This window comes from Protopterus annectens, chromosome 2.part0 (genome assembly GCF_019279795.1).
Source record: "Protopterus annectens isolate FY-2018-M chromosome 2.part0, PAN1.0, whole genome shotgun sequence".
In the NCBI taxonomy this organism is placed as follows: Eukaryota; Metazoa; Chordata; order Ceratodontiformes; family Protopteridae; genus Protopterus; species Protopterus annectens.
This window is the reverse complement of record NC_056728.1, coordinates 1,595,002,605-1,595,146,783: the sequence shown is the minus strand read 5'-3', so window position 1 is coordinate 1,595,146,783 and position 144,179 is coordinate 1,595,002,605.

The window sequence follows — 144,179 nt, the reverse complement described above, 5'->3', positions numbered from 1 at the left end:
CTTAGAATCCTGTCATAATCAGACTGTTAGTAATGAAGAGAACTTGTTGATATGCACTCCATTAGATTTAGTACTTTCTAATAACATCTTTGTATATGAACAACAGCTTTATTTACAGCAATGAGGTGTAGCGATGGGCACCCCATGTGCAAATTCATATGTGAATTTAGTTGTATATCATCGGGAAAAACATTTTCTAATGGTCACAAGTACTAATACAATTATATATAGACGTTTTGTAGACGATATTCTTATGTTTTGGGAGGGACAAGAAAAGTCCCTAAAAGTGTATATAACATATTTAGAATCAACAAGAGTCCAACTGTACAGTGTTCTTCTGGACAACGTTCACAGTTGTGACGGATATCTGTAATCACTTACACATATACTTGCGTTATGGCAGCTATATTGATACGTTATCAAAATTGACTTCCCTGTTTTGTCACCCAGTTAGGTGGAGCATAGGTTCATAGGTAAGTACTAGGACATCTGCTCTATAAGCCTAGCCAGAATGTGTTTGCTTTCACCGCCCCCTTAGATTAGTTTCCGGTGCCTCGGTCCAGCAGAGCCACTGCAGTGATCCCCGGGGTAAATTTTCTGTTTCTCATCCACTTGTCAAGGTTTCTCTTGAAGAGTGTTAGTGAGGGGATCTGCCTAATGTAGATTGGAATCCTGTTCCAAAGCATGGGGAGTCTCTGGGGCAGGAATCTATCCCTCCAGCATGTCCTATTTATCATTGTGGTGAGGTTTAGATCCCTAGAGCATGTGGCTCTTGGGGATTTGTTTTTTTAGGTGGAGCATGTCCATCAATTCTGGGTTGGACATGGCCTTGCATGTCAGACAGAGATCACCTCTGAGTAAGCGGTATGCAACCGAGTACAGCTGGAATTTCTTCAGTCTGGCTGTATAGGGCATATGTTTGAGGCCAGTAAATCCTCTTGGTGAGGTACTTCTGTGGTCTTTCCAGCTGTTGTAGGTATCTTGTAAGGTACATCCCAAATGGGGCATTGTACTCTATGATGGGTCTCCTGAGTGATGAGTACCCACAATAACCTCTTTTCTTCTAGATGCAAACCCTTTTGTGATTAGGTGGGCCACATAGAAGGATTTTCTAACCACCTTGGCAATATGATTATCAAAGGAGAGATTACTATCTACTTGGGTCCCCAGATCCCTTATTACATTTTCTGTATTTAGGGGATTACAACGAATGTGGTAGTTCATGCGTACTTTGTTTTTTCCAAAGGGGATGACTATGCACTGTTTAGCATTTAGCTTGAGGTCATGATAGGGGATGACTATGCACTGTTTAGCATTTAGCTTGAGGTTATGATTTTGACACCAGGTATCCGTCTCAGTGACCCTTCTGGAGGATGTCTGTATCAGCTGGAGAGTCAATTGTGGCCCCCAGTTTGCAGTCGCCTGCGAACTTGGTCAGCCTTAGTCCTCCTGTGCTTGTCTGTACCTCTGAAAAGTATATATCGAACAGGAGGGGTCCCAGGACTGAGCCCCGGGGGACGCCACTTGTAACCAGTTTAGAGTCAGACCTAGCTCCTGCAACTCTCACCATGTGGGTTCTATCAGTGAGCCAATTGGCAACCCATCTCATGATGTAGGGGTTTATGTTCAGGCTGGTGAGCTTGTCTATAATACCAGAATGGGGAATGGTGTCAAAAGCCTTTGACAGGTCTAGGTAGGCTGTGTGGACCTCCTTTCCCTCGTCTAAAGCCTTGGTAACTGTCTCAAAGAAGTTCATCAGGTTTAGGAGGCATGATCTGCCCTTATCAAAGCCAAACTGGGTAGGGTCCAATGTTTGAAGGTTCCCAATGTCTCTGTTAATGAATTCCGTGATGATGTGCTCCATAGCCTAGTCAGGCTTATAGTTCCTGGGGTCTGTTATGGCTCCAACTTTGTGGAGCGGGATAACTGTTGCTGCGTGCCACTCTATGGGTATGTAGCCTGTAGAGAGGCTGAGTTTGAACAGTGAGTATAGGTGAGGGGTTAGTTCACTTTGGAGCTCATGTAAGACACAGCCTTGGACAACGTCTAGTCCCATTGAAGCTGCATTTTTGGCTTTGGATAGGGTTGTTTTAACCTGTGCATCAGTGATTTCTGGGGCACTACATTCTTCTGGTATGGTTATGGGACCTTTAGGGGGTGAAGTTTGCACTAAACCTGTCTACAGGAATGTTGGCAATATCAGTCGGTTCAGTGTATTTTGTGCCATTCTGCACTAACTCAGAGCAGATCTGAGAGTTTCCACTTAGGTTCTTGACATAGCTAAAGAATACTTTGTGGTTATCTTTGGAGTCCTTGGCAATTTTTCTTTCGAAGCTAGCCTTGGATGATTTTATGAGGGAACGTAGTTTCTTGCTGATACTGATCAGGGATGTCTTTCATTCTTGGGATTTTACTCTTTTCTGCACTACTTTCCTCCTATTGTATAGTCTGTTTATGGCAGGGGTCCACCAGACTGGTTTCCTTTTCTTGGAGGAGTGAGTCTTGGTTTTGCTTGGGATAGCACGATCCATGCATTCTTGCATGTGCTCATAGAGTGCCTTTGTAAGGGATTCAACAGCTTGGACAGCATTGTTCTTTAGCGTGGGGGTTGTGAACCTTTCCACCTCGGTCTTAAGTAATGTGAAGTTTGCTTTTGAAAAGTTTTTCACAGTGGTTTCCTTGATTGGGGGTGTGGCGGAATGTGGATATCCAGAGTGATTAGTCTATGGTCTGATTTAACCAGCGAGGGTTTGACCTCCGGTGTAGAACACCTGTCGCCCATGTTGGTGATGACCAGGTCCAATATGTTGTCACCATTGGTGGGGGTGTTGACCAGTTGATCCAAGGTGTTTGAGTTTATAAATTCTAGGAAGCGTTAGGCAAGGGAGTTAGTACCTGAGTAGTTCTCCCAGTTAATGTTTGGGTAATCGAAATCACCCAATATTAGGACATTTGGTAGGACCTTCATATTTTGCAGTGTCTCCAGAAATGCGGAATGGGGGTCCGGGGTCATGGTGGGTGATCTGTACCATGCTACAATTTGAATTGCAGTTTTGTCTATTGTTAGTTGCACACGGATGATCTCTGAGGCATTGTACTGTACCACTAACCTGGAGGTGTGGGTATCCTTGATAAATATGGATACACCCCCACATTTTGTGTTTCGGTCTGGGTTCTGTGGCCGAAAAGTATGGTATGAGTTATAGCCTGGTACTGCTAGGGTGCTCTCTGGAGCCTTAAACCAGGTTTCTGTTACTGCACAGATATCGATGCTCGCCATACTGAGGAGTGCCTCGAGTGCATGCATTTTGAGGTTTAGACTTATGGTGTTGAGTAGTATTACCCTTAGTTTTTGGTTACTTGTGCTATTTACCGTGGTGGGTTTGTCTTTTGATCCTTGCCTAAAAATGGCACTATGGGGGCAGCAATAGCCTTGGCCAGTATTCGTAAGCCTAAGGGTGACAGGTGCAAGTCATCTCTTGTGAAGCAACGTGGCTTATCGAGCATGTCATCCCAGGTGGACAGATACTGGATCCCCTTTGAATGACACCAGAAACTTAGCCAATTGTTGAAATTGATCATTTTTTCTTTATACTGTGGCATCATTCTTGGTGAGGGCAGGATGCTACTCAGGGTCAGGGTCATACCAGCCTGGGCTACGTGATCAGAGAGCTCTTCCATGTCTCTTTTCATGTAGTCCAGGGAGGTACGTCTCGGGTCATTCACACCAACATGGACAATGACAGAGTCATATTTGTACTTGTTCTGGAGTGACCTGAGTGCTTGTGTTATGTGGCGGATCCTGGCACCTGACAGCTAACTGTAACCTTCTCCTTGTCCAGCCTAGTTAGTGGGACGTCAGTGTGCCTGACTATAGAGTTGCCTATTACTAGTGTGTTGGATATGTTATTTTGCCTTAAGGGCTGTGACTGCGTGGCACACTGATTATATGAAGTATGTGCTTCATGGTTTGTGATAGGTTGTGGAGGTTGCTTGGGTGCCTGCTTTGGAGGTCTCTGTTGCTTTTTCAGATTTTTATTTAGAGCCTCCGAGTATGTTTTTGTGTATTTATGTGTGTTTATTTGCTGGTGTTGGTTTAGTAGGTCTATTTGAGACTGGTGGTGTGTTGCAAATATTTTCCTTCTCAACTGTCCGTTCCAGTCTTGGGTTGAGAGAGCTTTGCCTCCAGTTTGGCTGTATAATTGCATCTCTTACATATATTAGTGTTTGGTGGTAGGAGGAGAGGGGTATTTGTGTACATGAGGCAGTTGTAACATTGCCTCAAAATCCCCAGATTCACCAGTTGGACTGGAGAGTACACCTGAAACTGCCCTTTGGACATGCCTGAATAGGTAAAGTGAGCTGTTTTACTGATTAGCTGGTAGGGATGAATAGAGAGCCTTGTCCTTCTGGACAGTATAGGGGGTCTAGTGCTAGGGTTAATTAGCGCTTGCTATGAGTTTTGAGCAAGTGCTGGGCTGTGAAATTAATGGTTTGAGTGCTTAAGTTGAAAGTGTGTCTAGTTCCAAGGGAAAAATTGAAGAGCAGTCTTCGTGGAGCCGGGAATAGTTTAACCCTAGCTAACCAGCTCTGCCCGGTGCTCAAAATCATGCAAATGCATTTTTTATAGCAGGGAAATGAAAGAGATATAAATTAGCAATGACCAGACTTCCTGCAATTAGCAATGACCAGAATTCCTGGTATAGCAGGTTTGAGATGTATGATTAAGCTGCAAGACTGTAAATACAGTGTGCCGCAAGACTGTAAATACAGTGTGCCATAATGAAATAGAACACAAATGTGTACCAGGTATCCCCTGAGCATGTGTATGTATGAGTATGTTCAGCTGAACAGCACAAAAGTAATAACATGAGTCAGAAGCAGTCTGGAAATTAGGATGTGCATGTTGCACATGTGTAATATCACTGTCACTGCATGCAACAAAATACAATGCGTACCGCTATCGATTGATGCATTGCCATGACACTGATATGGGTACTACAGTAGGCATCATATAGTAATCGGATAAGTGTACAACTGTGTTATGACCCACTGTCCATGCTATCACTAACAGCTATATCAACATCCATATACACTGGATATCAAAGTGTACACACCCCTGTTGGAATGCCAGGTCTGTGTGCTGTATGCCAATGAGACCACAGGAAGTCATGTCAAAACATTTCTCACCTCAAATGTGACCCATAACCTTTACAATTCTATTAAAAAAGAAACAAAGCTGTTTCATTGAAGGTGAGCAACCATTGCCATGTGAAGATGTGAGATGACGTTAAGAGTACAAAGACAAATGGATGCTGTAATCATCTCAGCAGGTGTTTACACAACATACCAGTGAAAGGATGTGCACACACATTCAGCTGGCTTACTGTACTGAATATTACTTCCCATATGCTGGAGGGACAGGTTCATAACCCAGAGACTGTCCATGCTATGGTATAGACTTCCCATACATGTCAAGCACAGCACCTCACTGGTTTTCCTCAAGAGAAATCTTGATGAGTGGATGGGAAATAGAAAATTCACCACAGGGATCACTCCAGTGGCTTTACTCAACAGAGGCACTGGAAACTAAGGTCGGGTGGCACAATGCCAGGGTAATCCCTTGAGCTAGGCTTGTAAAGGCTCCAGGGCCATTAGCCTAGTACACACCTATGAACCTATATGTCTCCACAGGACAGGTTGTTATGTTCCCTATTGAACTGAGCAGGCTATAGGACACATCACAGGTGGGGAATGTGTTGACATGTGCTTTTGTGGGGTCATATTCCAATTGCACAAGTACCATGCATTGTAACAGGGGTGTGTACACTTCATATCCACTGTAGCTATATGGAATCAGCAGTACCTTCCCTGTACAACCATCCTCCACCAATGATAGAGTAATCCCCCTTGGTGGACACCACCAAGACACAAAGCACATAATAGGTTGCTGTAGTGGGTGTACAGGGACACACAGGTGCAGACCACAACTTGGAAGCAAGTGCACCTCTATCTGAGCAAGCATGCAGGTTTACATGTGACCTCCTGTAAGGCTGACTATGCCTAGACATCAGACATGTGCAAACCATCAGACATGTGCAAACCACCAAGGCCAATTGCAACCATGTCTACACACATGTATGAAGTCTCAGAGCCAGTAACACAAGTCAACCTGTACTGGGGGTAAAGCACACCTCATACACACATCAGACATGTGCAAACCATCAGACATGTGCAAACCACCAAGGCCAATTGCAACCATGTCTACACACATGTATGAAGTCTCAGAGCCAGTAACACAAGTCAACCTGTACTGGGGGTAAAGCACACCTCATACACACATGCCATTGATACAGGCAACCTGCATCAGACAGGATAGGTGGGAACAGTGGCACCCTGTCCACAACAGTACGACAGTAGTACAGGGGGATCTTCACATCACCCACACTCCTGCCCGCATCAGTGGTGAGCATGGACATAATGCCGACTGATGGCAACAACAGCAAGTCACCATGGGGAATGAGAACATCACAGTTTGCCTCCTACATGAACACAGGCATGGGCTCATAGTCCCATCACACACTAACAAACACACTCATGCCACCATCCACACACCATGCCCATGGAAGATGGCCACTGTCATCCCTCTACACAGAAATGAATGGTGTGTAGTGGATTATACCATTAAGTGTCCAACACTGGGGGAACTGGACAGGTCAGGGCCATGAGTGTAATACAAGAAGTACAAGCCATGACAGCTTACAGTGTTATGGTATAGTCTGGATTATTTGCAAGTAAACCCACTGTTGATGTCCATGTGGACAACTGTATGAGGTCCTCTGACCTGTTTGTCTTCCGGGGTACAATGTGCCGGGAACACCTGCCCACCACTGGAAAATTATGCTATAATCCAGTTCCTCACAGTCCATCATGCCATCCTCTTCAGGCACAGGGCCCAGGATCTGTAGGACAGGACCACCCTGTGGAACAAGCTTGTCCACAGGGTAAATGTCAGCCTGCACAACCACAATTATGAGCCGGTACGGCATCACTGCACAGATCTGATCTGCCATGCCCTTCAGCATGCTGCTGCAGTTAGGAGGCACCAGCTAGCCAGAGGTGGGGGTCATGCCATCCAGCCCCCACTGACACATGCTGAGGAGCTCCTCCCCAGCCTTGGGGCACCCGCCCGCCAGCCAAGCCAACAAGCTGAGGAAAGCATTGTGGAGCTGGGTGCCACCCACACAATGGATGAGGAGCATGCAGGTAAGGCCCCAGGGCACATTAGTAGACCACTGTTGCTTATCCATTTTCATCTGTAAAATATCTCCATGCATATGCCAGCTATGATAGTCTGTTGCTGCAGTGTAGTAATGAACAGATGTGCATAATCTCTAGTATTGTGGTTTTGTACTGTTGATGTGCTGAAATGCTGTTCCCACCCTGTACCAATGACACAGGTGTGTTTACCGACATTACATCTCTCACACAACTATTTAGATCCCTCTGGTATACAACTGGGGCAGCAGCCTGTAGCTGGTGAGTATGGAGTTGTTTTGTTCAGGTTTGCCAATACACTGCCCATGTTATGGCCATGCTATTTGCCATGCACACATTTAACACACCTACCCATAATGCATGCTGTACATGTTCACTTATTGTTGCTCTTAACTGCACTGCATCACAGTGGTCACCGTGGTCACCATGGTGGCATATCTGAAGGCTATGCAAGAGTCCTGCAGTATACCTAACAACCTGTCAGTGCAAGACATGTGGACAGAGATGAACATAATGGTGGGACAAATGGCCTACAGTAGGGACATGTCTGAAACATTATCCTTATACAGTGGCTACAACAGTGTATACACCACTATTACAATGGTAACTGCTCCTGATCTAAACAATGGCAAATAACAATACCACATTCCACACCTTTTACAACCTGTAATGTGATCCTAACATGAGCAATTAATGTGTAATATGGAATCCTATTTTAGGCCAACAAATATGGGGAATACATACCTTAACAAACACTGTAAGCATATGTGTGTACATACTCCAAATAACATATTGTGGAAGCAGCTAGTGAGGTACTGACAGCATTCACTCTTCTTGAGTACACACCTTCCATCAAGTACAGGGTCTCAATGTCACACCAAGTAATGGTCTGCTGTCCAAGAAGTATGTCCATGACATTTGCCCACTCATCTGCAACAGAGGCAGCTGTGGCTTGCACACATCTTATAAACCATTAAATGGATCCCATATCCGAAAGGTAGAACTCAGGAGTGGGAAAAGTAGCCTTACCTCACCACTGCATATACCATGGCAAACAGTGCAGACAGTCATGTATGTGTGTATGAAGTATGGGACAACATTAATGTAGAAAATAAACGGATGCCTATCCAAAACAGATGAAAACACATGTTGCAAACTGGTCACAAAGGCTGCATAGAAACATGCAGCAACACTGAGGGACTTGCATGATGTCTAGCAAGTACTGCCTGTGCAGTACCTGTGTCAACAATTACCTGGAATCTGCATAGGTGTGGCCTATGGGTTAGGGTAATCAGACGGAAGAGTTGTTCCACAGGAAACATCATCCAGGGCTGTCTACATGTAGCATATGCATAACATCAGGTCTCCCAAAGGCATGTGTTGCAATGTGTAATAGTGTCATAAAACCAAGGCTGAAACCTAAAGACAGCATTCATAAAGATACATGTGGTGCACAAGCAACACCTCACTCTACCTCAAGGCCACCATTCCCATTTTTACCTTGCTTGTGCCAGTGTACACCTTTAGGTTTGCTGTTCATTAGCAGGAACTAGACCTGTAGACATGGTATTTGGAATTTGGAACACTGCAAAATAACACTCATTTGTGGCCCATAGTTGTCAAGCATCTGCAATAAAGCTGAGGATGGGAAGGGGTGTCATCCTGAAACACAACAGTGAACTGAATCATACATCCAAAGCTCACTAAGAATGGCTGTATCTGAACACAGTCAAGGTCATGAATTGTGCCAGACATAACCCTGACTCCACAGCAATAGTGAAGGCACTGTGTGACCTCCAAGGGCTGTGCACATGAACTGACCTTGCAATCCGGCAGAGTTGGGGGACATTTGCAGGGCGGAGTGACCAAATAATGGCATGTGAAGATGGGCCATGCTAGTTTACCCCTTCCAGGAATAGTGGCTGCTGTAGTTTACTTAACAGTTGCTGCAACAAACCATTGTGTTAAGGGTGTGCACACTTATGCAACCCACATATTGCATGCATCTCATTCAGCATCTGCATGATTAACACATTTGTTTGATACTGCATTGGACTGCACAGGTCATATGTCACATATCAGGTGTTTGTAATGTTTGCATATGCAGTATTGTGGCCTCATTGCATATCATAGAAGAGGCTGGCATGTCAACAAGGGTGTGTACACTCCACATATTCACCTTAAGCTTTGAAGGTTGTCAGTGTAATCAGATAGTATTGCTCATATATGCACTGCTGATGATGAGATCTGCAAATCAGAGGTCAGGCGTTAACGATTGACATCAGTACTCATATCATCCCAGGTATGTGTCAGACAAATACATAGGGGCTGTGAGCATCAGAGCAAACATAACTGCCACACATATACACATTCTGCAATGGTGTGTACACACGTGAGATATGGTGCACAATACATGCCAGTGTGCTGTATAGGTGCACAGCAATACTGTGTACATGGGTGCAGTGTATTCCAGGGGAAGAGGCATCCTCTACTAACACAACTCATGCATCACAGAGATGTATAATGTTGGTAATAAGGATTGAGTATGGTTGCATTGCATGCTGTTGAGTGCCATATGCTATGCATGTTGACTGCTGGGTAATGAGAGGTCTGTGTAATATCTTTGTGCCACCTCACCTGTAAATAGGTCCGTGTGTGTCTGTGTGTAGAGGTAAACCATAATGTACAGGTCTTAAATTACATTTTTTGTTTGCCCTTCACAGATGGCGAGGTAGGTCAGGGTCCCTCATGCAGGCAAACTGATGTTGGTGTCCATACAGACTCTGACAATGATGATAGGCATGGCGAGGCACAGACAAGGTTGTCAGGGGCTGAAGCTGTGTCATCAGTTGACATCCCACTTTTATCCAACCCATCCCCCACACACAGTCTCAGTGCCCATACATACCCCATCACCAGTGGCCATAGATGAGGGACAGTTGGCAGGTGATGGGATGGGACAGGATAGTGTGGGGACTATGGCAAGTGTGTCGGTACTCAGCAGCCATAGCCAGATGACCGGTGAGGTACCACACAGGCAGATGTACAGGGGTGCACATAGGAGGGCTGATGGCCATCATGCCCCTGGCAGACAGCAGGTGTCACCAGATGCATGATTTGGGCCATCATGGCGGCACAGGCATGTATGGAACATTACACCAGACAGAGTCTGAGGCTATAGAGGGCTACTCATTCTGCTGTACTTGACAACATCCATGATCTTGCAGGTGCCCACTGTTATTTTGCAGAGGTCCTGGATATGCGGTTGGGTGAGATAGTGGGAATCCTTGACCATGTAGTGTCTGTGGTAGAGCATGTGGTGGGAGTAGGGCAATGGCCACATGGATGTAGATCAGCAACACCAACAGGTGGAGGTCTACATGGACGTGCAACAACTCACGGCAACTCCCATAGTGGCAGTACCAACACCAGCACTCCAGTGGGGTGCTGTCCACACCACTATGCAGCAGGTCACGTGCACATGGTCCTGGGCAGTCCCAACAGGGACGCGGATACATTGGATAATTCTCATCATCAGGGGAGAGTACCATATCTGGGCTTCTGGTAGTGTCTGTGAAACCCCTGGCAGGCATAGTTCCCATGTCCATGGCCAGAGACAGTGAACTGCACACCCTGCCATGTATGGTCTGCAGCTGTCCAACAAACCAGCCACATGGCAGACGTGTGCATACATACACACACACTTCCCCAACACAGCTAGGGCACCTCCATACCTACACACACCACATCTGCACAGCCCATTTAATAAAGAACCCCCTAACCCACACACATGATGTCAAACAAATGGCTCAGCCTAGGCCTCTGGCAAACCCGCAACATACCCTGTGCATACGATGATACCTGTGCCACATCCCTGTCATCCATACCATTGATGTAAGGACATGCTGATATGGTACTGATGTACAGGGTGAACATCCTAAGGTTTGGCAATGTAATGTCTTTTAACATGTTTTCAGCTGGAATCATTAATGCTTACATGTCAGGGTTTGTAGCTGTCCAGCCATGATGCATTATAACTGTTATTAACACTGACTGATTGTGGTCTCCATAATGTATTCTGTTTGTCTTCTAGGTGTCTGTGTCAGCAGGATGCTGGTCTGCTGTCCTGTCCTACAAGGGGTGTAGCACTGTGGTGACTGTCATATCCCGGGTACAGTTGAACACCAGTAACAGATCTGTATAACAATTACTGCATGTGCCACATGGCTGATAGGTCTGAGGGGTGTAAACAAGTGAGTGCATGGTGGCTGATGTCAGCACCTCCTCTACAGTGGACAATTGTAAGTGTACTGGGTGGCACACACTGAATGTTCTTAAATAACACACACACACACACAAGCTTTGGTGTTGATGCAATATACAGAGAATACTGTTCACATGGATGTACTTCATTTTTCAATGAACTCACTTTGGCCTATGCAATTCCCCCCAGACCAAATTGCCAAAATATCACATCAGGAAATAATCAGTTCACCAGTTTAATGTCCTTGACAATGGTACTGCTTTGAAATGTCACCTTTAGCCAGTTAGTTCTCGGGCAAATGATCTCCTGGGACATATATTTTCTGCAAACTGAAGTAGGTCCCTTCACATACACATACACTTACTTGGCAACACTGACAGTAGAACCCCTACCTAGGTACTTATTGCTACGAATGTGTTTGGCTTTAATTGCACATACCACAGAGCTTTTAGGGTGAGGTGTTTCCCGAGTTTCCTGTTAAGTGAAGAACATCACCAGGCCTTGTACACTATGGTAATGGGGGATGTACTGAGTGTTAATGAACAATACATAGTATGACATACTGTCATATACACATTGACAAATACATACAGTCAAAGACACATTTGACAGACCTGGGTTTAGCAGTGCTAACTACCTTGTCAGTGAGTTCATTCTGTTACACATGTTTTGCACACAGCACATGCATCATTTGGCTGGATAGTGTAATCAGTTACCTGTATGGTTGATGGTGACAGCGGTTATCATAATGTAGACCTTGGGACATGTACTGGAGGTACCATGGTGTAAAGACAGTATACCCAGCACCCACACCTTATATTGGATATTGTACTCACTGAAACCCATGATAATGCTCTGGTTCATAGGTTCATACTAGGCTATCTCCCCTAGGGCATTTATAAGCCTAGCCAGAGTGTGTTTGGCTTTAGCCACCCATTTTAAATTAATTTTGCTATGCCCTTTTTCGAGGTTAGTATACTGTGCCTCTGTCTAACAGTGACTCAGAAGTGATACCCGGGGTAAACCTACGATCTCCCATCCACTCATCAAGATTCCTCTTGAAGAGAGTCAATGAGGGACTCTGCCTATCCTGGACTGGGATTTTATTCCAGAGTGAAGGGCGCCTCTGGGTTATGAATCTGTCCCTCCAGCATGTCCTATTTATTTCAGTGCTGAGGTTCAAGTCTCTCTAGTGCGTAGCTCAATTGGATTTGGATTTTTTTCTGAGGTGCAGCATGTCCATTAATTCCAGGTTGGACATGGCTTTATATGTCAGGCACAGATCGCCTCTGACCAGGCGGTATGCCACTGAGTAGAGCTGGAGTTCTTTTAACCGGGCAGCATATGGCATCTGTTTGAGCCCTTTTATCCTCTTGGTGAGGTACTTTTGGGATCTTTCCAGTTGCTGCAGGTGTCTGGTAAGGTACATCCCAAAAGGGGCATTGTACTCAATTATGGGCCTGATGAGGGATGAGTAAAGTGGCACGATGACCTCCCCTGATCTAGATGTGAATCCCTTCATGATAAGGTGGGCTATATAAAATGTTTTTCTAACCACTTTGGCCACGTGATTGTCAAATGAGAGATTGCTATCAACTTGGGTCTCCAGGTCCCTAATTACTTCTTCTGTACTTAATGGATTACCACCTATGTGGTAATTTGTGGGCATTTTGTTTTTCCCAAAGGGGATGACTATACACTTATTGGCATTTAGCTTGGGGCCATGGCTCTGGCCCCAGTTGTCTGTTTCTATGAGGCCCTTTTGTAGGATGCTTGTTTCTCAGCTGGAGAGACGATTATGGTGCCCAGTTTGCAGTCATCTGCGAACTTGGTCAGCCACAGTCCTTCCGTGTTGGCCTGTACCTCCGAGAAATATATACCGAACAAGAGAGGTCCCAGGACTGAGCCTTGTGGGATGCCACCTGTAACTGGTTTGGAGTCTGACATGGCTCCAGCAATTCTAACTATGTGGGTTCTGTCCTTGAGCCAGTTTGCAACCCATCTAGTGACATAGGGGTTTATATTTAAGCTAGTGAGCTTATCTATAATGCCCGAGTGGGGTATTGTATCGAAGGCTTTTGCGAGGTCCAGGTAGGCTGTGTGGACCACCTTCCCCTCGTCAATGGCCTTGGTGATAGTTTCAAAGAAATTGACCAGGTTTAAGAGACAGGATCTGCTCTTAACAAAGCCGAACTGGGTAGGATCCAGTGACTGTAGGTCCCAAATATCTTTTTTTATGAGGTCCATGATGATCCTTTCCATAGCTTTGCAGACCAAGCTAGTCAGGCTTATGGGGCGATAAGTTTCCAGGATCCGTTGAGGCACCACCTTTGTGGAGAGGGACCACTGTTGCTGTACACCACTCTTTGGGTACATATCCTGTAGTAAGGCTGAGACTGAACAGTAGGTTTATGTTTGGGTTTAGCTCTTCTTAGAGTTCATGTAGGACGCAGCCCGGGACACCGTCTGGTCCCATTGATGCTGTGTACATACCCACAATCACACATTGACCAGGACTGCAATACAACCCCTTGTCTATCTAATCAGTGGCACTACAGGGATATGAATTTATTGCACATGCCTCAGGGATAGTATGGTGAGGGTTTGTCATGGCTCTCCTAATGTCAACAACATCACTATCCCTTATAATGTATGGCAAGGTTTATTGTATTTGGAGAATGTGGCCTCAGAATGCTGTCTCCTAGAAATATGCACACTCACATACATAAACACACTTGCCAGGACTCAGAGGGTAACCCATGCCTAGCTACCCATTTGTAGAAAAGTGTTAAGCTGGTACAGTAAGCTCCAGATAGCCCATAGGGTGAAGAGTGTAAAAAGTACTTTTAATGTCAATTACAGCAGCAGCCGTTTCTAAGTATGGAAATGGGGGGTATAGTGGGTGAGAAGGCCCTCAGAGTATTGTCAACTACAAGTTTACAAACACACATACCCTGTTATTCTCAGTAATGCACACTGACAGATTTGTCAGTACTGCGGTCCATAGGTGCAGGTGTTCCTAGGTGTGTAGCAGGCTAATGTCCATGGAGAGATGAGACACATACAAAGAGAACGATTGTGGTACTGGCCATGTATACTCAGGTGTCCCATACAATATAGTCATACCCCTTGCTACTGTAATGACAGCACATAGAAGCATGTTATATACATGGAATTAAATACACTTATTAAAAATGTCATTATCCTTCTATTTTATCAGACTGGAATGTGATCACTGGTTACCAGGGCTGAGCTATGCTTAGCAGCTGAAAGCATTGCTTAAATGTAAATGCTAAGCAGATTTGTGCACTGGTGAGCGAAGCCTACATGGTGTAAGGGCCTTTTTGTTTAACCATATGTTAGCACTGCTTAAAGTAGTGCAAACCCATGCAAACCTGCTCAGAACTGCCTTAACCACTCGTAGCCAACAGTCCTTGTTCTGCCTAGCAACAAAATAAACAGCCCTTGCAGTCTTGAACCCTGGACCCTCTAGGCTATAGTCACAGCACTTAATCAGTGAGCCATCTGAGCTGTACAAATGTCTGTTGCTTGTTCAAATATATCATTCAGTACATGTACTGGATATTAGTGAACAACTGCTTTGATTACTACAATTGTTGGCTCCCTATCAGACAAAGTGCCATTTCCACGAATATGAAATGATCGACACGTATTGCGTGAGTTACGTAAATGCCGAACATCCAAAACAGCGAAATCCGAAATGTCGAAGTGTTTTGGTTGGCCCGTCTGTGGTATAGCTCTGTAAGGTAAGTGTGCGATAGGTATGGACCTTAGGGTAGGGTGCGGGTTAAGCTAAGTGTATAGATAGGTAATGTATGTAAGATTTAGTGTAGTGTTAGAAGTAGGGTTTTGTTAAATGTATTTATGTGTATTATTTATTTTGTTAGGATATATTTCCATAAGGGAAGTGTGCGGTAGTTACGGACCTTAGGGTTAAGGAGGCGTTAAGGATATTGCATAGATAGTTGTGTATGTGGGGTTTAGTGTAGTGTTATAAGTGAGGTTTTGGTGCTTTACTTTAGGGTTAGGAGTAGGGTTTGGTTAGTATGTGGTTTATTTATTTTGTTTGGGTAGGTAGTATGTAGCGGGTGGTGGGGTTGGCCGACTATGAACGTTCAGTGTTTTAAATTTTGCGGTTTAGTGTGTTTGGTGTATTCATGGTTCGAATAATATGTGTCATTCTTTTGGTATTCGCTGTAATCGATTTTCGCGGAACTGATATAGACCCCAATTGTTTACTACATGTTAATAAAAATAGTGTTGAATCAGTCATGTTTTTATATCTAAATATACATATATCAGATAAATATGGTGGGATACATCTGAGAAGGTATATACAACACTCATGTTTACACATAAGGATATGGAGATATATATATATATATATATATATATATATATATATATATATATATATATACATACACACGTATAAATATATAAAAATATATGCCCATAACATGTAGTGGAGTCATACCTCAGCACCATAAGTCACAACCTCTTAGTGCAAGGGAATGTACTGTAAGTATTGCAGTGATAAATCTAGAATGTTGCTACAGTAACAGGGGTTGTGTCAACAGACATGTGTAGGAAGTCACTTCTGATACTGACATGTACGCCATCAGTTACTGACAGACATCATAAAATCATCATAGTGAAATACCACACAAATCACAATAATGATCCTGTGGAATACAGCAGAAATATGACCAATAAACGTGGACAGTCTGAAACAATCTGGTCAGTCCAGAGGTATACACAGATCTCCTTAGTGCAAGATGTATGGACCAAGCCTGACAATGGGGATGTTTACAGCCTCGAAAATGGGGATATCAAGCCTGACAATGGGGATGTTTACAGCCATGAAAATGGGGATATCACACAAATACCGGAATAGATAAGCTCACACATTTGATGCATTCACACCCTCCTGTCTGTTTTAACACATATTAACCGGAGGAGCAGAGGTCCCAAGCCCACATACCTCCCACTGGTTCATGACATGCATCTTCACAGCATCCCACTGCTTTTTCAGAAATATACAACACATATGGTGGCCAGGTAACAGTACATCTGACAAATATCTGGACATAACATCACACTATGTAAATACACTGAGCTTCTAGGCATGTCAGAAAGCACTGTGTAAACTACAGGCAGACTGCCACAACACTGACCCATGATTCCTTTTGGAGAATACACATGTACTTGCAAATATAGCAGGCACTACAGGCATGTATCAGCACAGAGTAACAGACACCAATTTGAAAGTGCATACCCACAACCAATATCAACACAGTCACATTATGTTAAGCCTAATTAATAGTACAATATATGGACTGTGTTAACAAAACCATCCTTATATTTGCCACTCACACACTCACCCTACATATATTGGCCCAATTCACAATGTAGTCTCTTGTCTGTTTGTGGTATGGGACATGTCTCAGTCTGGTCCTACAAACATATACGTTGATAGGGTACCAGAAACTGGTGCAGCATGCAATGTCAGATACAACAGGACCAAGAACACTGATATCTACCACAGTCTGTACACAGGCCATGTAACATATTCACAATACTCTGCTACACAATACTGCCACTCTGTCAGCAATCGCCATAAGTACACAGACCTCACTACTGTACAGACTACAACAGAATGTCCAGGTTTTATCCTCAAATATAAGGCCTACTATACGTAACATGTCTAGCAGTCTGATATATCACTGGCTTGTTATTAGGAACGATGTCAGTAAATAATGATATACTGTACATATGCACCTTTTACTGCATGACATATGGAAAAAGGGTGACAGACTTGGGGGACAGAAGCACAAACACACGGCCAATATTGACATATTGCTGTGATAAACTGAGAAAATTCCTGGTGTAACAGGGCTTGTTGTGACATATCTCTTCTGAGGGATATGAAGTCAGTATCACACATGGATGTCACCATGTACTGAATGCAATCATCAGAGTATGCTACTGCATTTCTAATGATAGGAAATGTGTGAGTAACACACCACATCAAAGTCTCCAAACTCTGGCCAGTCTGCAGATAGCCCTACAGGTGAGAGTTTCCTCAACCACATAACACTGTCATGCCAGACATTAAATCATGTAGAACAGCCATATCCACACAAACCCTTGTTAAACCAACATTACTTCAAATGTAGAACAGCAATACTTACATTCTATCCCAATGTCTGGAACATCCCCCTCCTGTTTGTTGGCCTGTCCCCACAGTGTATGTCGTAAGAGGTATTTCCAACTACCTTCTGTGATGCTGTTTGTTAGACACCCATATGAAGTCCTGCTCACAGTGAAGGAAAAAGGCGAACACCCACATGAAGTGCTTAGTTTTTTTGGAGTGTGTATCCATGCAATTTATCTAAAGGAATGATACCACAGCTGTTCCACATGCAGTTAGCAAGTGGGGTACTCCAATTCATGCACAGGGCATCAGCTGATCATGAGCATTGCCTACAAAAGTCAAGCTGCTGCCTATGCATAACAGATGTACTTTTCCACATCCACCACAGAGGGGGAGAGAGAGAGAGAGAGAGATAGAAAGTAAGAAAGGAAGTGGTTAAGAGCCAAGCGTGTTTGTGTATGATCCGTGGGTGGACAGTGGTATCTGGGTATTGTTTACTAATCCATACTGTCACATAGTAATTGCAGATGGCAGTACACATTTATGGCTGTGGATTGTCCACAACAACCTCTACAGTGTTTGAAAACTGTTGGCCTTGTAATGTGGAAATTGAGACATGTAGGTCCTCAATATAATGCAAAACCCATCACCCCAACAGGATATTGACGACAAACACAGCAACACACACTTACCAGTACTGAGTTTCAAACTCCTACCTAACTATTTATGGCTATTACAGTGTTACGCAGTTATTGCAGGAGCCTCGGAGCTTACATGTTGAAGAGCTGTCCAAAGTTATCTTTGAAGTTGAGTGACATCAACAGCAGTCCTAAAGGAGGGGTAAGGGAAGTGTAGTAAGTGTGAATGTCCAGAAAATCAGGTGTCAACAAAGACACACACACATTCTCTCACAGAAAAATACACATTATCACAGTTGGCAGGATCGGGATTAGAATTCCTACCTAACTATGCAGTTATTGTAAGTGCCACAGAGCTTATAGGGCTAAAACATGGCCAAAGGGTTATTTCAAGGTGACTGACATCAGCAGGCATGCTAAAATAGGGCAATGGGAGGTGTGAGTGTGAATGGCCTCAAAATCATTCATCTCCACACACACACACACACACATACACACACACACTTGCCAGTACTGAAATCCAAAGGTTCATTGCTTCACAGGTGTGTCATAGGTGAATGCGCCTGAAGGCTCTACAAGGCTAGGCCAAGGGAATACCTTGGCATCAGGCCACGTGACTATAGTCCTCAGTGTGGCTCAGGGGTGTAGTCCCTGGAGTGGCCCTCAGGGGTGGGTATTGTATTCACCATTCACTCATCTGGGTTACTATTGTGAGTGGCCAGTGATGTGCACTGCCTCCCATGCATGTGATCTATATTCCATAACATGGACAGTGTCTGGGTTGTGCACATGTCCCACACGCATGTTCTTTGATGTGAGGAAGTGTACTTGAGGTCTCTGAGGCATGTTGTGTGGACAGATTGTTATCTCCTGATATAGCATTCCTGACCTCATTTGGTGAGACCTGACTATGTAACTGAGGTTGTGCTTGCACCTACATTGACAGCATGATACGGGTATTCAGTGGAGTTAGTGGCATCTATCCATACTGGGAATGTGTATAAGGCATGGTATTCCCTTTGTGGGTTAAGTTTGCAGACTCTACAGTTGTTGCAGGCGTCCAGTGGGGAACATAGCAAAAGGGCCACTGTACACATTTATTTGCCTGCTGAGGGGATGGAACAGGGTGCCATGTCCTTTAACTTGTTGGATAACACACAGTCATGAGATTTAACACATCAAAGTACTTTCTGAAGTCAGTGGCACTGTTGTGGTCAACAGGCATGTAGTCCACTGCAATCACACTGTGGTTACTATCTGTGAGGCAATATCCAGGGAACTACCAATTTAGTGGTTGTTGTCTAGCTAAGTGTGTTTGTGTATGAGACGTGGGTGGACAGTGTTCTCTGAGTAATAGAAGGGTTGCCTATATTGTTCACCAACCCATAATGTCACATGTAGGGCTATTGATTGTCTATGCCATCTCCAGTGTTTGACATCTGTTGTCCTTGTAAGGTGGACATTGTGACATATACTAGGTCCTCAACATAATCTAGTAAAACCCACCCCACAATGGATCCTGTTATTTCACACACAGCAACCTCCACACAGGATACTGATGACACACACACACACACACACTTGCCAGTACTGACATTCAAACCCTACCTAGCTATGTATTGCTACTATAGTGCTCCACATTTATCACACACGCCATGGAGCTTATAGGATGGATGTTGTCCCAAGGTACTTCTAAGGTGAGGAACATCACCAGCCCTTGTAAATACTGGCAGTGGGTGATGTAGTGGGTGAGAGATCCCACAAATAATTTCACCCTACACACACATGTACATTTGCCAGTGGTGAGGTTTAAAACTCAATTTAGCAATCTTTACGGACCATTATGGTTACGCACTTACTACATGCACCACTGACCTCACATGGTTTAGGGATGGCAACAGGTACTTATAAGGTGGATGGTATCTGTAGGACTGCTAAAGTCAGGCTCTGAGATGTGTACTGGGTGTAATCTTTGAAGTACAGACATACATATGTAGACACGCAAACACTTGCCACAGATGAGATTCAAACCCATACCAATGCAGTTATTGCTACTACATTGTTCCACATTTATGGTGCGTGCCATGGAGCTTACATGTTGGAGAGCTGTGCCAAGGTATTGTTGAAGGGGACTAACATCAGCAGCAGTGCTAAAGGAGGGGTAAGGGGATAGTAGTAAGTAACCAAAAAGCACACAACTTCCAAACAGAAAAAATGCAGTTATAGGCGTTGTTCTCCAGTAACAATAAAGGCTTTCCTCTTTATAGAACGTGGAAACTCAGGTTCAATTGAATCAAAGTCCGAGTCCAACAGACCACCAGGTAAACGTTTCAAAACACCAATTTATTACAAAAAATAACCAGATTAAGCGCTTTCATCTCCCATATGGAGACTTCATCAGAATCTGTTGCACATACAAATCTTCAGTTTAAATACATCTAAATGAACCGCACACTTAATTAATCTTAACTTCTAATAGGCTGGCCATTAATTGACACTAATTACTGTTGAGGTAATACAAAACCAAACCAAACCATTGGTAATTCTGTAGACCATTTTTTACACTTGAATATAATGCAAAGTTTATAAAAGTTCATAAGGATTCGTGATCTTAAAATTTCAAAATTTTGTTTACAACTTATATAAATGTTATAAAAATTAAATGTAAATAAAATCATCAAAAATTGTGAGAGAAAATACTCATTTCTATTAATACATAGATTTGGTGTGTAAATACCAATAAATATATAAAAAGTGTAAAAATATATATATATATAAATATGTATAAAAAATATATTGGTATAAAAATATTGTGTGTTAAAACCACATTTAGTCTTGTACCTTTAATAATATTGAACAACTGTATTTTAAGGTACACCCTTAATAAAATATATGTACATGTTCCATGAGGACAGAATCTAAATATTTTGTTTATTTACATAGGGTTCAACAATTGACCATCTATCGGTGTCTCTTTGGGTCATCAGCGAGAATCTTGAGGGCTGGGTTAATGGATATGTGGTCATTCAATCCATAATTTCCACATGTATCCAACCTTAACTGCTAAACCATCTCTCTAAATTCCAATTTGGTTTCCCAGTCCCCCCCCCTCTTGCTTCACCACCTCTTCCAATATCTAAAATTTAAAATCTGCATCTCTACATATCCGGGTATGTCTAAATAGGGCATTGTTGTCATTCATTTTGATAATATCCCTGTTTTGTTCATATATACGTGCCCTTAAGTTGCGTTCAGTTTTCCCTATGTAGTATTTCAAACATTTCTTACAGTAGCACAGATATACCACCCCTTTTGTGTAACAACTGTAGTATTTACTACCTGTCAATTTCAAATTTATATTTAGTAGTTCCAATTCTTTGGTATCTGCCATAAAAACACATTGTGCACACCTACCACATCTAAAAGTACCATATTTACTACTTGCTCCACTTGAAATGTTTTTCTTTTTTTTCAAATATATTTTTCAAATTTCTATTTTTCCTAAAAGCATATCTAAGTGGTTGTTGAAAAACCTCTGTCTTGGTAGGCATTTTACTAAACATTCCCCATGCATCATTAATGCATTTTTTTATCCATCTGACACCGTTGAAGTGTCAAAACCAAAAAAGGAAGTTTCTCTTCATCTTTTCTGGTACTAAACGTATTTTCTACCTCAATGGTACCTGCATTTGTTAGTAGGGGTTTGTATAGTGTGTCCAATCTTTCTATTACAACTTTTTTGTTAGATTCAATCATGTGGTCAGGATATCCTCTTTCCTTGAACATATTATGTAATATTTCCATTATGGTCAGGATATCCTCTTTCCTTGAACATATTATGTAATATTTCCATTTCTTCCTTCAATTCTGTTTTATCAGAAGTCATCCTGGCTACTCTAATCATTTGTCCTTTTATTATATTCATTTTTGAGTGGTAGGGATGGTCACTCTTAAAATGTAAAAAAGAATTCGAATAACATTCCTTCCGAAAAATTCTGGATTTGAATTTTTTGTTTATTCTATCTTTTGCCAATTTAACATCCAAATAATGTATTTCTTCTGAGTCTGAATCGTAGGTAAACTCAAGAAATTCCTTACTCTGATTAATGTGTAATAAATTTATTAATTTCATCTTTGGGTCCGTCCCATAAAATAAATATATCGTCCAAGAATCTATAGTAGCCTACAATGTATTTGTAAAAAATGGAACTAAAGACAAAATGTTTTTCCCAGAATAACATTATAATGTTTGCATAAATAGGGGCACAGGCAGATCCCATGGCAACCCCATCTGTTTGGTGGTATAAATCTCCTTGAAAATAAATGTAGTTGTACTTCAAAACAAGGTCCATATTTTCCATAACTAACTTAAAATCATCAGGTGTAAGAATTTTCATCTCCACTATCATATTTTCAAACCATTCCAACCCAATTTGGTGTGGGATGACCGAAAATAAATCTCACATCAATTGTCAAAAAAGGGGTGGTATATCTGTGCTACTGTAAGAAATGTTTGAAATACTACATAGGGAAAACTGAACGCAACTTAAGGGTATGTATATATGAACACAACAGAGATGATATCAAAATGAACGACAACAATGCCCTATTTAGACATACCCGGATATGTAGAGATGCAGATTTTAAATTTTGGATATTGGAAGAGGTGGTGAAGCAAGAGAGAGGGGGGGACTGGGAAACCAAATTGGAATTTAGAGAGATGGTTTGGCAGTTGAGGTTGGATGCATGTGGAAATTATGGATTGAATGACCACATATCCATTAACCCAGCCCTCAAGATTGTCGCTGACGACCCAAAGAGACACCGATAGATGGTCAATTGTTGAACCCTGTGTAAATAAACAAAATATTTAGATTCTGTCCTTATGGAACATGTACATATATTTTATTAAGGGTGTACCTTAAAATACAGTTCAATATTATTAAAGGTACAAGAATAAATGTGGTTTTAACACACAATATTTTTATACCTATATATTTTTTATACATATATATATATATATATATATATATATATATATATATTATATATATTTTTACGCTTTTTATATATTTATTGGTATTTACACACCAAATCTATGTATTAATAGAAATGAGTATTTTCTCTCACAATTTTTGATGATTTTATTTACATTTAATTTTTATAACATTTATATAAGTTGTAAACAAAATTTTGAAACTTTAAGATCACGAATCCTTATGAACTTTTATAAACTTTGCATTATATTCAAGTGTAAAAAATGGTCTACAGAATTACCAATGGTTTGGTTTGGTTTTGTATTACCTAAACAGTAATTAGTGTCAATTAATGGCCAGCCTATTAGAAGTTAAGATTAATTAAGTGTGTGTTTCATTTAGATGTATTTAAACTGAAGATTTGTATGTGCAACAGATTCTGATGAAGTCTCCATATGGGAGATGAAAGCACTTAAACTGGTTATTTTTTGTAATAAATTGGTGTTTTGAAACGTTTACCTGGTGGTCTGTTGGACTCGGACTTTGATTCAATTGAACCTGAGTTTCCACGTTCTATAAAGAGGAAAGCCTTTATTGTTACTGGAGAACAGTGCCTATAACTGCATTTTTTTCTGTTTGGATAGTAGTAAGTGTCAAGGTCCATAAAATCAGGTATCATCAAAGTCACACACACTTTCTCACACAGTTGCCATATCTGGGATTAGAACTCCTACCTAACTAGTATGCTACAGTATAGTATTACACAGTTATTGCCAGTGCCACAGAGTTTATTTGCTGGGGAACTCTCCAAACGTTTCTTTGAAGGTGACTAACATCAGCAGCAATGCTAAAGAAGGGGTAAGGGGAGAGTAGTAAGTGTCAATGTCCATAAAATCAGGTATCAAATACACACACTCTCTCTCTCTCACACACACACAGTTGCTATATCTAGGATTAGAACTCCTACCTAACTAGTATGCTACACTATAGTATTACACAGTTATCACAAGCGCCATAGAGCTGATATATTGGAGAGTTCTCCACAGGTATCTTTGAAGGTGACTAATATCAGCAGCAGTGCTAATGGAGGGGTAAGGGGAGAGTAGTAAGGGTCAATGTCCATAAAATCAGGTATCATCAAAGACACACACACTCTCTCACACAAACAAACACAGTTGCACAGTTACCATGTCTGGGATTAGAACTCCTACCTAAAAAGTATGCTACACTATAGCATTACACAGTTATCACAAGCACAATGGAGCTTATGGGGCTGGCATTTGCCCAAAGGGTTATTTCAAGGTGACTGACATCAGCAGGCATGATGAGCAATGAGAGGTATAGTGAGTGTGAATAGCATCAAAATCATTAATCTCCAACCCCCCCACACACACACACACACAGTTTCATAGTTGCCATGTCTGGGATTAAAACTCCTACCTAACCAGTTTTCTACACTACAATAGTACACACGTATCGCAAGTGCCACACAGCTTATTGGGCTGAGATTTGGCTAAAGGGTTATTTCAAGGTGACTGACATCAGCAGGAGTGCTAACATGGGCAATGGGAAGTGCAGTGTGTGTGAATGGGCCATAAACCATTCCTCTGGACACACACACACACACACACACACACACACACACAAAACTTTACATTTAACAGGACTGGGTTTACAAATGCTAGATGAATACTGATTTACACTATCATGTTACACAGTTATCACAAGCACCACAGACACTATAGGGCTGAGGGCTACCAAAAGCAATGTCTACAGTAATTGACATCAGCACATCATGTGATATTGGTCAGTTAGATGTGTGCTGGGTGGGGCAGGCCTCATGATGGAAATCTCTCTGTCACTGTCTGTCTCTCTCTTCTCCACATCTCTGTGCGTGTATGTTTGACATATTATAGTGTGTTGGCCTTGGATATGTTTGAGTATTCCTATCCAGTGTGTATACAAAGCATGAATGGTGTACAATGTGGTGTGTTTGCACAGACATCTGCAACTGACAGATATGTATAGTCCATTGTGTTGTTAGACATGGGCTTCATTTCTCTAAGTGTAAGACCATGCCCAGTATTTCCTTCTGTACTGAGTGTGTGAATCCATTCCAGGTAGGTTGTACTCCAGTCCAGGGTTTGGTGTTCTACACCTACAGCTAGCAACCTGGTTATGCAGGAGATCTGTAGAAAGGTTGACAATATGGAGTCACAATGGGTGACGGTGAGATACTATTGTGTCTGTGCTGCTTGTGTTACATGATTGATTTTAGAAGAGATATTCAGACACATGTACTATTTTACACTGTGATGTATTATGTCATCAACTACTGACAGATATACTTATTTGTTCACAGTTATTTCCTGGGAAATACAAGATGAATGAATCTGTGTCCAGTATTGTGGTCTGCAGCCTACATATTCTTGTACACTCATGCCATTCTGGAGGGGTAGCTGCAGACACTTGCTGATGGGTCTGTGTAAATGGTTCAGCACTTTAGTACTATGGTGGCTGAGGATCCCCTTCTTGTACATATATCAATGTAACAGAATGGCCATACCTCTCAGCTGTACAGATTCACCCAGGTTACCCAGAGGCAGGGCTCATATATCTGGTCAATTCCCCTTCACATTGTGGTTTGTTAGCAGGTTTGTAGATGCCCATTACTGTGTTTGCAGGCAGAGGTAGTATGGGCACATATCAGAGTTTCAGACTTCACACACACTATGACGTCCATGCTTCTACACCCCCCACTCTGTTATTCTATCCTCTTCCTAACATTATGTGAGCGATATCTGAGAAGTATCCCTATAGCTGTCCCTTCATCCTAGCTGTATTTAGAGGGTGGTCCACAGTTCATGCAGTAAGACATGGTGGGCATGCTACTGGGATTTGTCAATATGGCCTTGCATTTGTGTTCTGTTGGCTATGTTATGTTTTTAGTTGGAACCCTATGAGATAACATACAGTGGGACTACGGGTGAGGCACAGGCCTTTGACAGAGGACTGTAGGCCATTTAGAAGTGATGCCAGCCATCTGTAGCAGGCCATTGCATTCTGTCACTCCTACATTCCCAGGCTGAGAGCCACTGGACTCCCCTGGGGTGACAGGGTAAGTGTGTGAGGTGTAATGGCAATAGTTCCTATCCATATTAATCCATTGGTCTGGATGCTGGCAGGATGCTGCTTACAGCTAGGGACACACCTGCATGGGGCAACTCTTCAGCATGTTGCATTCTGTGAGTATTCCCATACAAAAGTACTCCTTCCCAACAGCAAGGATATGACCTGTGATAAACCTGTGGCTGATGGTGGGATGAGCTGAGTGCATGTGTAATATGGAAGCAACTTGCAGCTGACTCACAGATATACATGGGACATTCCCCTTATGATGCCTTGTGCAGGGACATAGGCAGTCTCTCATTACTTCATAACTGTGCCTTTTGTGGTCTGCTAGTGACTGGCCAGACTATATCAGTATTCCATACTACACAAACAACTAATGTGCTGCTAACCTGTATGTGCAATTCCAAAGTTGTGTGCAGTTGACAGTTGCATTTTATGTACTCTGTCTAGGGTACTTCCACCTGTGTACTGTGTGTATGTCTGTGCCCACATTCATGGTCCATCTTTCAGACGGTGACAGATATTGACATCTGGACAGTGAGTATGGATGACTGCTGCCATGGGTATTGCTGAGAAGCATTGTGGTTGACACTGCAGTTGTTGGAACATGGCCCTGTCATCAACAGTACTGGCCATAGGCCACTGAGACACAGCCCTCCATGTCTACATGATGACCACTTCATGACAATAATTGAACACAACAACCTAACACACAGACACCTGCATATTGTACACATGCAACAATCTATCCTGTAGATTGGGCCAGCTCAGGTAATCTGTGCTCCGCTGTTATTAAACCCACACATACATGTTGCTGCATTTCTACATAGGATTGTGGGGGAGTGGGGGCACACCTGGCAACTTTAAACATTTGCTATGACTATACTGGTATTTGATTTCCATTTAATTTTGTATTCTGACCTATCATGCAGACTGGAGGCATATCAGTAGAGTACAGATCTTAGGTCTTATTGACCTACATTTCAGTTTCAGACTTCTTAACCTTCAGAACTAACATACAACTGCCAGACCTGTTGTAGTTTGTCTGTGTAGGTCTGCAGGGGGGCTGTTCACTATTACCACCAATCGGATGCCTTAGCCCAGCCTTTCTTTATGGTCATCTACACCTGTCCTGCAGGCTGAGGCTGGTGTTGGCTATGTGAGCCTCACTGACATGCATGTGTGTGTCCTATGAGCAACATTTGGGCCACCACATGTACTGCAGTGGGATTTGTCACCTTGTCTAGTACTGCCTATTATGCTGACACTGGTATTTGTATGGATGTCATACTGCCCATATAGGTGTCCACTAACTGCTGCCATCCCATTCAGCCACCCGATTCCCTTGCATGCTCACGTCCATACCATAGACACAACTATCAGAACATACTACTCCATTCAGCAATTGATAGGAAGAGTGACTTATCTTATGGCTGTGCCAGTATTGAGGATGGTGCTGGAGGGCTGACTATGCCGGATGCACATAGTATACTCCCTATACATGATAAAGCACAGGTAGTGTCCTGCTTGACATCCCTTTTACTGTATGTCAGTGTATGTGCTATGCATTGCCTCTTTGTCAAAGCCTGGGCATACTGGGCACATCTCCTTCTGCTTACATGTGCAGGCTCAGGTTGTTCCTCCTCTGAGTCCCTCTGTGCCTGTGATGGTCTTGGCAATGGTGGGGGACTGTGTGGCCTTACCCCATGCTGTTCCTGCTGCAGCTGTTTCTGCAGGATCATATCGTGTAGCATGGCACGTACTATGAACATTTGTGTACATGTAGCTGGAGAATGCTGCAAGGCTCCATCGGATATGTCCAGGCAGCGGAACCGTGACTTGAGCATCCCAAACACATGATCTGTTATGATTCTGGTTTGTGCGTGTGCCTCATTATGACGTTCTTGTTCAGAAGTGTGTGCATTTCTGATGGGTGTCATCAGCCACGGCTCCAGTGCGTAACCAGCATCCCCCACTAGGTGGCCATATGGGATGTCCCCACTGACAACTGGGACAGCTGTGTCATATGCCAGATGTGGGAGTCGTGATAGCTTCCAGGGCAGCCAGCACACACATTCAAGATAATGCCCTGGGCATCACACATGACCTAGCAGTTGATGGAGGGGAAGCCCTTGCGGTTTATGAAGACCCTACCCCACTCACCGGGTGGTTCTTTAATGTGTATGTGTGTGTGCAGTCTATAGCACCCACTATCTCAGGGTATTCTGCTATTTGGTAGAAGAGACGCATATTGCTGGTCAATGCCTCATGGGTGTTGAGGAAATGTGTTCACCGGCATGTGCTGACATGGCATCCAGGAGCTGGTGGAGTACCCTGGATGCTGATGCCTGTGAGATCCCCATGATATCCCCAGTTGCTCTTTGGAAGGTACTTGTGGCTAGTATTCTTAAGCATACACATAACTTGGTATCCACTGGGATGGATTCCCCTTAATTGGTTCTGTGTGTGAGGCATGGCTGGCAAAGCTCAAGATTTTGCTGTAGAATGTCTCTGTCGAGCCTATAGCGCTCCACTATCTCCAGCTCATGTAGCCCCTGGTAGGTTACCCTGGGTCTGTACACTCTCTTCTCCTCCTCCTCACTGTGGGTTGGTCATCAGCATTCACATCCTCACCACCCTCAGCCTCTTGCACATATTGATGTATGAGAGCAACAGCAGCCCCTAACATTTTGTTAGTTTTGCCATGTAAAATTTCCCCAACTGTGTACACTGGTGGTGTAGAGTTTGTGGGAAAAACCAGACTGGAAGATGTTTGCATAGTTTATAGTGGTGTGCTAGGCTATTCCATGTGTAATTGGCTGATTCTGATACATTTCACTTGCCAGCTATGCTAGTTCTCCTTGATTGTCTTCCTATTGCTGTATTCCCTTCCCATTGCCTTCCTGTTTAAGCCCCGAGGTGAGGTGCACAGATGTGAACAGAGCTGCCTTTTCCTGTTTTTTTTTTTTTTGTTTAAAACCCGGCGCATGGTGCGCACACCAGTTTAGGCAATGTAAACACTTTGAGGCAGCCTCAGACACACACCCTTCCTTAGCTGTGCTTAGCTAAGGGCAAACGTGAGCCACAGAGCTCCAATAAGCTTACAGCATGCATGACACTCCCCCTTATGAAGTCACCTACTTCTTATACTTATACAATGGTGTTGCTGCACCTACACAGTTGGGTGCAAGCTAACACTGAGAGGAAATCTGTGATTCAGTATCAATCCCCTCATTTCCATAAAACAGAATGCTAATTCAGTTACCACACTCGCACTGAGCCTTCACAATGTTCCCTGGTATTGTTGTCTTATGCATGTCATTGACTATTATGGCAAAATGCTGATTTGTGTTTAAAAGCTTATTTCCAGGCCAATCCCGTTTGCGCACTACTGCCCTAAGCTTAAAAGGCCGACATCGGCCAAAAAAAATAAAAGTTATTTTTTATAATTTTGCAACTATTTCTCATGCCAATTGCCATATATTTGGCCATTGGTATGCCTACTACATTGAATACATACTTTCTTTGGAGCTGTAATGTCTCCGTTTTGTAATTTGCAGAAATGTGTCCAGTTAGTAACCAAATACATTTCTGCAGGTTACACTATTCCTGCACAGATGCCTGCCTAGTTCCCGGATTGCTAATTCACCTCATTTGCATGGTTTTCACCAGCAAATGGGGTAATTAGCATATAGCAGTAGTGTCCGTGCAGGAATAGTATAGGAGCACTCGTGCACATCCTGGGAGCTCGTTCCTGGATCGCTCGTCGGCCATATTGCGTGCAGCAGCTCTTGCCCTATTCCTGCACTCCATGCAGAGCTTGCTGAATGTCTTTCCAAAATGCATAGAAGTAGCAGGTTCTACCATGGTGATTACTGTACTAGGCCATCTGGTTGTTATTGGTTGTTATTGTTCCATATATAACTTTTCACTATATCAGCGCTCTAGAAATCCACATTCTGCTGACTGTAACATCACTCATGTTACTAAAATTATCAGCATTAAAATATATATTTTCTGTAACTGACATGCAGAGATGTGAGTGGTTGAAGAGGTCCAGAAAAACTGCTATCAACAGATGTGAAAATTGTACAATAAAGTCCCACACTGATGAACTAGTGTGTCAGGGCAGCTGTTTTTTTTAACATGTTGAAATATTTATTGAAACATAGTGTAAATACAAGTCACATGTTTTGACAGATGCTCCCTATTTGTGGTTTATAGGTTCAAACATTGTTGTTAATTTTCTGATTAGCCAGTATTAATGCCAGCAGAAAAAAATGAACAAGAACACAACTCTTCTCACACAGGAAGAGTGCATAAACTGCTCTTCTGTGTGCATGCACACAGACTCACACATTTTGTTAAAACCACATTATTCATTCCACCACCATAGCGCATATTTCCTAGCACATAATTTTCTCATCCTGTTGACAAACATCATTCTGCTCTTGGATAACAGCCAGAATGACATAACACCTTTGATTTCAGAGGGATTTAGAGAGTGAGGCAGATTTCTTTTTAAATATAAATACAATATAAGGCTGCATACAGGGATGTCATGCCTGTTAACATTTCAGGCCAAGGACTACTGAGAGGAGGTCAGTGAACACCATGTTTAACTTAGAATGTAAGCAAGTCAGTTTTCAATAGCTGCAAAAAGACATGTGGTTTAGGTTACACTGGAGTTTCTGTGATTATTTCTCTGTGAAACTGACACAGAGTGAATTGAAAAATATAAATATTAGAATGCAATATGAACTGTCTTGCAAGAAAACACTAATTGTGGAATTTCTACAACTAATTACATGCATCTAGTTTTCTCTGTTAGAGTCAGAAATATAAGATAGCAGGAAGAAGAGATATGTAAAAGTCATGTTTTATTAATTGTACAAAGTCTGCTTTATTTTTTTTCTTGGGTATTTTATAATTTGTAGCAGTAGAAAATGATTTATGAGGTTGTGGTGCCCTGGGGAACGGACGCATTTTTAAATTTCTGGCATAGATATATATGTGTTGTGCAAGGAATACTCAGATTAAGAAAGGTCCCCATCTCCTGCTGACATTTGCTCTACATAGCTAAGAAACATACACAATAATCTCTACCTACTTTTCTGTCTTATGAGGTATATTTTTTTTAAATGAAGACACTACATACTGCACATCAGACATGAATGCAGTCATCTCTTTTAACACGCAGGTACCGTTTGTTCAACCTACATTTGACCATGTCATCTTGGGGGGGTCTGTATGTGATTTTTTTTTTTTCAGATGCTGTCTACATTTATTAAAATAACTCAGTATAGTTAATCCTGTATTTATGAAGGAATAAACTCAAGACAATTGAAATGAATTCTATAAAAATGCATAATGGTTTGGTGCAGACAGTGTATGACTAAATAATCCTGTCAATACAATGTGCATATTTTGTGAAGTATATACAAACAGAACTGAGAAAAATTAAGTGCCTCATTTGCAACTTGAACTTGGAGCTATCTGAATGCATGGTGGTCTCAGTACCACCCCAAAAACTGCAAGCAGTAGCTTTTTTTATTGCTCAACCAAGTTGATGGTTCAACCATCTGAATTGTTTAGCTTGATCTCCATAAGATCTGCTCAGCCTTAGTATGACTACTGTTCAGTTTTCACTGCTGCCCCCACTAACAAAGTAGTTGAAACCTAAGAGCAAAAAAGCACACTAAACTTTCTTAACCCACAGTTTGAAAGCTATTCAAATGATTACTCATGTCAAACATCCAAAAGTGTGATTATTATTTATGAAACACATGAGAATAATATTTAATTTCATAAGGTCTCTTAAAACCAGAAAAGTATGCATATGACTTAGTGATTGACTCTGTGGGAGTGAAGGACATGCAGAGAGACATTAAATTATCAAATTATCTATGGCATGATCCCTGTTATTATAACTCGGATTAATATATAATTATTGACCATGGGATGGTTAAGGCCAATGTAACATGAATCTGGATAGGCTAATTCAAGCACCAAAATGGAAATTTGCTAGGCTTAAAATGGTCTTCAAGGACAACTAACCTTGGATATATCTATATAACCTGTCTATTACTATGCATGTGTTTGAGACAGGAAAGACATTGTTTTTTGAGAAGCATCTCCCTTCACAGAGAATGATGCTCAGATATCAAGACAGGATAATTGGCTTTAATATCTACCTAAGTAGATGGTGTCATGTTAAGGGGTGCCAGTATGTGCTGGCCTGGGATGAGATTGATTATAAGATTTTTTGTTTATCTAGGTATGTCTTACACCTCATGCCAGGCCTTAGACATATTGGCTAAAGCCTTAGCTGTTCCCATGGTGCATTTTTAGGTAGAGTGTCATGATTAGACATTCCAACATAACAACCCAAGCTCAAATGTGGACAATATCATGGAAGTGCCCATTCATCACTACAATTCTGAATAGAAAGATGCCAAAAAGTATGGTTGTTCTGCAAATCAGACACATTCATATTTGTGTGGTTACTCAGACATGGTTTCAGTGCAATGACAGCATTTCCTCTCATTCATATTTGTGTGGTTACTCAGACATGGTTTCAGTGCAATGACAGCATTTCCTCTATACCTAAGTTTAGCTCCTATCATGCCTTTAGAGCAGGGTAACTGCCAGGGAGTAACTGTATTTGACAGACACACTATCATCTCATGTGAGATAACCCACAACATCAACTTGGAGCTCCTAGAGGTTCAAATGAGCCTTAATAAATCCAAATATTACTTCACTGCTAACTGCAGATCCCAATCAATGTCACCCAAAGGTCCTGAAAATTATTTAATACCTTCTTGCTAGCGGCTTCAATTACCAAAACATTGAATGGCATGCTTACACCACTAAAAATCAATATACTCAGTTTTTCCTAGAATTTGTTAAAAACAAAGCACTGTATCAAATAGTAAAACTATGTGGTAGAGGTTCTATTAATCTGGTTCTTACCAAGTTAATTCCAACATGTACCCCACACATCTCCTCATCCTTGGCTAAAACTTCTCTGTCAGGCCTATTGGTACCATTCCGCTACTAAATTAAACCATCTATGGGGACTAATTTAGGATAAACCTCTTAGAATGTATGCATTTAAACACTTAAAACAGTGAATGCATACTACAGTTTGTTAGAATATATGTAGTAAAATATATACATTTAGAGACATGTACATTTCTGTTTGTTAGCATATATACATTAAAGGGTTAAAATCTTCTTAATTGATTTAGCATAAAACTAAAAATTTTAGGAGGAACCCCCCTTCCAAAAAAAAAAAAAAAGAGGCAATTTACATATTTTTCAAAAACGTGGGCAGTTAAGAGATATGTGAGGAAGGTTTTTAATTTTTTGTGTTTTGACATCCTACTGTGTGTGATACAAAATGTTCTGTGCTTGGTACAAGCTTCAAGGAGAACTACAGATAATAATCCCTCTCTGCTTCTTTAGAAAACAAATTCCAACAGTATTAACATCAAAAGACTGCTTTCATGAACAGGATCTGAATGGCAGAAAAAAGTGTATAAAAATGACAGTGACTGAGTGGCATTAGATCTGACTTTTGTTAGCTCTGTTATTTGTAGGAACACATTTGTTCTGAACATACCTCTCAACCTGGAAACATCAAAAATCTGGACAAGGCCCATGAAAAATAGGTACAAATCTGTATGCTGATTAACATAACATTTGCGTACATACTTATGTAATCCCACCCGGTCCAATGGAATTGTGAGATACCAACCTTCAAATGCAAACTGAAGAACAGACAACCAAAATATGGCACCAGAATCCCCCTGTAGCCATTACCTGGCTATTGCACTAATGTGCATACTGCTTTACTTATATAATGATTACTTGGATTTTATTTTTACATTTTATAGCACAATGCACACACACTATTAAACATCTGCTAAACAAAGCAATACTGTCTCACAATGAAAATAGACAGCATTAAAACTTCTCTTCCCTTCTCACATTCATAGAAACAGTATTGAAACCCACACCACATCCAAAGAAAATGCATCTGGCCAGTGGTGGATAAAAATTACCTTTGGGATGTTTTCAAATCATAGGCCCTTTGCACACAAAACAAGAAACATACATATGTTCTTTGACACACCTTCCTGACTTTATTAAATTATATTCCTTGTATAATACAGCACACTTGTTAAACTTGAGTGCATTTTAAATTTTTTGTTTGAACATTTTTCCAGTAGGCAATGAAACAAAATGCATGAACCAATAATGGCAAAACTTTCCAATTCAGAATATTTTCATCATAAAAGTCTACTTCCACACGTGTGCATGCTCACACACACACACACACACACATATATATATATATAAAATAGAATATCAGCAGTGTAAGCCATGGGCATATTGCACAGCTTCTTTAACTTAATTTTCAGTTTTTTTTGCTTGACTTATTCTGCTTTGTGTTATCAGACCAACTCAATAGCTATAAATGCACAACAAAATAAACTAGGCGAGCAACATGTTTTAAGACTTCCAGTTTTTAGTCCAAGTACTGACAGACCCTCTCCTACATTCATCCTGAAGCATCAAAACTATCATTGTAATCCAGGAGCTGTTAACTGACCACTTGTCTGAAGTGGAAAAATGTGTTTATCTTGAATGCTGGAAATGTACTGTACTTGTTTAAACATATTTTTCTTATAATGCAGCACAGAACATAATAATTCTGATTTTCTGTTCCTGAATTTGGGTTAATGATATTTGTTGCTCTTTCCACTGAGGCACAAATGCCCTTGTGCATGACATTTTCTCACTTCTGTAAGTTTTGTTGCATCTGTAGCTACACCCTTGACCTGTTACACCCACCCCTTTAAAAGTACAACAACACAGTATCAGCAATACATCTACATACTGTGGGAGTAGAACCCACAGCCTTCTGCATCAAGAGCAAGTATTTAACCTGTTATGCTATTAACAATGTAAACAAATGCACCAAATGCACCATAAGCAACACTAAACTCCTCTTTCTCTGAAGCTCTCTGCTCCTTATAAAATCCACTAGACACTATACAGTATCTCTCAACTTTGCAGCACAAGAAATCTGGAAAAAAAATTTTTAGTGGGGACAAAAGCTCAAAAACCAGGGGCATGTTTTAAACATTGCTTTTATAATTTTGGAAAGTTGCTAGAATAAAATGTTGTGTGATGACCATGCATTTTACTGCCAAGTCTCGAACCCAGGACCATGTGCACTATAGTCCGAACAACATACCACTATGCCAAATCAGAACTTTCCTGAAAGATTTGATGACAAACTTAAATGGCTATCATTTAGTGAAATCAGTTCTCACTTCTCACCACAGCTCTCAACCTCTTAGCACAAAAAACTTGGACAAAGCCAATAATGGAGGAATACAACCCCAAAAATAGGGACAAGTTTTAAATACTGATCTTATAAAAGTTAGAAAATTGCTAGAATAAAAGGTTTTGTGTTACCATTTATTTTCTGAAGAATATGAAGTCTGAAATTCCAATGCCTGTCATTATTTAGTGAATTCAATCCTTCACTGATTTGCCAGAAAAATCCAGAAAACCACAGATTTTATGAGGAAGAGAACAAAAATGTGAGGCATTTTAGACTCTTACCTGTACCCAAGGTACAGGGTTTGAGCCTGAGTACCTCTAGCCACCACACACATAGACACACACATAATAACCTCTCTGCCATAAAAAGTAAATCCGCGAGGAGCTCTTCTGCTTGTTCCTGCAGTCTCTGTCCAAGCTGCAACATAATAAATCCAAACAGCTGCTGCACACCATTCCTGCTATAGCAGCTGGAAATACATGCATGTGAGCCTAGCCGGCCGTTTCACATTCACAGAGCTTGCTCAATTCCGACAGGCTAGCCAGCCATTTCACAGAGCTGATCATCACGCATGTGATGATGTCAGCTCAAAATGCCAAACTAAATTTTTTAAAATAAAAAAAGCTGGGAAATCAGAAATTAAGGGGTGCCACTCAGGAATCATGGCACCCCATTATTTGGACCACAAAACTCAGTAAAAAATGAGTAATTTGGTACAGTTGGTAGGTATGGTTCTGAGGTAAATGGAAAATGGAAAGTTATCATCTACACTGGTAGTAAAGTAAAACCTTGCAGATTAAAGCTGTAAACTGTAACAGTATAGTATGTGTCGTCTTACATAGATAAATCATTTTATTAGCAACTGCACATAAGTTAATAAAGTACAGTACTGTAGAGTGTAACAGCCTGCAATGCTCAGTGCCATAAACAGACATTTCCAACTTTTTTTTTTTAATTTATCAAAACCTACTAAAGCTTAGAGAAGACTTAGGCAAAATTTCCAACAATCTACAACAAAATGGCCCAGCTGAGAGGGATGCTGCATTCTCCTGCAACATTTTTTCAGCATCTAAATAGCTGAATAGAAAAGTCATTGCCAGTCCACTCTAAATATAATGGTAAATGTAGGCATAAACCTCTCTGGTGGAACTCTCATATTTACAAACTGTGTAACAAAAGAAGGAAAATAATGAAAAGTTGTAAGAAATCCACATTCCCCTACCTCAAGACCACACTGAAGCATGTCAACAAAGGACATAGGAGCTACATTAGAAAACAAAAAGCTGAGCACAGGCTTAATGTTGCTGCAGATACAACTGAAACTACATGTCTTTCTTCAGTTATGTGAATAAAGTAAAGAATAATGTCCAAACATATATGCTCATATCTATAATAATGTCAAACATTCAGATCCCAAGGATATAGCTAATATATTAGCAGAAAAATGTAGTGCTAACCTACCAAAATGTCTGCCCTAATACCCATGAAAACAGACTTCCCCCAAAATCATTTAAAAACTCTCAAATTCTCTGTCAAAGGCAAAAAATAATACTTCTGTGAAGCCAGACAACATACCAGGCTGTATTGTCATCAGTCCAAAATATGCACTGAGCATCTACTTAAAACAATTCAGTCCCAACCTATCCACATGGTTTTTGATTGATGCCTACAGAACAGCCACTATGATACCCTACAGAATGGAAGCCCTTTGATGGACCCGTGTAATTATAGGCCCATCCAGCCTTACTAACCTTATATGCAAAGCCGCAGACATAGACAACTTAATTGAACTATGCCCCAATAAGTTCAGTTTTGTGAAGGGCACATCCTATCTTGTAAACCTAATAAGCTTCTTTTAAATGTTACAAAAGCTATAGTCCATGGTCATCCATTTCATGCTGTTTTTCTCAACCTGATCAATGCTTTTGACACTATTCCTCATACTGCTATTATTGGAAAATTGAAAACTCAATGTAAATCTCTGCGTTATTGACTGGATTGTAAATTGACTATACATAAGATTCCAAGTTTTGAAAGTTGCTAGCATCCTCTCTGAACATAAAACTGTAAGTAGTGGGATACCAGGAATCAGTGCTAGGCCTTTTCCTGTTTGGCACCTATTCTGAAGAAATCCAAGCCGGTATTTCAGAAGTGCAGTTAAACTAAATTTGCTAATGACTGCAAGCTGGGCACTGTTATCCACTGATATTAAACAGCTCCGGTAAGAACTGGAATATGCACATGCATAATCTACCAGCAACAGTTTCAAGTTAAAAACAGAAAAGTGCATTGTAGTACCATTTGGCAAGAAAGCTTTTCCTACCTCATATGCTATAAATGCCCTCCTCTTCAGACAGACATAATCAGAAGAGATTGGGGTACTTATGTGAACAGCTCTCTCATTCTGTCATGTTTCCACCATGGCCAGGAATCTCACCCAGTTACTTTTCAAGGGAATATCCTCAAGTTCCAAAGAATTCATCCTACTGCTGTAATATTTCCTTATCAGACCCACCATCAAATACAATGCCCTCTTTGTATGCACAAATCCAAACATAAAGATCAAATGGAATGGCTGCAAAGATTTGTAACCATAGAAATTAAATACCTTAAATCCGTCACTTATGCTGTGAGATTTGCATGACTCTTCTTATACTTGGTAGCTTACTAGCTGCTCACAGGTGACCTATGTTTTGCTTTTCCAGTCACAAAAGACCCAGTCATAGCTCTCAACTGTCCAGATTTTCACAGAATGCCCAGATTTTTGCCACATAGTTTTGGTCTGTTCATCATAAAGTTATGTTTTTCTGGCAAATCACTGAGGGTTGAAGTCACTAAATGACTCATATTTGAGGTTCAGACTTCATATCCTTCAGAAAATGCATTCTAACAGAAATTATGTTATTCTAGCAACTTTCTGTGTTTATTTAAAATCTGTCCCTATTTTTAGGCCTTTGTCCCCCCTCATTAGGCCTTTTCCAGATTTCTTATGCTAAGAGGTTAAGAGGCATGGACGCAGTCTTCTTTAACTTCCTACTTCCTCACAAAACCAGTTGCTCTACACACACCTGCACTAGGGACCAAAATTTACAACAAGAAATAAACAAGACTCAGCTAAAAGATATGTTGTAACTCAACATATTCCCATCCATTGGAATAAATATAACTTTGGCTACCTTTAAAGATAGTACGGATGACTGGATGGATTTACATAAATATAAACCAGGGATATCATCCATGATCCTGCGTGATCCCGGATGTGAGCACTATTAAGTGCTTCAAAAGAGTGGCAAGAACTTTTAAGTGTGTCTATTTAAAAGTATATGTGGTTAAGCATCTTACGGTGCCTCAGACTGCTTACTTAATGCTGTTACTATGGTAGACTGCTTACCTAATACTGTTACTATGGTTATATATTTGAATAGAATAATACATTGAGAAACTGTGATAAGAAAAGCTAGATCTAGACACTGAGCTAAAGCAATTCTTAAAACATGATATGCAATGAGTTGTCATAGGTACCATTACTCAAAATAATATGTTAAACTTGTTTATCAACTTTACAGTATGGCAGTATGTGAATATTAATTTCACTTGACTTATAGGTAGTGTAGTTTCATCATTCATTGCTGTATTGCTTTCTTGTTTGTTATTGCTATCAGGGAAAATAAATGCAATGTATTCTGTAGGTGGCAACATTCTGTTACTTGCAAATTCTGCAGTATAGCAACACTGTGCTTATTTTATTATCTTGTGTGAGTAATCCTTTAGAATTGTAAACATTCCATTAAAACTGATGAGAAATTCTAGCTCAGTTTATCTAGCAGAAGCCCAGTCACTTACACCAGCACGTTTCCTTCTTCATTCTTATGGTTAAGTAATTATACATAAGAGGTGAACATCCCCTTAATTTAATCTATTGTTTATACACCTAGACAACACTGATTTTGTACTGATCAGAGAAAGCAGACAAGATAGAAATAGATAAATAACATACCAGCAGATTGAAGTTTGGAAACTTTTGAATGGTTTAAATGGAGATTGTTGTACAGCACAGAACGGGATATTTACTGTTTTCTTCAATGTAGTGTGATTGTGGAGTTGGTATATTTAATTAGCGGGGGGGGTAGGGGGTGCAGAGGTCCCCCCCCCCCCCGCATAAATGTAAAAAAAATATTTTTATTTTCATTTTTATTGAAGGTTTGAACTTTCAAAACTTTGATGTTATGGACTTAACCATATGAAGTTCGAAGTTTTGAAAGTTCGAGCTTCCAAAGTAGATCATTTTTTAGACCATATACAGATGTTATTTTAGACAGTGGGCCAGATTCATGAATGCCTGCACTTAGTGCTGCTATTGTGCACACAACAGTGCACTATTTGGTATTCATTAAGCAGCTGTGTACTTTGTGCATGGTCTCAAACAAGGGTAAAGTCTGCAATATGCCAAGGGCTGCATAAGTAGTTGAACTGCATGTTAATTAACCAATCCAACATGGCAGTGCTATTCAGGAATGTATTAAATGATTGTGTGTACTCCGTTCTCCCTCTGGCTCTAAAATGCTTTGGAATACAGGCATGATTATACTTAGAACAAATGTTAGGAGTTGCTGCTGCCATTATTAACATGCATGTGCAACAGGCTTTAATCAAAGTGCTGCTGCTGCCAGACCCCGGGCAAGAAGGAGAAGAGGTATTCAGACCCTATCTGACATATCATGTACTGAATTATGCAGAAATTGTAGAGCAATACAGGGTGAACAGGGAAACGATAGAGAAACTATGCAACCTCTGCCATCCTCACCTGACACCACAGGGGAAATCATAGAGAACCCATCTCACTGGAAACAAATGTATGTGTAGCATTAGGAATACTAGCTACATGGATTTTTCAAAGGCCCACAGGGGATATATTACGGGTGTCTCGGGCCTCATACATGCATACTGTACATACATACAAATATTTCAGGCAGGACATTAATGTCCTTCTAGCCTGCCAGTATACATAAACAGTTGTTCCCATAATAATTGTCTAGACTGTTCTTAAAATATCTAAACTAGTGCTTTCATTAATGTAATTTGGTAGTCTGTTCTATGCATCAGCAACTTTCAGTGAACCAATTATTATATTTCTCATTGCTATAGAATCTTCTATATAGGTTGTCTGATGATGTTCTACTACTTCTGGATAACTCCAAGCATTCCCAGAGATAGTTGTCTCTAAATACCCTATATACCTAAATAAGGCCTCCTCTTACATATCTGTATGAGACATTGTGCAAGTACAGATATTTTAGTCTTTTATATAATAACTTACATTTTCAGATCCATGGATGCCTTTGGTATAATGTTGATGTACTTTTCCATTTACTCATGCTTGTTTTCTTATAAGAACTACATATTGTTATTCTGTGCTCAAGTTTAGGTCTAACATAACTAATATACAGTGACTTCATCTTTTCTGATTTCCTAGAATTTATAAATCGTTTTATACAACCTATAGTTCTATAACTATCACTAACCAATTGGTTAATATGATTAGAAAACCTCAAAGCAGGTCCTTAAATGAATCTACATTTTCATTCATTGTGTGTTGTATTAAGTAGTCACCTTTCATTTTATGTCTCCCAAATTTCATATGCTTCATTTTTTATGTATTTATCAGCATATTATTATTCTCTACCCAAGTGATCAATTTGTTCTAGATTTTTTGCAGGCATGTCCTATGTATAACACATGTAATCAATTTATCCATTTTCAAGTCATCTGCATACATACTGTAGAAAACCTCAGATGAAAAAGATAGATCTGAAAGATACAATCTAAACAAGTATGGGCCTACAATAGAGCCCTGTGGATACTTTCCATGTCCTATTTGTAAGCCATGAATCTAACCATATTATCAAGAGTACACAAATACCTAGTTGCTTTAATTTATTGCTCAGTGTTTTGTGTATGACCCTATCAAATGCTGAAGTTAAATCTATATAAATTATATCACAGCACAATTTTTCATTCATAGCTGTTATTACATGTGGCAATAGATCTGTTTTCGATATTGTCATGCTGATATATCCCAACCTTTCCAAGTCTGTCAATAATTTATCCAATATAACCATTATTTTTCCACAACATGAAAGTAAACTTATGGGTCTGTATGACTCTGGATTTGTCCTATTTCTCTTTCCCTTAAAGATAGGTTTGAGGAATCTCTCCATATTTATACAACTTAGTATATAACATGTATAATGATACTGTAAGTTCTTGCCAAAGTGTTCTCAGGTCATTATTACTAATTCCATCTTCTCCTGTGCTTTGTTTGGATCCAATTTGTGTAGTTCTTTTACAGCATAATCTAATCTGATTTCAGTATCTGAGGATACCTGGATGTCACTAGAAGAATTTATCACCCCCTTTGTAAAGCCAAACTTCTTTGCATAAGATTTTGTAAATATATGTATAATCTGTTGTCGGAGAACAAATTTTAGAATCTACACACAGTTAATCAATTTGTATGTCTTTACTCCTATGCATCTTATATACCTATACAATGTTTTCCTATTATGCTCAATATGTTTATATAATTTTTTTTAATTTTTCTTGATCTTGTCTCACATTATGTTTAATTTGCTTGTCCATCTTATTTCAGTTTTCAAATTCATAGTTCAACCTGTTTTCCATTTCTTATATCTTTTGTCTCTCACTTTAATCAATTGTCTTGTTCTTATGGAAATATATTTTCCTGACATTGTATGCATAGATCCTGATGTTAAACATTTTTTTGCATTCAAACAATTTATCTTTCAGAAGCTTCTATATCCCTTCTGCAGTTTTTTTCATTGAACGCATCAGTTAGTTTTACATAATGACTGTTTTGCTTCATAAAATCTGTTATTAATCTTCTGTACACTGGTTTAGATTTCAGTTTAGCAGAATTATCTAGCAAGAAATGAACCTTTCTAACCCCACGGTCACTGCACATCAATGGTGGTAAACTGTGATAAGAAGTAACAGTAATTTCTTTAGGAACACAAACAGTGTCGAGTATGTTACAGTCTGAAGCCATTGCTGTTCCTGAACATACATTGTAAATAATTTATGTCATTTGGTGTACCTAAATCATTCAAGCAGAGCAAACAACAAAGAAGGAGCACCTGGGAAATGACTACAATAAAAAAATATTTAATGTCTCACAAAATCACAGTATAACCAGTTCAGTTAAGCTCTTTTGCCCTACCAAAAAAGGACTTCATCAGAACTGAATGGTATAAAAAAATTGCTCTTTTATAACTATCTGAACCAATTAATTGAGCAATTACCTAATTATGATTTAAAAAATACAATAAATTAGTCATAAGCACATCATTATAAAAATATTTTAAACCAATAAATAGCAACAGAATAAAAGCTGTATTGACTGATAAAGAAGTAGAATTGTTACTGGTAGAAAAATTAAACACATACTCATAAGTTCTTTCCTTTTTTTTAAAAAAAAAACTTGCAGTAGAAAAAAGGGCAACAATACTCATTAAAACAAAAGGGTTTCATGTAAAATTTAGTGACCCTGAATAATTTCCAATTGACAGTTATAATTTAGCTGCACTAAGCTTCAACACAGAGTTGATTGACGTGAATTCATTTAGCCTGGGCTGAGAGGTTGCATTCAACCTTAGCTGCCACATCAGTACTCTAAATTTAATAGAAGTTCACAGTCGCTACTATTCTTCCATCCTGTGTTTCATGCAAGAAATGTACGTATCCCTCTCAATCATCAGCAGTTGACTTTGGTGGTCTAAACATTCCAACAATTGCTATGTTCAAAGGTTGTCTTTATTGTCACAGTTACATAATCTACAATACTGTGTTATCAATGAGCACTTAATAATCACAGGTCTCATAACAATCTTTAATCCTTATCATAACATCTCCACCTGATTTTTCAGCCTCAAATCTTGCATCACTTTCTAAATGCTATGCTACATCATGCAAGGGATCACATCTGATTCTCGTGTACCTCAGAGGACAGAGCTACAAACATGCAAAAGTTGCACATGTTAGCACATGTCTGTGAGGTATTGGGGGCTGTAGACTGCACACACATGGAAATAAAAGCCCTACCCAATGGCATATCTCTCAACTGTCCAGATTTTCACAGAATGCCCAGATTTGTGCCTCATATTTTTGGTCTGGTCCTCTCTTGTGGTTTTCTGGCAAATCACTGAGGATGAAAGTCACTAAATAATGAAATGCAGTTAAGTTTCAGGCTTCCTATTATTCAGAAAATGCAACACAAATCTTGTCATTCTAGCAAAGTTCTAAGTTTATAAGTGCAATATTTAAAATCTGCCAATATTTTTGGTCCTGTGCTCCCCATTAGCTTAAGCTTTGTTCAGATTTCTTGCACTAAGCGGTTGAGAGGTATGCCTGGTGAACATAAAAGCAAGTACATCAACAAAAAATGATACCACTCCATTAACTGTCAGGCTACTTGTAACGTACAAGGGATCATCTACAATGTGTATGCAGGTAACCCTGGCAGTTTCCATGACTCACATATATGGCACACCTCCATACCTCTCAACCTCTTAAAGTGGGACAAAGGCACAAAAATCAGGACAATTTTTAAAAATTGCTGTTACAAACTTAGAATGTTGATAGAATAACAGATTTTGCATTAGCATGGCTTTTCTGAAGGATATGAAGTCTAAAACTCAAACGTCTGTAGGTATTTTCTAACTGCATTCTTTAATGATTTACCACAAATTTGCCAGAAAACAACAATTTTATGAAAAACAGACCAAAAATATAAGGGCAAAAATCTGGACATTCTGCAAAAAATCTGTGGAGTTGAGAGGTATGTGTGACACCTCTGACCTGTTCACAAGGTTTTCTAGGGGTGACTTTCCAGAAGGACATCTTCTGGGGGATGCAGGTTATGTACTAGATCCTTGGCTCATGACATCCATAAGAAACACACACAACCCCACTGGGAAAGGATATAAAAATGCTCATGCTCAAACTAAGAATATAATACAATGTCTATCTGGCTTGCTCAAATCATGGTTCCACTTCCTCAACACATCAGGATGGGCCGTGCAGTATGACCCCAGCCACCTCTGCAAAAATATTCACAGTCTGTGCCTTGTTGCACGTAGAACTCTCAGGAAACAACTTTGACACAACAAGGCCCTGTATCACAATTCCCAGGGCCACAGGCAGGGCCTGTGGTTCCAGTAGATACACATGAGGACTCTGAGGAAGAACCAGCAGCTGCAGATGGTGATGGCTGAGGCAGGCATGCACAATATGCCATGGCTGTGGCTAAGAAGAAAAGGATAGTATACACAATTGCCACATAACTGAAAAACTAAGATCCTAAGCATATACAAATATTAAAACTGCTACCTGCCAAAGTCCTCAACATTTTGTAGCTGCAGTGTCATCCAAGGTAAGTGTTAAACATGTAAAAAAAAATCTCAGTTATTACTTTCATACGCAAATACTTATTTGTCAATAAGATGAAACATGCCTCAACTCTACACCAATGTCAGCAGTAAGTCTGACAGGAATTGCACTACTAGTTCAATGGCCCTTCACACATGCACTCAAGTCTCTTAAGAACAGGTACTGTTATGACTCTGTCATAATCCATGTTGGGATGAATGACTTGAGATGTACCTCCCTGGACTATATGAAGAGAGACATGCTTGAGCTCACTGAATATGTGTCCCAGGCATGTATGTCCCTAGCCTTAAGCAGCATTCTACCATCATACAGAATGTTTTTTCAATACAAACAGAAATGATTGACACTAATAAATGACTTAGTTTCTGGTGTCATTCCAAGGGGATCTAGTACTTGACAGCCTGAGAAGACATGATTGACAGACCACGATGCTTTCCCAGAAATGGCCTGCATCTGTCTCTCTTGGGCTTCAGGCTCCTGACAAAAGCTCTTGCCTCCCCCATAGTGCTTTTTTTAGGCAATGCCATAAGGTCAAAACTACCAACTTAAAAAATTCATCAAAACAAAAATTAAATGCTGCTAAATGCTAGGAGTCTAAGCATAAAACTGCACTCGTTGCAAGTATTCTCAACCCTAGAAAATGCTGACATTTATGTAGTCACAGAAACCTGATTCAAAGCTGCAGAGTGCACCCCAAACATACCAGGTTACTCATCCTATCATACCTTCAGAACCCAAACTGTGGGCAGCAAAGCCAAAGGAGGTGGAGTTTCAATATATACTAAAGACATACACACCTCCAGGCTGGTCAAACAGTATGACACACAGGAGCTACTCCAAGTGCAGTTAACCATTGACAAGACCCCTATTCAAATCATAGCTAGCTACAGGCTCCCAACTTTGACTCAATATTCCCACTTCACCTATCTGGACCTCTTTGAATCTATCAAGATTCAACCCTTTACCCTGATTCTGGGTGATTTTAACTATCCAACCATAGATTGGAAGAACTACTCATGCCAAAACACAAATGCTCAGAGATTCCTTAATTTTCTTGTTGCAAATGGCTTGGACCAGCTGGTTGACACCCCCACAAGAGGTGATAATATCTTGGACTTGGTATTAACCAACATGAGTAACCATGGCAGCATCCCAACAGTGTCATCCTCCCTGGTAAGATCCGACCATAAAGCGGTCACTTTCAAAGTCATTATCTCCCCTGCCCCCCCTCCTCCCCAGCTAGGGTCAAACAAAACAACTTCTCCAAAGCTGATTACAACTTCCTGAGGGAAGGCATAAACAGCTTCACAGCACCCTCCCCCTCCATAGGAACTGGCACAAATGTCCAAACCTACACCAAAGTACGATATGAGCATTTATATAGCTGGATGGAATCAGGAATACCAACAAGGCAAAAATCCTCCTCCTCAAGGAAGAGTAAACTGTCTGGTGGACATCTGCAGTAAATAAACTCTATAATAAAGGAAAAAAATGCTGTCCAGGGCCAAGAAGGAGCAGGTGCCTAATTGGAAGCAATCACTCATTAACCTGAACAAGCAAATAAGAGCACTAGTGAAATCCTCCAAAGCAAAGTTCAAACTGGCCACATCTGCTGAATATAGTCATAGGCCTTCTTGACATCTGTCTGCAATACCAAAGGAAGCACTCAGATCTGCTCAGAACTGATGGTTAAGGGCACTACATACACAAATGCTATAGATATATCCTTGTCTCTCAAGCTAGTTTTTCACTATCTTTCTGATAGTTTCTATGACTTCATCTTAACCAGGGTGCTAGCCCAGCCCATTATTAGTCATTACCCCTCCCCCTCACCTCACTTCCTCTTCCTAGGTGCCTCACAACAGCAGGAGCCATTTTGAAACCTTCTTTCCCCTTCATGCTGCTGAGCATCTGCTGCTCTGTGTAAGGTAAACGTTTGATTCTTTGGCATTAGCTGTTTTGTGATGTCTTTTCTGTTGCCTTAACTGCTTTAAATCTTACAATATTTGGTGATTATTCTGTTGCTTTATCTGCTTTAGGTCATATAGCATTTTGTGATTATATTGAGATGAATATTGCTTGCATATGCAGTTTTGGTGTACTTTTTCTCGCGACTCTAGTTTTGTGAATATTTAAAGTCTATTTTCACCATTGCAAGGAGCGTTTGAATTGTACTCATATTATTTCTTGTTTTTTAATTAACAAAAACTGCAAATGTGAATATTTACCAACTAAGTTTCTTGTTGCATGGAGCAACAGGCACCTTAACTTCACATTCAGATGTATCTATAGTATTTTCACTGTAATTTCTTGGTGTAACACTAAAGTAAAAGGAAGAACTATTGCCTGAAAGTGTACCAATTGTTGTTGTCCTCAGTATCCCGGATTTCTGTTTTCCTGCTTTGTGAATTATTGCCTTGTGTATGTCTACACTGTGCTGTTGTTAACTACTGTTGTTCTGCATTACTTTATGCATAGGTGTAAACACTGATGTGTTCTTAGCTAGTTATGTGTGTAACACACTCATACAATGGAAATTAATGCTAGGTATACTGTCTCTGCCTACCTGTATTCATTTTTTTCTCTCTACCCATGGTATTTTTGTCTCTCGCTCTTTTCCTGAATTACTTGCTCATAACTAATCTCCCTCCTCTCTGTTTTTATAGCCCTAGTGGATTTTTCCCTGTGGTTTTCTCCTGGCCACAGTACAGGCAGCACAGGTTTGAGGACCTTAACAGATACCCTGCAACTCTAACTATCTGTCCGGAAGCCACCATTTTAAGCTTAAAATAATACCACTGAAGTATGTGTCCCAGTAAATAACTACTATATAAGCTAATCGTTTAATTAATGCTATACTTTATAAGCACAACAAGAATTTACAGTGGTTTTTTTGCTAGTCACCATGAAAAGCAGACACCAGCAGCTCCTATCCTTTCTTTTTGGTTACCCACTATCCTCATACTGTTTCTGTGTATATTCTCCTGTTCTGCACTTTACCCTTCCCTGAATTCATTTCTAGCCTCACTCATAATTGCCTTTCCTAGTGCACCTGCCCTATTTTACTGTCTTCAGACACTTGCATATTAATGTTTTTTTTATGTATTGCCCTGCTTTTAGCTGCTAGTAATACCTCTCTCTCCCCCTGCAAAGCCCCTCTCTATTGTAGCTTATTTTAACCATACAGCACTGGGTTTCCTTCAAGTAAATCTACTTGTGTAGCTTGAGGCCAGTGTCCTTTTGTAATCTTACTTCTGCTCATATTTTATTTATTTTTATTTTATTTCTGGTGACTATACCTTTAGAAACATTGTATCCTTGTCTCTCAAGCTAGTTTTTCACTATCTTTTCTGATTGTTTCTATGACTTCATCTTGACCAGGGTGCTAGCCCCGCTCCGTTTGCCCTTGCTACGCTCGGGCTCACTTCACTCCCCTACCCCACCCCCATTACAATTACCTTTATACCTAACTATCACTCCCCCTTCTGTCCCACTAGCCACTACAATTCCACTTCCTGCCTATTGCCACAACCACCTTACTATTCTGTCAATCTTGTCAACACCACTTCATCTATACCACTGTCTCTCTACCTACTCTATCTGACCATATTTTATTCCAACATGTATTATTTTCTAATATCTTCTACACTACTCCTTATTCTGTCTATCTCCATCTCTTACCACTCCAATCTCTCTGACCCACTCCTATGTTCACCAACTTTACTCATACAACATATATCCAACTACTTCATCTTTTACTATCTCCCCTAATCTCTTTACTACCTCTATCTCAAGTCTATATAATCTATCCATAATACAGGTTTTTAAACCTTCCCACAAAGCTAAGTCAAAACTATACAAACTCCATCTAGCATCTACTGCACACTCTCTCCTCACTAAAAACCTACTTTGTTCTGGAGATATCCATCCCAACCCTGGCCCCTCTTTTCTCCACAAAACTACCTCAATACTGCCCCATCTTACTCCTTTAACAGTCACCAACCTCAGTCACAACAATCATCGCCATCCAAATACTTAACTATTTAGTCATTGAATAGTCAGAGTCTAGCAAATAAAGTCACTGAGCTGCACTCATGGATAGCTCTCAATACCCCTCACATCCTCTCCTTATCTGAAACCTGGCTCAAGCCACACATCTCAAATAGTGAAATACTCCCACCAGGTTATAATATCTTCTGATCTGATAGACCTGTAAAAAAAGGTGGTGGCGTGGCCATCCTCTACTCAAACATTCCTAACCTCTCACCATACCCTTCCCCAATTCCTGACTTCCTCCCAGCTGAAATCATCATCCTTAACTACCATCTGAATCCCCACAAAAAAACTTGCAATTGCCTCTATCTACCTTCCTCCTGGTAACAATCTGCCCATTCTTGAAAACATCCTATCCTGGTTCTCCCACAACATGCCATATGAGACACTTATCCTTGGTGATGTCAACATTGATTGGTCCAAACTCACAACTGACTCCCCCCAACTCAGTATCCACCTACACAGCTTCCACCAACTTATAACATCTCCCACTCGCTTCCATAAAAATTCCTCTTCCAGCTCCATCATAGACTGGATCCTTACCAATTCCCCCCACCAATACCACAATCCCACCACCTTACCTGACTCCCTCAGTGATCATCTCCCTACCACCATCTTAAGACACTACTCCCATATTCCTAAACCCCACCTTATCAAAGACTGTCAAACTATCGACTTTCAATTCGTCCCAATTTAACTCCATTCTCCACAACATAGATTGGTCCATTCTAAAACACCACCCCCTAAACGATGCTGTAAGCACTTTCAATAGCATCTTCATGAATATTCTAAACTCCTTAGCTCTCTCTAGGAAGATCAGAGTAAAATCAAACCATGCTCCCTGGATCTCCAAAGAGACCAGGTCCCTTATGAAACAAAAATATCATGCTTGGAAAACCTGGACTAAAATAAACAACCACCTTTTCTTCAAAAATACAGGCAACTGAGGAACCTTGCAAAAAACATACAACTAATGACAAAAAGTTATACTATAGCTCTGCTCAGCTTAACAACAAATCCAATCCTCAAAAATTTTGTTCAACTCTCAACAACATCCTCTATCCTGGAAAGCCCTCTAATCCCTCCCCATACCCTAACTCTTCCTCTCAGGAAACAACTACCCTCCTGAATAAACACTTTATCTCTTCCATCCAAAATCTGGTAACCTCTAAGCCAAACTCTACTTCGACACCCACCTCTCCAAGTCCCACTAACACAACTTTGTTTTCTTTTGAGCCAGTTCCCATTACTTACATCAAATCTCTACTACTCAAGCTAAAACCTTGCTCTCCTTCCACTGACAATCTATCTCCTACATTCCTCAAACTTGCTGTTGACTCAATTGCCTATCCTGTATCTATACTAATTAATCAATCTATTCTGGAATCCACTGTCTGCACCCTTTGGAAATCTTTCTTCACTATCCCTCTTCATAAAGGTGGAAACTCCACTGACCCCTCAAACTACCGACCCATTGCCATTTTGTCCCCCCTCTCCAAGATATTAGAAAAATGTATTCACTCACAGATTCTCAATCACCTCCTCACACACCACTTACTTACCCCTACCCAACATGGATTTCGTCCTCACCACAGCACCACCACTGCCCTCCTCTCCTTCACTCATATCATTGCAGAGGCCTTAGACAACAATAAACTCATTTCCTGTCTCTTCCTAGATCTCTCCAAAGCCTTCGATACTGTCTCTCATCCTCTACTACTATCCAAACTCACAAATCTCCACCTATCCCCCTCCACACTTGCCTGGTTTAATAGTTACCTATCTGGCAGGGAACAATCTGTCAAATGGCTCTCATCCTCCTCACCTTTCCTTCCCATCTCCACTGGTGTTCCCCAAGGTTTCATCTTGGGACCCCTTTTGTTTAACATCTTCACCAATGATCTTTACACCTCATGCAAAGAATCCTCCCTTATTCAGTATGCCGACGACTCCACACTTGTATCCATCTCAAATACCATTCCTGAACTACACTCCCTGACCCAACAGGCCCTACTATCCACTGAACAATGGCTCTCTCACAACCTATTGATCCTAAATCCCAAAAAGACCAAACTCCTACTTTTCCTTCCCCATTCTCTTTCTCACAAAACCTCCTTTTTTATTACATCTTCTAACAATACAAATATCCAACCTGACACCCACACAAAACTCCTAGGGGTCATTATCGATGACAAACTCAAGTTCAACCTACATATACTCCAATGTATAAAAAAAACAAACCAGAAACTAGGTCTGCTATATCAGAACAAAAAATTCCCAATCCCTGAATCTAGACTTACCCTGGGCCAGGCACTCCTCCTCCCCTCCCTCTTATATGCCGCCCCAGTTCTTACCAATATCCAGGCCTCCACTCTAAACAAACTGCAACAGACTTACCATAAAATAGCCAGATTCATTACTAATTCCCCATACAATTCATACCACTGCATTTCTTTAAACTCTCTTCAATGGCTTGAACTTCTCCAGTTTCTGCTATCTTATCAATTTCATATGCTACAGTCTATTCTTTATAAACCCCCCTTCTGTCCATCTCTATCTTCCTTTGTCTCCATCGACATCCCATCCTGGACCCTCCATACTTCTAACCAACAATTACTTGATATCTACCACCCAAAAAGGTCAGTAGGCAAACTACTCTACAAACACTCCCTTGCCCATGCTTGGAACAAACTTCCCCTTGATTTACATTCAATCTCCCACACCTCAACCTTTAAAAATGAACTAAAAGCTTATTTTCGCAATTCCAGAACCTGCCCTTGCCATGACCCTACCTAGTCTTCCTTCCCTTTATGTACCCACAAAAGGACCATATTTAGTATCTCATTACACCTCTCACTCCAATGTGTCTACTATGCATTTGCACAATTTTATACAAACAAAAAATGTTAATTGTTGACCTATTGAACTATATCAATGTAAAATTGTTACTTAGCTTCTTTTTAATGCAACTTTAACTTTATGCATGTATCCCAACATATGTGAATCGTTTTGCTATAACTGCTATTATATCAATATTGTTTAAAATTGTACTTGTTTTAAAATGTATTACTGGAGCTTTTCTCCTCGGGTCTCCACTGAAAATGGGCCACAAGCCCAGTTGGACAAACCCGGTTAACAAATGTCAATAAATAAATAAATAAAGATATAGCCAACCCACTGGCAGACAGGTGCAGTGAAAACTTCACCCCTCTGTTCTCTCTATCAGTAAATCAGGACATCCCCAGCACCTGTCCCCTCCCCTTATCTCTAGGGAGAAAGTCATCTCTGCCCTCTCAAAGGCAAACAATACAGTCTCCATGGGACCAAATAACATCCCAGGCTACATCCTACATGAACTCGGGCAGGAACTTGCAGCACCATTAGGCACCCAATTCAACCAAAGCCTGAGTACCAGCTTCATCCCAGCCAAGTGGAGGACAGCCACTGTCATCCCTTTGCACAAAGATGGAGCGTTCACCGATCCATGAAATTATAGACCCATCAGCCTAACTAGCCTGATCTGCAAGGGCATGGAAAGGGTTATCATAAGTTCATAGGTTAGTACTAAGCTAACTGTCCTTGCGAGCCATTTTAAGCCTAGCCAATTATCCCTTGTGAGACTCAAACCCTGCACCTTGTGTTTGTAAGGCAAACACCGTAACCATTAGGCCACCCTCCCAACCCATGGAACTCATTAACAAGGACATTGGCAACCTCCAAACATGTAATCCTATACAGTTAGGTTTCATCAAGGGGAGGTCATGCCCATTAAACTTGGTCAACTTCTTTGAGGCAGTCACCAAAGCCATGGACGAGGGGAAGACGATCCACACCGCCTGCCTTGATGTGGGCAAAGCCTTCAATACTATTCCTGACTTGAGTATACTAGATAAACTGTCTCAACTAGACATCAATCCTTATATTACCAGATGTGTAGCAAACTGGCACAGTGATACAACCCATCTAGTCAAAATAGGGGAAGCCATCTCGAGCAGTAGACCTGTAACGAGCAGCATACCTGAGGGATTGATCTTGGGGCCTCTGTTGTTTGGGTTATACTTTTCTGAGGTGCAGGCCAAAACAAGTGAGCTATGATTAACCAAGTTTGCAGATAACTGAAAGCTGGGCACTGGCATCGATTCCCCTAGTGATGTGGACATCCTCCAAGAGCATCTCACCCAAACAAATGACTGGTGCCAGAAACATGGCCTCATTCTGAATGCCAAAAAATGCATCATCATCCCCTTTGTGGTGAGTGACATCCCTATAAATTATCACATTGATAACAAGGTCCTAAGCATGCAATTAGTCGTGAGTGGCTTGGGCATCTAGGTTGATAGCAGCCTAACTTTTGACCACTATATTGCCTCCATTTGTATGGAAGGCTTTCTACATGGCCTACCATATAAGGAAGGGTATGTCATCCATGGACAAGGAGGTCACAGCTTCCCTGTATTCTTCCCTTATAAGACCCATTATTGAGTACAACACCCCTTTCGGCATGTACCTCACAAAGCACATGCAGCAGCTGGAGAAACCACAAAGGTTCCTCACCAGGAGAATCATGGACCTCAAACATCTACCTTACACAGATAGGCTAAAATCCTTGTCTCTTTACTCAGTTTTATACAGAGTCCTCAGAGTTGACCTCTGTCTGGCATACAAAGCAATCTCAGACCCCGCCTTGATGGGACTGCTGCATATCCGCAAGTCAAGCTTCACTCGAGTAATGCACATGCACGATCTCAACCTGGTCTGTGACATCAATAGGACTTGTTGGCAGGACAGATTTGTGTCCCAGAGACTCTCCCTTCTTCGGAATAGACTCCCTCTCCACATCAAGCAGAGTACCTCATTATCCCTTTCTAAGTGCAACTTCAATAACTGGATGGGGAACAGAAAATTCACCTCTGGGATTTCATCTGTCTCCCTGCTGAAAAGGAGCATAGGGTGCTGACTTGTTGGAACATGTGCTAAATTTTTGGCCAGGCTTGTAAAGGCCTTGGGCCAATAGCCTAGTAACTTTCTATGATCTTATGATCCTATAAGTCGGAGTCCTACCTGAATGATTCCTGCTGGACAAGCTGTCATCACAACAACATCTAGGACCTAAACCACATGGTCTATCATGGCTGAGAGTGGAAAACTCAACCATTGCCAGAGCAGTAGAATTAGTGCCACTATAGGAGTGGGATCTTGCACAGCCATGTTGGCTAAAAGCTAACAATGTAGGTCTCTCTGGCCATGTGAATGGTGACCCTCTCACAGCAAAGGTTCCACTATTGACATGGCTCAATCCAGTGGGATATTCATCCTGTTCAAGGAGTCACCTACACGGATCAGGTAGTCTTGCATGTCAGAATGTAGAACATTTGGTATTCGCACTATCTTTTTCAAGACCATGGTGAAATGTGCCTATGCCTCTGTGACAGCCCTATATATAAGCTGAGTGGCACCTACTGTCAACCAACATTAGGAGGAATGTAGACAGCAGGCTTCCTCCAAGCACCTCTACCGGAAGTACAGGCATACTCAGCCAGCTCTGCAAATGGAGTAATCATACGACCCTGATCAACTGTCACCCTCAACCTGTCCTGTCTCCAAAGGCTCTGTGTCATTGGTTATGCGTAGGCATTCTGACTGCATCTAAAATATGGGCAGGGGATGTGGGACCCACTAGCTCAGTGTCAGACTGATCTTCTGTACCCCCAGACTGTGCCTCATCATCACCGCCATCATTGTCAGAGGCTACTGATACTCTTACATTAAGTTGTAGGAGTTCCACAGTGCCAGTGTAAGAATCACCTATGAGAATATAAACTGATCAAACTTATTTTATGGAAAATATAGTTTAAGGAATACTAGATGCAAATCAATAAAAAACAGACTTAATATATACATAAATCTACTTTATGTAGTGTAATAAGAAAAAAAAAACAATTGCCTATGATGTGCAGGTGGTCATGAAAAATTACCAGATGTGCCCAGGCAGAAAAAATGGAGATGGAAGACGGATAAGTCTCACAATGCAAATTACAACATAAGCAGAAAATAATCCGCTTAACATTTGCTTAATAAGAAATATCTTATTCACACATCCTCTCTCCAGTATCCTTCTCCAACAATCTCTCCCTCTCTTTCTCATTCTCTTTGTCAGTCTTGCCGACAGATTTGGATTGCCCTCTATATCAGCACCCACATCAGTGACTCTTTATGAACCTTCTACTAAGCTGTCTGGATTTGTGACAGTGGACAGAAACTCTTCTGTCTCGGTCAGTGGTGGTTTGGTAGCACAAACACCACAGGTAGCCATTTTTTGCTAGACACTTGCAGCTGCCCTATGCTTTGTTTTCTTAATCATATAACTTGTATGATGTCTTATCTTCTGATAATCTCAGACATGTCCTCCAACTGCATTAATGTTGTTGACTATCTGCTCCCAGGTATGGTCACAGGAGGACTTATCTGTTCAGCCCCCTGTAATATGATTGATCCATGTCTCCATGGTGCCTGGGTGATGATTTAATTCTCTGCATTGGTTTACAGAGTTTTATGGGAGGCTAGATGTCTTGGGAGCCATAGCCCTGCATGAGATGAAAGAAGAGAACCAAAAAGGGAATTAAGCCAAAAGTGTGAATGTTAATGAAATAAATATGAATTTATTCAGGCACCATGCAAAAAATGAAAGTAAAACATAAGGCTGTCTATGAGCATACACAAAGGTAACACAGAAATGTAACCCAATCATAAAAATAAAGTCAATTAAAAGCACAGAGAAGAGTCTGTAAGGATGACAACTGTATAACTTTGTACCACATAGCAACATTACAAAGATATTTCTGCTTAATTAAAAATGAATTTTATATCTTGTATATCTACTTGTGTTGGCAAACACACACACACACATATATATATATATATATATATATATATATATATATATATATATATATATATATATATATATATATATATATAGGAGTCCTAGTCTGAATATCAAAAGTACATTTAATCGAAACATACTTGAGCAAATTCACTTTTGCAAAAGTGCATTTTATCAAAAATGCACTTTCGCTAAAAAAAAAATAAAAACAACATGCACTTTGCATGTAGATTTAGTTGTACATCAACATGTAGTGTTGATTGTACAAGTAAGCAAACTGTTGCTTAAATTGTGGTACAGTGGGGATAAGGGAATATTCCCTTTTCCCCACTGTAGTGTGATCTTGGAGTGAGAATATTAAAGTAGGGAGTGTGGGGGGCACAGCCAAACACACGGGGGTGCAGGGGGGGGGCTTTTGCCCCCTGCATAAACATGAGTAGTATTTTATCTGTGCAGTTTTTTGGCATTTTCTTTTTTTTTTTTTTTTTTTTTTTCATGAAAGTGCATTTTCAATAAAATGCACTTTTGTGTAAGTGAGTTTGCTCATGTACGTTTTGCTGAAACATAATTTCAATGTTACAGCATAGATCTATATATATATATATATATATATATATATATAGTCCCAAAACTGCCAAGACCGGTGCTCGGTTAACTTTCAAATGTAACTACACAATCAAAACCAGCACAACAAATAATGTAAAAACTGAAAAAACACACAGAAGTCAAAAAATAGATGCTTAGCCAACTTTAATGACTAACAGGTCAAGTCACCTCACCAGCAAACCAGGTTTTGCCTTAGCATCATCAGTGCATGTGTTAGGAAGTGCCATCCCCCTCCTTTTATACATACTCATTTAAAGCAACAGTAAATAGAACTTCATACCCACATGAAAGAAAATAATTGAACAGCATTATTTACATTAAGATATATATCCTACAATAATTATATACCTTAGTTTAAACAGACTTAATATATTACATACATCCTAATACAGTTATCAAAACATGGCATACATTTAGCATTGGTCATTCAATCCAGGTTTTAACAGCACCTCCCATTGAAAGATTATCACCTATCACTTTATCTATCCCCAAAAATACAAAGTGTGCTGTTGGATGTACCAACGTATGTTTATATAACGCACTTCCTTGATGGTGACAATTTATGTCACTCATGTGCAGAGCAATACGCTGTTTGAAACTTAAATATGTTTGATCTATATAAAAAGAGCCACTCTGGCATACTGCCATATAAACCACACATTCTGTTGTACATGTTATCAAATGACGAATGTCATACACTTTTGATGTATTAACAGAAGTAAATAATTTGGTCTTGGATATGCATTTACAATAAATGTAATGTCCACGATAGGTACTCCCCACTGCCATGATATCCATGTGATTCTCATTCCTATCCTTTCCCTTTTGGAAACTTGACAGATGTTCACCTATATTTGTGACACTTCTAAATCCAAAACTACAATGATTTCCTAACACTGTGTCAAAAAATGGATCTGGCTTTAGTATATGCCAATGTTTTGCAATAATCTGCGTAATCATAATTGTGTTGGACCCATACTTAGTAGTAAATCTAATTTGATCTTCCTTAATACATGTTGGTTCTTTTTCCTTTAGTAATTGACTTCTGGGTTGGACTTTTGCTAGTTTAAAAGCCTTATCTATCTTTCTATGATCATATCCCCTAGCTGAAAATCTTGTTTTAAGCTGTGCTACTTATCTTTTAAACTAATCGTTATTGGAGCAAAGCCTTCTTATTCTGGTAAACTGGGCCTTGGGAATATTATTCACTATGTGGTGTGGGTGGCTACTATTGGCATGCAATAATGAATTTTTGGAGAAAGGTTTTCTATATAAAGTGGTATCCATTGTGCCATCTCTAGCTTTAATAACTGTGACATCCAAAAATTCAACTGAATTTAAATCAATTTTGCCATTGGAATATATACCATATTCATTGGAATTTAAATATTCTACAAATTCATGCCATTTTAAAATATCACCTACCCAGTGGACCCAACAATTGTCCAAATATCTCCGCCACATAGTGAGATTGTTCTTAAACTTGTTCTTACTGCTGTAAATTATTTCCCATTCCAGAAAACCCATAAAAAGGTCAGCATATATGGGTGCAAAAATTGCACCCATTGCTGTAACTCTTATCTGTAAATACCATTGTTTGTTGTATGTGAAGGAATTATGCTCAAAAACCAGTCTTAACAAAGTTAACAAAAATTACATTTCCACCTCATCATATGTGCCTGATGTTTCCATCCAATGTTTCACTGCTCTGATACCTGCTTCATGAGGAATGTTTGTATATAAAGCATGCACATCTAGTGTGTCCATATATGTATCTTTAGAAATCTGTATATTATTCATGAGTACCAAAAATTGGTTGGTATCTTTTATACGAGCTGTGACATACGCCAACAGAGGTTTTAACTTATATTCCAGGTATTCTGACAGGGGTTCTATCAGGGAACCCCACCCAACTACTATAGGGCACCCTGGTGGTGGCTTTACCTGTTTATGGCTTTTTGGCACCAGGTAAAAATATTGAGAGCTGGGATCCTCAAACCTTAATTGTATAGGTAAAGTCTACGTTATGGCCCTTCCCCTAACCGCCTGTTTCAATACTTCATCTGTCTTTTCCTTAAACTTCCTGGTGGGGTCCCTTGGAAGTCTGCAGTAAGATGTAGCACCATTTAAATGTTTTTCTGCTTCTGTGTTATAATCGGTTTTGTTCCACTGTGGCACCCCCTTTATCTGCTCTAGTAATAATCAGATCTGTATTTTGTTGTAAAATTTTCAAAGCCATTTTCCCCCATTTGCCAAGTTATACATATCCTGTTTAAATATTTCATTTTAGTTTATTTGTAACTTATTTAGTATCTGTTGTTCAAATACTTTCACCACCCCATAATATGGTGGTTGGAAGTTAGACTTCTTAAATCTGAAATTTTCAACTTCCCTATGTAACATATCTTGAGATCTATGTGCAAAAAAATATTTTAAGTTCAAAGTTCTACAAAAGGTTTGTAAATCTTGAACTACATTAAAGTGTGACACATAAGTACTAGGTACAAATCCCATTCCTTTATTCAAAACCTTAAGTTCTAATCCTGTAAAGTCATAATCAGTTAGATTAACCACTAACTGATTTTCATATTCTCTACTTGAAGCAGAAACATTCAAGCCTTCAGCTACATTGTCGTTATCTTGTGGAATATGTTTCCATCACCTCTATGCCAGTGTTTTCTGTCTCCCCTTCTAAAGGGCCCCTAGTCCTCTTGGGTATGGGGGAAACCACCATTTGTGAGTCCAGTCCTTCAGTTTCAGTATCCGTATTTGAATACCCTGATAACTGTTCAGAGTTACTGAAAAAAATCAACATTTTTTTTCTAAGTATGGATCTAGATCTCTTTCTTTTTGGTCTGTTAGTACTTCTTAAATTCTTTTTAAACCTAACTGTTCTCCTAATTTTCTTCCATGAATATGTAGTTTGACTTTTATAGTCATTTGGTCTCTCTGACATTTTTTAGTTTTTCTTTCTTGTAACTCTTTTTCATGTCTGTTTATTTCTTTTACATAACAATCAAATATATCCGCATAAATAGTCTCCATAGTATAGCCTACTATTTTTTCATAACTTTCATTCAGTTTTAAAGCCAACTCTTTCTGTTATTTTTCACAATACTCTACTAGCAGCTTTATAAACATTTTAGAAGCTAACTGTTGTATCTGGTGCCATTTATCCAAAAATTCTTGATTATCTGTCCCTACCCTATATTCTCAAACCTTGAGGGGCAATTTCAGCTTTTAAATATGCTTTCAAAAGTTTACAATGCCAAACTTTAGCCCTCACTTTTTTTGGTGCTATTAACTAGTTCTGCAAACTGTTGCTCCATTTTACTGTTTTCCAAACTGCCTGTGGCAGAATGGTGGGGGAGGGGCACCCCATTCAGTTCTAAATGATGATAAATCATCCACATCTGTGGTCAACCTATCCAAAAATTGTCTTAAATTTTGTGTTTCTTCCATCTTAATTACTAAACTCAATTAAAGTTAGGTAAAGTGTCTATTTCTGGTCTTCGTGTTTTCAAATATATAAATTCCCAATATTCTTGTGTGTCCCTGAAAACTGGGGTAGAACATATCTTCCTTATCCACTATCTTTCTAATTTCACTGATGAATATCTGATGGGGGTGTCTATTAATATATATCAGAATGTTATGAAATTATCTTCTAAGACATGAATGTAATGTTCATAAGCATTCTCATCTTCTAGGACCTTAGTTTGTGAGAATACCATATAACATAGCCCTTAAATATCGGCCTTTTTCATTGTTTCATGCATTACTCCTGTTAATATTAAAACAAGAATAACAAGAACATTTCTATATCCAAATTAAATAAGTGTATCAAACACAAACCACTACAATGATGTATTTGTCATTTAAATTCCATATAAACTTGTTGCTTAAATAATCATGACTTCCAGGCGTATTCAATTTTACTAAAATCCGTCTGTTGTTTAAACGAAAAAATACCTAATGTCTGCCTTTTAATTTTTCTGTTGACTGGCTTGATTATCGTTCTTCCAGAAGCAACAAAAAGTTCACAAAATCACCGCATCTATAGGATTCGCCAAATTCACAATAGCGTACTCGCCCTTATTATAAACCATTGAGCTGATTATATCAACAGTCATTTCCCACCATAAGCAAAAACAATAATAAATGTCACCTTGCTATTTGTCCTATTTCTATTTAAGCAAACCCGACTGGTTTGTATGCTCTACAATGCCACTATGCAGTAGGCCTTTAAACCTCCATCTTGTGTAGTTGGAAAATAGGATACCTCAACTGGTATCAAAGTATAACAATCCTTAATGTTGGTTAGGCCTTTAATTTATACAGACCCGACTGGTCTGCCCCAAACCTTTCGGTTACCACTGTGGCTCAAATGGCTTGAGTCCACCATAGACCCGATTGGTCTTTTAAAACCCTTCGGATCCCTTTATCTATATCACAACGGAAAAAAAATCTTTTTTTGCCTTGGTGGGAAAAATGTTTGTTGATTCAAAAATGGCATTTCCCTGAGTTTCACCCACTTGGATACAGAGACAAACACATATAATTCACTCTCTTTTTCTCCAAATAAATCCGTACTGCTTCAAACTGCAGCAGCCAAAATATAAATCTAAACTGATGGAAATCCGTTTAGTTCAGAATAGAAAATCACCAGCACTCGAAAAAATTCAGTACCAAAACTGCCAAGCTCAGTGAAAAAGTGCTTGGTTAAATTTTAAATGTAACTACACAATGGAAACCAGCACAACAAATAATGTAAAAACTGAAAAAAACACACAGAAGTCCAGAAATAGATGCTTAGCCAACTTTAATGGCTAGCAGGTCAAGTCACCTCACCAGCAAACCAGGTTTCGCCTTAGCATCATCAGTGCATGTGTTAGGAAGTGCCATCCCCCTCCTTTGATACATACTCATTTAAAGCAACAGTAAATAGAACGTCATACCCACATGGAAAAAAATAATTGAACAGCATTATTTACATTAAGATATATATCCTACAAATGATTATATACCTTAGTTTAAACAGACTTAATATATTACATACATCCTAATACAGTTATCAAAACATGGCATACATTTACGAATGGTTCAATCCAGGTTTAAAAAGACCCCCCCAAGTTTACCATCCATTTCATTTCATTTCATACATCCTAATACACTTATCAAAACATGGCATACATTTAGCAATGGTCATTCAATCCAGGTTTAAACAGCACCCCCAAGTTTACTATCCATTGTCTTTGTTTTTTCACCAAATTTTTTTGTTTATTATCACGTATCACTTTATCTATCCCCAAAAATACAAAGTGTGCTGTTGGATGTACCAACATATATTTACATAACGTACTTCTTTGATGGTGATAATTTATGTCTCTCATGTGCAGAGCAATACGCTGTTTGAAACTTAAATATGTTTGACCTATATAAAAAGAGCCACTCTGGCATACTGCCATATAAACCACACATTCTGTTGTACATGTTATCAAATGACGAATGTCATACACTTTTGATGTATTAACAGAAGTAAATTATTTGGTCTTGGATATGCATTTACAGTAAATGTAATGTCCACGATAGGTACTCCCCACTCCCATGATATCCATGTGATTCTCATTCCTATCCTTTCCCTTTTGGAAACTTGACAGATGTTCACAGATGGTCACCTATATTTGTGACGCTTCTAAATCCAAAACTACAATGATTTCCTAAAACTGTGTCAAAAAATGGATCTGACTTTAGTATATGCCAATGTTTTGCAATAATCTGCGTAATCGTAAATGTGTTGGACCCATACTTAGTAGTAAACCTAATTTGATCTTCCTTAATACATGTTGGTTCTTTTTCCTTTAGTAATTGACTTCTGGGTTGGACCTCTGCTAGTTTAAAAGCCTTATATATCTTTCTATGATCAAATCCCCTAGCTGAAAATCTTGTTTTGCAATAATTGGCATTTGGGGTTGATACTGTGCTCTCTGGATTTTATAACTAGATAGATATTTGGTTTGAATTTTGCATTGCCTAAATAGTGACTGTGGTACTGTTCTGTACCATTGGCTCCATCACAACTCTTGTTATGTATACATCCACTTAGGAGACATATCTTCACTGGCAAAGTTGCAATATGACTTCTCCTGTGGTGCTGGCTTGCATTATCTCACAGTTTTAATATGAACCCTCCTGTGGTGCTGGCTTGCATTGTCTCACAGTCGTAATATCACTTCACATGTGGTGCTGGCTTGCATTATCTCACAGTTGTAATATCACTTCTCCTGTGGCATTGGCTATTGATACATGGTTGTATAGACTGAGTAGATAGGTAGATGCATTGAATCCAGCAGTGACTGACTACTGTGAGTCTGTGTTTCTCTCTCTTACGTTGTACATGTTTGGAGCCATGTCCTATATCCTCTCATTGTTTATTTGTAATTTTTTTATCCAGTCTCTCTTCCATATCCATTCTAAGCTTTTCTGATTGATTCCTATAGTTAACATGCAATATTTTATATGCCTTACTATTATCCCTCTTTTAAATGCAGCTTCTGTTCTAGAGTCTACTAAAAACTCTACCAGTGCTGTTCTTTCACTTAGGATCCCCTTATTCCTTTCTCTTTGCGTATACTCTGATATCAATTCTTGATAGGGAAGGCAATCCAAATTCATTTTTGACCTATTATTCTATTACCTTTCCCTCTCTAATTATTTCTTCCAGTACCTTGGTCTCTTTGCTGATTTCCTCCAGTAAATTCCTGCCCCCACTTGCCTATTCTCTGTACCCATAATTGCAGTCATCACTATTGGCAGAATCTCCTTTCTCTATTCCTGTGTTGGCTTATTTCTTAGAATACTTTTTATTACTTTCTGAGTATAATATTATGTACATTTATTCTTATTTTCCTTAATGATCTGCATCCCAAATCCCAGTGTTTCCTTATTTCTTGAGCCCACCCCACCCCTGGTTCAGCCTAATACAAACAAACAAAACTATTTATATTTTCAAATAATGAAGCTAAACCCTCCTAATAAGAGCAATTGTCCCAGACTGACAGCTACATTCACAAGTTTGAACTGACCAATAATGAAAATTATCCATGCTGAGATGCACTGTACAATCTGTAATTTTATTTACTCAATGTGGTCTGTTTTTATTTTAGCTTTATTCCTCTTCCAGATGTAGAAAACAAATTGAACACTAATAAAAACATTATCTTCTAACGAAAGTATTGTTTTTCTTGTCTTTGTCAGCTTGTCTCCATAAAAAAGCATGAAAGCGAGATACACAGTTACTTTCAGCTACAAGCTTCTCATGTTTCACTGTGAACATTTATTTCCTAAAGGTGAGCTTTCCATTACATTCAGTGTTCTTTTATTTACTTACTTCCCCTTAAAACTTGTTACTAGATCAAACCAATGGTCTTAACCCAGTCATTCCCTTGTGCTAAAGTATGAAAAACCCAATCTTTTACTTATCTCATGCTTTTTTTAGACATTCTTCTCTTTTTACATTGCAGTGCCTATAGTTCTTAAAACCTTTACAAGGATATAGAAAGAAGAAAGAAAGGGCACCTGTTTACTTCAGTATCCCTATTACACACAAAAACAACTGAAAAAGTTTGGCTTTATAACATGCAGTATGTGTTATGTTTTATAAAAATACTGTTAAGAACAAAAACTGTTTTATTTGCAGTTACCTCTTTCCTTCCTCTTCCCCTCTCCTTAATGTTTTACCTAACATTAATGACATAAAGTAGGGCATGTGCTTTGGAGTCCCCTACAAAGGATCTGGCATTTAGGTTATGAGACATTTCCCCACTAGCTACAATGCTGAAACCAAACAGCCACAGCACAGCTTTATTGTAGAGCAGTGTGGCTGAAAAGCAATGCTGCAGCACTAAATGCCAATGAATAAACAGGTACATTGTGACAATCCCTAATGAAAGCCGTATTCTAACAATAGAGACAGGCGCTGTATAATACTGATTATCATGGATGTATGAAGCACAGGGATACCAGAGACAGGCATGCAACTGAGGGATGCAAGGCTTTAGATAGGCTGAAGTTGAAGTACTTCATGTATAAACAGTGGAAATAATTTGCCAATGAAACATGTAGTGGAATGCTTGTAAAGCAGAATAGGAAGCACATAACCCTATGAATATTTGGGTATGTGCTTCCCATCCTGCTTTTCAATCAGGTTGGGAAGCACATACCAGAAAGAATATTAGTTTTAGTGACTGCAATCCTTTCTATCATGCCAGAACACAGGGAAAAAAAAACAGTATGCCCATTACATAGCTCTACAGTCGACAATATACATGAAATTACTAAAATATCCCTCAGTCTCACTATAAATGTATAATAGGGAAACCTTACCAGATAGAATGTCAACTAATCCCTTTCAAACAATAAATATCAGCAACATGAAACTCTGTGCAAAGGGACAGCTGTAGTACAAGGAGAAATGTCAGTATACAATAAACTGTAGTTTAAGGCTGAAACACAAAAAATGAACTAATAACCAACACTTCCAATTGGCAACAAAATGGAGCCAATAAATGAAAACACACCACAATTTATTAATTGAGTGCTTTCATTTCCTCCACTGGAAACTTCATCAGAATCATATTTATTTATTTTTATTTTTAGGTGTAGTCCCAAGCTCTGAAATAAATAGTCTTTCCATGGTGCTGCTGCATTTTTCCCATCAGGAGAAAGACAGATAAACTTAACTCAGCAACATGGCTTTCAAAAATAGTAGGCTTCCATAGGTTCATACTAGGCTATCTGCCCTAGGGCATTTATAAGCCTAGCCAGGGTGTGTTTGGCTTTCGCCACCCATTTTAAATTAATTTTGCTATGCCCTTTTTTGAGGTTAGTATACTGTGCCTCTGTTTAACAGTGACACAGAAGTGACACCCGGGGTAAACCTATGATCCTCCATCCACTCATCAAGATTCCTCTTGAAGAGAGTCAGTGAGGGACTCTGCCTAACCTGGACTGGGATTTTATTCCAGAGTGAAGGGAGCCTCTGGGTTATGAATCTGTCCCTCCAGCATGTCCTATTTATTTCAGTGCTGAGGTTCAAGTCTCTCGAGTGCGTAGATCGATGGGATTTGGATTTTCTGAGGTGCAGCATGTCTATTAATTCTGGATTGGACATGGCTTTATACATCAGGCACACATCGCCTCTGAGCAGGCAGTATGCCACTGAGTAGAGCTGGAGTATTTTTAACCGGGCAGCATATGGCATCTGTTTGAGCCCTTTGATCCTCTTGGTAAGGTACTTTTGGGGTCTTTCCAGTTGCTGCAGGTGTCTGGTAAGGTACATCCCAAAAGGGGCATTGTACTCAATTATGGGCCTGATGAGGGATGAGTGAAGAGGCACTATGACCTCCCCTGATCTAGATGTGAATCCCTTCATGATTAGGTGGGCTATATAAAATGTTTTTCTAACCACTTTGGCCACGTGGTTGTCAAATGAGAGATTGCTATCAACTTGGGTACCCAGGTCCCTAATTACTTCTTCCGTACTTAATGGATTACCACCTATGTGGTAATTTGTGGGCACTTTGTTTTTGCCAAAGGGGTTGACTATACACATTTTGGCATTTAGCTTGAGGCCATGGCTCTGGCACCAGTTGTCTGTTTCTATGAGGCCCTTTTGGAGGATGCTTGTGTCAGCTGGAGAGTCGATTATGGCACCCAGTTTGCAGTCATCTGCGAACTTGGTCAGCCACAGTCCTTCCGTGTTGGCCTGTACCTCCGAGAAATATATACCAAACAAGAGAGGTCCCAGGACTGAGCCTTGTGGGATGCCACTTGTAACTGGTTTGGAGTCTGACATGGCTCCAGAATTTCTAACCATGTGGGTTCTGTCCTTGAGCCAGTTTGCAACCCATCTAGTGACATAGGGGTTTATATTTAAGCTGGTGAGCTACAAAACCTTTATCAATATACTGAATGAACATGCTTCCATCAGGAGAAAAAGAGTTATACTTAATCCAGCAACATGGCTATCAAAAATACTAGGCAACTAATGGTGCTTAAAGACAAGACCTGGAAAGCATGGCATACCAACAAATCCCAGGAAAAACATCTACACTACAGACAGATAAGAAATATAACTAAACACAGTATAAAACATGACAAAAAATTCCAGTACTTTAACTTACAGCATGTACACCAAAAAAAATTATCTGTCCAAAGTCTACTAAATCTAGGCCAAAGTCAGCAACCCATGCCTTTCCCAGGAGGCACATTATCAGCTGCCGCTAATAACATTAACAAATACTTCTGTCAAGCTGTAGCTTTACTTATCAAGGACAATTCCACAATCAAATCAACTCACATCTACCCACAAAACCCACAGAAGCCTGCTTCACACTCAAACCTGTCCCTACCTCATCACAAGAAAATATCTCCTAAAACCAAATTCTATAAGCTCTGCTGCAGGCAACCTTATTGTTGAATTCTTAAATATTGCAGCTGAAGCTCTGTCATACTCAAAATATATACTAATAAACAGATCCAGTCTAGAATCTCATGTCCTAGACAGTTGGAAGAAGGCATACATACTTCTTCTTCATAAAGGATGACCCTCTGCTGACTAATCCAACTGCAGACCAATTGTGATTATGTCACCATTGTCTAAAATATTAGAAAACTGGGTCCATTCCCAATTACTGCAATACCTAACCATAAACAATCTTCTCTCCCCTACACAACTTGGTTTTTGTCCCAACCATAACGCCACAACTGCCCTACTTTACTTTGCTCTTACCAGTAATAAAAACAGAAATACCTTATTCCTAGACTTGTCCAAAACATTTGACATCATCTCTTACAAAAAACTATTACTACAACTCCCCTCCTTGGGTCTCTCCTCCTCACTCTCCTGGTTTAGCAGTTGCCTAACAGACAGACAGAGAGAGTCCAAGCAGTCAAATAGCAGCAAGTTTACTCATCATTTCTACTCATTACTGTAGAAGTGCCATACGTTTTCATACTTGGACCCCTCCTAGATTTACCATATTTATAAATGATCTACATACTGCTTCCAAGCATGCCACTGTTGTACAATATGCAGAAGATTCTATACTCATCTGCACAGCCTCTAACCTACAAAAACTTCAAGAAATTACTCAAGAATCCTTTATGCCCATGGGCTTCTGGCTAGACATTTTTCATCTCCTACTTAATCGTGCCCAAAATGAAACTACTACTTGTCACTCCTAAAACATTCTCCAAAAACTCTTTTCAAAATTATTTCATTATACAGTACACTGATTGAACAGATCCCTAACACCAAACTCTTAGTAGTCACCACTGATGACAATTTGAAATTTGCCATTCACTTCCAAACTGTTATTAAAATAATCACCAAAGCTCAGCATATTATACAGAACAAAACTCTACCTAACAGACAGAACTAGAGAAACTATAGGTAAAACCTACCTCCCACCTACCCTTCTGTATACCTCTCCACTTGTTGCTAAACTACAAGCTTCAATACAAACAAAACTGGAACAGTGCTAGAATAAAATAGCTTGATTTTTTTGCAAATTGCCCCTTTAGAACTCATCAGTGTTCTGCCATTAAACAACTAAATTGGGCTGAACCTGCACATCATCATCTCCATTATAGTCAGCAAATACTATCTCATACTCTAATGTACTCTGATAAGTATCAAGTACTAAAAGGTATCCTTCAACACTACCACCCTAACAAAGCTCTTTTCTCTAAAGACAAACTCCTCCCCTCTGTCCCTAAACCCCAAAATGCATTGGGAGCCATCTTATACTAAAACTCTGTAGCTACACTCTGGAATGCTCGCTCACCTGCATTAAAGCTATTTGAAAACCAACAGGCATTAAAAACACATCTAAGAGAGCAACTCTCAACATCCTGGCTCTGTACCTGTACATCTCCAGGATAAGTATAACATCTTTCCTTTCTTCCGCCTCTTTTAATATAGATGTGCACTACTCTACTCTTTTACCAACTATCACTCTGTCTTCACCCACTCCAGTTTCTACCTATGCCTCTCCTAACTCTTAACACCTGTTTAATTTATATCTCAAAATTAAATCAACCTTTTGCTATCCACCCTTTGTAAAAATAACTCTGTACTCTGTGTTGTGGCATCTATTTTACTGCATAGATATTTATATAACTATATCTGTATATAGTATAATTGTATAAGAAGCCTTACTACTTTGTGTATAGGTACTACCTTATCTATTCTGACATTGTAAAATTTATCTTAACAGTATTCTGCTTGACACTGTTGATATTATATAACTTAAAAGATTTTGATTGTACTGCAGCTTTTCTCCCTCAGCCTCTGCTGAAAAGGGGACTTTGTGCCCAGCAAGACGTCCCCAGTCAACAAATGTAAAATAAATAAATATATGCAAAATAATGCTATCCATAATGTCATACCTGTTCATACTGATATCATTTTTACTTTTAATTCTTATTACTGGTCATCTTTTTGTGGATGTTGAAAAACTTCAAATCGTGGTCATCCTCTAAGTTCCTTCTTCCATTCTTACTTGCATTATTGCATCTGCATAATTTCTTCTTTCTTGTAACAAAAAATCCTGTAGTAGAAGTAAACTCCATACAACTGTCTATTCCACCAGTCAAGAATACCTCCAGTGTTTTCACTTCACCAGATGTTGTTTTTGTTTCCTACTTCTCAGTTTCTTCCTCCTATAATACTCTGTCCATCATGCCACTCAATTGGACTTCACCTCCTTCCTTTGGCTCTGTGTGGTACATCAACTATACCAGTACTTGTGTCTCCAGTCCTGTAATTCCCAGCTCTGTGACCATTATTTTGTCGTCTCCTCCTTTCTTCAATAAGTTTTCTCCTGCACCTCTCTCCATTTCTACTGCACACTCCTCCATCTTGATTTCCAAGAACTATAGTAGCAGTCCCCTGGTGCCACCTAGCAGCTCCAGAGAATACTTCACTTCCTCACCTCCAAAGAGCAGGGGAAGTTCCCTGTGTCCTGACCAAATCTCTCCCTAGTAGTAGAAATACCACATTGGGCCTCCCCTGAAAAGAGGCTACTTGCCTTCTGAGACTAACTCAATCAACAAAGGATAGATAGATAGATAGATAGATAGATAGATAGATAGATAGATAGATAGATAGATAGATAGGTAGGTAGGTAGGTAGGTAGGTAGGTAGGTAGGTAGGTAGAATAAAATAAAGTAAACCTTAACTGAAAAGTTCTTAAATTTGAACTTAATCAGTGAGGCGCTTGCAAACAATTGGGATAACTGTGAACTGAAGATAAGAAATGTGTTCAATGAAACAAATTAGACATGAAATAATAGTTATAGAAGGCTTGAAAAAGCAATGGATTTACAAAAGGAAAAACTAGTAATTGGAACTCAGAATGAATAGTAATTGAAAAGAAGCTAGAATATCTATGGAAAAGTACTTAGACAGTATGAATAAACATAAAGCAATGGTTTTAAGGCAACTATTTTTTTTTCCTTCTGCAGTTCTGGAAATTCCACAATATAGGAGAGTACAGCAGAGATGGAAAGAGGAAGAGAAGGAAACCTATTGAAGGAAGAAGGAGACAAAATAATCATTACAGAGTTAGAAATTAAAGGATTGGAAACACATGTGCTGGAAGATTTAATACCAAAACAGCACCCAACACCACACATACAGCCATACCCCACATAGCCTCAGCTACAATGCCCACAAGGTGAGCCAACACACTACCAAATGCTCTAATCATAACAGACTCCACTGTGGGACATACAGGTGCCCCATTCACCCACTCAACAGGCTGAACAAGGAGAAAATCATGGTTAGTTGCCCACTGAGGCCAAGATCCACTAAGTCTCTCCTGCACTGACATCATTCAACCACATGTACCAGTATGATTCAGTCATTATCCATGAGGGTGTACATGATCTGAGACATTCCTTCCTGGACTAGATGAAGACAGATATTGGGCAGCTCTCGAACTTTGTGTCCTAGGCTGGTATGAGCATAGCATTCTGCAGTATTTTACCTTCTCCAAGGATGATGACACAATATGAACAGAAGACAATTGGCTTTAATAATTGTTTTAGATTCTGGTGACATTCAAAGGGAGTGCAATATCTGTCAGCATGGGAGGATATGGTTAACAAACCACATTGCTTTGCCAAAGATGGCCTGCAGCTGTATCTGTCAGGCTTTTGAATATTGGTTAAAACATTTTCCTCCTCATAATGCCAAACTGGCAAACCTTCCAGCAAAGCAAAATCAACCCAGGGAAATCTAAAGGTGTTACGGCACAATGCCAGGAGCCTAAAAAAAGAAACTTTACTACCTGTAAGCTCTCCTCACCTTGGAGAATGCAGACATCTGTGCAGTTACTGAGACATGTTTTAAAGCAGCAGAGAGTACCCCGGCAGTGCAGTGATACAAGGTCTTCCACACATTTAGACCAGCAACTGCACTGTCAGGAACTAAACGTGGAGGTGCCTGAATCTATATCAACAACAAACATACTGCAAGATTATATAAAGAGGTTGACACTTTTAAGCTTCTCCATGTCCAAATTACCATAGGTAAATTCCCATATAATATTATATCCCTGCAAGCTATAGATCACCATCTATGATCCACAAAATCTATAGCTCATACTTAAATCTACTGCAAACACTGTATTTGTAGGGGACTTACACTTCTTCTGTATAAACTGGGAATTCTACATGACTCCAGACTTCTAGGCCCAGAGATTCCTAAACTTTGTAAACATAAACACTGTTGACCAATCCCACCCCACTACCACCACCACCGCAACCACTGTATTGTCCTCTCTGGTAAGGTCAGAAAATAAAGCTGTTTCATTCAAAATAGAAATCAGTCCTGTAACCCCAGCAAACTCTGTAACCATTAGGAACTAATCTAAGGCAGAATACTTACTATTGAGCAATGAATTACTTGACCAAATTTCATGACCTTCCAAACCCAGAGACAGTTCCCTGTTGAGAACTGTACACAGAAACACTGTACATTCATGCTGACAGACATATAATGACAGCTGTGCCTATCAAAAGCAAGCCCGGAACAAACTCAGAAAAACAAACCACCCTGGTGGAATCCATAAACAGATTATACAACAAAAGGAAATAATTCATGGCTAAATTTAGGAAGTCCAATGCCTGGCAGAATAAGAGTTCTCTCATCAGCCTAAACAAACAACTAAGAGGGCAAGTTAAGTTTAACAAAACCAATTATAAGGTATAGATAGCCTCCCAGGCCAAGGGCAACCACAAGGCTTTTTTATCCAAGTCTGAAACCTCAAAGATTGTACATAACAAGATGCAGAACTGATTGATAGTGGAACCACTTACATGGAGCCAGAATACATATGCTGTTTGGGATGGGAGAAGATTAATCATTTGATATCGATTAATGTCTGTGCTAAAAAACTAAATTTTGCTTTTCACATTGTTTTGTTTTCTTGTGCTATACATGACTATAGTGTGGCTAGGTTTTTCCAAATGTTGTAGACCAGCTGCTAAACTAATCTGAAGTGTCAGGTCATATGTTTATACCTGTACTGAAAGCACTGTGATGCTTCACATCTTTGTGATTTTCATTTATTATCTCCTGACACCGGTTTCTTTGATGTAGGGTGTCTTGAGCACATTAACTAGCTCAGTTCAAAATGTTATAGAGATGTTCCTACATCTTCCCTTAATAAAGTTCAGAACTGTTGTCAATACAAATAGTTTGTAATGGTAACCATTTTAGGTATGGGGAATAAAACAGTTTACTGGGAATGTGAAGATGGAATTCATTTAACGGTCTGTGTGATACTGTAATCCTGACATTCAGATTTTACTGCTGGAGGTAATTGTGCTTGTTCTTTTTTAATTAAGTCATGATTGCCTAGAAAAGGTTGAGGAATATTCATTCTATTGTTACAGGAACTAAGGCTTTCTGCAGGTTTTGCCATTTGTTTAATTGTTGAGTTTTCAGTAAACATTGTCTTACAACAAAGGACTGATGAGCCTTAATTCCACTGTTAATGGACTTCAGATTTTATCATTTTATTTGTTTATTACTGGAGGCTCCAGACATATCGTTAAAAAAAATTGTTGTTAAAGTTCTAAACTAAGACGAACCAGACAGATTTTGGAGAAATCAAATTAAGAGCACACTTTTTTCCTTCAATGTTTATGAAGATGGTTTGGGTTACAGAATACTGATGTGAGGTTAACCACATAGTATATGTGCTTGAATAAGACATAGAATGTTGACTGTACCTACAGAATCATTGAGCCCCCCCCAACCATATTTCACCAAAATGAAACATACGATAGGAAAGTGTAACTCCTCTGTTCCATCCATGCAAGTCGGCATTCCAGTGCTAGATTCAGTTTTAGTCCCATTTGTCCATTGTATGGATGAACAGGCATTATTGCCACAAGTAGAGGGGCAGCGTTAGTGGGGCACACATGGGGGCATGGAGCCCCCAATGAAAGTGTTTGCTCTCTGACTGACCCATTCACTGGAATATTAAAACATGGATACAAAGCCCCCTAGAATGCAAAGAAAAAAACAGCTAAGGCTGAATGACTGTTTTCAAACAAATGCAGTTGACTCGTTTCACAAGTATGCTCTTTGCATGCAGCTTTTAGCAGGTGAGTTTTTTATGCCAGCATGAGCCTTTTCAAGGGGGTTCCAGCTATCTTTCTGTGCAGTCAGGAAAGCCACCTTTTTAAGCAGTTGTGAGGAAGCATATGTGATGGTTCTATGGGTGTGTGAAATGCTCCATTTATAAGTTTCTAATTGAGTGAGTTGCTCAGAGGCACACAGAGGTAGAAAGAATCAAACCTGTAACCCTGAGATACCTCATTAAAAGCTTGTAACCTTAATCCACCATATCAACTACTAAACTTCCCTTAGCTACTTTTTTGAGGGGATCAGTCATTCAAGTTCTCATTGTTTGAAGAATGCATGCCCATGTAACACCTAATCTTCTTCTTCTTCTTTCAGCTTTTCCCAGTTAGGGGTTGCCACAGTGTATCATCTGTCTGCTCATGACTGGCAGTGGAGTTTTACAGTGTTGAGTTGCCAGCCTGGCACCCAACCTTCCACAGAAGGCACACACATGCACACACTCACACCTAGGGCTAATTTTAGAGTATCCAATCCACATACTGCATGTCTTTAGGATGTGGGAAGAAACCGGAGCACCCGGAGGAAACCCACGCGACCACAGGGAGAACACGCAGACTACGCACAGAAGGCACCACAGCCGAGAATCGAACTGGAGAACCCCTTGCTGTGAGGTGGCAATGCTAACTGCTGTACCACCATGGCCGCCTGCCTATGTAACACCTAATATAGTTCTCTTAACCTTTTAAGTGAATTACAGTTGTCTGGCACTTAGTGCTCTGAACTGTTGCTGAACTGGTTCCTCTAGTCAAAGTACAGTGTTTGAATCCTCCCACCTCCAAATGTTCATAGATACTTACCAGGCTATTTATCCATGAGGATCTTTAGATTCCTAGTCCTACATTCTCATAAAATTTTTAGCCCTTATATTTTAAATATGAATAGCCCAGAGACAAACTGAACATTTACATGTTGCCGCTTTCCATGTGGTACCAGGGTACTAAACCAGGGGTGAATTTGCAGTTATCCATCCATTTTTTCCAGATAACATTTAAATAGTGTAAGAGAAATACTTTGCTTTATGTGGAGAGGAAGGCAATTCTAAAGAAATAGCATTCTCTGTTGTACATATCTGTCTCTCCAATACGTTATGTTTAAGCTACAAAAGATTTGTCTATGGCATGACTCTTGAGTAAATCACTTAGACAGTACTCCTAGGTCACCTCGAAAAGGTCACTATCTCAGGTGAGTTTATCTGGTTAACAAATAGATAAAAAAATGTATTCAACATTTGTCCCTTTTTGTCTCCCCCACCCTCCCACAAAAAATATATATATTTTTTTTCAATTTGTCCTGAATTTCTGAGCAAAGAAATTGAGAATGTTTATTGACTGTAATCTACAATTAGCTAAAAAGACAAAAGTCTTATAAGGAACAAACCAAAAACAATGTCAGGCATTTATTGAAAGGTTAAATATATTCCTGATTGTTGGATCTTTGTCACTGATTCTTGAGCTAAGAGGTTGGGAAGGCATGAGATGAACAATAGGATGCAATGTATGGTTCTCACAGGAGTGAGTTGAGATATACTTCTCAGTCATTATTTATGCATTTTTCATTCATTTAATTGCAAGTAAACATCTAAATGTATGCAGTCTTACAGGGGATTGCAATTGATTGTGTGTGTGTGTGTGTGTGTGTGTGTGTGTGTGTACACAAGTACATGTGTGCATCTGTGTGTTTGTGTCTGTGTGGTTATGACATAAGGGAAAGAATCAGCTGTAGTAAATAGGGACTTCATCTTATGAGCCACGTTCTTCAAGTATAATTTTGGTTTCTTTGTTTTGTTGACTTTTGACAACATGCTTATTTGTCTTTGAATAAACTACACAGCATGAAGTCTATGAGTTTAATGTTAAAATATTAACTTCTTCTTCTGGCTTTTCCCGGTTAGGGGTCACCACAGCAGATCACCTGTCTGCTCATGATTGGCAGTGGAGTTTTCACGATGCTGAGTTGCCAGCCCAGCACCCAACCTTCCACAGACGGCACACACATGCACACACTCGCACCTAGGGCCAGTTTAGAGTGTCCTATGAATGCATTTTTAATTTAACTTGTTTTTTATAGGCACGATTGTGTGAAATGTACTGTGTTGGGCTACAACAGTTTGGTACATAATGCAGATGCGTTAAGGCTATGAGCTGTTAATGAGTTGCTTCCTGTAGTGCAGCTTTTGGTTCCCTCAGGCTTCATTTGTGTAGTTTGGGTCTGATCAGGTCATTTCACTTGACAGTGCTCCTGGGCTGACTGTGTCCAGTTCATAGGTTCATAGAATGATACTAGGCTATCTGCCCTAGGGCATTTATAAGCCTAGCCAGAGTATGTTTGGCTTTCCCCACCCTTTTAGATTAGTTGACTGTGCCTTTGTATAGTAGGTCACAGAAGGTAGCCCTTTTAAGGTTTGTTTACTGTACCTCTGTCAAGCAGCGACACAGAAGAGATCCCGGGGTAAAATTACGATCTCCCATCCATTTGTCAAGATTTCTCTTGAAGAGGGTCAGTGAGGGGCTCTACTTGACATGGATTGGGATTTTGTTCCAGAGTGAGGGGAGCCTCTGGGATATGAATCTGTCCCACCAGCATGTCCTATTTATTTCTGTGCTGAGGTTTAGGTCCCTGGAGCATGTAGCTCTAAGGGATTTAGATTTCCTGAGGTGAAGCATGTCCATTAATTCTGGGTTGGAATCTGTCCCACCAGCATGTCCTATTTATTTCTGTGCTGAGGTTTAGGTCCCTGGAGCATGTAGCTCTAAGGGATTTAGATTTCCTGAGGTGAAGCATGTCCATTAATTCTGGGTTGGACATGGCTTTATACGTCAGACACAGATCACCTCTGAGTAGGCAGTATGCAACTGAGTAGAGCTGGAGTTTCTTTAGCCGAACTGCATAGGGCATCTGTTTGAGCCCCTTGATCCTCTTGATGAGATACTTTTGGGGTCCTTCCAGTTGCTGAAGGTGTCGGGAAAGGTACATCCCAAACAGGGCATTGTACTCAATGATGGGCCTGATAAGTGATGAGTAGAGGGGCACAATGACCTCTCTTGATCTAGATGTGAACCCTTTCATGATAAGGTGGGCTATATAGAAGGTAGTTCTAACCACTTTGGCAACGTGATTGTCAAAGGAGAGATTACTATCTACTTGGGTCCCCAAGTCCCTAATTACTTCTTCTGTACTTAATGGATTACCACCTATGTGGTAATTTGTGGGCACTTTGTTTTTTCCAAAGGGGATGACTATGCACTTTTTGGCATTTAGCTTTAGGCCATGGCTCTGGCACCAGTTATCCATCTCTGTGAGACCCTTTTGGAGGATGCTTGCGTCAGTCGGAGAGTCGATTATAGCACCCAGTTTTCAGTCATCTGCGAACTTGGTCAGCCATAGTCCACCAGTGTTAGCCTGTACCTCGGAGAAATATATACCGAACAAGAGAGGCCCCAGGACTGAGCCTTGTGGGACACCACTTCTAACTGGTTTAGAGTCTGACATGCCACCTGCTATTTTGACCATGTGGATTCTATCCCTGAGCCAGTTTGCAACCTATCTTGTGACATAGGGGTTGATATTTAAGCTGGTGAGATTATTTATGATGCCCAAGTGGGGTATTGTGTCAAAGGCCTTTGCAAGGTCTAGGTAGGCTGTGTGGACTACCTTCCCTTCATCTATGGCTTTGGTAACTGTTTCAAAGAAGTCAACCAGGTTCAAGAGGCAAGATCTGCCCTTAACGAAGCCAAATTGGGTAGGATCCAGTGTCTGGAGGTTCCACAATGAATGTCCTTGTTTATGATTTCCATGATGATACGTTCCATAGCTTTGCAGACCAGGCTAGTCAGGCTTATAGGGCGAAAGTTTCCGGGGTCTATTGTGGCACCACCTTTGTGGAGTGGGACCACTGTTGCTGTATGCCATTCCTTGGGAACATATCGTGTAGTAAGGCTGAGATTGAACAGTGACTTTATATGAGGGTTTAGTTCTTCTTGGAGCTCGTGTAAGATGCAGCCTGGGACACCGTCTGGTCCCATTGATGCTGTGTTTTTAGCTTTGGAGAGGGCAGCTGTCACCTGTGCATTTGTGATCTCAGGAAGGCTATACTCTGTTGGGATAGACATTTGCTCTTTTGGGGGGGAAGGGGGGAGAAGATTGCACTGAACATTTCTGCCAGGATGTTGGCAATGTCTGTGGGTTCAGTGAATTTTTTGTCATTTTGCACTAACTCAGAGTATATCTGGGAGTTGCCTCCAAGGTTTCTGACATAACTAAAGAAGGCCTTGTGATTATCTTTAGTGTCTTGTGCAATTTTTCTTTCAAGGCTGGCCTTAGAAGATTTTACGAGGGATCGTAGTTTCTTGCTAGTACTGATCAGTGACGCCTTCCCTTTTTGGGATTTTGCTCTGTCATGTAGTAGCTTTCTCCTTCTGTTGTATAGCTTATTTATGGCTGGGGTCCACCAGACAGGTCTCCTGCCTTTGGAGGAGTGAGTCTTGATTTTATTTGGGATAGCATGCTCCATGCATTCCTGTAGGTGTCCATAGAATGCTTTTGTAAAGGATTCTGCATTTTGGGCCGTATTGTCCACTTGCCTGGGGGCTTTGAAGGATTCCACCTCAGTTTTGAGAAGTGTGAAGTTTGCTTTTGAAAAGTTCTTCACCGTGGTTTCCTTGGCTGGGGGTGGGGATGGAATATGGATGTCCAGTGAGATTTGTTTATGGTCTGATCTTACCAATGAGGGGTATACTTCTGGTGTGGAACATAGAGACCCCATGTTGGTGATGACCAGATCCAGTATGTTTTCCCCTCTTGTGGAAGTGGTAACCAGTTGTTCCATAGCATTTGAGTTTATAAATTCTAGGAACTGTTGGGCTAGGGTGTTTGGGCTTGAGTAGTTTTCCCAAACCATGTTTGGGTAGTTGAAGTCACCCAATATAATAGAGAGACCTTCATATTCTCCAGTGTTCTCAGGAAAGCCGAGTGAGGTTCCTGTGTTTGGGAGGGTGGTCTGTCACAGGCTACAAACTGAAAGGCAGTTTTTCCCACTGTTAGTTGCACATGGATGGTCTCCGAAGCTTCGTGCAGTGCCACTAGCCTGGAGGTGTGGGTATCTTTGATAAATATGGATACTCCCACTCCTTTTGTAGTTCGGTCCAAATTTTGGGGCCGGAAAGCATGGTATGAAGTATAGCCTGGTAGTGCTGGGGTGCTCTTGGGAGCCTTGAACCAGGTTTCTGTTACTGCACAGATATCAATATTCTCCATACTGAGGAGGGTCTCGAGTGCGTGCATCTTGAGGTTTAAACTTCTGGCGTTGAGCAGCATTACCCTTAGTTTTTTTTTTCTTTGTGTTGTCTATGGGGGTGGGTTTGTCTTTTGAGCCTTACCTAAAAAAAGGCACTATGGGGGAGGCAAGAGCCTTAGCCAGTATTCGAAAACCCAGGGGTGACAGGTGCAAGCTGTTCCTAGCGAAGCAACCTGGCTTGTCGAGCATGTCATCCCAGGCTGACAGACACCGGATCCCCTTTGAATGACACCAATACTTTAGCCAATTACTAAAATTGATCATTTTGTCTTTATACTGTGGCATCATTCTTGGTGAGGGTAAGATGCTACTCAAGGTCAGGGTCATACCGGCCTGGGCTACATGATCAAAGAGCTCCTGTACATCTTTTTTCATGTAGTCCAGGGAGGTACATCTCAGGTCATTCACACCGGCATGGACAATGATGGAGCCATACTTGTACTTGCTTTGGAGTGACCCGAGTGCTTGTGTTATGTGACGGATCCTGGCACCTGACAGGCAGCTTACAGTGACCTTCTCCTTGTTCAGCCTGGTGAGTGGGACGTCAGTGTGTCTGACAATAGAGTCACCTATTACAAGTGTATTAGGTGTGTTGTTTAGCCTTAAGGGCTGTGACTGTGTGGCACACTGACTTTGTGAGCTATGTGCTACGTGGATATTGTTTTGTGGTAGGTGTTGTTTGGATGTCTGCTTTGGAGGTCTCTGCTGCTTGGGCAGATTTTTATTTAGAGCCTCCGAGTATGTTTTTGTGTGTTTATGTGTTTGGTTTGCTGATGCGATAGATCTATGTGAGACTGGATTTGTGGTGTGTGTGGTTACCTTCTCCTCCTGACAGGCTGTACCAGTACTGGGTTGAGAGAGCTTAGCCTCCAGTTTGGCTATATAGTTGCATCTCTCACATATATTTGAGCTTGTTGGGAGGAGGAGAGGGTGGTCTGTATACATAAGGCAGTTGTAACATTGCCTCAAGATTCCCAGATTCACCAGCTGGACTGGAGAGTAAACTTGAAGCTGACCTTTGGACATGCCTGAATAATATAGGGAACTACTTATTGGCTGATCAGAAAGAACCAATAGGGAGCAAGTGCTTTGAAGGAGTATAAGAGGTTGTAGTGCTTTAGTTTGTGTTTACCTATGAGATTACATATACGAGCAAGTGCAGGGCTTTAGAATGAGAATAGAGTGCTTAATTTGAGATTTTGAGCAGTTCTAAGGGAAAAAGTGAAGAGTATACTTTGTGGAGCCGGGAATAGTTTAAGCTTGTTTAAGAGGCGCTGCTCTGTGCCAAGACGACACTAAAAGAGGGTTGCAGGGTTTTAAGAGATAGAGATCAAGGAGTTTAGAATTGAACCAAAATGGCCAATAAAACTACAGCTTCTAGGCAGTAGCCACTCCTACATGGACAGGCAGGCTGTTTAGTGTTAACCACTGCCACTGGTGAACACAGAGACTTCCCTTTAGTCCAAGCAAGCACTGGCCTCCAAGAAACTTACAAACAGTTCAGAACAGCAGATCTGTAACTGAACTTTCTTAAATTTCAGAAAGTGGGAAAAAAGCAAGATTTTTTTTTTTTTTTCTTTTTTGTTTTAGTTTAAAGGTAGCAGAGATACACAAGTAGCAAAATAATTGCAACAGTGCAATAAATGACCCCACACTTGAGTGCTAGGCCAAAGTCAGGTAAAATGCAGTTTTAAGAGAAAAAAATGATTTTAAATTGTGCAACACAGGAAATGCAGTAAACAGGCTCTAGATGTCTTCTAAATACTGTTTCTAATACAAATATAAACTATCAAGTTGGAAAATGCCAAAAAGTAGGCGGCAAAGCAGTAATTCTTAACAAAAAAGCAGAAGAAAATACTTAAAATCTCAAAAGTGGCTCCTTTCTCCTCTCAGTGTTTTCTCCCCTTGGTAGGTGCTTCAGCAACAACTAACAAGCCTGGAAAGACAACAAAACCACGAGGCAGCAGGGTTTTAAGAGATAGAGATCAAGGAGTTTAGAATTGACCCAAAATGGCCAAGAAAACTACAGCTTCTAGGCAGTAACCACTCCTACAGGGACAGGCAAGATGTTCAGTGTTAACCAATGCCACTGGTGAACACAGAGACTTCCCTTTAGTCCAAGCAAGCACTGGCCTCCAAGAAACTTACAAACAGTTCAGAACAGCAGATCTGTAAGTGAACTTTCTTAAATTTCAGAAAGTGGGAAAAAAGCAAGTTTTTTTTCTTTTTTGTTTTAGTTTAAAGGTAACAGAGATACACAAGTAGCGAAATAATCACAACAGTGCAATAAATGACCCCACACTTGAGTGCTAGGCCAAAGTCAGGTAAAATGCAGTTTTAAGAGAAAAAAACGATTTTAAATTAAGTGCAACACAGGAAATGCAGTAAACAGGCTCTAGATGTCTTCTAAATACTCTTTCTAATACAGGTATAAACTTTAGCAAACTGGAAAATGCCAAAAAGTAGGCGGCAGAGCAGTAATTCTTAACAAAAAAGCAGAAGAAAATATTTAAAATCTCAAAAGTGGCTCCTTTCTCCTCTAAGCGTTTTCTCCCCTTGGTAGGTGCTTCAGCAACAACTAAGAAACCTGGAAAGACACCAAAACCACGAGGCAGCAGGGTTTTAAGAGATAGAGATCAAGGAGTTTAGAATTGACTCAAAATGACCAATAAAACTACAGCTTCTAGGCAGTAACCACTCCTACAGGGACAGGCAGGCTGTTCAGTGTTAACCACTGCCACTGGTGAACACAGAGACTTCCCTTTAGTAGACTGTCCAAAGGTGTTAGCAAATTCATTGTGCAGTTGTGTTTTGAATTCCTGCACTCTTCAGATGACCGTAATTAGTGTTTCAGTATATGCTATTTGACTATGAATCCCTGCACATCTGTGGTAGTTTAATGGATTGCTAGATACACTTTCAATAAATATGAGTTTCAATGGAAGTGTTGCTCATGCTGTACATTTTCAACATGAGAGTGTTTTGTTCATCAAATGGCTGTAAGTGCTTTTGCTGTAAATATTTTAACAAAAGTTTGAAATTAAATCCAAATCTCTGTGATTGTTTGAAATGTAAAGAAGAAAATGGTATGCATGCTGACAGGTTCCAGGGGGTTTTATGGTAACTAGGGAGAGACAGCCAAGTAAACGAGTATTGGCATGGCTGGGATGGTGTATCTGGTAAGGTCCAATTTCACCGCAGTCTGGCTCTGTTATTGTTCAGAAACTGCACATGAGTATTTAGCCTCATATGTATGCCTAACTTTTTTTGTTTTTCTGTTTTTTAAACCAGGTAATGGGGCAGCTCAAGACCGCTGTCTGGTAACTTACTCAAAGAAACACAGTAGGCACATGGAGGCAAAAAGAATCATATTTGGTACCTTTGACTACAGGTAACAGCTCATGAATAATGTAGAGACTTAATCATCTGCACTAACTCTCAGCCCTTTACTTGCATCTATATTTTCTGATAAATCACTGTGAGTTAAAAACACTAAGGTTTATAGTCAGTCAGTAACAACAATTATTAGAATTTCATAGTTTTTGTTGCTCAAATTTTCAAAAAAATACACGTTGATGAAAATGTGTTGTTCTGAAAAATGTTTAAGTGAATTAGATTAGTTTAATTCTCATCTATCTGTCTTCACTTTTGCAGAACATCATTTATTTTACCTCATATTTATACTCTACCCCTTATTAATGTATTTTCCTCGTAAATCATTGAGGATTACTGTCAGTGAATAATGTCAATCAGTTCAGTTTCTTACATTTTATTGCTCAGAGAATGCACATCCATGAAAACCTTACTGTTTTGATAACAATTTAAGCTATTTAGAGTTTCCTGGCAGTTAAGTTAATTAACTGCTTCCTGTAGTGAAAGATACAGGGTTTGAATCCTTTCACCCCCATTTGCCTACTTTATACATTACAGCAAGTCACTTCACCAGTCTGTGCTACAGCATCACCCCTCATAATCGACACATTGTCTCTTGGGTCTACCTAGTTAACAGATACAAAAAATAATATTCAAAATTTGTCTCTTTTTTTTCCCCTCATTATTTTTTACTTTGTCCAGAATTCTTGAGCAAAGAACATGAGAGGTATTTTGTCTGTTCCTTGTAAAGTTCAGGCTTCTGGCAAATTGTTGCTGATTGCAATCACTATATAATGACAGACACATGAGTTTCAGATTTTGCATCCTTCAGGAAATGCTTGATAATGCAAAGCTTAATACTTTTTCTTTCTAAGAATATAAAAGAAAGATTAAAAAGCTGTGCCTGATTTTGTTCCTTGTTTCTGATTCTTGAGCTAAGAAGCTGAGGGAGCAAAGGTGGTTCTGACATCAGTGAGGTGGTACATTTCTGCATAGCCAGCAGTAGGCCCCCAGCAGAACCCTAAACTATCTCCCAGTGAACAAGGGCCCCTGAACCAGCATCAATAGGTTGCTCCATCTACTCCTTTACTTCCTCGGCACCTCATGGATATCCACACAGTTCAGTGATGTCACCACATGATCGCAAACATTTTTCCGTTTTTTTTTGTTTGTTTTTTTTGTTTCTTTTGTGATTTGTCTGTAAACTACACTCATTCAGGTCCACTTCAGTGAAGCAAGGAATTTAATTGTCTGCAGCAGCCAGGGAAGTAAGTTGTTGTTTTTTTTTTTTTTTTTAAACAAAGAAATGATGAAGCAAGGACCTGATTGGTCTTTGCACAACAATTCCTGTGTCAACTGCCTTTAAAAAGGCATGTGTGGCTAGTAAGGTTACTTCTGTTGTTTTTTAATATAGGAGTTTTCCTTTTAGAGTATCTGCAGCAGATCAAGTGAGTTTGGTTTACTGGCATTAGGATGGAGAATAGATAGATGGCAGATTCAAGCCTTCCAGGAACGGTCATGGTCATTGGACAACACTATTTTGAACTGTCCTTCTAAGAGCAATTTCTAAAAAGTCTGAAAACTGTCCTTTTAAGGGCAATTTAAAAAGAACTGCACTGGTCTGAAGTGGAAACAAGCACAGCAGATCAGTCTATAGTCATGAAGAGACAGTAGCGGATTAGAAGCAGCCTTCTGTAAGCTGCATAAAAGGTAAGTTTTTTGGTTAAGTTTTAACTTTATTTTTTGTGGGGAGGTAACCTAGGGAGATGATTGTATTACTTTTTTGTGCAGATTACTTCTGCTAAGAGGCCTGGGGAGTATAAGGGGCTGTGGTTTTGCCAGTTTTATTTTACTTGTGTAGGGTTCTTGTGCTAAGAGAATTTGGGGAAGAAGGGCTATGGTTGCACCAGTTTTATTTTATGTTTGCATAGGGTTCTTATGCTAAGAGGATTGGGGGTTGAGGTTCTGTGGTTGTACCAGTTTTATTTTATTTTTGTGCAGAGTTCTTCTGCTAAGATGATTGGGGGGTGAGGGGCTGTGGTTGTACCAGTTTTGTTTTACTTTTGTGTAGAGTTCTTATGTTAAGAGGATTGGGGGGGGGGTTGTGGTTGTACCAGTTTTATTTTACTTTTGCGTAGAGTTCTTGTGCTATGAGGGTTTGGGGATGAGGGGCTGTGGTTGTACCAGTTTTATTTTACTTTTCTGTAGAGTTCTTTTGCTAAGAGGATTGGGGAAGTGAGGGGCTGTGGTTGTACTATTTATTTTACATTTGTTAACCGAATAGTCTAACTGGGAGAGAATACATTTTCAGTAGAGGCCTGGGGAGAAAAGCTCCACATGGTAACACATTTGTGAAGACAACATAGAAATTATTTATACAAAGACAGATAATAATCTGTTATTTTTTAATTTATCTTTCTACACAAGTGGTAGAAATATGTAAAATAAGTATGGTTTATCTGTTTTTACAAGAGACAATATAAGGCAATGTGAGCTATAATATATATTTAATTTTGATTGCCAGGTGGTTAGGAGAAAAGTGTGTGAGTTAGCTGTTGGGTGCAAGAGTTAGAGTAGGCTTATTATTTTTACAGGTAGTACCTATGCTGTATATTGAAGTGGAGAGAGAGGACAAGAACAAGACAGAGAGAGAGGTGGATAGTGGTGATGAAAAGGAGGGGAGATAGATGAATGGACAGAGAGAAGAAAAGGGTATTACAGAGCTTGTGAGACCAGGGATAGGTGGGCAGTCTTATGAGGTGGTGTCTAAGTGAATTTTTTGTAGGCGTATGGGGTAAGAGGTAAATATTGGATTATTTCATCCTGGATTGTGACATGAGCTGTTGCATGGCAGATGCAGCACATGTAAGTATAGAGTCATCAGCATACTGGATTATGGATGCTTGGGAGCTGGCGGTGTTGAGGTTGTTAACAAATCCACTAAACTGAAGTGGACCAAGAATGGAGCCGTGTGGGACTCCTAATATGACAGAGAGAAAAGGTATAGATCTTGGAGCCATTTTACTTCCTGTTTATGACCTGTTAGGTATCTTTGGAACCATCTGAGGGCTAGAGGGCTGAAATTAATGTTGGCGAGAGTAGTTAGTAGTTTGTTGTGAGAAACTGTATCAAAGGCTTTTGGCAAATCTAGAAAGACAAATGATCCTATTTTACCTTAATTTCTAAATTGATGGTGTTGGTACAATTGAGAAGGGCAGTTGTGGTACTATGATGAGGCCTGAAGCTATGTTGGGATTTGGCAAGTAAATTATTGGTTGTGGGATACTGCAGAAGTTGAGAATGAATGCATTGTTCTAGGAGAATTGCTATGGGCCTATAATTTGTAAGTTCTGTCAAGTTTCCACCTTTGTGCAAGGGTATAATGTATGATATTTTCCAGATGGTTGGGACATATTGCTCAGTAATGGATCTTATAAGTATTGAGACAGGGTAAAATGGCTTCAGCTGCTACTTTTAGAAATTCCACTGGTAGATTATCAGCTGCATTTGTGGTAGGTTTGATTTTTTTAGGAGTTTTTCATTGGACTTTGTGTTGATGGGCTGGAAGGAGAATGTTAAGCTATTATTGATGGGTGGGATGTTGGTTGATGGTAGGTCGTTTGTTGTTTTTGGTTACTGATAGAATGCTTTTGGTGAAATATTTGTTAGTGTTCTGCAATGGTAGCTGTGCTTTTGGGTATATTAGGAGGGGGGGGGGTTGAGGTTTTGCTGGTGTGAAAGATGCTAATTGTCCAGAATTTTTGTTGTTTTTTTTTCATGTTTCCACTGTAAGTTGGTGTAATAACTCTTTGTCTTGGTATATTTGGTAATTTTTTTCTAATTTGTTGATAAGCTGTTTTACTTTTGTCCAGAAATCCTGTGCTAAGAGAATTGGGGGGGGGGGCAGTGGTTGTACCAGAGTTTTACTTTTGTCCAGAATTCTTGTGCTAAGAGGGTTGGGGCAGGAGGTGAGAGCTGTGGTTGTATCCCTGTTTTACTTTTGTACAGAATGTTTCTGCTAATAGATTGAGAAAGGGAGCTTTGTCTGTAATTGATGTCCAGAGGTAGTCTTGGGGTTGGGGGCTGCGGTAATCAAGGGAGATGATTGCATTACATTTTTGTGCAGAGTTCTTGTGTTAAGAAGATTGGGGGAGTGTGGGGAGTCAGTCTTGCACAATAATTTTCATTAACTTATTTTTATTTTGTCTAGAATTGTGCTGAAAAATTAGTAGGGGGATAGTGGCTGTGAGAATACTATAGAAGGTACAGATGTTGTTTTAATGTGTACAGATACACAAACCCTGTTATGCCAGTATTTGATTGTGTATACCAGCAATGTTTAAAACTATCCCTAATGCTACAACTTTGTAATATAACTTTTTCCTTTGTCCAGAATAGTGCTGAGAGGTTGGTAGGCAGGTTAGTGGTTATAAGAATGTTGCAGAATGTATAGATGTTTGCATGTACACTAATGCAAACCCTTTTATGCTAGTATTGTGTATACCACTAATGTTTATAACTATCCCTGATGCTACGACTTTGTTCAATAATAATTTTTTGCTTTGTCCATAGTTGTGTTGAGAGGTTGGCAGTGTGATTAGGGGCTGTGAGAATGTTGCACATATATTTTTGATTTGTCCTGGTGCTGGTATGATTTTTCTTGTTAAATGTTGCACAGTGCTCAAGTGTTTCCCTTGTATTTTTTTGTCAAACTCAAGTCATATAATGTATAAGCATGTTGTTAATGTTACACATTTGTCTTGTTTTTATTTTACCATGTCATCCAGAATTGTGCTGAGACATTGGGGGTTAGGGGCTGTAAGCATTGTACATAATGTGCTGATGTTTTGATACATGCTGAGGCAAAATTATATGTTTTCCTGGTATTTTTGGTCTGCTCTTCATCAAAAATGTGGGTTTATGTAATGCATGCTACTGCAAAATATGTTCTAACATTTTTAATTCATAAGTACATTGTTTAAAATGCCTAATGTTGGAAGAGTGGTTAGCAGCTGTGAGAATGTTGCAGAAGATATAAATGTTTTAATGTATACTAATGCAAACCCTGTTACGTTAGTATTGTATATACTGGCAATGTTTATAACTATCACTGATGCAATGACTAATTTTTTGCTTTGTCCGTAGTTGTGTTGAAAGGTTGGAAGTGTGGTCAGGGCCTGTGTGAATGTTGCAGTGTTCAAATGTTTGCCTGGAATGTTTTTTTTTTTTTTTGCTTTTTTTAGTGTGGGGTCACTTGATATATAAATACATTGTTAATGCTATGCCTCTGTCTTTATTTTGTTTCCACTTCATTAAGAATTGTTCTGCAGAGACTTTGGAGGGGGGTGAGAATTTAAGAATTCTGCAGAATCTACAGATGTCTAATATGCATGCTAATGCAAACACTGTTCTGCTGTTTAAGTTTATAGTAATGTTGTAAACTATCCCTGATGTTATGCCTTGTTCTGTAGTTATTTTTGGCTGTTTGAATTATGCTGAGAGGTTAGGAGTTTGTTGGGACCTGAGAGAATGTGCACAATGTCCAGATGTTATTTTTGTTTTTTCTTCCACAAAAATATGGGATCATACTGTCACACTGCCAGTCCAGCTATCTGGAATTTTGTAAATAATGATATGTATTAGAACTTTGTTATGTGTATAGTAAACTGCTGATACAAAAGTATGTGCCGAACAGGGTTTGTACAGTACAAAGCTTCAAAGATATATCCACAATATATCCTACTGGAACATGGAAGATTAACTTGCAAAACTTTAGAATAGTTGAGGTTAAGTTACTTTTTAGCTGGGCCATAAACAAGAGATGTTATTTCTCAGTTTCAATGCAGAGGCAGACACAATGTCTTGAGCTAAAAGTGTTTTGTATTGTCTTGAAAGAAAACTAATTATTAGGTTTAAAATGTAAAAGTGTGTATTGTTTTATGACTTTCATGATCTGCAAACATCTGAGTGATATGTATTTTTCACAAAGAGATCTCAAATGCTACAATGGGGGGTTAGCTTGGGAACTAAAGTCAGGTGACAAAAAGTGATGTCATCCAAGCTAACCCAGCAATAATATTTGATATTAATTTAAGAACTCTCTCAGAGAGAGACTGGATATTTTGTATTTTGTCTTTGACCTAACAAGAACATCTACTCATCATTACATCTGCACTTGCCTTGTTGTAACGTTTTAGGTCTTAGTAACTCTTTTAGATATAGTTATGAATATAGTAAAGATGAGTTTAGATGTTTTCTGTATTTATTTGAGACTGTCCTGCAATGTTGTTTTAAATATTCCCTGTGATTTTGAACCCTGAAGTGACTGTGTTGATTTATTGAGTATTGTCATGTTCTTTTATTATTTATTATTAAATATATTTAAACCTATCTTTGTGGCTAATATTTGTGAGACATATTTAAGCTCTTAGGGTACTTCCATATGTATTTTGTGACACTGTGCAGGCCACTCCTAAATAGCCTTGCTCTTCATCAGACTACCAGTTGGATTAATAGTAACATTACACAGTAAGATCGGATACCCTTTGTTAAGGGCCTTAAGTAGCTGATAAGTAGTGGCTGGTGCTGGATGGAAGTATAGTCTGGGCAGAAGGGGGCATAGCTAGTAAACCTGTGCCAGGCTTCCCCAGGTGTGTGTGTTGTATATAAATCAAATCACAAAGTGTGTGTGTGTGTGTGTGTGTGTGTGTGTGTGTGTGTGTGTGTCAGTGTCAGTTACTTGGGCAGGGACACGAAGCACTGGTTGGACAGAGGGTGCTGGAGGTTTTGGCTTGACCACTCAGCTGAGAACTAAACCCTATAGCTGTGCCAGTTGGGAGTCTTATTGGGGATCTGGAGAAAGAGGGAGAAACCAGCCCTAGACTGACTGACTGTGGTCTCTGTGTGCTTTTAAGGGAAATTGCACTTTACTGTATGTGTACTTGTCATCCTCCCATTGTGTATGCCCCCCCCCCCAGAGGTGAGTACTGTGGCTCCTTGGTTACTGAGCCAGTGCAGGGGTGTCACACATACAGCACATACTGCTGCAAAATCTTATTCTAGCTTCATTATTAATTTGTAAGCCTGGTATTTTAAATCCCTACTGTAATGCCCTTGTCCTGTGGTAGTTTTGCTTCACCCAGACTTATGGCAATGTTTACAATGCCCTCATTATACTTTTATTCTATGTTTGGCTTTGCCTAGAACTGTTAAGTTAGGAGATGGGGTAGGACTGCTTGAATGCTATAATGTTGCACAATGTTTAAATGTTTGACTGATAATTTTAGTCTGCTCTTCATCAAAAATGTAGGTTCATGCAATGCATGCTCCTGCAAAATGTGTTATAGTTCATAAGTACATTCTTTTAAATCTCTAATATTATGCATTTGTCTTGTTTTTTTAGTTTGTTTACTTCATCTAGCATTATTTTGTTGAGACATTAGGGTGGCTGTGAGAATTCTGCAGAATGTACTATTTAATGCATGCTAATGCAAACCCTGCTATTCTAGTATCTTTAAGTTTATCATACAGTGTTTAAAATTGTTCTTATTACACATTTCCTTTGCAATTTTTGGCTTTGTCTACTCAAATTATTGTGATGAGGTCAAGGGGCTAGGTGCTGAGAGAATGCTGTAGAATGTTTGCCTGATATTTTTGGTCTGTTCTAACTCACAAAATGATTATGTAGCACAATGTTGAGGGCTGAAGCTACTAACCAAAATGGACTTCATGTTTCATATCCTGCTTGTAATGCATGGTACATTCCCTGGCTTTATGCCTCTGTGCATAGTTCCTGTGCTAGGGTGGGTGGTGGGAATTTCTGTCTCCCAATGATGTTTGATTGACACTTCTACATCCCTCATAAATGAGGTTTTCTAGCAAGTCCATGATTTTACTCCTTTGTTCTGCCAATGATTTTGGTTGGTCAAAAGTGTGTGCCAAGAAACTGAGAGGTAGTGGTTAGGTGTATGAAAATGTACACGTCATGCAGCACTCGCCATTGTGACACCTCATTTCGGAATTTTGGCTGGTTTGTGATTAAAGTAGAAATAGTTTTTGGAAATGTCTTTTTTGGCTCCATAACCTTTCTCTTGCCTTATAGTTTGGTGTGTTCTCTTAAGACTTGTGACTTTCCTCCTAGCCATTTGTTCTTTCAGACTTTAATTGTCTGTTCCAGAGAGCTTGTAATAGCAATATTTTAAGTCTTTTGGGGCCTCTTCACATGTTTGGGGGGATGAAAGGGAGATAATTTTGTAGAAAAAGCTGAGGTTCATCTCCAGTGTTTGGTATTTAACTTAAAACTGTAGCTTGGGCCTTTCTCATTAAGGTTTTTGCCTACTGGTCAGTCATTCTTCAATCTTTCTGCCTGTGATGCAATAGTGACTGATGTCAATGGAAGTCATTATGCAATATGTATTTTGTAAGGCACTTCAGTTGAGCCTACATTACAGTTTTTGCCTACTAGTTACAGTTACTCAGCAGTGCTTCAGCCTATGGTACAATACTGCGTACTGTATAGCTTGTCTTTATGAACAACGTTCAGTATTAGGTTGCTCATTCTTTTGTGCCTGCAGCCATACTAACATGACTTTTTGGAACCTAATCCATTTTTCTGGTTTATATGCCTGGACTGCAGTTCTTTTGCCTACTGGTCCTCATTTCTGTCCACAGTGTAAGATGGAATCAACTCGATCCCTTGTAGGGTGTATATTATACCATGGATTGTGCAGCTCTGAATTGACTTGGTGTGGCAGCTTCAGTTTTTTTTGCTTAACTGTAATGCATTTTGCAGTGTTTTTTCATATCATGTTGTAGTGCTACCTAGTTATAGACCATATGTTTGGGGTTATTTGCTTTTATTATGACATCTTGTAGAAGCAGTAGTGCAATGCAGTAGAGGATGCTTGGATAGTAATGAACAATAGTGACCTATAGTTAGTAATTGTGTTTTGTAAACAGAGGATGTAAGTGTCAGTATGTTTAGGGAATGGTTGTAGGTTTTTAGCTTGTACCTAAAGTTAAGATACTTATAGTTTACACTGGTTGGCTAGCTTGGAGATCGTATTTCAAACAATGGGCACCTCAAAGTTGGGGGTTTACTGCAGTGGGTCCATTTAAGTAAATCTGATGGGTAACATTCCACAATTGTCATGGGAGTTGTTTCTGTGTAAACTGGAAAATACCATCCTTAGATTGTGTTCAGAATGCTAATGTTCGTCATTGTGCAGTTGAGGTAGGTCAACGAAAGTGGCATAACATGTACCTGAAGTGTAGTGCTTTTTAATAACAGTATGACAAAAGGACCCAATGTCTGCATGTGTAGTAATTCTGTTTTACTTCCATTCCCAGTTAGAGATGAAGTGTACATATTGTCAAGAGCAGCAAAAAGAAAGCTTCAGCAGCATTGGAATGAGGATGCAAAGAGACAGGGTTCCATTAAATATGTTTTCTGTATGTCATCAGAGAGGGGAGATTCAGGAAAAAGTCTACCTTCAGGACAACACAGTGGTTCTGCATTACAACCTGCCCACTGTGAGCCCATTATCCTTATGATAGAAAGTGACCACCCGTGTTGCGGCTGCACCACAGTCTAACTCCTGTGAATCTACAGCCATTATCATGGGTGAAACTATGTCAGCAAATGTAGATTCAACTTTAGAGGTGTTGCCAGGATCACCAGAGTTTGATACACAAGGAACCCATGCTTCTTTAGTGACAACAGATGTTTCCTATGACATGTGGGGGTGTCAGGTATATGTTTTTAGGCTCTAGGAACTTGGCCAGACTTGATAAGGGGTGAGTTTAGGGTAGCTGCCATTCAGCATGGAACTGTGCAAGTGGTGTTGATGCAGTTCCCAGTCAATGAACATAAAAGATTTACATCTGAGAACTATTCCATGTGCTGCCTAATGGGGAGAGAGAGCAAAACAAACTTGGTTGACATATTCAGTCTCAAAAGATGTGCTGTTTTTCTTTGCATGCAAATTGTTTGGACATTCTAACCATTTTCTCAGGTCAGATGGTTACAGAGCATGGAGAGAGATGTCCAAAGCTTTACACAGCCATGATCAAGCACAGGACCATATGGCATGCATGCTGAAGTGGAAGGAACTGGACAACAGAATGAAGAGTAGGCAGACTATGGATTATAAGAGACAAGCAGTGGTTGAGAAATAGATAATTCACTAGTGAGATGTGTGTAACACATTATAGCTATTGTCCAATACTTGGCAGAACGGAACATGACATTCCATGGTACAAGTGATGCTCTGCACACCGATGGCAAAGGCAATTTCGTAGGCCAAGTGAAAATTTTGTCACAGTGGCGTGATTCTGTCATGGCTGAACATTTGTGTTGTATTAGGAATAAAGAAGTAATGGATCACTATCTTGGGAAAGACATACAGAACAAAATTATCCATCTGAATGAAAATGATATTTTAAGACCATTGTAGAGAAGATGAAGGATGCTAGGTCCTTTTGTGTGATTCTTGATTGCACACCAGATATCAGCAATCAAGCGAAAATGACTATAGTAGTTAGGTATGTGGACATTTAAAGGACTGCAGCCACAGTTGATGAACATTTTGTGGGATTTGTGCCTGTAAATGACACAATTAGAGCAGGACTTACAGAAGCACTTCTTCAGACTCTGCAAAATCATCAACTGGACATTACCAACTGTTGAGGACTTATCCACACCCCCACCAGGGGCAGCAATATCCTAGACCTGGTCATTACCAACATGGGCAACAGAGGTCAATTACTCGTTGGTCGGATCCGACCACAAGCAAATCACCCTAGACATCCACATCCCAGCCCCACCTCCCATTAGGGAAACCACAGTAAAAAATTTCTCCAAAGCCATCTTCACGCTTCTTAAGACAGAAGTGGCAAACTTCACAACACCCATGCTGATGGACAATAGAGATACGACTGCTGAATCCTGTACAATTGCAGTTTATAAGCACTTACACGAGTGCATGGATCGTGCAATCCCTAACAGAACCAATATGCTATCCTTCAAAAAAAAGGAAGCCAATCTGGTGGCCCCCTGCTATAAACAAACTCTACCACAGAAGAAAGAAACTGTTGCAAAAAAGAGTAAAATCCCATGATTGGAGGAACTCCATGGTCAGCCTTAGTAAGAAGCTGAGATTCCTCATAAAATCCTCCAAAGCTAGTTACGAAAACAAAATTGCCACTGATTCTAAAGACAACCACAAAGCATTCTATAGCTATGTCAAGAATCTCAATGGCAACACTCAGATCTGCTCTGAGTTACAGCACAATGGCACTAAATATACAGAACCAACTGATATTGCCAACATCCTGGCAGATAGGTTCTGTGCTAACTTTACCCCTCTCTCATCCCCTAAAGGGCCCATCTCTATACCGGAAGAATGCAAAGTACCTGTAATCATGGCTGCACAGGTAAAAAACACACTCTCCAAAGCCAAGAACACAGCATCCATGGGACCTGACAACATCCCAGGCTGCGTTCTACATGAACTACAGAATGAACTGGCACCCCACCTAAGTCCTATGTTTAATCATAGCCTCACCTCAGGCTTTGTGCCCACTGAATGGTGCACAGCAATGGTTATCCCACTCCACAAAGGGGAGCCACCATGGACTCTAGGAACTAATGCCCCATTAGCCTGATGAGCCTGGTCTGCAAGGCTATGGAGCGTATCATTATGGAACTTATAAACAATGACATTGGTAATCTCCAAACTCTGAACCCTACCCATCACCAAGGCTTTCAACACCATCCCCCACTCTGGAATTATAGACAAACTCACTAAACTAGGTATAAATCCCTATGTCACAAGATGGGTTGCCAACTGGCTGTCTGACCAAACCCACTCTGTGAAAGTAGCAGACTCTAAATCCAACTTCAGACCAGTGACAAGTGGAGTACCTCAGGGTTCAGCCCTAGGTCCACTCCTGTTTGGTATCTACTTCTCTGAAGTACAGGCTAACACAGGAGGTCTTTGGCTAACAAAGTTCATAGATGACTGCAAACTAGGAGCCATAATCAAATCTCCTAATGATGTGGACATCCTACAAAAGGGCCTCAATGAGACAGATGCCTGGTGTCAAAACCATGGCCAAAATGCCAAAACGTGCATTGTCATCCTTTTTGGTAAAAACTCTGTACCCATGAACTACCACATAGGTGGTAGTCTACTTAACACCGAAAGTGTGATAAGAGACCTTGGGACACAGGCGGACAGTTATCTCTCCTTTGATAATCACATCGCCACAGTAGTCAGGAAATCCTTCTACGTGGCACACCTCATCACAAAAGGTTTCTCATCCAGGAAAAGAGGTCATTGTTTCCCTCTACTCGTCACTCATTAGACCCATTATAGAGTACAACGCCCCTTTTGGTATGTACCTCACAAGACATCTACAGCAACTGGAAAGGCCACAGAAATACCTCACAAAGCGGATTACCGGCCTCAAACAGATGCCCTATGCAGATCGTCTCAAACAACTCCAGCTTTACTCTGTCGCATATCACCTACAAAGAGGCGATCTCTGCCTAACATACAAAGCTATGTCAAATCCAGAGCTGTTGGACATGCTCCACGTAAAGAAAGGCCTTTGGGTTTTTATCAAATATTAAAGCCTTGAGTGATGCTGCAGAAGACACATTGATCCAAAAATGCAAGGCTCTGAAAGAACAACTGACTGACAGGATAAGTGGCCACTGTGACATTGATGACTGACCTTGGACATGAACTGAAAAGCCTTTCTCAAACGATTGATAATGAATCATCACCACTGTGTTAAATTTCCTCATTTGCAACCACTTGCAAGGCATCTATATAAATACTTATGTTTCACTCTGCATTTATTTGACTGCACCTGTTACAGTAACTACTGTAGAATACAGCTTTTCTAAACTGAAACTCTTAAAGACATACCTGCATGCATCAATGAGTCAGGAGAGACTTTCAGGCTTAGCTGTGCTCTCAAGTGAACATGAAGTGAGACCAGGTTTATGACATGGCAGCCTCATTGAAAACATTGCCCAGAAGAAAATTTGTAAGATCCCAGTAAAACTCCAGGTATGTGCTCATATTTCCTTTCCAATAATATTTATAACTCTGTAAGGAAGTAAATTTCAGGTAACACTTTAACATGGCTTGTATAGTATGTTGTGTATTCACTTTTTTTTTTTTTTTTGCTTACTGCGGTTTTTAGGGACAAGTAGCACAAGGATGATGAAACTAGCTAAATTTTAGGCAAAGGCACCTAGGAGCAGCAGGACTCGTCATGAGGCCAGGGCAATTGGGAGTGGCGGGACTCATTGTGAAGCTAGGACAGTTGGGAGCAGCGGGACTTGTTATGAGGCCAGGACAGTTGGGCGCAACAGACTCGTGAGGCTAGGACAGAAGCACAGGAAGAACAGATTGCTGGCTGAGGAGCTAACAGCACATTGAAGATGAATGACACTTTGGTGGTCTTGACTTCACCTGCTCCTCTCTGGGTTTGAGTCTGCCTGTGTCAGGCTCAGTAATCCCCTTTGCTCTCTCTTGTGTGCTTAGGTTTGAGTCATCTGCTTCAGGCTTAGTAATTCCCATGGCTTTCTCTTGAGTTTGTTTGGATTTGAGTCTGTCTGTTTCAGGTTTGGTAATCCCCATGGCTTTCCCTTGTATGTCTTGTGTGCCTGTAGTCTTTTCTATGTCTGTCCCATAGCTGTCTTGTGTACCTCTGCAGTGTGACTGTTCTGCATGTCAGTAACTGCCTTGTGCGATGGGGTCAGTTTATCTAATGCTGCTTGTGTTTTAGTCTTGCCATACTGCTGTTATTGTCTTGTGTTTGAGAGTGGTGTCTCAGTTCTGTTTTGTGGTAGTGCTGCCTTCATCTTGTGTGGGTTTCTGTTCAGTCTTACAATAGTTTTGTCCTAGTCTTGTCTGTATTATGGGGGTGGGTGCCTCTGTCCTGTTTATCTGAGTTTCTGAGTCTGTGTGGGTGTTAATGTTCAGTCTTGCTGTAGTGCTGTCTTTATCATGTGTGAGTGTCTGTTCTGTGTTTTTTTTTTTTTTTTTGAAGAACAGATCAAAAATGAGTCACATCTGGACATTCTGTGAAAATCTGGCCAGTTGAGGAGTATGCAATCAGTGTGTGCACCTCTGAGTGGCTACCTTGCTGTGGTACAGGGGCTTGTCATAATGTAACATTGGTAATAAATGCCAGTCACTGTGTGCATGCACCTGTGAGTGTCTACCTTGCTGTGGTACAGGGGTTTGTCAAAATGTAACATTGGCACTAAATATCAGTCAGTGTGTGCACCTGTGAGTGGCTACCTTGCTGTGGTACAGGGGGTTGTCATAACGTAACATTGGTATTAAATGCCAGTCAGTGTGTGCTCCCATAAGTGGCTACCTTGCTGTGGTACAGGGGTTTGTCATAATGTAACATTGGTACTAAATGCTAGTGTGTACCCTGGCACACCAATTCTTAATGATCTGAATGTAGTTAACACAATAGTGGTCATTAAATTGTGCTGGATGAGCTTGACAGGGGTGGGGTGCGATGGCAATGTGGTCACACTTTATATTATTCTGAGTAGGGCCCCCAACTTGAAACTTGCTGGAGGCCTCCAAAATTCTAGCACCAGCACTGATTTTTGGGATATTATTTATGAATATATTCATTCGCCTAATTTAAAAAAAATCTGAGGTGTGCAGTCATACAAGTGTGCGTGCGTGTGTGTGTGCGTGCGTGTGTGTGTGCGTGTGTGTGTGCGTGTGTGTGCGTGCGTGCGCGTGTGTGTGCGTGTGTGCGTGTGCGCGTGTGTGTGTGTGTGTGTGTGTGTGTGTGTGTGTGTGTGTGTGCGTGCGTATGAGAGAGAGTTTGTGTGCACATGTGAGTATGGGTCAAAGATAAAAGTATTACCAATACAGTGGGTAGTATGAACTAATAACTGAGATGGGGAGCAAAGCTAAAACTGTCAATGAGAATTTGTAACTAGAGATGCTAAAAGAAGATATGAGAATAATTTGCTTACTTTTTGTTTTGAGAGTAGTCCTGAACGTTTTCAACTTAATCTCAAGTCTCTAATGTTTGTAGAAGCTGGGTGTGTAGTAAAACACAATAAATTACTTCTGATGTATAACTTTCTTACCTTATAAATAGTGTAAAAGGAATGTTTTATGTTGTAACCAGCAAGCAAAGAGAGAGACTGGTGGTATCGAATAACTTTTTTTAAGTATAAAGTCCACAGTTTAACCATGGAGTGAGATTCCTTCCTAGCTGTTAATTAAATGTGTCTCTTCCACAGTGTGAAAGATAGTGCAGTATTCTTCATTTTGAAGATTGAAGACTGACTATGGTTCTGGTTTCTTTAAATCTTTTGCTTGTTGGTGTTATGGATGGTATGATATTCATGGTGTTACAAGGCTGCTCTTAACCTGTATTGGTCAATTGCTTGATACTACCTGCAGGAGCGGCCTTAGGTCAACTGTTGCCCTAGGCGAAAAGGCTCCACAGCACCCCCTACCACACCATCTGGTGCCCCCATCCTGGTCTACCTATACAAAATAAATACTGGAAAAGTGCCCCTGCTACAGCGGTGTCCTAGGCGGATGCCTAGTTGGCCTATGCCTAAGGCGGCTATGACTACCTGAAGTTGATTTAAGTTTTTTTTTTTTTGTGTGGGGGCTTGCTTGACTTCCCCATCTGTAGCCTTAGACTTTTGCAACTTGAGTTGTTTTTCCCAAGAGTATCTAATGGTTGAAGACTTGGATTTGTGGCAAAACAAGTATGAATTAATGTTGTAAGAATGCCGACAGCTCATTCATTAGTTGTTAGTAAATGTTCTACATTTTTCCCATTTGTCATGATTTAAATGAGATGGTATGGTGTTCCATATTTTGAAGATGAAAAACAAACAAAAAACATTAAAGGAAGACAACATTTAAAAAAACACCATTAAGTGCTAGAAGATAAAAAGCTTAAATTGCAGTCAATGTTATCGTGATCTAGTTTTATATTTTTTCCTGGTGATAATATTTTTTTCTAATCTGTCAGTCATTGGAATTTTTTGAGGTAATTGCTTTCATGTGAACAAACTCAGCATGGTTGACTAGTTTATCATCCACAACCTTAATTTCCTTTTCAAATTCCATAAAAGACTGCTCATAATGTCTAATGAGAATTTGCATTAACAAAACATTGTTTGATTAAACAATTCAGTTGTTCAAAACATGCCTCATCTTTTTCAGTAATACCATTTGGAAAGTCATAAAGTTTGAACCCCATGGGAACTTTCTGAATGTTAATACAAGGTTCCAACTATAAATTTTCAACAGTTAGAGATTTATGCTTAGAAAGTTTCTTTTCAAAACTTTTTAACATGTCAGCTAATTCATTGTTAGTACTTCTTGAAACTGCTGAAACAGAACCAACATTGCTCCCAATCATTAATTGTTTAAAGGGGTTTATAGATTTAGAAATTGCTTAAAAATACCTCAATTGAAACATCTTCAGTGTCTTTTCCTACAACTAAAACACTGTTAGTGTTGACAGATTCTTTGGAGAAAAGTGCATGTGTGCCAGAAAACACTGCTTCAGTGAGCAGATTTAATGTCTTTTGCGTTTTGTCTATAAAACCACTCATTATTCCATGAAGAGATTAAAGCTGTCAGATACCAGATGTAAATTTGGTACAAAAGATGAGCTGGAACTCTTCAGGTACTTGGTGAACAATTTACTGTATTGCTGTCCTCCATAATGTAGTTGAATGGAAAAACACTCAAAAAAGAACAATTCACTTTCACTGGATGTCACTCGCCAACAACTTAAAAGAAACAGCATTTAATAAACCAGCATCAAGCATTTTCATTCCACACATCCACTGGAGCATCTTCAGAATAAATGTTCAGATGTCACAGTCCAATTAAATACACCCAAATAGGTAAAAGTACAGTCACCTGACAGCAGAATTAAAGAAAACTCCATTTTAAAACTAAAACATCTTTTTTTAACTATATCTTTGTTTTCTGTGCTATTTTAATACCTCAAAATCACTTTAACTGCTTCTTATAGAATTTTAATGCTTCTGGAAAATAGCTACCAATGAGGCTTGACATACCAACATGATCTTATTCTTCTTCAAGCCTTTCTCTTTCCCATAACCCATATGAAGTCTGTTTTATATGAGTTTATTTATTTTTATTTTATTTTATTTTATTTTACATTTGTTGACCGGGCTAGTCTAGCTGGATATATGTCCATTTTCAGTAGAGGCCCGGGGAGAAAAGCTCCACACACACAAAAAAAAGCACAATATACCAAAGTAGTCATATATTTAAACAAAAATAAACAACAATAGAAAGTGTCCAAAAAGGACTGGTTACCTAAAAAGTTCAAGAAGACAAAGAAAAATACATAGTCAGTTGAAGCATGCCATAATTATAAATCAAGGCTATTTTAAATAGTATCATGAAGAGAATAAATAAAGATACAGTACAAGAGACGAGGAAAGTCAGGAGTAGTGGAGAAGTCTAGGAAGTAGAGGTGAGGCAGTAGACAGTAAGGAGAGAAAGGAGATAAAGAAGTGACAAGGAGAGGAGAAGAGAGAGCTGGGAGAAGTAGGTAGAGCAAAGGTAGCCATGCATTGGGCAAAAGGTAGCCTAGGAAGTAGCTTAATTGGTCAGTATAAAGTAAGAGGAGTGGAAGAGGTAGAGGTAAAGTAAAAAGGGGGAGAGAAGAATGTCAGTCTGGTGAACTACAGGAACAGAGCCAGTGATTTTGGAAGTATAGCTTGAGTTTTTGTTTGAAAAGAGGAAGCGATGTGATCAGAGTTATATCACTGGGTAGCAGATTCCATCTTCTACCAATAGTATTAGTGAATAAAGAGTCGCCGGCGTAGTTGTTAGAACTTATTGATCTGGTCAAGAGTTTACAAGAGGAACGAAGGGAGTTAAGATTATTGTAAGGGATTAAAAGTTGTGAGAGTATAGGGGTATTGTCAGGTTGGTACAGTATTTTGTGGGCAATAGTGAGTTGTGAGATTAAAAGATAATTTTGGAGTTCTAGCCAGCCTAAATATTTCAAATTAAGACAGTGATGGGTTTGATAGGGGTTTCCAGTGGCAAAGCGGGCAATGCTGTTATAGCAAGTGGCTAGTTTGTTAAGGTTAGTCTTCTTAAGGTTGGTGAAAATAGGTGAGGCGTAAAAGAGAGTAGATATGAGATGGGAGAGGGCAATTTTAGCTCTAGAAGATGGGGTTAGAAATAGTTTGATATGGTATAAGGATCCTATTTTTCTGTTGACTAATTTAATGGTATTGTTGATGTGTTGATCAAAAGTGAGTTTATTATCAATGGTTATTCCTAACAGTTTAGTTGTTGTGTCAGGAGAGATGACAGTGGAATTGTTTGAAGAGATAGTGAAGTTTAAAGGGGGGGTCCGAGAGGTAGGGGTGAAGAGAAGACGTTTAGTTTTTTTGGCATTTAGAAGGAGGTACCGTCTAGTAAACCATGTTTCTACTGTATTGAAGATATTTTGAGTCAGTGAGTAACTGTATTGAAGATATTTTGAGTCGGTGAGTGCAGTTCTATAGAAGAAGAAGCGGAACAAATAATGGTGGAGTCGTCTGCGTATTGAATACAGGTAGCTTGAGGGATAACTAAGTGAAGGTCATTAATAAATAGGGAGAAGAGAAGTGGACCAATAATAGAGCCCTGAGGGACTCCAATAGAAATTGGCAATAAAGTAGAAATGTGGTTATCCCAAAGAACAGCTTGTTGCCTGTTGCTCAGATATGAACTAAACCATTTAATAGCAAGGTTATCAAATGAGAGGGATTTTAGGATGCTAATTAAAGAAGGGTGATTGACCATGTCAAAGGCTTTAGATAGATCAATAAATAGAGCAGAAGTGAGAAGGTTATTGTTGTGATTCCTGTTGATAGTATCCACAAAGGAGAGGAGGGCAGTGGTGGTACTATGGTGTGGTCTAAAGCCATGCTGGCAATTTGCTATAATGTTATGTATAGAGAGATATTGTACAAGTTGCTGGTGAATACATTTCTCCATAATTTTTGCAATCGGTGAGAGGAGAGCAATTGGTCTGAAGTTTGAGTATTCAAGAGAGTTACCACCTTTGTAAAGTGGGATAATATGGGAGACTTTCCAGATGTCAGGGATGATTCCTTCTTGGATTGTCCTATTAATTAGTATGCATATAGGGTAAGCAATTACTTTAGCTGCCTTTTGGAGAAAAAGAGAGGGGACTTTATCAGCAGAGGGGGTACATGGTTTTAATTTGTGAATAAGTTTGTAGATAAAAGAGGTAGAGATAGGTTGTAGAGAGAAGTTGCAGGTAGTGTCTGCTAGGTTACTAGGGGGATAGAAATTGTTGGAGTTCAGTTGTTTAGCAGGAGATTGAATAGTTTCTGAAAAGAAAGAGTTAAAAGCATTAGCTGTTAGGTAAGGGGTGTCTGGGTCAGCATTGAGTGGGGAAGGAGTTTTGGTTGTTCCAGGAGAAAGGAGTTTATTTACAGATGATCAAAATTGTTTAGAATTATTTGAATGAGTTTCTTGAAGTTCACAGTAATATTTTCTTTTGTCTGTGATTATTGCTTTTTTGGTCAGATTTCTAAGTTGGCGGAAATGAAGAAAATCAGAGCTGTTTCTATGGCATTTCCATTTGGCCCAAACTTTATTTCTAGAGAGGATTAGTTTTTTAGTTTCATTGGAGAGCCATGGGGCTGTACTAGACTTCATTCTGATGGTACGCTCTGGAGCGTGCTTATCAAGAACGGATAGAAAGGTAGAGTTAAAGAATAATACTGCATCTTCAATAGGAAGTGACTTTAAAGGGTTCCAGTTGCATGCATTAAGTTCGGCTTGAAATAGGTCTGTTCTGAAGTGTTTGGTAGAGCGTATTTTTCTTATGTTAGGGAAGTTTAGACAATCAGGTTTTTTCTCTTGTGATAAAGGTTAAACAATGATCACTAATATCATCTGGCATGGTTCCTACGTTATATGTCATATTAACTTTGTTTATGAGTATCCAATCTAAGATACTTTCTTATGAGTATCCAATCTAAGATACTTTCTTTCTTGCTGGGTCTGTTAACTCTTGTAGTAGAGGTAATGGCTTGGGTAAAGCCATTTAGGTCAATGTGAGAGGAGGGAATATCAGCATTAATAGTATTCCAGTCTATGTTAAAGTCACCTAGGATAATAGTTTCTTGGGGGTAAGTGGTAGAAACCCAATTGAGAAAGTGTTCTGCAATAGGTATGTTGTTACCTGGAGGTATATATACGCATATGATGTAGAGGGACTTTTTACCATTTAACTGAAATTTAGTAATAATAGCTTCTACTTTGCTATCTTGGGTTGGACAGGCTGGGAGGGAGGAAATATTAAGATGATCTTTGAACAGAATTGCTAAGCCACCACCTTTCCGTTTTGAGCGGTCAAGTCTTACTATGTTATAGCCTTGGGGTAAGATCTCAGTATCTTTTGTAACTGGCTTTAGCCAGGTCTCTGAGAGGCAGAGAATGTCAAAAGAGTGTGGGACAAGGAGGGCATGAAGGTAGGGAACTTTGTTGTTTATACTTTGAATGTTAAGATGCCCTATGAGAAAGTTATTATTAAGGCTTGATGCAGATACTAGAGGGGAAGGGTATACTGGTTGGGCTAGTTGGTCCAGACATAATGAAGTAGTGGTGTATTCCCATCCCATTGACATATAATGGGGTTAGTATCAATCACTGTCATCTTACATACCTTCTGTAACAGGACTGCTTCTTTTATTCCTTGAATGGTCCTCATTTGTGTGTGTCTCAGAGGTTGTTTTACAGTATATTAACGAGTTGTACAGCTGCAAACAAAAAGTAGCTAAATTGCAGGCCTTTGTTCAAAGTATTTTTCGTAGTCCAACCCTTTGTTCAAAGTATTTTTTGTAGTCCAAGATGAATTGATAATTCCCCACCCCACACACTTTTCCCTCAGGTGTCAAAACTGTCACTGCTCTAAAGGATCCTTGCAGTTTCAGGTATAAGTGGCAGCTGCTAATGGAAAGGATTTGAAAGTAATTCTGTTCCCCAGTGCCAGCAGTGAAAAAGATTTTTATTTTCATTCATTCATTTATTTGTATAGATAGTTAAAATACTTCAGACTTTCTTTTCCTAATATTTTAATGAAAGGGCACATAGCACATGTAAGGTAAAGTAAATTCAGCTGTATATCATGGCTGCCATCAATTGTTACATTTCCTTTGTTTACTAGAAAATGTTCATACACTCCATTTGTGCAAGGACTGACTCACGTTCAGTGGTAGAGGTCACTTCCCAAGGATCTATACCCCGCATATGCATCATCCTTGGGAAGAATGTCATAAGAAAGCATACAGGAAGTGAGACAAGTGGCATCCCTAGTGACCATGTGCAATAATACTGTTTATAAGAAAGTCCTTACAGGCACAAGGTGCAGGGTTTGATTCTCGCATAGGGTGATTGACTAGATTCCAACCTCCCACAGTATTTACCTTACAGGCACAAGGTGCAGGGTTTGATTCTCGCATAGGGTGATTGACTAGGTTTAAAATGCCCCACAAGGGCAGCTAGCCTAGTATGAATCTATGAATCTAAAATGTAAAGTAATATAAACAGCAAATATTTAAAGGTTAAAGCTTCACATTTCAACATTGTCATGCTGCTTATGTAAATTTGGCAAAAGAGGTGACAACCACCTTTGAACTGTTGGCTGATCTAATTGCTCTGTTTTGCTATGAAAGGCACCACTACATTAGAAGCAGCTGTGAATCCCTGTAAGTTATCTTCCTCTTAGCAATAAACACAGCTGAAAACAGTTTCTCACTCCTGTGAACTCCTGACATCAAGACTAATTATCCATATAAAACTGTCAATAGTACCTGACATGGTAAACTATAGATTTCTCTTTGTCTGTGGTAAGTCATGTAGGAGTAGACAAGTTCATCTGCAAATTATGTGAGAAGTTAAGCATGAAAAAAGTGGGTGGTCTTTCCCTTCCTTTGAGTCCAATGCAAGAAAATAGAAGTTGTATAAAGTGCAAGTGGGCTTTTGGTAGCTAGACAATACAGGAACCACATTGTAGGGAGAAAAGCAAACTAAGAATTGAGTTAAACTGTAGAAAAGGTGGAGTCTTCCTTTAAAGAGATATTACTAGTTGGTGAAAAAAGAGTTATTTAACTTTAACCATATCCTTTCTGTTTCAAATCACACTTATTGTTAATGTAATCATTTAAACCAGGCAATTTATTGGCTGATAACATTAACTTCCATGTAAGCTCTTTAACTTCACGCTTGTTGTTACAAATCACTTCCTCTAACATGAAAATTAACTGTATCAATCACTTTAAAAAATAAAGTTCTTAAAGCTGAAACAATTTAGTGAATGTTTTTACAATGCATTGTTTATGTCTTTATTCTTATTTGCTAATAAATGTTCATAAATCTGTTTTTAAGTCTTCTAATGGATTTCCCATTATAAAAGCATTGACAACTGACACAATTATCTAAATAAACAATACTCATTGAAGTACAATTAGATTTTCCTCTCACACTACTTTATTTATCAATGCAATTTATTTATTTATTTATTTTTTATTTTACATTTGTTGACCGGGCTAGTCTAACTGGATACATGTCCATTTTCAGTAGAGGCCTGGGGAGAAAAGCTCCAAGCATAGGCAGTGACATAACATACATTATATGCAGTAGTAACATGATTTGCAGTACATTACATTATACATAAAAAACGTATGCAGGATTATACATAAAAACACTGACACAGAGTCCTTTAGTAAGGCTTAGGCTAAAGTCTAATACAGAAAACAAACGTAATATAAAATTAGTTTTTTTTGGGGGGGGGGTTTGCCTGGTTTACAGATGTACAAACTTATGTTTACACCTAGTGTAGAGGAGGGCAAGCACTTTTAGAGTAAGTAAACTCTTATAGAGTTCTAAGAAGGAAATCTCATTAAATACTATTTAGAGGTTAGCTTACTAGTTATCACCGGTAGGTGTCAGACTGGCAGGGCAGAGAAGTATAGGGAGAGCAGGATGAGGAATGAGATATTAGTCAGGGTTAGAGCAGGGACATAGCCAGTGTGTTTTAAGATATTCTTTAAGATATTTTTTGAAAAGCAGTGTGGAAAAAAGAGTTGAGAGTTCATTTGGAAACTGGTTCCAGGTTTTTCCCACTGTGTTAGTGAATAGTGAGTCCCCAGCCTTGTTGTTTGATTTAATAGTGGAAACTAGGAACTTATTAGCTGAGCGTAGTGCTGCAAGATTTTTGTATGGGGTAATCAGATTAGTGAGGATTGGTGTATTCTTAGGGTGATAAAGGATCTTTTGGGTGATAAGTTGTTGACAAAGTAGCTGGTTCTGCAGTTCTAACCATCCCAGTTGTTTGAGGTTGTGGCAGTGGTGGGTTCTAAATGGGGTGCCAGTGGCAAATCTGGCAATGTTGTTATAGTTGGTTGAGTTTGCTAAGGTTATTTTTAGATATAATGCACAGGAGAGAATGGTGGCAGAGCAATATGCTCCTCATAAACAGGATATTTAAGCAGTCTATGGTAGCGTTCGCAATCAGCTGTACTAAATACACGAGTACACCATGCAAAAATGCAATATGATGCAAAAAGGCAGTTCGTATAAACAGGCAGTTTTCACTTCACCAAAAATTTGATCCAAAGACGATGTAAAAACGAAATCCTTTTAATGATGCAGGAACATGGCTTTTTTCTGTTATTTTAAATAGATTGGTATAAATGGTAGAGGTATAAAACAGGGTCTGGGCAATAGTAGATCTAGCTAATGGCGTAAGGAAGGGTTTGATTCTATAAAGGGAGCCTAGTTTTTGTTGACAGATTTTATAGTAGTATTAATATGATCATCATAGCTGAGGTTGTGGTCTATTGTAATTCCTAGGAGTCATGTTGTAGTGTCTGGATATATGCTAGTTCCATTGTTAGAGGTTACTGTGAAGTGAATTTATGGTGACTTTTGGGTAGGAGCAAAAAGCAATAATTTCATTTTTGGGGGGTTCAGGAGGAGGCAATGTTGCATGAACCAATTTTCAACAATATTAAATACTGTTTGTGTGAGGGTCTGGAGTGAAGTTATGGACTTAGCAGAACATATTAAAGTAGAATCATCTGATATTGTATGCAGGTGGCTTTTGGAATTTTGTTGATCATTAACAAAAATTGAAAATAGAAGAGGGCCTAAAATAGAGCCTTGAGGTACTCCAATGTTAACAGGGAGGGGTGTAGATAGATTGTTATCCCAGAGCACCACTTGCTGTCTGTTTTCTAAATAGGATTTAAACCAAAGTAATGCCTGTGGGTCAAGTGATAGGGCTTTTAGTATATCAATAAGTAGGTGATGGTTAACCATGTCAAAGGCTTTTGAAAGGTCAATAAATAGTTTGTCTATACAGTCAGAAAAAGATAACAGGGCAGTGGTGGTACTATGGAATGGCCTAAATCCATGTTGACAGTTAGCAAGTAAATTATTATGGAGGAGGTGGTCAAGTAGTTGTTGGTGGATGCATTTTTCCATTATTTTAGCTATTGGACAGAGTAAGGCAATTGGTCAAAAGTTAGAAATCTCAGTAGAAGTGCCACCTTTATGTAGAGGGATGATGTGGGAGACTTTGCAGATGGAAGGGATTGTACTTTCTGTAATTCTATTTATAAGGATGGAAATGGGAAAGGCAATGGCTTTAGCTGCTATTTGCAGGCGTTCAGCTGGTAGACAGTCAGCTGAAGGGGTTCATGGTTTGAGTTTTTGAAAGAGGGTGCAAATGAGGGATGTAGGTAGTGGTTGTATATTAAAAGAAGGAACTGGGCTATTTGTGCTGATTAATGGGCTAGTGCTGACAGGGAGGACTGTATTAGCTAGTGTTTGAATGGCTTCAGTAAAGTAGTTGTTGAAGGCATCAGCAATTTGCTTAGAGTTATTATGGCTGATACCTGATGGGGCAGTAGTTTTAGAGTGCCCAGGCTGAAGTAGTTTGTTAATGCCTGAACAGAACTTTTGAGGTTTTTGCTGGTGGGTTTGTTAGAGGTGAAGGTAAAAGTTTATTTTTTGTCAAGCAGAATTGCTTTTTTTGGTGACATTTCTTAACTGTTTAAAGTAAAGGTGGTCTGATGGGTTTTTAGAGGCTGTCCATTTGGCCCACATTTTATTATGTAGGAGGATCTTTTGTCTAGTTTCTTTCTTGAGCCACAGGGCAATTTTGATTCTTATTCAGGTAGAGCGAGCTGGAGCATGGTATTCTAGAATTTGTAGGAATTTTGTATTAAAGTAGGACACTGCTTTATCAAGTTGAAGATAATGTAGTGGTGACCAGTCACACACCTTAAGTTCATTTTGGAAGTTCTCTGGATAAAAATGTTTTTTAGAGAGTGAGGTTTTGAAAATATTTGAATTTGGGCTATGGGTTTTTTGTTTAATTATGTAGGTTAGAGTGTGGTCACTGATGTCATCTGGAAGGTTAACTGGTTTATATGTGTCAGGATGGCTGTTTATAAGGATCCAGTCTAGGGTGGTTTCCTTACCGCCTGGTTTATGGATTCTAGTAGGGGTGGTTATTATTTGGGGAAAAAACATATAGATTTATGTGGGTGATAGGATTAGGGGAGCTACAGGTAGCCCAGTCTATATTAAAGTCACCTAGCACTATGGTTTCCTGAGATAGGTGAGTAGAAAGGCAACTGAGGATGTTTTCAAGGGTATTGATGTTATTTCGGGGGGGAGATAGGAGCAAATTATGTAAATAGATTTACAGTTGATTTGAAGTTTAGCAGTAAAGGTTTCAGCATTAGTATCTGAGGGTAGGTACACATTGAAGGATGTAACTTGAAGTTCTGATTTATAGAGAATGGCTACACCCCCACCATTATTGGTTTTGCGGTCTCATCTCAGGATATTATATCCAGGAGGGGTAATTTCCTAGTCCTGAGTTGAAGGCTTTAGCCATGTTTCTGTTAAACAAAGGATATCGAATGAGTGTACTTCTAAGAGTGCATGAAAGTGGGTGATTTTATTGTTAATGCTACAGATGTTGAGGTGGGCTATCAGGAGAGAGTTAGAGGGCCTTATTGGGGTAAATGTAGTATGAGATGATTGGTTGTGTGGGTCACTGGTAATTTTACTATTGGGGCCAGGGTTTGGATGAATATCATCATCTAATAGGGGGTGTTGTTGAGCTCTTTGTATAATCTTTAGATTTTTGTTATAGTTATTTAGAGTTTTCTTGTTTTGGAAGTAAATAACATGGGTAGATCTATGATACTTTGAAAGTATATAGATAGAAGTGGAGGTTATGTTTATGTGGTTGAGGGAGTTTACATGAGAAACTGATTGAGTTTGCTGGTGTGGGTGATGATGTTCAGTAAGTGAATAATGTTCATAGGTGGTTAGAGTATAGGGTATAGTTAGAGAAGCTAGAATAGTAGTTAAGAGTAAAAGGTTTGTGTATTTAGTCTTCTGTATTGATGCCATTAGGATTAGCAGAAAAAGAGGTAGAGTAAGTTTTGGGAAAGAGTATACTATAGGCTAATATAAAGGTGGCAGTAGGAAAGAAAGTTTATAAAGTTATCAAAAAGGATGATTAGAGTGGAGAGGGTAGGGAGAGGACATGTAAGGTGTAAAGTTGCTTTAAGGAGTAGTAGGAAGTGAAGGTGGGGCACTTAATTAGCAGAAGTTACTGATAGGGTGATGAGGGGAAGGGGTCTGGTTGCAGAAGTATAAGGTTAGCTGCACTGGGGGTGGGTGGGAATTGGCAGTAGGGGAGCGGAGTGAGCCCACAGGGTGAACGGAGTGGGAAGAGCCAAAGGGTAGAGGAGCTACTTTTAACAATCAGGATCTGTAGCAATGGCTACAGCAAAAGGTAGGGCAGACAAGCTCGTTTGCCTTACTAAATGAAAAGAAGAAAAGTACACATGCAATTAAAAAGTGAATCTTTTTCTTCATTAATAAATCTACATTGCTTGCAACTATGGCATGGAAATGTGCCTCCTACTTGGTTTGTATTCAAATTTAAAAGGCATTTGTTTGTGTTCCTATTTTTCATGTAAACTTTTTAAATTACCTTTTTATTATAAATAAAATTCGGTCTGGGTCCAACAATATTATACAATTCTCCATTACCGTGAATAATGTTTCCATTATTCATCAGAATATTTCTGATCTCTGTAGTGTCAACAGAAAATAGAATAGGAAAGGTCCTTGAATAATTAGCTAAATGATCTTCATTTACAATATTTTAGACTCTATTCTTCCACTTAGAACAGATTTAAAATACAAATGTCTTTTAGACAATATTTTATGACAAATCTTATTTAAATCAACAAGTGAATATCCTTTATCAAAAAATAAATGAATTAACTGTTTACACTCAATTTTAAAGTCTATCCTCAAGGCTCAAATAAACTGACTTCTTACAATATTCAACTTCATTTGTCTAGGATGCTGGCTTCAAAATGTAAATAGTTATTACTAAAACTTTTGTTATGATATAATTCACTTAGAAAACTTGTTAATGTTAAGATTGATAGCTAAAAAAATTGACTTCCAATTCATTTCCACCCAAATTGATTAAACAAATTAGTGGCATTATTTATATCTCATAAAACAACCACAAATAAGTTTTTGTCACCATTCCAGATCAACATTAAATTGTCTATGTATCTGTTATAAAATGATATATATTTGAACAGTGAATGTGTGAACAAACATTGCTTTTCCTATTATACCACAAGTAAATTGGTAAAAAGTAGAGCTGCCCCAGTACCCCTTGCCACTCCCTTCACTTGTTGAAATATCTTTCCATTAAAATAAAAAAAATTCTCAACATTAATTCAAATAATAAACAACATTAATTAACTTATTTGAAAAAGTAGATCAATGACTTAAATAATTCCTAAACAAATCAATCCCTTCTACAAAGGGAATGCAAGTATTAAGAGACTCAACATCAACTACAAAACCTGAAGTTTTGGTACCTAAAAGTTTATAAAACTGAAGTTTTGATACCTAAAATGTATAATACTTTGAAGTCTCTAATAAGTTCCATGAGGCTTGAATATACAAAATACTTTGTTGAACTATCAGCTTTAATAAAGTATCAACATAAATGGAAATATTACCTTCAGATTTATTATATTTGGCCACAACAGTTGGCCTCAATGATGGATTTACCTCATTTTATGGATGTTAGGGATCCCAAAAAATATCTTAAGCTGGGGCGAGCAACATTTAAAAATTCAAATGAAGTGAAATCTATATCACCTTATTCAACTATGTATAAGAAAATGTTATCACTTCTATAAGATATAGTGACTATCAGATATTCTACTTTTTAAAAAATGTTTTCAGATAACATTTGGGTCAAAATATCTACATATTTGAATAGTAGCAATCACCAGACAGTTACCTTTATGAGCTTTCTTAAAATAGTAATCAGTCATTTTAATTAATTTATCCATAGCTTTTATGTTAGACTTAGACAAATTGTAAAACTTGTTTTTTGATTTATGTTAAATATTAAATATCTAAAATCTCTGTCACACCATTCAACAAAAGTATTCAAAGTGGAAGTAAATACTGGATTAAATGTCCTAGCTTTAAAAAGAAAAAGAAACAAAATATTGAATTATCAATACCAGAAATATTATAAAAACATATTGTAAATTAGGTTTGCGGGCATAAAGCCTTAAATCAATTAGTATACTCACCAAATCTGTTATATACCTTGGTATGAATGTTAGTCCTTTAGATAAAGTGACCAACTGAGTGGCACTAAAATTAAATTTAGTCAGATTAACTACTGATATTCTTAAGTGTGATAAAAATCTATCCTGTTCTTGGCTCATCATCTTTCCATGGTTTGATGAAACTGGCTCCTGGACATGTTGAACACTGGCCTGTCTTTTAGGTTGTATTGGTGGTTGTAAGTGACTCCCAGTTTGGTTATATTTTTTTGCCTTTGATTTGCCCACCTTAGAGTCATAAGAATCTATTTGAATATCTTGACTTTTTTTGTTATTTGATTGTGGGTCTAAAAAAACTTTATCATTATTTAAGCCTATGACTAACTCTGCCCCAATGTTGTCAACTGAAATTCCTGCTTTGACTGACACAGTCTTCATTGTTCAACAAAATAAACTAGGTCAACTACATGTTTTAAGGCTTCCATTTTGTAGTCCAGCGGCTGCCAGACCCTCACCACATTCTTCCTGAAATGTCAAAATATTACTGTAATTAAATCCACAAGGCACATTGGAACACACACCAAGAAATCTCCAAAGGAACTCCAGGCAAGAGCAGAAATGAAGTCAAACTTGTTAAGCAACAATTTATTTCCACAAAGCTTTTCGTTCAAATGATAGCCGAACTTCTTCAGACAAACATATCAAACAACACCACACCCATATATACATCTCCCTTTACAAACACATGTTAAAACTAATTAACATTTAAAGGGACTATACCATAAATAACAAGACTGCAAGTTGAAAATAAAAAAAACTTTAAACATGATCAATCAAATATTACCTACTAAATAAAAAACAACATCCTCAAATGCTGGACATGTAAAAATCCTACTTAGACTAATATAAAATAAACCTAATCCAGTAAAAAAAATCAAACAATCATAAAATGTTACCCCAATGTTCACATTTCAAGATTTATAAAAACATGCTGTTAATATAATGCTTGCTTAAATCTCATACGAACATGTAGACAAATGGAAATAAGTCCATGCCAATATATGTGCAACTACCATCAACACAAACATCAGATGGCCATTGCTCTATCTCAGTAGACTTCTTAATTTCAGTATGCACGAAACTAAAATATTACTGTAAACCAAGAGCTATTAATTGAGATTGCTTGCTTTCTACTTCAAGGAACTTTTAATAGACATTTTGAGTACTTTGCTATTCACCATTGTCTGCATTGAGAAGATTTCTGCTTTATCCTGAATGTTGGCAAAATGTGCTGTATTTCCTTAAAGTATTTTCCTTACAATGCAGCACATAACAAAATAAATCTGACTTTCTGTTCTTCAGCTTGAGTTATTTTTCTCTTTATACTGAAGCAGAAATGTCTTTGTGTGTGCCATTTTTGACCTTCTGTTGTAGTGGTAACTAAACTCTTGACTTGTTGCACTGTAGTACACTAACACTTCACCCAAACAATAACCTTTGGGAAAGAAACATTTATAGTTCTTCTGTGTTGTGAACATTGCCATTGTTTGTAAGATTATGAGCATGCACAGATTTTTTTTCATAGGGAAATGGTATTTTATTTTTAACAGTGGATTATGGGTGAGTTGTTACCATGTATCGTACATTCTACACTTTATTGGTATGATGTTTTGGTGTTTTACTTTTTCAGATGTCCTACATGCTCTGCCATCCAGCTACTGTGCCCCTATTCTGCCCCAGCAAGAAACGCAACCTGAAGCCACCATTGTGAATATGCAAGCTGCTTTTCTGTTTGCTGATCTGAATTTTCATTCCCCCACCCCTAAAATTCCCTTGTAAAAGCATGACTGCCAGAAGATGACTAGTCTTACTTATACTTAAGCCCCTTATTTCCTGTTAACAGAAATGACACATGCAGATTTGCTATGACATCAGTCCTACAGTACATATAACTCTTAACATGCTGTTCATGTACATTGAGATTGAATTCTGAGTTTTATTGTTATTCTTGTATCCTCTGTTTTAATTAATTAATGCACTGTCATACAATTTATTTGCTACTATTTCAATATAATATCAGGGTCAGTTAGATGGTCCTGGAAACAACAATCCAAAACAACATACCATATATAGTGTTTTTTATGATAGAGTGAGTAGTGACTTAAAAATGTTCCACTCCCTAAGTATAAAATAACTTTTGTGGCTGCCTTTTCTCCCTGTCTTACAGAATAACACAAAGTTATTACCAAAGTAAATATTGTGGGAAGAAATAGCCAGGGAATTGTTATGGCTAGGATTGTATAGGCCCTAGGGCTGATAGCCTAGTACCAACCTATGAACCTTTTTAGTTAATGACACTATCAGTTCTGTGTCTCTTTGTAATTCATCTTTTCTAGTGAATGCATTCACAATGAAGATTTGTTCTTTGTTTGGGAAAATTAAAATGATAATCGAAATGCAATTAAGTTTTCCAATGCAATTTGATTTAGCTTTTTAAAATATTTATGCTCTCTTGTATGCTGCTTAATCACATTCTGACTGCAAAACTGTATCATGGTCAAATGGGTAATGGACCTGCCCCTGTAGCTATATAAATATCCTATTTACTTGGTTGTCTCACCCCAATTACTCATATATGAGACAAAATCATTCAAACCCTTCAATGTGCATGCCATTTTCTTTTTACGTTTTGCAATAATCATTGATTTTTTATTTAAAACTTTTATTTCATGTTTTGCATCATAAATATTGTCAGATGATTGCTAAATAAAAAAGTTTCACATCAAAGACAGACTTATCATGAGCAACAGTAAACTTGTCTTCCCTAAAACACATACTTATTAAAAATGCATCTAGCAATCCATTAGACTATAAGAGACATGCTGGGATTCATAGCCAAACAGTGTACAGTGAAACACTTATTAATGAATATGTGAAGGTTGTAGGAATTAAAAAGACAAATGGGTAATGCATTTGCTAATAGGCTGAGGCAGCCCATTCATTGCAAGTGTTCCTTTTCAGGGGCAGACTAGAAATACTGCCTGGTGAAGTGACTTAGAGTCACACAGAAGACAAACAAAGACTGCAATAATCACACCATGCACTAAAGAGGCAGCTCATTAACATCTCATATCCTTACTCAACTGAACTAAGTACAGGACAGACCTGGAAAAGCCAAATTAAAAACCTATTCATAGTTAAAATATTAACATTAAACTAAAGTTCACACTGACTAGTTTATTCACAGCCAGATAATAAACATACTGTGAACAGTCCAGAAAACAAGGAAACAAAGGAGCATCTGTCTTTGCACACAGTGCAGACTGGAGAAGTTGTTGACCGCAACTGAGCTACAAAATATAAGTATCTTGATTTTTTTTTTTTGATTATTTTTACAGATTACTGTTTTTACAATTTAATATATATAAAGCACTTTGTCTATTCAGTATCTTCACAAATCCTTATCTGTTTAAAAACTTTCATTTGTCTCTCTAGTTCTTGCTGTCTGTAGGCTATTGTGTAAACTGAAACATTTCCTCTGTGTAATTATCTCTTGGCTAGTGGGGGATGGTTCTTTTGTGTTCTTGTAAAAAAAAGGAAGCTATTCTGGTTTTTAAGCCCTAACTTTGGTAGGGTTTCTGTCTTTGCACACAGTGGAGACTGGAGAAGTTGTTGACCACAACTGAGCTACAAAATATAATTATCTTGATTTTTTTGATTATTTTTATACTGTTTTTACAATTTAATATATATAAAGCACTTTGTCTATTCAGTATCTTCACAAATCCTTATCTGTTTAAAAACTTTCATTTGTCTCTCTAGTGCTTGCTGTCTGTAGGCTATTTTGTCCCACCCTCCCTCCTTGTTGGTGTCTTGCTCTTATACTTGGTGGCTTTGCAGTTGCCCACCCCTACTGTGACACACCTCCCAGTCTAGTGTCATTAGCTCATTCTGCTTAATACAGAGAGAACATTTGATAAGGCCCTCTGTTCCTCCTTTTTCCCTTTCAAAAAGTAAAACAATTTTTTTTCTCTCTTTCACCTGAACCTTCTTGTGCTCTGACTGTCCTTCTCAAACATTTTGGAAATATACAGTATATTTCAGAGCATTTGTTATAACTGTATTTGCTATAACTGATTTAAGTATTTTTTCTGGCTTTTTGATTATTTACTGCTTAGCGACTGCATTTTAGCCTGTTTATACAGCTCTGCATTCTATTTAAACTGTTTTTGTGTTGATTAACTGTTTTGCACTTTTAAAAAGTTATTTGTTGCTTAATTTTACCTGTAGGCTAACACACTCAAGTGGGCTAGCCATTTAAAAGCATTTATAGCATTTACTGTCTGTTTTTCCTCTGTTTTCTGCAAAAAACAAAAAACAAAAAAAAAATCTTGTTTTCCCGCCTTACTGAACTAGAATAGTCCAGTCTTCAGAGTTTGCTGATCTCTGGGCTTTGTCTTGGTTCCTGTGCTATTCCATATCCTTATTTGGATAAAAGGAAGCATCTTTGTTCACCAGTGGGAGTGGGGAGCACTGAGCAGCCTATTTGTCCCTAGAGGAGTGGTTCCAGCCAGAAACTTGTAGTCTATTGTCCATTTTGGGTCAATTCCTAGCTCTTTTCAGCCCCCTGTAATAAAGCCCGCTTTAGAGCGCTTTTTCACTTGTATTCAACTCAGCACCGCTCCTCGTGGTGTCCTGTAGAGTTCTACAAGCAGCAGAGAGCAAAAGAGTGACTTTTTCCTGATTTAAGTATTTTTTTCTGGCTTTTTGATTATTTACTGCTTAGCGACTGCATTTTCACCTGTTTATACAGCTCTGCATTCTATTTAAACTGTTTTTGTGTTGATTAACTGTTTTGCACTTTTAAAAAGTTATTTGTTGCTTAATTTTACCTGTAGGCTAACACACTCAAGTGTGCTAGCCGTTTAAAAGCATTTATAGCATTTACTGTCTGTTTTTCCTCTGTTTTCTGCAAAAAAGAAAAAAAAAAAAAAAAAATCTTGTTTTCCCGCCTTACTGAACTGGAATAGTCCAGTCTTCAGAGTTTGCTGATCTCTGGGCTTTGGCTTGGTTCCTGTGCTATTCCATATCCTTATTTGGATAAAGGGAAGCTTCTTTGTTCACCAGTGGGAGTGGGGAGCACTGAGCAGCCTATTTGTCCCTAGAGCAGTGGTTCCAGCCAGAAACTTGTAGTCTATTGGCCATTTTGGGTCAATTCCTAGCTCTTTTCAACCCCCTGCTATAAAGCCCGCTTTAGCGCAATTTAGCACGGAGTTGCCCATAGAGCACCATCGGGCAGCGCTGGTTAAACAAGGTTAAACTATTTCTGGCTCCGTAAAGTCTGCTCTTCAATTTTTCCCTTAGAACTTCTCTACTTGCAGTCTAAACAGTCTATTCTCTATCTCAAAAGCTCAGCACTTGCTCCTAAAGCATTTTTATATAGGTAAAGTACTTATATACTAAACAAAGTACTACATTAGCCTAGAATCTCCTTGAGTACCCATTTCCCTATAGGTCCCTTCTGACTCAATTACACAGCAAACTTTTTCACTTTTTCTAGCATGTCGAAGGGTCAGTTGCTGGCGTCCTCTCCTGTTCAGCTGGTGAATCTGGGCATCTTGAGGCAATGTTACAATTGCCTCATGTACACAGACAACCCACTCCTTCTCCCACAAAACACAAATACATGTGAGAGATGCAACTATATAGCCAAACTGGAGGCTGAGCTCTCTCAACTCAGGACTGGCAAGACCAGACAGGAGGAGAAGGAAACCACGCACACCACAAACCCAGTTTCACATAGAACTATCACAACTGCAAAACAAACACATAAACACACAAAGACATACTCGGAGGCACTGATCAAAATCTACCAAAACTACAGAGGCCTCCAAAGCAGACACCCAAGCAACTGCCACCTCAAGACATAAGACATGCAACACATAGTTCTCAAAGTCAGTGTGCTAAACAGTCACAGCCCTTAAGGCCAAACACAATGCCAGACACACTTGTTATAGGTGACTCCATAGTCAGACACACTGACATCCCACTCACCAGACTGAACAAGGAAAACATCACAGTAAGCTGCCTGTCAGGCACTAGAATCCGCCACATAACACAAGCACTCAGGTCACTCCACAGCAAGTACAAGTATGACTCAGTCATTGTCCATGCCGGTGTGAACGACCTGAGACGTACCTCCCTGGACTACATGAAAAGAGACATAGAGGAGCTCTCAGGTTATGTAGCCCAGGCCGGTATGACCCTGAGCAGTATCCTACCCTCACCAAGAATGATGCCACAATACAGAGACAAAATGATCAGCTTTAATAATTGGCTTAATTACTGGTGTCATTCTAAGGGGATCCAATGTCTGTCTGCCTGGGATGACATGCTTGACAAGCCACGCTGCTTCACAAGGGACGGCTTGCACCTGTCACCCCTGGGCTTCCGGATATTGGCCAAGGCTCTTGCCACCCCACAGTGCCTTTTTTAGGCAAGACTCAAATGATAAACCTACCGCCCTAGAAAACAAAAATGGAGAAAAACTAAGGGTAATACTGCTCAATGCCAGAAGTCTAAACCTCAAGATGCACACCCTCGAAGCCCTCCTCAGTATGGAGAACATTGATGTCTGTGCTGTGACTGAAACCTGGTTCAAGGCTCCTGAGAGCACCCCAGCACTATCAGGTTATACCTCATATCATGCGTTCCGGCCCCAAAATCCGGACCGAACCACAAAAGGAGGGGGAGTATCCATATTCATAAAGGATACCCACACCTCCAGGTTAGTGGCAATGCACAAAGCATCGGAGACCATCCAGGTGCAATTAACCATAGGTAAAACTGCTCTACAGTTTGTAGCATGCTATAGACCACCTTCTCAAATTCAGGAAACCCACACAGCCTTCCTGAAGACACTGGAGAGTATGAATGTCTCTCCAAACACCATCATATTGGGTGACTTCAACTACCCAAACATAGACTGGGAACATTACTCAAGCCCCAACACCCTAGCCCAAAGGTTCCTGGAGTTCATAAACTCAAATGCTATGGAACAACTAGTCACCATTCCCACAAGAGGAGAAAATATACTAGACCTGATCATCACAAACATGGGGACAAAATGCTCCACACTGGAAGTATATCCCTCATTGGTGAGATCAGACCATAAATTAATCTCATTGGAGATCCACATCCTGCCCACAGCCCCAGCAAAAAAGACCACAGTGAAGAACTTCTCAAAAGCAAGCTTCACACTTCTTAAGACTGGAGTGGTATCCTTCAAGGCCCCCGAGCCAGTAGAAACCACAACTCACGCTGCTGAAACCCTTACAAATGCCTTCTACGAGCACCTCCAGGAATGTATGGATCAAGCAATCCCTAATAAAATCAAGACCCTTTCCACCAAAGGCAGGCACCCGGTCTGGTGGACCCCAGCCATAAACAAACTCTACAACAAGAGGAGAAAGCTACTACATGACAGAGCAAAATCCCTAAAAGGGAAGGCATCTCTGATTAGCAAAAAACTACGATCACTCATAAAATCACCCAAGGCCAACTTTGAGAGAAAAATCGCTAATGACACAAAAGACAATCCTAAGGCCTTCTTTAGCTATGTTAGAAACCTGGGTGGAAACTCCCAGATATGCTCAGAATTAATCCAAAATGATAAAAAAATCACTGAACCCACAGACATTGCCAACATACTGGCAGACAGGTTCAGTGCAAATTTCTCCCTCCTCCCCCAAAGGAGAAATATCTATCCCACCAGAGTCTAGCCTCCCATGCATCTCAGATGCCCAGGTGAGAGCTGCTCTCTCTAAAGCAAAAAACACAGCATCAATGGGACCGGACGGTGTCCCCAGCTGTGTGCTACATGAACTCAGTGAGGAACTAAACCCACACATAAGGCTGCTGTTTAATCTTAGCCTTACTACAGGATATGTACCCAAAGAATGGCGTACGGCAACTGTGGTCCCACTCCACAAAGGCGGTGCTTCTACTGACCCTGGAAATTACCGCCCCATAAGCTTGATGAGCCTTGTCTGCAAAGCTATGGAGAGGATCATAATGGAACTCATAAATAAAGACATTGGGGACCTGCAGACACTGGATCCTACCCAATTTGGCTTTGTCAAGGGCAGATCCTGCCTCTTGAACCTGGTCAACTTTTTCGAAACAGTCACTAAGGCCATTGATGAGGGTAAGGCAGTTCACACAGCCTACCTTGACCTAGCAAAAGCGTTCGACACAATACCCCACTCGGGCATCATAGAAAAGCTCACCAGCTTAGATGTAAACCCATATGTCACAAGATGGGTTGCAAACTGACTCAAGGACAGAACACACAGGGTTAGAGTTGCTGGTGCCATGTCAGACTCTAAGCCGGTCACGAGCGGTGTCCCACAGGGCTCAGTCCTGGGCCCCCTCTTGTTCGGCATTTATTTTTCTGAAGTGCAGGCAAACATAAGGGGATTGTGGCTGACAAAATTTGCAAATGACTGCAAACTGGGCACCATAATTGACACTCCATCAGACACAGACATCCTCCAGAGAGGTCTCATAGAAATGGATAACTGATGCCAGAGCCATGGCCTTAAGCTAAATGCCAAAAAATGTATAGTCATACCCTTTGGGAAAAACAAGGTAACCCCTAATTACCACATAGGTGGTAATCCATTAAACATGGAAGAAGTTATCAGGGACCTGGGGACCCAAGTTGACAGTAACCTCTCTTTTGACACTCACATTGCCAAAGTGGTTAGGAAGACCTTCTACATTGCCCACCTGATCATGAAGGGATTCACATCCAGATCAGGAGAGGTCATTGTACCCCTGTACTCTTCACTTATCAGACCAATGATTGAGTACAACGCCCCATTCGGAATGTACCTTACCCGACACCTGCAGCAGTTGGAAAGACCCCAAACGTTCCTCACCAAAAGGATAAAGGGGCTCAAACATATGTCATACGATGCCCGACTGAAGAAACTCCAGCTCTATTCAGTCGCATACTGTCTGCTCAGAGGTGATCTGTGCCTGACATACAAGGCTATGTCCAACCCGGAATTAATGGACATGCTCCACCTCAAAAAATCCAAATCCACCAGAGCCATGAGAACAAGAGACTTAAACCTCAACACGGATATAAATAGGACATGCTGGAGGGACAGATTCATCACCCAGAGACTCCCTACACTATGGAACAGAATCCCAGTCCATGTGAGGCAGAGCCCCTCACTGACTCTGTTCAAGAGAAATCTTGACGAGTGGATGGGAGATCGTAGGTTTACCCCGGGAATCATCTCTGTGTCACTGCTGGACAGAGGCACAGCAAACTAATGGGTATAGTATTCTCATCCTAAGGGGTGGTGAAAGCCACACACACTCTGGCTAGGCTTATAAATGCCCTAGGGCAGATAGCCTAGTATGAACCTATGAACCTATGAACCATATCTAAAGAACATGGCTCTTATGATGATGTTCCTTTTAAACCATAACTACTGTAAGATCAGTGGTAGATTAAGTATACCTTGTTTTTAAACCATGGGCTCCGTGCATACATTTTTAGGACCATGCATAAAGGCATGTGTTCTTTGATTCACATTTTCAATTATTTTGTCTTAGATTTTTGGTTTGCAACTTTTGCTAAAGTGTGTTTTAATGTTGGAGCTTTAAACATTTTTTCAGTAAGCAGTGAAACAAACTGTGTGAACCAATAATGACACAAGTAGCAATTTCAAAACATCTTGACTATAAAAGGCCATTCAAACAGCTTTTATTATAATACACCAATATCTGCACTAAATAACTACAGCCATTTTATCAACTGAGTACACACATGTCTGATTGTGATAAACATTATCACGTTAAAAGTATTCAAATTTGCTTTACACAAATGCAACCTAATCCTGTAAAGACAGATTAATGGCTTTCTAATTTTACCATCAGACATTTTTATCCACAGACTCCCCCAAACCAAGCAATTATATTCACATTGTTGACTGCATATTTCTTAGATGTCTGTGTCAAAAATTAATAAAAGTAATACTAATAATGACCAAAGTCACATATTTCAAGTTTGTTCCACACAAACATACAGTAGCCAAAGTATTACATCTAAATTCATTCAGACACACTAGCCTTGCAAAGCCAGATTAAAGGTTGTTTAAAAATGGCGAGCTGATAAAAAAGCATAAGGTACATTCATCCATAGCTAGTCTCCAACCACCACCAGCAATTATAGCCACTTTATTGACTGTGCACATCCCTTATTGTTATGAATAAATAAATTACATGTACTTTATTGGTAACATTGGATGAATTACATGAAAGTGTATAAAGATTACTAGCATCATACCATAAGACACACACACATGTAGAAAATTAAAGTATGCATCAAAGCAAAGGAACATTAACCATCTGATAACATATGCTAAGTCAATATACACTATCTTTGAAGAAGTAAAGGTCATCTGAATAATTCTACATTAAAAAAAACAATACTAATGCAGAGATTGCTGTTGATAAACAGCTTTGCATTTCAGTGCTTCATCTATAAATGGATTGCCTGCTGCCCTTGAAGAAATTGCCTATGTTGCATTAAAAAATTGGTGTGTTGGTGATATTGCCAAACTTTTCGTGAACTAGATCAACTGTGCAATAGGGAACGGCTGGAAAACAGCAGCAGCAACAGGTTCATAGCAGGCATGCAGTCCAGCAGACCCATAAGAAGCCTAGCCCAAATTATCAAAGCTCAGAGTCACACAATAAGTAAATGAAGGTAAAAAGATTCAAAACTTGCACATTTGCCAGAGGAAGCAGCACATTAACAAGTCAGAGCTTTAGACTCTGTGCTAACTGACAGACTAGCATTTTTTTAACTAAATGCAAAAACCCTTTACAATCCAGTCTTGTCTTCAAGGCTATATCACAGCACTATGCAACAATGACTACATAATGAATGTGGAAGAACAGATGGTTCTGATCATCACTACAAATAATGCAGACTATATCATCTGACAAATGTCAACCCCATCGCAGTTACTGAAGACTATAAAGAAAATACTACAGGATTAAATTACTAAAATACAACATGTTTAGACTATATTGCATATTGTAGGTCTATTAATAAATGAATTCATTATTTAATGCAATGAATAAAGAAAAGCATTTGAAGACAAAATAAATGCTGCAGCAACTTTTGCTCAATAACCAACCTGTCATACAAAGATCAGAAATATTACTGTATACAACATATTGCTTTTTATTGTGGGGTGGGGGGCTTACAAGCTTGCAGGGAATCTACATCTCATTTTTGACCTCCCTATGTCTTCTCTGTCATCAAGAATAGCTATCCCTCTCACATCACTCAGTATAGATCTAACCTACTTGAACGGATGATAATGTCATAGTGTGGAAGCATACACCTCCAAAGCCAACGGAGTCAGACTGTGGACAAATGGAGTCTAGCTCAGGGTCATGAATCAGGTCCCTGCCAGTGATACCATTATCCTATTACTTATCTGTCTCTCCCAAATTACCATAAACATTGTTCAAACCTATCAGTGCATATATTATTTTCTTCTTTACTTTTCCAGTTATCACAGATTTTGTATTTCATTTAAAACCTGTATTCCAAATTTTACAGAAAAATACTTAGACATTTCTTAAACAAAGCAAACACTCTAAAATACAATAGACCCAGCATGAAACATTTTGTGCTAAGTTATCTAGAAGCTCATTAAACTGCAAGAAATGTAATGGGATTCATACATCAACAAGGAAACCAAGGATCACATCCAAAGAACATGCTGATATGATGTTGCTCCTGTTTACTACAATCGATTTCCATGTTCAACAGACACATTGCCTTACTGGTATATGGGCAGTAGTGCCCTCCCTCTGGCAGTCTCTCAAAGCTTCAGGCTTCTTCCCCTGCTTGTCTATGTAAGTGAAGGATCAATCAGTTGCCAGGGCAAGATAATCCTTCACAGTCACAGACAACCACCAGTTTTTTTCTTGTGCCACTGGCAGAAAAGTATCTCTGAGAAGACCATTCCCTTCTGACAAGTGTGATCTCCTGAAGTCATATAAGAAACCCTTTGGGTCATTTTATTTCCCTGTCTGTCTTTTCTATCAGTACTTGCATTATATAATTTGTTTGTGTGTGTGGATTTCTTTAAAAAAAAGTTCAGTTTCTCAGTACTTTAATTTCTGTTTACAGTATAGGATTGTATTGTGCCTGTTACGCTGAGCACTGGTTTTGCAAGGGTTTATAACCATTTTAAGTGTTTTTGGTGTTTGGGGAATACTTAATAGACTTTCTGTACTGGTGCCATTTCAGTGAAGTTCTGTTATTACCTCATGCTGTCATAATTGCAAGTAAATCAACATTGTTATTTCCATTGATTAAAAGCATTATTTTGAATATTTTGGCTAAAAATGCTGTCATTTTTATCCATATTATCATGTATATAAATGAATGGTAAAAAAAACTCCTGAAACTCAGAATCCACAGAAAGCAGGCACACCGGAATAATCCGTAAAAGGAACTTTTAGGCTTTTCGTACGTACAATGTACGAACTTCATCAGAGAAACAGAACGTTTAAATAAATCCATTTAAATACCCTGCTATAATCAGCTGATACTACACCCCCATTAAACATCTTGAAGGCACAACAGTTCATTCACATTCACTCATAAATCGACATTACAAAAAATTGTTCGAAATTATTAAAACATGAATGTATTCGTGTATATAAAAAATATATATCATACATAAATAATGTAGATATATATCTTAAAATATATATAAAAAAATTTTTAAGTAATTTTTTAAAGAATTTTTTAAAGAATGTATCCCAAATTCATACCTCCAAACATAAATATGTTAAAACATAAAATACATATAATAAACTACCTCAAAATAAAAACATATTCAATTTCTATCTATTAAGGCTTCTAAGCTTCAAAAGTGCCATAATAGAGCATAAATCATTCAAACCAGGCCAGTCATAAGAAAATAACCTTATCTGCCATATTAATTCTAATTTTTCCAACTGTAATTCCAAGGGACCACCCCTAATACTTGGTTTTAATTGGTCCAAAACCCAAAACTTAAAGGTGTGTGGGATATTCATGCACATGTTTAGCCAAAGCATTATCCATTACACATTTTTTAATGTTGTAATTGTGTTCGTAGACTCTATCTCTGTCTCCGAATAGTCTTTCCCACGTAAAAACATGGGCATAATTGACATTTGGCCACATATACCACCATTTTGGAATTACAGTTGGTTTTAAATTTACTTTTCAAATCAGAATTATTAATGTTAATCAAGTTTCCAACCAACATAAATTTACAATAAGGGCAGGAACCACAACTGCCCATACCTTTATTAACAATGTTCATAACATTATTATTGATACCTTCAAGTAATTGTTTGAAGTTCCTGTCCCGTCTAATCGTAAATTTAGGTACCATGCCTACTTTACCAACTATATCTTTATTTTCTTTTATAATATTCCAATTCTTTAAAATTATACTTTTTATAAAAGCAAAATCAGAATTGAAAGTAAGAGTCAAACTGTATTCAAAGGAAAGAGAGTTATTCATATCAATCAGGGAATTCACAGAATCTAATACAACTATTTCAGGTGACACTATATCATTATAAGCATCCGCTCCATGCCCATTAACTATAGGTTTGTAAAAACCCCTATTTCTCTTAACAAAAACTTCTTCTAAAATTCCTTCAATGAACTCAATGGGATATGCTCTTCTCAAAAACATGTTTTTTAATTTCTTACATTCATCTAGAAAATTGTCATCCCTTGTAGTCATCCGTGCAGCCCTAACCATTTGTCCTTCAATCACGGACTTCTTTTGATACAAAGGGTGGGCACTAGAATAATGCAAAAACGTGTTAGAATAGGAAGATTTTCTATAAATTTTTGTTTTGTATTTTTGAATCAGATTATTTTTCATTAATAATACATCCAAATAAGCAATCTGTTTTTCTTCAAAATTAAAAGTAAAATGAAAGAAGTCAGTGCTGGAATTAAAGTAATCGACAAGAGATTCGGCCACTTCCCTATTACCCCTTAAAAGGATGAAAATATCATCCAAATATCGAGTGTAATAAATAATTTTTGGGGTTACAATCTCATTACCAAAAACATGTTGTTTTTCCCAATAGCTCATAACCAAATTGGCAAAACTTGAACCACAGGGAGAGCCCATAGCCACTCCGCTCTTTTGATGGTAAAAATTATTTTTAAAAATAATATAGTTATGGGCTAAAACTATATTTAATAATTCTTCTATAAGCCAAAGTTCCGAAGATGGGGACACCTTTATCTTTTAAATTTAAGATAACCCATTCAATTCCTATATCTTGTGGAATTGAGGTGTAAAGGTCCTTTACATCTATTGTAAGTAAGTTGTCATTTTCATTATAAGAAAAATCATTAATTTTTTGCAAAAAGGACCAGGAATCTTTACATATAGTTGGTTCACGGTTAACATATTTTTTAAGCATCCCATCCATCACTTTAGCACAAGCATAAGTTGCACTATTTTTACCAGTAACAATTTGTCTGAATGGTGGATTAATCAGGTCCTTATGTATTTTTGGTATCCCAAATAATATGGGGACTATAGGTGAAGGCATAATTAAAATATCAATCATCTGTTCTATAAATAAATCATTAATATACGATTTAACTCTATTAATGGCCTGGTTATATTCATTTAAGGAAACCTGTTCATAAAAATCAGATAATAGCATAAGCTCAATTTTATTCTCATAATCTATTTGGTCCATAAAGACCAGGCCACCACCTTTGTCTGGTTTCATTATTCGTACTTTAGTTTCTTTTAAGTACTGAATCCATTCAACTTCCTCATCAGAAAGATTATTCTTACTAATATTATTCCTTCCTATGTACTGCATATATCTAAGATCGAGTTCACACATTTTTTCAAACATAAATAAAGAATTATGTAACGGTGGATTAAAAGTACTAGAAACTTTATATTGACTACTATTTGGCATAACTGTATTTTCTAATAAGACTGCCAAATTTAACTTCCGAACATACATTTTCAAGTCCAAAATACAGTTGGTAATATTCATATTTCTCATAGGCACAAAAGTAAGACCTTTTGCTAAAAGGTTAGCCAAATCAGTGGAAACAAAAACAGAGGAATAGTTATAAACAGAGAAATCACCCTCAGAGTTTTTAATAATGTGAGGGACTGTCTCTAAATTTTCAACACCTATTTCCATTTGTTGAATTTTTTCATCTGGTTCCATTTGCCCTGAAACTTCCCTCTCTGAAAACCCGATTGTTTAAATTTCCCTTGAGCATTGTTCGAAGGAAAATTAGTCTTAGGCTGATTCAGCAAACGTTCACTTCTTCTTAAACCCTCGTCGTTGTTGGTTATAGTAGCGTTGTTATTGCTACTATTAGTAGATGTTGAAGGCAAGGGGATATTAAAATTTGGAGAGGAAGAAATTAAATCATGTTGAACACTACTAGACTGACCCTCAGAATTAGTACAAGATTGCATAGTTAAAGGTTGAGTAGGGATACACCATTCCCCTCCCTTCTAAACGTGTACATATTCCATTGCTGCGCAGGTGGAGGGACTGGATTGCTGCGCAGGTGGAGGGACTGGATAAGCTGTTCCTTGCTCATATTGTTGACAGTCCCTCTGTAATTTTTTACTTTTAGTTAACCTAGCTTTATTAATAAAGGAGTCAATAGTTTCAAAAATACGTGAATACTCAAATTTATATCTGAAAAAATCAGGATGTGACTTTATTTGAGTATCCAACAAGGATATATTATCCTTAAGTTCTTCATTCATTAAAGTATAGTTAATTTTCATAATTTCTATTAATTCCAACCCTTGCTTATTAAACAGCTTAATTAAATCCAAATGAAATGAGGAATTAGGGACTAAACCAGTAGGATATTGCCATATCCGTAGCCCCTTAGGCACTATTTGCAGTCTTAAACACTCATTGAAGTAGTCTATTTCCAATGTAAGTTTCTTGTATTTGAGTAAAACATAGTCAAAAGAATTCAATAAATTGGCAATATTAGTATCATCCCTAGCCAGACTCACCAGCCCATTCAATGGATTCATCAAATTTCATCCATTGGGAGCGTTTAACCAGTCATTCAGGTTTGGAAGTCCAATAAGCCCTGGGTTAGAAGCCACATTAGAATCCACGTTATTGTTCACAGGTACACTTTGCAGATAAATTATGTTGGTTTCAGATCCTTTATTATTGCTACCTGGTTGATTCTGACCATTAGTTCCACTCATGCTATTAGAAGCCACTGTCAAGACAAAAGGTTGGCCTTGACCGCATGGAATACTAGCTGAAGAGATAGATGGAAAACTGGAGTCAATATTGGCGGAAGTGCCACTGCTAGAATCATTGGCGCCAAAATTCAAACCTTTAGGCGTTCCATTATTATTGCAGAAATTCAAATTCTGCTGTTGCCGCTGTTGTACCAAATGCGGTTGTTGTACTAATTGGGGACCGGAAAGTCGGTCAACTTTCTCGGTAAGCCTTTCGACTTGCTGAGCCAAAGTCTGCACCAAACTAAGAAGATTAGTATCATTTTTATCCTCTGCTGCCCCACCAGGCTGAGGTCTCATAGGCGAAGAAAGTAATTCCACAGAATTATCAGGGTTGCCAGCCATAGACATACAAAACCAAAAAAACTCCTGAAACTCAGAATCCACAGAAAGCAGGCACACCAGAATAATCCGTAAAAGGAACTTTTATTGACTAAAGCGCTTTTCGTACGTACAATGTACGAACTTCATCAGAGAAACAGAACATTTAAATAAATCCATTTAAATACCCTGCTATAATCAGCTGATACTACACCCCCATTAAACATCTTAAAGGCACAACAGTTCATTCACATTCACTCATAAATCGACATTACAAAAAATTGTTCGAAATGATTGAAACATGAATGTATTCATGTATATAAAATTAATATGGCAGATAAGGTTATTTTCTTATAACTGGCCTGGTTTGAATGATTTATGCTCTATTATGGCACTTTTGAAGCTTAGAAGCCTTAATAGATAGAAATTGAATATGTTTTATTTTGAGGTAGTTTATTATATGTATTTTATGTTTTAACATATTTATGTTTGGAGGTATGAATTTGGGATACATTTTTTAAAAAATTCTTTAAAAAATTCCTTAAAAAAATTTTTATATATATTTTAAGATATATATCTACATTAATTATTTATGTATGATATCTATTTTTTATATACATGAATTATTTGTAATGTCGATTTATGAGTGAATGTGAATGAACTGTTGTGCCTTTAAGATGTTTAATGGGGGTGTAGTATCAGCTGATTATAGCAGGGTATTTAAATGGATTTATTTAAATGTTGTTTCTCTGATGAAGTTCGTACATTGTACGTATGAAAAGCGCTTTAGTCAATAAAAGTTCCTTTTATGGATTATTTCGGTGTGCCTGCTTTCTGTGGATATAAATGAATGCTGTAATTTGATGACATTTTAATATTTTTTTTAGATCATGATTTTGGTGCCATTTCATTTCTGAAACATTTCTGACAGGAATTTTTTTATCAGTTTTATACTTAATACCTTGTCTGACAGTATTTTATTATGTCTGTATTATTTTGGGGTGAATTATAGCATTTATTTCTTCAATTTGGTGTCCTTTAGGACATGTACTTGCACAACTGTGTTTATGGAACATTACTGACAAGATTTTTCAGTAAGTTTAGTCTTGTTCCTTGTCTAAGACTATTGTATACTATTTTAGTTATTTTAGGGCTGTCTATAGCCTTTATTTCCTTATTTTGGGGTCCTTTGGGACATGTATTTGTGTTTAGTGCTAGATTACTTAAATTGCTTTCACTTTGCTTATTGCAATATTCAGAACTGTTATCCCGGTAGAAATAAACTTTGGTTTACTATTTTAAGGGAGAATAGTGGGTTTTGTCCATTTGGAAACTGGGATGACCATGCAACCAACATTTGATATTGGACTAGTTATATATTTGTCCCCTGATGTGGTGGACTATTTTACAGTGCCCCTTGACACCGCCACCACCATCTTTACATTTTGCACCTAAGGCCATACTAATAATTCACAAAATATGCCTCAGCCTATGACTGGTGACTCCAAGTGGCCATAGTCATGGGCAGGCTATTGGACATTTCACCTTCTTTTACCTCCAGGTCACCTAGTCCACAGTATGATATGGTAAGTGTGTGTGGCACAAGGGTCAGTCACATCCTCTGGGACTGTATGATTTTCTGGTTAAAGTATGGGAGAGCCAAACCCTTAGGAAGCCAAAGGCACAGATTCTGTTGTCAGTATTGATATAGCTCCTCCTTTTTTAGGCAATGTCAAAGCAACAAATTTTCCAACATAACAAAATCTAATTGAGACAAACTCAGGGTCATGCTGTTTAATGCTAGAAGTTTAAACATGAAACTGCCCTCCCTGGAAACACTCCTCACCTTGGAGGATGCTAACATCTGTGCAGTTACCAACTCATGGTTCAAGTCCACTGACAGTGCCACACCTTCCACACATTCACACCTCAAAATGAGTCTGAAGGAACAAAAGGTGGAGGTGTATCCATCTTCATTAAAACTAAATACATTTCAAGACTGGTCAAGCAGCATGACTCTCTCAAACTACTACATGTCCAACTAACTGTTGGGAAAGTAACATACCACATCATTGCTAGCAATAGATCCCCCACCATGAACCAGGATAAGCACACTGCCTACCTCAGTTTACTGGAATCCCTAGCCATGCAGCCCAACACCTTATTCATGGGAGATTTCAACTATCCTTTCATAGACTGGGGGACATACATGAGCAAAAACACACTCACCCAGAGGTTCCTGGACTTCGTTAACACAAATGCTCTGGAACAGATAGTCTGCACCTCACTAGGGGTTCTAATGTTCTGGACATAGTACTCACCAACATGGGGGGGGTCACTGTACTTCCCCATGTGTGATGCCCTCCCTGGTTAGGTCAGACCAAAAATTAGTCTTGTTTATGGTAACTACTGGAACTGAAACCCTCACTGCAACAAAAATGATAAAAAAATTCACCAAAGCTAACTACAGCATACTGGGTGATGGTACAAAAAGCTTCATAAAAACCACAGTCACAGACACCAATGATCACTATGCAGAAGTGTATGCAAATGTCCTGTACAAACACTTAAGTGACTGCACCTGACCCGATCAAAACCATGTCTTCCCATAAAAACAAGCCACTATGGTGGACTTCAGGTCTAAACAGATTATGTAACATGAAGAAGAAACTGTTGTCCAAAAGCAAGAAGGATATCACTCTGCAGAGGAAGAGTTCCCTCCTAAGCTTAAACAAGAAAATCAGAAATCTTATAAAGTCTTCTAAAGCAAGTTATGAAATTAAAATTGCATCCCTAGCCAAAGATAATTATAAGGAATCAAAGATAATTATAAGGAATTATTTAACTATGTCTGAAGTCTAAAAGGGAATGCCCAGCTATGTGTTGAAATGGTTGCAGTTGGGATCACTCAAACTACACTGGAAGATATCGCCAGCCTTCTAAATGACAGATTTGGTGCAAACTTCACCCCCCTATCCCCATCTACTATATCCCAAAGCATAACTGATACCAGCCATCTGTCTAGAACAAGTCATCTCTGCACTAGCCAAGGCCAAAATACAGCTAAATGGGACCAGATAATATCCCAGGTTGTTTACTAAACAACCTAAAACAAAACCTATCAGACCCACTTAATGTTTTCTTTAATCATAGCTTGAGAACTGGCTATGTTCCTGCAGAATAGAAAACAGCAACAGTAATCCTCCTGCAAAAAAGGAAGGCTATCAACTGACTCTGTGAACTACAGACCCATAAGTCTAACAAGCCTCATCATGGACCTTATCAACAAGGACATAGGCAACCTTCAAACATTAGACCTAACCCAGTTTGGCTTTGTTAAGGGTAAATTATGCTTATTAAACCTGGTAGACATCTTTGAGAATGTCACCAAAGCCATGGATGAAGGTAAGACAGTGCACACAGCCTATCTTAACCTTGTCAAGGCTTTTTATAGAATTCCTCACTCTGGCATCATTGCAAAACCTCTTACAAATAGGGATTAACTCTTACATTACTAGATAGATAGCTATTTGGCTCACCAACAGAACACACTCTGTCAAAATTGGTGACTCCACCTCCACCAATAGATGCATCACCAGTAGAGTACCACAGGGGTTTGTACTGGGCCCCTTACTGCTTGGCATCTATTTCTCAGAAATTCAGGCCAAAGTAGATGGCATTTGGCTCACCAAGTTTGTTGATAATTGCAAACTGGGAGCAATCACTGAGTCCCCCAGTGATGTCAACATATTACAAGAAGGGCTAACACAAACAAATGATTGGTGCCAAAGCAATGGTCTAAAACTAAATGCAAAAAAAAAATCATTATTATTCCCTTTGAAAAAATGGAATTCCCTACAAATTACAATATTGACAGCACCTCCTTGAGTTTCAACCCAGTGATGCAAGACTTGGGAACACAGGTTGATAGCAATCTGAACTTTGATCACCAAGTTTCCACGGTAGTAAGGAAAGCATTCTACATAGCGCACCTCATTAGAAACAGCATAGCATCCATGTCAAGGGATGTTATAACTCTACTGTACTTGACCTTCATCAGACCACTAATAGAGTATAATGCACCATTTTGCATGTGCCACACCAGACCCCTGCAGCAGCTGGAGAGACCTCAGTGGTTTTTCAATAAGAAAATACAAGGACTCCAAACCATGACCTACATGTCTGTCACTTTACTCTGTATCTTATAAGCTGCTGAGAGGTGACTTGTGCCTGGGATATAGGGCAAGCTCCAACCCTGCACTAATGGAAATGCTGTACATCCCCAGGTCAAATGGCTCAAGAGTCACTCACTCTAGGGATTTCAACCTAACTTGTGACATTAACAGAACATGGTGGAGAGGCAGATATGTCTCTCAAAGACTGGTGCTTCTCTGGAATAGGCTACCTATTCATGTAAAACAGAGCTACTCACTGACCCTATTCAAACACAAAATAGATAATTGGATGGGAGTCCACAAATTCACCCCTAGGGTGGCACCCATGTCCCTTATGGACAGGGGTAGCTAGTGTTGATCACAGACCCACTCCGTTCATAAATTCGCTCTGTGAACTACCCAAAAAAAGAACAAATGGGGATGCTTGGAATTAACATGGCTAGGTTTGTAAAGGCTCTAGGGCCACTAGCCTAGTAACCTCCAATGAATCTATGAGGATTCTCCCAGTAGTGTTGAGTATGCAAAAAAAAAAATAATGGAGACTTAGACCTATCTTGTTTTTGAGAAAAGGTCTCTTGACTGTATTTCCCATTATTTGGACATTTGATTATGGGGTACATTCCTGGGTTATGATGAAAGCTGGCACTTCCACCACCAATCTATCTTCCTTGGATCCCGATTTGATTTGCTTGGGGATCTGGTGTTAGAGTCTGTTCGGCTGTTCCCAAATTCAGTAGGGATTTTGATCTTTTAGACATTGGTCATAATGATCCTTCCTCCATCAGTCCCAGCACTGGAGGACCTTTGTTAAGAAAGATTGTAATTCTTTTTTTGCTTTTTCAGGCTCTACCTAATAAAGTGTTATACATATAAAAAACATGGCATGTCTAAGCCCTATTGTTTGGGACTCTGCTTCTGCTTTTCAATGACCTTTGCTAGTAAAAAGGCTTTGTCTTCTTCAAATCTCTTCCCTTCAGATAGTCTAGACAATTGCCTAGTGTCTTAGGGAAGCAAGCTGGCTCAGTCCAGGACGGTAGTGGTAAGAATTATTTTTCTGCCAGTGTGGTACATGTAAATTTGTGTTGAAGAGTTGCTGCTTCATTATCTGCTGAACAAAAAGTCGATGTCAAACATGTTTTTTTTCATTTGTCTGAAAATATGATACAGAAAGTAAAGAGCTTGTTCTACTCCTAGAAAGCAAAAAAATAAATAAATAAAATCCAAGCTGTTCATTGACTTATGGAGAATTTAGGAGAATTTTTAATGATACGTCAGATGCAATGTTGAGAGATAGGGAATTATGTGGGGTAGAAAATAGGCGCAAAGACTGAGGCTGCACTCTAGGACAAATTGTCAGAGCTAAAAATGTTTATTAGACAATAGCAAAATGAGTTTGTACAATGTAGCATGAAAAAACAAGTGTAGTGATTTCAATTTGGTTAGAAGTGAGGATATATTATTTTTTGTTTCTAGGTACTCTTCCTGTCTCTCATATTTTGGAGTATATTATCAGGGATTTATGGCATGTAGTGAGGAATGATGAGGTAATAGACGAACTTTTTCCAAAATATGTCATGTTCTATTATATAAGAAACAATAATTTGAAAGCGATTTTGAATTACGTCTACAGACCTCAAAATTTATTGCTAGGATGTAGAGACATTTTTTCTTGAGGGCATTATAAGGTATGCTCTAAAATTAAAAACCTTACAGGAAGTAAAATGAATGGGAGAAAATGTATTGCTAATGATTTGTTTAATTGTGAGTCCAGGAGGTTGTTTATATTATAGGATGTGATTGTAGGTTTCCAACTTCATATTTAGGTCAAGCTAAATGCAAAGTTAAGGTTCATGTACCGTAACATTTGGGTGAAGTAAGGAATCAGAATTTGAAAAGTCTGGTGGCAGAACACTTTAGTAAAGTACATAGAGGGATCAGATGCAGGTTTTTTTTTTGTGTGTGTTGGCACAACTGTTTCTTCCTGGGAGGGGGGGGTGATTATATAAATAAATTAAATAAATTAGAAATGAAAATAATAATAAATTATAGAACACTGTCCCCAAAGAGTTTGAATCAGCAAGTACTTTTTCTATTTCAGTCAGTAAATTAATTGAAAATAGGTATTTCATATTTTTATATATATTTAGCATTTATTGTTGTTTAATTGATTTATTGCTTGACTGATTGTTTACATTTGAATTAATTGGGTTCCTTCCTATATAAAAGCTATAAGCCTAGCTGTCGTGTTTTATCCTGTGAAGACAAATAGCCGAGGTACGAGATTGGTAATAAAAGGTGGTCACTTATTAAACAGATTGTTTTTTTTTTTTTTGCTTATTCTGTTGATTTGTGTTCCTTCTCCTAGAAATCCAACATTTTCACTGGTAATATAAGAGGCATGCTTGCTGACATAGTCAGAATTTTCCTGATGAGTTTATACCTGAGATTATATACATGTCACTTAAGTATGATTGTGTTTTTTTCTTTATTTTGTTTTTTGTTCAGCAATTAATCAGATCCTTAATCAATGAGATAACAGAAGTGTGTGGAGGCAGGGTTGTTGAAAATGTTTTATTTTCTCTAGTTTCCCTCCGTTTATCAAATGAAAGTCCCCGATGAACTAAACCAAGGTACCTCAGGTTAATGTCAGGACTAGTCCTCCACTAAACCTAATAAGAAAAGTTTATTTACAATAAAAGGATGCTCCACCTTTTCTCCTGTGAATATACCAAGGCACCATACCCATCTTTCACAAGTCCCCCAAATGGGTGCCTCTTCTCTATAGCCAGCACTCAGCAAGATAGCCTGGCTGTCACTGGTTCCAAAAAATGACTGTTCAACCACATTGATAGAGGTTTCAGTTGGTAGTATTAAAACCAGCTTCCTCTGTCCTAGGGGTCATCTTCTCTTCCACCATTTCTGACTGTGTTATTCTCACTTTTTATATGACAAATGCTGATTTCCAGAGTACTTTAACTGATCCTTCCTACAGAAAGATTAGGAAATCACCTCCTCTGCATTTTTCCTTCTCCCTAAATCAATAGCTGTCATGGAGACTGGTGGTGGTAGACCCATCCTAATTTTAAGAATTGTGGTGCTGGTTCACACTATTGGGTTTATGTTTGCTTGGGCCTTCCACTGCACTATGATAGTTTACCAAATGCCTTGTTCTTGTTGCAGACTACTATCAAATTCTAGACATTAATTTTTTTCCATACATGGAAGACTTGTGAATTCTTGCAGAGTAGGTTTCCAGCTGCTGTGAATCACTAGAGTGGGTCTCGGCCCTCTCCTAGCTAGCGTTCAAGTTGAACATCTGGAGGTCATGTTTGGCACTTTCATAAAGACTGATCTTTCTGGGTTGCTTAATTGACTCCTGCTTAATATTGGCCTTTTTTTCAGAAGTCAAAATCCTGTCTTACCAGACAGTGTTCTTTTGGATTCTCCAGGATGTAAGCCACCTCAGCAATGAATCTATACTAATTATTGGAAAAAACTGTGTCCTTGATTCTCATGTTACCATGGGCCCATCTTTTCATGAGGAAATATCTTTGCTACATCTGAAATTGTTAGACCCAGCACTTTCTTTCTCTGGAAATGGCCAACTAATTCTCCCACAGCTCACTTTCAATATAAAAGTCAGAAAATAGTACTTACCACTGCATTCTGCTTGGGATGTAAACAAGCAGCCAAAGAAAATCAGCAAAACAAAAACAAATACTGCTCTTCTCCAGTTTGAACTCCACAATCTGAGCCAATGAAAGAGAGTGGAGGTCCAGAGATGATGTTGCCCATACTTTAGACTGAGAAGCAAAGCAGCAGATTAAATGTATAGTGAAGATATCAGTGGCAGCATATAGTGAGAAACAAAGCAACAAGTTATGATGAAAGCAGTATTATTTTAATGTTTTATGGCTGGGCCCCAGCCAGCACCAGGCCCTAGTCAGCTGCCTATGATGCCTTGTGCTGGATTAGACCCTATCTGACTGGGTTCTACCCAGAACAGCATATCTGCTAAACTGAGGTGAAGTATGAGATCATACATTTTTGTGAAATTCTGTAACAGAATCTCACAGCTATTATGTTTTCTCTTAGAACTGTTAATTTTAAAGTAGAGTGACTTGGCTGAGTTACTTAGCTCATTTTCAAACATTACCGGATTTTCCAAATGAATCCCTTCAATAAGCTGAAATGTGTTATTAAAAGGAAAGTTGTACTGATGTTTACCTCAAAATTAATTACTAGACCAGAAGTGTGCCAGGATGGTGGATCCCTCCAAAGTCAGAGGAAATAACAATCCGGGCTGAGCTTTGTATAGAACAAGCTTGTAACCACTAAGGGTAAATTCACTTCCAATTAATAGATGTGGAAAAATACTCATAAACCAAAATATAGGAGACAGTCATAGTTTTATTAGGCAGATGAGCACTGTTTAATTAAACTTTCAAAGTATTAAACCATTATTCATATATTACAGAAGACTAATATTATAGCAGTAACCCATGTCTGGGTGTGGGTAATACTGAATTTACCAACAGTTAGTGTGGTTTGCTTAAGAAGGTAAAGCCCGAGTGACCAAACAAAGACAACCATGGGTAAATCCAGCATTGCCCACACCCAGACATGGGTTATTGCTATTATACAATGACATTATTTAAGAGAAAAATACTTGTCTTAAATAATGTCTTTGTATAAGGTCAACGTGCTGTCCTTCCACCGCTGAACATTTCCTTGAGCCTTATCTGATGTACTGCACATGCATTTGGGACTTGCATTCCCATACATACCCAGTACATCAGTCCCCAAGAAAGTAAGCAATAGAGAAAAGAAGATCTCCATTGCTCCGTTTTTCTTTTGTGCTTTTGTTTTTTTTTTTTTTTTTTTTTTTAATGAAAAAAAAATTTAGGGGTAGGAGAGAGACAGCATGGGCAAAATACAAGGGATAACAGGTACATGTGTTTAGTTTTAAATAACGTACCTGATTTCTCTAGTATTTTGTTCATGCTGCCTCTCTGGTATGTCCCAAGTCAGGACTACAGATTTTATTTTTATTTTTTTAAGAAATAAAAATAAAATTTAAAGACTATACCAATGGAAAAAAAGTCTGGGCGACCGGACCTTTTTCTGTTGGTATATTTTCAGATTTACAACAGGCATGCTGGTTGGCCTGGCCAATCAGTGTGCACAGTTTGGAATGTTAATGGCCAGTTATTGTATAATAGTAATTCAAAGGTTCTGTGCAGGGCATGGAAGAAAACATTAGTGCTATTGGTGCTTGGTCATTAATGCCTCGAAGTATAGGCCATTGGATGTGGGTTAGGTTAATCATGTCAATGACTGGATCTTTAATTTTGTAAAAGGGTGAAGCTTAGAAAAACATGCTGGGCATGTCTGATTGGTTATAGTAACTCATAATTAACTAGTGGGATATACCTTTCACAAAAGCAGGCATTTCTCACTATAATTGGAAATTACAGTTTGTTCATGAGTCATACGCTGCTAAATTTATAATGACAGCATTAGACTGATAGAGACAGAGGGTCAGTAAACATAGTTAGAAATCTAGCAATTTAACCATTGGGTAATTTATATTCGGGCATCAGTGAATTAATGGTCAGTACAGAGTTTTAAACTTAATAAGTCTAGAATAAGATAGAGGAAATATGTTCTTTTAAAAGACAGCACTTTTGCTTACACTTCTTCATATCTGCCTAATTTACTATAAAGGTGTATGCTTGGGTTTAGGGGAAGGATGGAAGCATTCTATAAGAAAATAGATGTGTTTGTTTTGATAAGGAAGTGGGAAAAATGTAATTACAACAATTTGTATGCCCAATGAATCAAAGCATGAGGATAGTTCCTGGGTCAAGGAGGGAAACCCACCAAAAACCTAGGTCGAAATTTTATCAAAACCAACGGGTTGATGGGGCAGATCAAAGTCTATCATTGGTATAGTGTCTTTGGAAAATGAACAACTAGGTGTTGTTAAACCAAACCCGTCAGAAAAAGAAAATGTCCCAATCAGGAGGTAGCAGAGGTAGTGACATACTTAGTTATTAATTGGCCAGTTGTTTTAAATTTAATCCAATGATGAGAGCAGCCTGCCAAAAATTGCATGTCCAATAGTGGTGACAGAGGGTTGAGCCCGCTGAAAAAACAGCAGCCTAATCTGGAGTGAGTAGAGGTAGTGACATAGGTAGTCAATAATTGGGCCATCATTTTTAAAATAATCCAATGGGGAGAGGGAGGAGCAGCCCACCAGAAAAAGCTAGTCCAACAGAGATGTGGAAAAAGGACTGTGAATCTAATAGGATGGATTACCTAAAGAGAAGGTCAATCAGGGGTTCTTGAGGAGCAGTCTGACAGGATAAAAGTTATGAAATGGACTCTGTATATAAGCCAATGAGGTTTAGATCATTAAAACTTTAACATTATTGATGCCTAACTCAGTGGGCCAGTCATGTACCAGGAGGTGAGGACCAACAGAACAACTGCAGCTGGTACCTTGAGTTTTAATAGGGTGTTTGTCAGTCTTCCAATTGAGGGAGTCAAACTGGGTGAGGAAAAAAATTTACATGTTCAAATAAATGTCTGAAAGGGTTAAAAATACTCACTTGCAAAACAGATGCCATGAACAGTTAAGTCAAATGGGCACAGTTACCTACTAGTTCATAGAAGACAGAGACACTTATAAAGATACCCAGATACAATTAATAAAATCACAGAAAAAAATTAATTACATGAAAAACTTTACAATTTCAAATAAAGGTCTGAAACAGTTAAAACTGCTTGCATGCAGAACAAAAATGAATTAAGGCAAACTAAATGGACCATATAGACCTTTTTCTCCTCCTTTTGTAGTAGTTGATATGTTCAGTGTTTTTTATTTTTCAAAGCAAAACTGATACACATCTCTTCCTGAAAAGCAGTCTCACAATCATACAGGCAGTAGCTTCGCTGGCTTCACACCAAACTTCATCTTTTGCACAATCACCATCAAACAAGGTAACCAGTGGCTCAGAGGAATTCCTAAATATGGCTGAGCTGAATCAGGTAGAACATATCCAAGCCTGCAACATCATTATTCATTATTCGTGATACTTATTATTTACACATCCCTGGCTACTAGCTCTTTTCCAGAATTATGAAGGGCATCCACTACTATCCAACTTCTTGAAACTGGACCGCCTACCTATGCTGAGTCCCACTTGCTAGCCTTGCTTCTGTCTCATCTCTTTTAAAGTACATTTAAAATGTGTCTCTCTCCAGTTAAAATGTTTATTTTCTGTATTCTTTTTTATTGTGGACAAAAAACAATTTTGCAAACTTTGTGCACATCACATGCGTGGTGTATACTCAATAGCTTTTCGCTTCCCTAATACAGGTGAAGCAACCCAGAACGAAAGTGAATATTACAAATAGATATATGGCTCCCTTACAATAACATTTATCCCTTAAAATATCATTACTTGTCAGATCTCCCTGTTTACCCTCAACTAGGTATATAAAAATATGTGAAAACTGGATTCTAAAATTTAGGGGAAAAAAAGCTGCACTTTATTTACAAGCTCTCTCTGACAATATGACAAATTTCTTTCAGCTCTGTTATAGTATTAATGTTTTCCATATGCTTAATCAATATATTCCACCTGCTTCTAAACCATTCCCCTCCCACTTACGTTCTTCCTTTTGCTTGACGTGTTCCATTTGCAATTTCACCTCCTGAAGTTTTGAAGACTGTGGAGTTATCAAAAAGCAGCATAACTTAAAAGTCTTGTAAAATATGATAAAAGTTTAAATGTTAATGATAAGAAAAAATGTATACATGATTAACCTGCCAAATATTAATGGGTGCATGCACCACAAAAGCTGGAAATAGACATTAAAAAGTTGCCAGATATAATAGATGGGAATAAATTTCTTACCATAATGGCAACATTTTCCATATTATTTTGCAATGGTCTCACACCTATAGACAAAAATAAAAGAGTACTTAATTATATTAATACCACTGTTATTGGCAGGTCTTGATGCAGAGAAAGCATTTGACAGTGTAAGCTGGGATTTTATGAGTAGGGAAGCATTTGCATTTCCTGATAGAGTAATAATATTAATTAGAAGAATATATGTGGGATTAGAAGCAAAAATCAAAGTGGGTGGGTTCCTCTATGTTATGTTGTGTCTGAACAAAGTAACCAGGATGGGGTATCTGCTTTCCTTTGTTGTTTGCATTATATTTAGAACCATCGGCAAAGAAAATAAGGGACTCCGAAATTCAAAGATATAATTAGTATGATGTTCAAAAAAGGTTGGTTTTATTTGTAGATGATATTATTTTGTACCTGATGGAACAAGAAAAAGACATCTTAGTGTTGTGGAATATTCTGAGACAGTTCTGTTTTTTTCAGGATATAAAATTAATGAAGATAAAACAAAAGATATAGTACAGCTATAAATTTTGTACCAACACATGAATTGGTCCATCAATTATTATATTTATGGGAACATGATAAAATTAAGGATTTAGGATTATGGATTAAAAGGATTCAATTATGGCAGCTAAGGATTTTGTGCTCTTTTATTTTATTTGGTTTGTATTCAGAGCACTAGTGCACCACTTATTTGGATATGTGGAAAGAAACTAAACAAAAGGTAATATGAAAACTGAGAAACTGGAAGCTTTTGGCTATGGGTATAAATAGCAAAATACAAGCAGTAAAAATGTTTTTATTCCATTTTGTATTGTACACAGATCAGGCATATTTCTATCAATCAGAGGAGAAGTTGTGGTAAGTTATTAATAAAGAGTTGAAGGATTTTATTTAGCAGGAGAAGATGCAAGAGTCAAGTGGGATAAGTTGATCTTCCCACTAGAACAAGAAGGTTTAGGATTACCTGATTTGAAGGGATATTTCAGAGCTACACAGTTAGGGCTCATACATAACACAAGCAGAAAGATACAATTCAAAGTGGAAAGGGATGATGATGAAGCAGGAAGGTAATTCAAGAAATGAGGAAAGAGTGGGATTTTAGATGCAAATCCTTAAGGAGAAAAGCAACAGTTATATAGAATATTATATTCATAAAGTAGTAGAAAGCATACTAAGAACTTTGCCAAAAGGGATGACTGCAATTAGGGGTACAGTGAATTGACAAGAGGAGGCTGGATTTACTTGAAGAAGCTGGTAAGGAAACAAGGGTATTGGGAACAAATAATTAGAGAAGGAAAGGTAATAGAATAGGAAAGGCCAAGAAGATATTTGGATTGCAGCCTACTGATTACCTTCCCTATCATGGATATATATCAGAGTATAGACAAAGAGAAAGATATAGGGGAATCCTCGATGGAAGACCTGAACTGGTTGGGTTTCCAAGTGAATCTAGAACAGAAGCTGCTGTTAAAAAAGGGATAATTAATAGGCCATATAAAATATTGAATGATAACAATAGGAATCAATCAGAAGCTGTCAGAAAAGATTTAGAAGAGAGACTAAATATGCAATTTACAAAGAAACAATGGGAATACATATGTATGGCTCCCGCACATGTAACAAAGTCTAGAAGATTTAGAATTTTTTTCCTGGAAGTGTTTATATAGACACTTTTATACCCCAAGCAGACTCCAAAGAATTTTTCCTCAGGTAGATGGCAAATGTTTGAGGTGTGATAGAGAAGAAAGCGGTAACTGGGAACTTATGCTTTGAGACTGTAATGAGATGGTAGATTTTAAAACTTCCTTACAGAGTACTCTATCAGGATTACTGGGTGAGCAAATTAATATAACTAAGGAATATAGGATCCAAATTTCCTAAACACAATATGGCCTTGTTAAGTTTAATTATGTAGATGACCAAACAAGTAATTACAAGAAAATGAAAATGAAAATCTAAACCAACTATACTTGAAGTAGTGAATGTCTCAAAAGAGATAAGCCACATAAGAAAACAGGAAATGGGCTCTTTGGAAAGGGGTCAGAGTAAATTACATAGAAGGAAATGGAAACTGTGGGGAAAATACATGCAGAAAAATGTTTTGGAGGAGGAATGAGGTTTACGAGAAAGCAGGAAATGAATAATTTATGTAATGTTGCTTAGATTATAGTATATATAAAAATAAACATTATCCCCCGGAGTCAGCAAGTAGCCATGCAGGAATAAGTTATCCCTGCATAGCAGGGACTGTTCCTGTGCAGCAGTGCAGCGCGCCATGCATATGTATAAAGGCGCGCTGCCATGCTGTAAAATGGACACAGTTCAGTGTACGAGTGCAGGGGGTATGTCTGAAAGCAGAGCTCTCACAATACACATGCCCCTGCACTCCATAATTGCAGTTCAGCAATTTTAAATGAGCGAGAATGCTCATAACACCCCCAACCCATCAGAGTAAGAAATTGTCCCTACCAAGCCATAAAGTTGATAGAATAACAGGTTTAACATAAGTACATATTGCACACCTCCCAACCCGTCAGAGTAAGGAATCTGAACAAAGCCATATGGGACAATTATCACACAAAGCAAGAAGTTGATAGAATAACAGGTTTAGCATTAGCAGGGATATTCTGAAGGGTACAAATAAGAAAACACAACAAATAAATTTTTTTTATAAATCCGATTAAGTTTAAGCATAGCTGCGTGGGTGTGCCCGTTGCTCAGCTATGCTTAGTCCAGCTTAAACAGCACAAGAAGTTAAATAGCAAGAGACATCCAATTTCAACAGTGCTGTGATAGTGTAGTGATTAGAGCTTATGCTTTGCAAGCAGCCATTCCTGGTGCGATCCTCACTGTAACCAATTCACATTTTACATGTGAAAGCAGTATATAAATATTTTTATTATAATTAGCTATGAAATAACATATATGTGTTAACCAGAGTACTGTAGTAGTTCCAGATGTGAGGTGTCAGTGTAATAGAGTTGTGAAACCCCCATATAAACACAAGTGCCCCATACAGTATAGTCACACATGAATAAATGTAATGAAAGCACATTGGGGGATGTCAGGGATAGTAAACAGATTTATAATATGTAATGAATGATGAGTCAATCCCATACAGCAGATAGTCTATAAAATAAAAAATAAGCATTGCACAGCTCTGCTTACCAGGTGTAAGCATTGTGTAAATATGACAGATGAGCAATGAGTAGCCCAGCTAAGTGGATTTTCCCCTTGGTAAGCAATCCTGAACCTACCCCTTTAAGCACTACCAACCTTAGCTAAGCAGGTTTGCCCATAGCTTCGATTAGCTCAGCATATTCAAAAACATCCAATCATGGCAAAGGGTGGTAAATCAGCCATATTTAAACCCTACAGGTGGGAATATAGGTCATAACTGGTTACAGCTTCCTACTGTAGCCAGTATGACAGGTGTTGGTGAGGGCATGCACTTCCAGGCCCAGTGCTTTAGCTCATGGTAGGACTCCTGGTAAATAACCATGACAAGAAACTGCTGCAGGCCCAGTTCCACAGCTCCCAATATAAAGCAGAAGCCTGGGACCGTCTCCCCCATGTTCTTACCAGTGCCACTGGTATCCCTCGGACTAGTGAGCAGGTCCAGCACCACTATGCTGACTTGAAGCGAAGAAAGAGGGAGGTCTTGGATGAGTGGGTCCATGAAGCAAGGCAGAGGAGTGATGTTCCAGCAGTGTGTAAGTATTCATATCAATAACTGTTTACAAAAGTCCAGCCTGTGTATGTGATGGATAGGTATGCCTAAATATTTCTCTATTCCCTTTACAGCTGCAACTGAGTGGGCTGTGAATCAGGAAGCCCATGCCAGCAAGTTGCAAAATTTGCATCGCAAGGCTGGTGAGTAACAATCCTGCTTTTAGTAGTCATAACAAATAAAAATAAAGCCACCTGGCAGTATAAAAACTGTGTATGGGTTGTACTGAATAAACGAAACAATATGACAGCAATAGTCCCATATAGGTGATATTTCAATAAAACCGTAACTGCCTGGCAATAAAGTTCTAAATCCTGGACTAGTTGTGTTTACTCTGGTATTGTATGGCATTTAGTGTTGCAGTCTCTGAATAGTAATGTTGTGTTAATGATTGTTAACAACACTGTGCTACATAAAAATATGTCTAGGAATGTCTGTATAAGGCTGTTGTAATTACAAGATCAGATTGCACAACCAAGAGAGACTTGCAAAGAAAACACTGAAGGAACAGACAGTAGTGTCTAAATAGCTCACTCTGATGAAACAGAAATTGTATTTTTAGCACACACAGCCATTGTTTGAATCCTGGGAGTGGTAGTAAGCTGTATGCATAATCATACCTCTCAACTGTGCAGATTTCCCCAGAATGTCCAGATATTTGGCTCATATGTTTGGCC